At 38.0% G+C, this 135,870-nt stretch overlaps 2 protein-coding genes across 6 annotated transcripts; one reads left to right on the top strand and one right to left on the bottom strand.

Annotated features, from left to right (window-relative positions):
- The first annotated feature begins 21,681 nt into the window (after window positions 1-21,681).
- On the top strand, window positions 21,682-26,809 carry LOC119784818 (relaxin-3 receptor 1-like). Its single transcript, XM_038287059.1, has 2 exons — window positions 21,682-21,746; window positions 22,603-26,809. Exon 2 carries the CDS (start codon window positions 22,739-22,741, stop codon window positions 23,948-23,950), a length of 1,212 nt encoding a protein of 403 aa, XP_038142987.1. The 5' UTR covers window positions 21,682-21,746; window positions 22,603-22,738; the 3' UTR covers window positions 23,951-26,809.
- A 20,290-nt stretch (window positions 26,810-47,099) lies between these two features.
- Window positions 47,100-133,260, bottom strand: LOC119784833 (ras/Rap GTPase-activating protein SynGAP-like). Of its 5 annotated transcripts, none has more exons than XM_038287078.1 (20): window positions 132,105-133,259; window positions 124,580-124,683; window positions 100,368-100,456; window positions 100,156-100,277; window positions 89,068-89,221; window positions 87,558-87,656; window positions 87,225-87,476; window positions 86,801-87,136; window positions 85,421-85,565; window positions 83,629-83,773; window positions 81,498-81,734; window positions 74,684-74,885; window positions 70,285-70,475; window positions 68,362-68,569; window positions 66,059-66,652; window positions 61,731-62,240; window positions 61,441-61,587; window positions 59,918-60,129; window positions 50,942-51,014; window positions 47,100-48,078 (listed from the first exon to the last, which is right to left on the bottom strand). In XM_038287078.1, the coding sequence occupies exons 2-20, from the start codon at window positions 124,677-124,679 to the stop codon at window positions 48,040-48,042; spliced, it is 3,855 nt and encodes a 1,284-aa protein (XP_038143006.1). In that variant the 5' UTR covers window positions 124,680-124,683; window positions 132,105-133,259; the 3' UTR covers window positions 47,100-48,039. The 5 variants fall into 5 exon arrangements, with proteins under 5 accessions (XP_038143006.1, XP_038143007.1, XP_038143008.1 ...); XM_038287079.1 differs by having other exon boundaries at window positions 87,225-87,464; XM_038287080.1 differs by lacking the exon at window positions 50,942-51,014 and having other exon boundaries at window positions 132,105-133,260.
- Between the last annotated feature and the right edge of the window lie 2,610 nt (window positions 133,261-135,870).

Below are 135,870 nucleotides of genomic sequence, written 5' to 3'. Positions count from 1 at the left end.
GCTTTCCATCGTCACTGCTTATGATGCCCAGAGACAGGATAGATTGGTAGTTCCATCGATAGATAGATCAATGGGTCAATAGATCCATTGACCTATCTATCCTGTTTATGAACACCATAAGCAGTAGTAGAGACAGCGTGTCACACAGACGGCTGAACGGACGGATGGACAGATACATATATATGGTGTCAGATTTAGAAACCTCGAGCTTATCTTTGCTTTTTGCACATGATGTTGTTTTGAAGCAAGTGTGTTGCAAGTCAAATTCTCTAAGTCTGTGGTCCTCAACCAGAAAAATGTTAGAGGGCCCTTTGTTGAAGGTCAACAAATGCCTTAAGCAGAGGAGTAGAAGTATCTATGTTTCTTGTTCAGAAGTGATAGTAGGATATACAGTAATAGGAGATAAACAGGTCGTTTGGAGCCTTGTCAGGAGAAATTCCAGCACTACTCTGGTCTATTATGGTAGATCTATGTTCCCACTAGGGCTGCAACTAACGATTATTTTAAAAATCGATGAATCGGACGATTATTTTTTCGATTAATCGATGAATCGGACAAAAAATATTTTTTATATTAACCTCTTTATTCCAAAATAAACATTTTAGACAGAACAAACAAGCACACAAGTACAGGTTGCTCATTAACTGTACTGGTGCAATATGAAAAATAAATGTTTGTGTTAAAACTACGCAAACTTACATGAGAAATGTAGCTGTACATCCACAAAATATAGGGTACTTTGTTTCATAAAGCGCAAAAAAAAGAGTTTTTTTAGACTAGAAGAGTTCTGTCTTTTAAGACAGGAAAGTATAGCAGTTAAAGTTGCTACTTGAGAAAATACTTAACCATAGAGATAAAAATAGCCCTGTGATTCAAATTATAAATTGTATTTGGAATAAAAATGAGAGAACTAGGGGTGGTAAAAAAAAACATCCTCTAAAGACTCCAATTTACATGGGAATGTGGCATATAATTAATTGACATATTACTGATTTTGCTGGATTTTATTCTGCTTTACTTCCATAAATTGCAGGATCTTCTTTACTTTATCTTTGCCAGAAGATTTAAACTTTAAAAGCCTTGCCCTCATAATTTGCAAGTTATTTACTTGTATCTGTGCTCGCCCTGTTGGATCTTAGTGCTGCATTTGATACAGTTGACCATAATATTCTTTTAGAAAGACTTGAATATTTTGTTGGAATTAAAGGAACAGCACTAGACTGGTTTAAATCTTATCTATCTGATCGAATTCAGTTTGTTCATGTTAATGATAGATCTTCAACACGCTCAAAGGTTACCTGTGGAGTACCACAGGGATCCGTGCTAGGACCAATTCTCTTTACTTTATACATGCTCCCAATTGGTAGAATTATTAGACAGCATGGGATTAATTTCCACTGTTATGCTGATGATACCCAGCTATATCTGTCTATAAATCCAGATGAAGCTAACCCATTACATAGATTACAGGCATGTCTTGAAGACATAAAAACCTGGATGACTCTTAACTTTCTGCTTCTGAATGCAGACAAAACAGAAGTTATAGTCTTTGGACCAGAGTCTCTGAAAAAGAAACTGATTAGCCAGTCACTTCATTTGGATGGGATTAAACTGATTTCAGATAATAAAGTAAAAAATCTTGGTGTTATTTTTGATCAGGACCTGTCATTTAAATCCCATATCAAAGAGGTTTCTAGAATTTCCTTCTTTCATCTGAGGAACATTGCAAAAATTAGAAATATCCTGTCCAGGGGTGATGCTGAGAAACTAGTCCATGCATTTGTTACTTCAAGGCTGGACTATTGTAATTCTTTACTATCAGGAAGTCCACAAACTGTAGTTAAAAGCCTTCAGCTGATCCAAAATGCTGCAGCCAGAGTTCTAATGAAAATAAAAAAGAGAGATCATATCTCTCCTATCCTGGCTTCTCTTCATTGGCTTCCTGTTAAATCAAGAATAGAATTTAAAATCCTCCTTCTCACATATAAAGCCTTAAATGGCCAAGCTCCATCTTATATCAGAGATCTGATTGTTCCTTATGTTCCTAACAGAGCACTTCGCTCTCAATCTGCAGGTTTACTAGTGGTTCCTAGAATTTCTAAAAGTAGAATGGGAGGCAGATCTTTTAGTTATCAGGCTCCTCTCCTGTGGAACCAACTACCAGTTTTAGTCCGTGAGGCAGACACCCTGTCTACTTTTAAGGCTAGGCTTAAAACTTTCATTTTTGATAAAGCTTATAGTTAGGGTGGCTCAGGTTATCCTGAGCTATCTCTATAGTTATGCTGCTATAGGCTTAGACTTTTGGAGGACATAGGGACCCCCATTTCATCATTCTGCTTCATTCTCTCTCTGTTCTCCTATTCTGCAGAATCTGTTAGTTCAATCTCTAACCTTCTGCTCTCTCTGCTTTTCCTCAGAGTAGCTTTGCCTCGTCTGTTCCTGTTTGGCTGTGACGTCATCCTGGAAAAAAAACATCAGCTGTGCTGCTTCTATCAACACCCTTGTTAATAGATGTTGGAGATCGGCCTGTTTTCCAGTGTGGTCCTGTTTCTCTGACCGTGACTGAGTGGATGTGCTCTCTTCGTCCTCTGGCATGGGAGCTGCCTTGGAGCTCGTCTGCCTGGCTGTGTGTTTCCTGGACGGGGCCGCCTTTTACAGCTGCTTTTTGTATCTCTGCTTCTGTCTCCTTGAACCCCAGTCGGCCTCAGCAGATGGCCGCTCACACTGAGCCTGGTTCTGCTGGAGGTTTCTTCCTGTTAAAAGGGAGTTTTTCCTCTCCACTGTCGCTACAAGCATGCTTAGTGTGGGGGATTGTATTTGAGTCAATGAGTCAATGCAATCAACTGGTTTTCCTTAGATAGAAAACTTTGTATCAATTTGACTGTATGATCTGGTTGAACTGTAAAGTGCCTTGAGATGACATGTGTTGTGAATTTGGCGCTATATAAATAAACTGAATTGAATTGAATTGAATTTATAAAGTAAATGTAAACGCTGCTTAAGCTAATTCAAATGAAATTAAAAGTAAAATAAGTAGCCAACCTTATCACTGTCTGTAACCTACTAACACGGTAAGGAAAGCATCAGATGAGCTACCTGAGAAACTAACGTTACGTTTCCACACTTTAAAACCAAACAAACATGGTGGTTCCGTGCCATGTTAATTTCTTTTGACAAAAGTTGCATGTTATCACTTTTTTCACTTTACAAAGTGCAGGCTATTTTAATTATTGTGATCAATTTGCGCCGTCAATCCCGGTGCATGCGCGCTTCATTTGCAGTCTGGACGCTGAGGCTCTGACTGCAGCGCTGAGAGGGACTCCTGCGGGAAAACGCGGTTGGGGTGGGGGAGGCGCCCCACGGCAGAGTAGGAACGATACATGCTTTCACGTAAGAGTCTCCAAAAGCCGCCAGTGACACCGAAAAAAGTCGCCAGATTTATCGCTAGTCGCTTTTTTGAAAAATAGTCGCTGGAGGGGTCTGAAAAGTCACTGAGTTGGCAACACTGCACCTGCGGCGCTGGCTCGCTCTGCCGTATTTTTTTTTCTTCCTCTTTCAGTCAAGAGGCAGTGATGACGGCGCGGCGGATGACGCATTAATCGCGCGACACAACTAATCGATGATTAAATTCGTTGCCAACGCTTTTAAAAGTCGATTTTTAGCGATTTTATCGATTCGTTGTTGCAGCCCTAGTTCCCACCTTCATCTATGGCAATGAAGTCCAATTAAAACTGGATGGATGGATGGATGGATGGATGGTTAGAGCAGTGGTTTTCAATAATTTTGTTAAGTACCACTTCCCTGCGTATTTTACGTGCCTCCTTACTGCCACAGACCTGACTTATATATCAGCCATCTGTAGCACTAAGTAAGACATCGACTGTGTCCGAAAGTCCACCCTAATCCCTATTTATGGCACTATATAGTGGTTACGCCATTTTAAATGAGTGTCCGAATGTCTAGTGGATGAAAAAGTAGTGAACTTGAAAGTTTCCATAATGCACCTTGAAGAGTGGTCACTAGACGATCAGATATATCCCGGAATGCTTTGCGAGAGCTCTCCTCACAAAGCATCTTGGTATTTGTTGTGACAGTTGCCTGCTGTCAGGAAGTGACAGCGGCGACAAATAACAAAGATGGGGCATGCATCGTGCGGGGAGGCAGAGTTATGTGACCAATGGGGGCGAAAAGTAGTGATCATCTGTCCGAACAGTCAGTAAACTGAGTTCACTATAAAGTCAACTATGTAGTCCATGCTCCATATAGTGATTGAGGGATTTAGGGGTTAGGGTGGATGTTCAGACACAGCCTTCTAAAGCATGCAGGGCAGTGGTACTTGAGGAACAGAATTAAGAACCTCTGGGTTCTTCTTTACTTGCGTCTGATGTTTTTTTATATTGAGTTAGAAAGTTGTGTCTATGTTTGACTCAAGCTGTTTTCATTTATACTGTTGGAAAAAAACAGACTTGTTCTTAAGCTTCAAAACCTTTTATTTGATTATCATGAAAATTAAACAGTAGTGTTTTAGACTCTCCCTGTGCATCTCTCTACAACAAGAACTACTCAAGCAATCAATCCCATCACTGTTTTTTTTTTTAAACAGATTTGTAGAAAAAACTCATAAGATCAAGGACAGCTTAAATAAGGTTTTGCCGGGTCAAAGGCATGAAAACAGGCACGTAGAATTCTATGGCAAAGCTTTTTTTTAGGGTGTGGCTAACAAAGTTACTGACCATCTTCCAACAAAGGAAGATGTATCAGGTTCAGTGAAGTCAGGGACGCTGATGCCAATAATTTACAAATCCTTTGCTCAGTACTTCCCTAATAATGATCCTATCATTTATTTATTGAAATTTTTCTTTAATCAATTCAACTTAAGTTATAACTCTGTCCTGGTCAGGATTATAACAGGACTGGGGGTTGATTACCTAGGATTATTATGTATGTCTAATCTTCCTCAGCCAGGATATATAATTACAACCACTCACTGTCTTTTGCTTTGCAAGTCCCTAGCCATACTTAGGTATTGATCTTTTCATGGTGTTAATTTTGGCTCTATGCTTAGATTACATACCAGCCAAAAAAATAACAAAAATACATGCAGAATATTTGAAATACTACATGGAAAGATTAACATTTGAATACCTGCATTGCAAATTCTTTATGAATTGTTTAAACGTTTTTTTCATTAAATCTGTTTCAATGCCATTTTCTGTTTCAATTCAACATTTATTTTCTAATCTGTATCTTTAATGTTACTTTTATCCAGTCTTTATTGTACCGCAAAGTAAATCAATGTTATATTTTAACTGTGCTCCTTTTGCAGGTTCTTCATGCATGAAAAACAACTGTATCTAAGGCTTGTGTTTTAAGAGGATTATAATGACTTTACCACTGTTGTGCGTGTAATATACAACAAATTGCCCTGACGATAATCTCAAATTACAAAGTAAATGCTGACTTGTAAGATCATATGAGTAATTTCCCATTTTCTTTTACTATTAGGGTAAGGTTTGAGGAAAGGTAGGCGATAGCTGCTTTGCGATTTTAACCAAGAGCTAAAGAATGACAGCTGGCAGGAGGGTTTGGATTAGGTTTCACGTAGGGGTATTGCATCTTTTACACCAGCGCTTCTCTGGAATAGAATGGGCTGATCGTAACCTGATTCCCTCAGACCCATCCAATCTCGTCTCCCTCTCTCTCAAAAGGACAAAACAGAAGGGATCTGCGAACGCCTTACTTATCCCTCCCATCTTCCATCTGGACACTATGCCAGTGTTTGAACTCCAGCTCCTCCACTGGAGACTTAAAGGGCAAGCTCCCATTTTTTGTTTTTGTTTTTTTTATTTTTTACAGTAAGCCATCTCACTATTTGGAAACTAGTAGTGCTCTTGGTCAATTCCACCAGTTTTTATTTATTTAAAGGAGAAAATAAAGTATATACAAGGGTTAATTCTTGACTTTTTGACAAATGTATATTCATACAAATGCTTATTAATTTCATTTTATAAGAGCATAATGATCAAAACAACATGTAAAGTAAATACTACAGTAACAAATTGTGATATGTTTTTTATTTATTTTCGCAAATGAAGTTAAAACATCTAAAACTATAACTGTGGAAGTGTAGGCTTCAGCTGTTGACTTAATTACTAATCATCAAAATCTTAAGATATTAAGTTCTTTTTCCTTTTTATTTTAAGACTTCTATCTTTTTTTTTACAGATCAATTATAGGTGGATGGATGGATGGATGGATGGATGGATGGATGGATGGATGGATGGATGGATGGATGGATGGATGGATGGATGGATGGATGGATGGATGGATGGATGGATGGATGGATAATATCAGTTTTTCTTAGTAGGGCTGAGCAATTACAATTGCAATACCATCACAGTTTTAACAACACACATTTTTCAAATGGCAGAGGAACTCAGTTTTGGTCACATTACATTTAACAGTAAGACAATGATTTTCTCACTCCAGTCCTCCAGGTTAGGTGAGTTTTCTGCTACACAGACTGGAAAAAAATGACACATTGATGTTAAACCTCTACATGTTAATGGTTAGCGCAGGGAAAATCTAAATAAAATCACTGTATTTGTTGCAAAAATTTACATTTTAAGCAGCTAAGAACATCTTGCAAGAAACCAACTTGTTTATATAATAGCAAAACAACTCTAGTAAAGAAAGAAACCATAATGCCTTCTGAAATTAAATAAGGATCCGGTTTTATTTACAGCCCATTGCCAATAGTTATGCTGTTCTGCTCAGGTATGCCAAGCAAACAGTTTTAAAGATGGATCTCTATTACTTTCAGTGTTTTACCTCAGTTTTAATATCTTTACCTATAGGCAGGCTATTAGCTAGTGGTGTACACCTGGGTGTATCACATCTTTAGTGGCTCGCTCTGCAGGTAGGGGGGGTCAGGGAGTATCCTCCCCGGGAAAATGGAAAATTGGACTCTCTGAAACGTTATTTCCTGTATTTTGAAGTGGAATGCAGCTAACTTTCTGTCTTAGTTACAACAATATTTTTGTTGTATTTATGGGAAGAAAGGTGAAAATTTCACAAGGAAGACACTAGTTCGTTTTTAGGTAAAATATTATGTTTCATAGGTTAATTCAAACAAACGTCTTTTGCTTTATTTTTTATGCTTGTCCACCTTAAGGTCAGGCACACTTCAAGAGCATCTTGACGCTCCTGAAGCGCTTCCAGTGAAGTGTGCACAAATGTGTCTAATGCTAAGCGGCTTTGCTATATTTTCTGTCATAACTGCGTAAAAGTAGTTTTAATATAATTTTAAGCAACAAAGTCCACCTCAAAACGTTGTCTCGACAGTCAGTTCATCCTGCCTCAAAATATAATTTTGCTGTCAGAGCCGCACAGACCCCCAGATAGCGATGGTGCGCTGTCACTGGGAATCCCCAGCAGCAGCTGACTAAGGCCCGTTCACCTCTTGAGGGTTTTTCCTACTGTTCTTGGCATCTGGAAATAGATGTTAGCGTTTTTCTGGTATGTGGTACAAATTGCAGGCACCGGAATAATAAAAGGGAACATATTTTGCCAGCAGTTTTTGGCATTTTAAATAAATGTAGGCATTAATAAATAGTTTCAGTGGAGTGATCATAGCGACTGCACAGCAGGGCAGTGTCTATCTCCCTGCTAGCTTGCAGATCAGCTTCTCTGATTGGTTAATATTGCACATCGAGCAGCAAAAATTATATTTATCCAACTCCAACATCTGCTGCTTGTGAAGTGCATCATGCAGATCCGAATTTTTTTTACATTTGAGCGAAGTTTCCGGGGGAAATTAGGAGCCGTATATCCCAAAAAGAGGGCACACAATTTCAAATATTTTCAGTAAAGGGGGTACAATGTCAGCCGTAAGCATTACTACCTAAAAGCCTGACCATAGAATTACTATATACACAACATAAAAGAATGATCTAATTGCTTACACTAGAAAAAACAACAATTATCCCTTTACTGCTAAAAAAATTTACTTATGGATAATCAAAATAATGCTATCATCTAGAACATTAAATTGAGGATAATAATATTTTTAAAACTGTACATCAAACACATGATCAGTCTAGTCATAGTTTTTTGAGTGTATTTCACAAATAAGCTGGTTCTGTTTGTAGAGTAACATTAAACATAAGCTGAACATGTGATTATGTAATCAAATTAGGGAGTAAGGGAGTAAAAATCTCCATCATAAATGAGTGATGCTTTGCCAGGAGTCCAAGTCCAGTCATTAGCAGCTTCCATCTGATCAATTTGATGGAGATGTGCGCACAGGAAGTGAACCGCTTACAAACATTTCAAATATGTTGCATTTTTTCAGTTTTCAATAAATGACATAAACATAGTTATAACTAAGTTGGAAAATAGTTCGTCACTGGGGTGCTGTCTCCAGGAAACAGACAGAGTACATTACCCCTGCATGTGCTTGGACTCTACAGTTAAAATGCTGTTAGACTGAATCTAGCTGTTTTTTTTTTCTTTCGACTTTTATGAATAAGATAATAGTGTGTCAGCTTGCTCCACTAGCTCCCTATGAAGCTAATATTAGATTGTGAATTCATTCGGACATGTTATGCTTGTAGATCCTTTAGCTTTTGTAATACTGCTGTCCACATTTTCTGTATAAAAAAAAGGTGTAATAGCCTTTCTTCAGCTCGCTCACCAGCAGCGTACGGCAGCAGAAAAAAATCTCTGGTCATTCAAACTCTTATTAAAATGACTTTGAAAAATGTGATCATGAAAATTTTGGGCAAATTTAGCAAAGAAAGTTGTGGCGACTTCTAACATGGCTGTCTCCAACAGGGCATTTTCTCGTCAAGGTAGAAACACATAGCTAACTCTCCTGTTTTTAACAGACACTGTAGGAGCAGTTCAATCTGAAGCATCAGACTGTACCCCTCCCCAAACAACTACTTTTGTCTGGTAGTCGGGCCGCACACCCTCCCCTATTGATCGTCATGCTGAGGAGATTACCCTAATAGCTGGGATTACCTCCCCACATGTTGGTCAGCCACATACAGCAGGGGAGGAGGGGGGGAGCAGGAGATGGTGCATGTTGTGCATGATGTGCAACTTTATGCAGGGGAGGAGGAGTAAGAAATGAAAATATGAAGCGAATTTGTTTATTTTCATTAAGTAATGGATAACAAAAGATCGCAAATAATGTAACATCTGTATTAGTATAGTCCCACCAAAGATATTTCTGTCTTTGCACAGAGAACAGGATATGCAATGTGAAAACAAAACAAAAATATTGGTGGTTTAAAGGCTCGGTTAAAGACAGTACTTAAGACTCTGTGAAGTTTATAGCACTTGAGCCGTTTAAGACAGTGAGGAGTCCGCTCTGTTGTTTTTTTTTCTTCTAGCTGACTTGTTATTACCTCCAGCCTAGAGGAATTTATCTGGTGTAGGTACTAACTGAAGATACAGATAGAGTTATCCACTACAGATCCTCATTGACAAATAAAGAAGACCATCAGTTATTTTCTGTAAGTGGTGAGCGAACTATAAGAGCTTTATGAACAGCATCACAAGGGATGTTTTATGAAAATATCTAATTGAAGTGCAGTTTTAACTCATAGTCATTAGCGAAAAAAACCCAGTCAGCCTTGGCAGATGGCCGCTCACACCGAGCCTGGTTCTGCTGTAAGTTTCTTCCTGTTAAAAGGGAGTTTTTCCTCTCCACTGTCGCTACAAGCATGCTTAGTGTGAGGGATTGCATTTGAGTCAATGAGTCGATGCAATCAACTGGTTTTCCCTAGATAGAAAACTTTGAATCCATTTGACTGGATGATCTGGTTGAACTTTAAAGTGACTTGAGATGATTGTGTTGTGAATTGGCGCTATATAAATGAACTGAATTGAATTGAAAAATGGGAAGTACATAACTATAATTCAGAAAGTATATGCCTGCTCATTCTTTTGTTTGCTGGATATCTGATTTATGTAAAAACAAAAAACATTTTTTTTCTGTCTGTTATTAATGTTTCAAAAGCGATAAATAATTATAACATAAACATACTTACAATCATTTTATTTATCTTATTGTTTACTTCCTTTTAAGGGAAAAGCATGGATACAGTATCAAACATTTTCAAATGAAAACTAACATCCCTTATATTAAATGTGTTATAAATAGTATTGATGTCTTATTTTGTCCTTTTTTTAATGAGAAAACTGTTAATGAGTAAGTTTAAGTTCTAAATCTCCTAATCATCAGCGTCCAGTCATGACTGGATCTTTAACACAGAGAGCAGAGAAGCATTGTCCCCATCCACATGTTTTAACAACATCTTCAGTTTAGAAATCTATTAACGGTTCGTGAATACAAACGGTGGAAGACTGCAAGTTTGGTTTCAAATATGTTGAAGAGGCGACAGCTTTTTAAAAACCAACAGAAATGAAGGGAGAGAGAGGGAGAGAGGTGCTGGAGGCCGTTCAGACAGTGCAGAGAAAAGGAATTCCGTTAATCCGCCTCTGATCCGCTACAATGGCAGCCTTGTTGTCTGTCCCGTTTGCGCTCACCCACACAGCAGCGATGAACATCTTCAATTCCAGCTGATAGATGATGGCATTAACTGTATTTTCACAATGCGTGCGTTAAGATAGGACTTCACCGTGAGCTGCATCGATAACTGAGATAAATAATCACTCGGGACGCTGTAGTTAACTTTCTCCGATCCAAACTCTTATGACAAAGTGTCCTACCGTAATAAAAAATCCTATATTGATAGATAAACCGCCTTAGCTCTTACCTCACAGCGGGGAGTTAACGTCAGGCGGCAGGTTGCTCCTGAAGGAATCCCATTACAGATCAAATAAAATAAAATCAAACAATGGCGAGCTCAGCGGATAAACACTTGTCGACGTAATCAGCGGTGTGATTATCTCTCCTTCTTCACTCGCAGCCTTAAAATGAACTTGAGTTTTAAAGAAATCACAGCGGTGCACCTGAACCGCAGTTCCCGTCCCTCAGGAGGCTCCGCAGAGGCAGCGGTGGACCGTTGTTGTTGTTGTTAGGGGGGTGGGGGTGGGGGGGGGGGGGGGGGGGGGGTGACGCGAGAGATAACGTTATTAAGCGAGTAGCGTTGGTGTGTGCGTGAGCGCTCGGCTCCGTCTCGCTCGCTGAAGTGAGGAGTGAGCGCGTGCGCTAACGTTCGGATTAAATAAGGTAGAGCTACAGCGATGGCTCAAAAACAATAGGGTGGCTCCTAAACTAGAGATTAGGAGGTCATGGACATAATAATTAAAAAAGTAAAATAAAATTTGACTACAACCTATAGACATGTGTAAAAAAATATTAATTTGTGTGAATTTGTGTTATTTATACTTTCCAAATTTATCCATTTATTTCGCTGTAACCCAGCCAAGTTCATCTACTGTAATTAACTTTTTTAAGTATTAACCCAAAGGGCTTTGTGAAGTACCGTAGTTTGGTCGAGAAGGTGAACAACAACAACAACAACAACAAAAAAAACACAGCTTCAGCCACCGGTTCCAGGTTTCTCTTTTATCTTTTATTCCTCACTTTTCACTCTGACAACAATTCCTCAGTGCTTAAATAACCAATTGGCAACACACCTGCACTTGAGTGGACCAAGCCACAATTAAACAGGTAGAGAAAAATAAAGTCTAAACAGAGAAACAAGAGTAGAATTATTAATCTAATTTACAAACTCATCTACATGATGAAAGAGTCTGCAAAAATAAACAATGTGATACAAGATAACTCAAAAAGTTACTTAAAAAAAAAAAGTAATTACTATCAAAGGAACCCCTCTAAATGGAAGAACCCAGCAAGGTAATTGATGACATCATCTAGCCAATTTAGCAGGAAATACTGGTGAGTAAAAAGGAAAACAAATACCATGAATATACTTTGGAACAAAATAAAAAAATTCAACCAATAATCCAGAAGTAATAGCTTTGACCTAAACATGTAAATAGATGGAAACTGCAACATAATGCTAACACAAACGAACTGGGGATAGTAAGTGAAATAAAGTTGCAAACTAATGTTTAAAGTTAAGCATTACAAATTAGAAAAAGGAATAAGGGACAAGTGATAAACACAAACTTAACCACTTTGTCACACTAGGTATTTATTTATACTCAATGCTAACCTAAATTGGTGAAATGAATTTAGAAAAACAAATAACTGAAAATCAGTGTGTGCTTATTACATCTGCAACACTTGAGCTGCGGACAAGCACTAGACAAACCAATCAGCTACTTTCTAAATTCACAAGAATTGACCACTGTAGAGATCAAACATATAGTTTTGTTTTTTTAAGGCTGATAACAGTACATCAGACAAGACAAAAAGACATCAGTCTTACCGATCCATGTGGTCCCAATTTTTTTTTTTTTTTTTTTATGGTTGATATTACCTTTTCTTTCTTAGTTTACATGATTGAGAAGACACAATGATAAAAAAAAACATCTTGATTCAAACTTAAATCATAGAGAACATGTAAACAATGGATAGCAAATGGGAGCAGTGATGTTTGTACCTTACGCTATCTTAAGGCATGCTAGCTGAATGCACTAATGAATTAGTAAAAGCATGCAGGTATTGGGTGATGCCGATATATGAGGGGAAAAGAATCTCTAATATCAGCCAAAAATATCAGCTGACCAATGCATCAGGTGATCTGTAGGTCAACTGGTGTGATTTCTAGATGTGAAATTATTATTAAACACACCTTTCCTAGAGGCTGCATATAAGCAAGATGCCCACCAACAGAGACTAGGTAAAGAGGGCATCGATCAGAAAGGCAACAACAAAAGGAAGGCTAATAAGAGTTGCAGGGTCCTGTAGCAGAGGCTAAAGTATCTCTACATACAGCATGCCATACACTGTTGTACTTAAGAATGGCCAGAATATATATATATATATTAGTTTTAAAAAGAGGGTGCATTTTGAGTTACTAATTGGCATATGGGCCAAGTGATAACCAAACTTCTTTATATTACACCAAGAACTATCTCCCCACAATCATCATGCAGCATCATGCTGTGTGAGGCTTTGGGGAACAGGGATCCAGGAAACTTGCCTGTTGATGGCAGCAGCACAGCTGATATTTCTATGCAAGGTGGTGTCACAGCCAAACAGGAACAGACCAGGCAAAGCTATGGGGAAAAGCAGAGAGAGCATATCGTCAGAGATTGAACTAACAGATTCTGCAGAGTGGGAGAATAGAGATAGAAGGAACCGGATGATGAAAAAGGGGTCACTATGTCCTCCAGAACTCTAATGCTATAGCAGCATATCTATAGAGATAGCGCAGGATAACCTGAGCCACTCTTACTATAAGTTGGTTCTACAGGAGAGGAGCCTGATCTGCCTCTTATTCTACTTTTAGAAATTCTAGGAACGACTGGTAAATCTGAAAATTGAGAGCAAAGGGCTCTGTTGGCAACTTAAGGAACAATCAGATCTCTGATATAAGATGGAGCTTGGCCATTTAAGGCTTTATTTGTGAGAAGGACGGTTTTAATTCTATTCTGGATTTAACAGGAAGCCAATGAAGATCAGTGGTGTCAAAAGTACACACATTTGTTATAGATACTGCAGTTTAAAACCACTCTGGTAAAAGTTGAGGTATCAACTTGACGTCTTTACTCAAGTAAAAGTGAAAAAGTATGTGCTCCAAAAATTATTTAAAGTATAAAAGTATAAATCAGCCTTTAAAAAAAAAAAAAACAGCCAGTTGCCACTATATGAATTGAAAGCTCAATTTTAAAATATTTCAAAGATTTCTTTGAGATAGGGCCCAGGATAAGGGAGGTCTTGTTGATCTCAATTTCCTGATACGCTCTCACGTGTGTCCGACCTTTCAGACATTTCAACATCTTTTTCTGAATCCGACATTGTAGCATAGCATAGACAATTCACGTTTACAGTTTGAAGAACACCTGCTTGCTTCTGATGTTTTCATTTAGCTAACCAATGAGTGTTTGCATTATATGACTCATCCAATTACGCTAGTTTTCACTAGATGTGGATGATGCCAATGATCTGCATTGGATGGCACACATGACCTGAAACAAATATTTATAAACATTAAACCAGGGGTAACCAAAATCAGCGAGGTCCGAATAAAGAAAATCATCAACCAGTAAAGATCCAGAGATATTTTAATGATGTTACTTTAAACAGAATTTAACACTGAAATAAAATTAGGTGTTTATGCATTCATGTTATACATTTAATTTTTAAATAAAGAAATATAATAAAAAAAAAAGAAAACATTTAAATTTTAAAATCTAAAGTATTTTTTGAAGTAGAGAACAACAATCTTGCAGTTTGTTATATAGACAATTTCCTGATTCAGATATTTTATAAACACCTGAACTGACCGTTTGTTATTGTTCTTTCTTTTTTCTGGCTTATTGAGAGCAGAGGGCTTTAGGTCGCCCTGCAAGACTTTAAACCTGGGTTTGAATGGAGACAAAGCCATTCTCAAGTGCATATCAAAGTGCTCATTTTGGAGAGACAGCAAGCTCAATTCGTGGCAGTGGCTGCGTTGCAGCAGTTCCGGTGCCTGACATCGGAGTGGCTGATGGTGCCCGCTGCTGCCGGTAGAGCCTGACATTGGAGTGGCTGATGGTGCCCGCTGCTGCCGGCAGAGCCGGACATCGGAGTGGCTGAAGGTGCCCGCTGCTGCCGGTAGAGCCTGACATCGGAGTGGCTGATGGTGCCCGCTGCTGCCGGCAGAGCCTGCCATCGGAGAGGCTGATGGTGCCCGCTGCTGCCGGCAGAGCCTGCCATCGGAGAGGCTGATGGTGCCCGCTGCTGCCAGCAGAGCCTGCCATCGGAGAGGCTGATGGTGCCCGCTGCTGCCGGCAGAGCCTGCCATCGGAGAGGCTGATGGTGCCCGCTGCTGCCAGCAGAGCCTGCCATCGGAGTGGCTGATGGTGCCCGCTGCTGCCGGCAGAGCCTGCCATCGGAGTGGCTGATGGTGCCCGCTGCTGCCGGCAGAGCCTGCCATCGGAGTGGCTGATGGTGCCCGCTGCTGCCGGCAGAGCCTGCCATCGGAGTGGCTGATGGTGCCCGCTGCTGCCGGCAGAGCCTGCCATCGGAGTGGCTGATGGTGCCCGCTGCTGCCGGTAGAGCCTGACATAGGAGTGGCTGATGGTGCCCGCTGCTGCCGGCAGAGCCTGCCATCGGAGTGGCTGATGGTGCCCGCTGCTGCCGGCAGAGCCTGACATCGGAGTGGCTGATGGTGCCCGCTGCTGCCGGTAGAGCCTGACATTGGAGTGGCTGATGGTGCCCGCTGCTGCCGGCAGAGCCTGCCATCGGAGTGGCTGATGGTGCCCGCTGCTGCCGGCAGAGCCTGCCATCGGAGTGGCTGATGGTGCCCGCTGCTGCCGGCAGAGCCTGCCATCGGAGTGGCTGATGGTGCCCGCTGCTGCCGGTAGAGCCTGACATTGGAGTGGCTGATGGTGCCCGCTGCTGCCGGCAGAGCCTGCCATCGGAGTGGCTGATGGTGCCCGCTGCTGCCGGTAGAGCCTGACATTGGAGTGGCTGATGGTGCCCGCTGCTGCCGGCAGAGCCTGCCATCGGAGTGGCTGATGGTGCCCGCTGCTGCCGGCAGAGCCTGCCATCGGAGTGGCTGATGGTGCCCGCTGCTGCCGGCAGAGCCTGCCATCGGAGTGGCTGATGGTGCCCGCTGCTGCCGGCAGAGCCTGCCATCGGAGTGGCTGATGGTGCCCGCTGCTGCCGGTAGAGCCTGACATCGGAGTGGCTGATGGTGCCCGCTGCTGCCGGCAGAGCCTGCCATCGGAGTGGCTGATGGTGCCCGCTGCTGCCGGTAGAGCCTGACATTGGAGTGGCTGATGGTGCCCGCTGCTGCCGGCAGAGCCTGCCATCGGAGTGGCTGATGGTGCCCGCTGCTGCCGGTAGAGCCTGACATTGGAGTGGCTGATGGTGCCCGCTGCTGCCGGCAGAGCCTGCCATCGGAGTGGCTGATGGTGCCCGCTGCTGCCGGCAGAGCCTGCCATCGGAGTGGCTGATGGTGCCCGCTGCTGCCGGCAGAGCCTGCCATCGGAGTGGCTGATGGTGCCCGCTGCTGCCGGCAGAGCCTGCCATCGGAGTGGCTGATGGTGCCCGCTGCTGCCGGTAGAGCCTGACATTGGAGTGGCTGATGGTGCCCGCTGCTGCCGGCAGAGCCTGCCATCGGAGTGGCTGATGGTGCCCGCTGCTGCCGGTAGAGCCTGACATCGGAGTGGCTGATGGTGCCCGCTGCTGCCGGCAGAGCCTGCCATCGGAGTGGCTGATGGTGCCCGCTGCTGCCGGCAGAGCCTGCCATCGGAGTGGCTGATGGTGCCCGCTGCTGCCGGCAGAGCCTGCCATCGGAGTGGCTGATGGTGCCCGCTGCTGCCGGTAGAGCCTGACATCGGAGTGGCTGATGGTGCCCGCTGCTGCCGGCAGAGCCTGCCATCGGAGTGGCTGATGGTGCCCGCTGCTGCCGGTAGAGCCTGACATTGGAGTGGCTGATGGTGCCCGCTGCTGCCGGCAGAGCCTGCCATCGGAGTGGCTGATGGTGCCCGCTGCTGCCGGCAGAGCCTGACATTGGAGTGGCTGATGGTGCCCGCTGCTGCCGGCAGAGCCTGACATCGGAGTGGCTGATGGTGCCCGCTGCCGGCAGAGGTTGCCATCGGAGAGGCTGATGGTGCCCGCTGCCGGCACAGCCTGCCATCGGAGTGGCTGATGGTGCCCGCTGCTGCCGGTAGAGCCTGACATTGGAGTGGCTGATGGTGCCCGCTGCTGCCGGCAGAGCCTGACATCGGAGAGGCTGATGGTGCCCGCTGCCGGCACAGCCTGCCATCGGAGTGGCTGATGGTGCCCGCTGCTGCCGGCAGAGCCTGACATCGGAGAGGCTGATGGTGCCCGCTGCCGGCACAGCCTGCCATCGGAGTGGCTGATGGTGCCCGCTGCCGGCAGAGGTTGCCATCGGAGAGGCTGATGGTGCCCGCTGCCGGCACAGCCTGCCATCGGAGTGGCTGATGGTGCCCGCTGCTGCCGGTAGAGCCTGACATTGGAGTGGCTGATGGTGCCCGCTGCTGCCGGCAGAGCCTGACATCGGAGTGGCTGATGGTGCCCGCTGCTGCCGGTAGAGCCTGACATCGGAGTGGCTGATGGTGCCCGCTGCCGGCAGAGGTTGCCATCGGAGAGGCTGATGGTGCCCGCTGCCGGCACAGCCTGACATCGGAGAGGCTGATGGTGGCTGCTGCCGGCCGAGGCCACTTATTGGCAGATAAACTACTCCGTTCCATCAAGTAAATGTGACCTTATAAAAGTTTTAATGCAGTTTATTAAGCAATAACATCACAATAAATAAAAAAAAACCATAAAGAGTACATTTTAATACAGGTTATTAAGTGATAAAATCACTATATATATATATATATAAAACAATCTAGTTAGAAGTACTATAAAAAAGGCATTTTCCCGAAAAACGTCAAGAAAAATACCCAAAAAATAATTAAATACCAAAGAACAGCAATCAAAAAACTACATGACAAAATAATTCACTGGCTCCGGCCAGTAATACGCCGTGCTATTTGTCGGCGAGCCACCGGAACTGCTGCAACGAGCCACGACGAGCCGGCGAGCCATCGGAACTGTCACCGCTAAACAAACAAACACTGATGATCTGCAATAGTTAGACTACAGACCAAAGAACAACAAGGCACAGAAACCTTTATTGCAAGTGACAGCAGAAATATCTATATATATATATATATTTATATATATATATATGGTAAAACATCAGAGTTAAAATATCAGGTATATATTTATCTATTTATGTTTCTTTACCTACACTATACGTTTTCTCACAACAAAGATCATTTAAATCTAGTTTAGGTATTTCTCAGCATATAATTCCCTAAATGTAATTTTAATCTCTGAAAATAATTGCCCTTGTTTCTTTATGCGGTTATAATGATTCCTACAGCTCCAATTCAGCAATTCAGGGTCATAAAATCTAACAGTAAAAAGCCAATGCAAAAGCAGCATTTGAAATTCGACACTAGAGGGCAGTCTCTTACCTATTGGTGCTGATGCTACAAATTGTTCTGAGGAGCCCACCACTCACACAAAATGTGCTTCGCTGACATAATGGCAAGTACTTACAGTGAAAAGCTAAAGGTAAAATTGCTTGATGATCTTGGTATAGGCCTGAGTAATACTAATATGACTAAATATTTTGAATTTTATGTGCTTTGAATCATGTATTTTTTCTTTTCTGAAAGAAATGTTTATTACACGTAAATGCAGTTTGATACCTCAAGCATCAGAGGTATCAAAAATTAGCTTTTTTGGTAAGTGAGAAATACTAGATGTACGATTTCATGTCGGATTAATTCTGTCTTGCTGACCTTTGAGTATTATTTCAGCTTATGGTAACAAATGCTGATGATCCAAAATGTATAACTATTTGTCTGGGGTGTCCACAAACTGTTTCTTTTGAATTGTCAAAAAATTTTAAGTGCATGTAGGTATTCTGACAAATAAAACAGTGAGAGTCAACCTGAGTTTCTGTGAATTATGAAATGTATTTTCCAGAAAGTTCACATTTCTCCACAGTCGCTGCAGGTCCACAGATCTACAGCAGCCCGTTTATCTTCTGTTTGAGTTCTGTTTGTTTTAATAAACGTTTTGAACTTCCCTGCTGCCTGTCTCACCTTGAATACTGGGTCAATATGTCATGATTTCATGACAGAAACAGGACTCCTGCTTTTTAGTGTGACATCATTTGACATCGTTAAGATCTCAGGAGTTTTCTCGCCTCAATCACAACACTGTGTCTTAATAGATTTGTTTAGATTTTTACATTCTCTAAATCTCTGCATTTGCTGCTGTATTTAAACATTTGAATGACAACACAATCTGAAATGTTTTCTTTCTGATTATTTTGGCATTTAGTAAATATGAAAAATTTTGGTAATAAAGCAGGAAAAGTTTAGATTTATCAAATAGTCATTAGAAAAGCATTATTTTGTCTTTTAACACAGTTCATTTAAATATCTGGTTTTAGCTGCAGATGTTGCTGTCTAAATACGAAGGGAGTGGCATGTTTTCTTCACTGCATTGATGAAAACAGGTTAGTTTATACAGACCAGCATAAATCAGGCTCTCCTATCTTCCGCCTTTTGCCTCCTAATCTCATTTAGTCATTCACTGCTGATGTTCTTTCCACTATCAGCGTTGTATAATGAAGAGTCATTTCTGCCGCTAAGTCTAATCTGGAAGCAACGCCCTCGATATAAATAGAAAAAAAAATAAATCATATAAAAAATGGTTGGGTTCCACTTTGCTAAGCTTTTTGTTTGAATGTTAAATTAGAGGTTAAAATGAATTCAATAAGGCTATTGGTTTCTGCTGCAGAGAAACTATAAAAAGACTACTGAAGGACAAAAACCACAGAATGTGCAATGTAAACATAATTTAGGAATGGTTTTGTCTCATTTAGAATTAAGGTTTTGGTTAACATAACTACATATATCTCCCATTTAAAAGATCCTCAAGTTTAACAACTTTTCTGCTTTTAATAATAATAATAATAAAACATTTTATTTGAAAGCGCCTTATCAAAAACCCCAAGGACACTGTACAGGCAGATAAAACATTAAAAACAGGAAGCTAAAAAGTACAAGCATGTACATAATCTATAAATGTTTCCTTTGGTTAAGATTGGAAAGGGCATTGCTGAAGCTTAACTCATCCATTCCTTCTTTATACATTTGTTATAAGCATCTGAATATAAATCTTTTACCCGTGGATTAAAGACTCGCTGCTAATAAAAAAGCCTACATTTTGCTTTTGAAATGTACAGAAGTTTTTTTTCTATTTTAAAATATTCAAATAATCAAGAGGTAGTTTTATTAAGTGACTCTGAGAAATCTAGAGATTTCAAAATAGCAATATCTAAAACACATAACAAATGACAAGAAACTTAAGAAATATGTTTATAATGAAAAGGTGAACGCTGACTCCTCCAGTTCATAGCTCAGCATCGGTAGCCCTTCATATTACTCAGTACCTATGAAGTAGCTCCAAGCCTTAAAAAGGTTTGTGACCCCTGGTTTAGCATTTTCTGCATCATGGTAATGTGAAACAGCTTCTGTTGTTGAAATTTGATTGCAAAGTTCAAGCAAAAAAATCAACTGAGACACTTGGATATGGGTTGAATAGGAAGATAACCAACCAATTTGAGGGTGACCTTCCTGGCAGCTGTATGCACACATAGCCCTGCCAACAGCGTCAGAGACGGGAGGATTTGTGGTTCTTTTATAAATATTACCCTTGTCAAGTTTGTCTTTCTGCATGTGATAATATATGACATTTATTATTTCAATTATTTTATTCACTTCCTTTTTTTAAAATATCACGTCTGTCATAATAAAAGCTTCTGAATGGTACTGTTTGAACTGCACCTGCTGGGTCCATGTTTTTTCATCAATAATAAAAACAAATGAATTGTCATACATCTGTCGTCCCTTAGTAGGTCAAACACAACAGAAACAGTTAACACATGCATACACTAAAGAGATTAATTACACAGCAGGTAAAAGAAGAAGAGATAAAAAGTTTGGTGCTTATTTCATTTTTCCTGTTCCGTTGCACTCCTATTCTAAACTAAAACTTTCCCTGTCTGAGATTGATAAAGCTACAGCTTATCTGTGGCAATTTTCCAACATCGCTACATGCTGGGGTATATGACAGGAGGAGAGAGATGTGTAAGTCAATGACTAGATGCCATCTGCTGGGTATCCTTAGATAGAACACTTTTTAATCAGTCTGTCTGTATGATCTGAACTGACTGTAAAAAGCCATGACATGACATGTGTGGTAAATTGGCCCTGCATAAATAAACTGATTAGATTTGATCTTATCTTATCTTGTGTATACATAAAGGTGCACTGCATAACAAAGTAACTAGTAAAGAGAATTGCGTATCTAGCAGTACAGCAGGCATGTAAATACATACAGTGCGTGTACATATTTGCGACAGGATATCAGTCTAGCAGTGAACAAAAGAGGTAACACCTCCCTCCTCTTTCATTTCCAACCTTTATTTGGGACCGTAGTTTATGAACAAAAACACTTGAGTTTAGGTTTCAGGGAAACAGACAATTTGACTTAAAAAAATCTTAGAGATATCAACCTGTATTCTTAGATTTTTTTTCAAAACTTCCTTCTGATAATATTGTTACACATTTCTCTATTTGTTAAGTTTCTGTTTCTTTACCTAATTAGTGAAACAGATTAGTGCTTACTAAAGCTTAATCTTTGATTCTATCACAAATCCTATCCAATCTAGCTACTTAATCCTAATTGAATTGTCAATTTGTTTATTCTAAGAACCGATCCACTATATATTTCTATTATACATTCCTCTAATTCCTTTCTATATGCCGTTAGGGCTATCTGACAAAGGGAATTTATCCTTTAGATGGATTTTTGATAGCTTTTTAGTCATTTATTTAACAACACTTATATGATTGTTGATACTTTAATAATAGCAGGCTGCTACAGTTAATGATCAACCATTTATGGGTTTCCTATCGTTTGCACAGAAGGCGGAGCCTGAAACAAAGGTTAGGGACAATGAACCATGCTGTTGTTTTTCCTCTGTACTTCAGCAGAGCTCACAGCAATGAAAATAAGCCTAGTTCCAGGTTTTTCATCAATAATCGTTCAGGTAAGATTTGTTTTTTGTTTTTTTTTTAGAAAATATGAACGCATACTACAGTACAAGGAGTTTTAAAGTTTGTCCTTATGAAGTGGTTCAGATAATAGTAATTAATTTGCTCAATTTCCAGTCAAGAGGTTCGAAATAAATTGAAACTTAAACTGATTCTACACTTCAATAGAAAAATAGAAAAGGGTTAACATTTATGCGACAGGTTTATGGCTTTTTTTAAGTAGCCTCTATATTTAATGATTTATGATTTATCTAAAAATGAGGGAAACTGACAAAATCAACATGACACTTGTGGATTATATCAAATAGATGACATTAGAGGGTTGAATATAAATTTGCAAGTAAATTCGGCTGTTACATCTTAGTGTATTAAAAGGAAAATGGCAATGTGGTGTTAATCATAACGTTAATAAGTTAGGGTCTTCTCACAAAAATGAGTACTGGTTTTTTCACAAAAATGAGTACTGGTATATCTGATTCATCTTGCAAAAAAAACCAGCTGGGTTAATTGGCAGCTCGTGTCCTGTTCATATAATATGATTAGTTAGAAGTCAAACCTAATGACTAGTTACTGTAGGATGGATGTTTGCATGGTAAGTGCATTGTTTTCTAGGCAAGCAAAGTTTAAAACAGCGATCCTGTACAAATCTTTAAATGTTCTCTTCTGTCAAAAAATGAAATCAGCAAAAAGGATTTAAGCAAAAATCTAGATATTTTCTTAATGTCTCAGGAGCATGATTTGACCCTGTGGCTGACACTTCAGCATAATTCATTTATCTGACCAAGTAATTCAGTTGTGTCCTCGTAAACTGCTGTGTCAATGATGTAATTATAATTTCTTCTTCCCCTGCAGGGGCAGATGATTTTCATCTGATAAACACACATCCGGAACTCACAGATCTGATTTCCTCAAAATCAGCAAGTAGAAGCACCTTAGCTTTTGAAGAACAAGTTTAACCTCAACTAAGTGAGTTTTTCATTTTGAGAAGATGTCTGATCTTGATTTAAAGAGGATCGAGATCTTCTTCAACCTCCTGAATGGTTGCAGTGTGGGTGCAGTTTGCAACAACTCTCTGCTGTCCTTTCACAACTTAAATGAAAGTAGACTGGACAGTCCGGATGATGGGGCGCCTTGGCTGACAGTATTCATCTCTGTGGTTTACTTTATTGTGGCTACAGCTGGAGTTTTAGGCAACTTGCTGGTCATGTTTCTACTTTATTCCACTCACACAATCACCACAGGGACCATCAACTTCTTTGTTTTCAACCTCGCCTTAGCCGACCTGCTTTTTTCTCTTGCTTTACCATTTTGGGCAGTTGACATTGCACTGGACTACAGCTGGCCTTTTGGCTTGGCCACCTGCAAAGCTGTGTCCTTACTGACCGGACTGAACGTATTTGCCAGTTGTTTTTTTCTGACAGCTATGAGTCTGACTCGCTACTGCTATGTGGCCACGGCTCTCAAACCTGGATCCTCCCTGTGCAACAGATCTTGTACTTTCCCAGTGACAACAGCTATCATCTGGGTGGGAGCGCTCATTGTGGCCATGCCCCGGGCTGTGTTTGCAGATGTCAGGCGTGTGGGCAGTGGCAATGACTCTGCATGCTTGCTCCGTTTCCCTGAAGGCACTGCCTGGCTTGGAATTAATCAACTGATGAGAGTAGTTCTTGGATTTCTGCTACCCTACACCATCATCACCCTCTCCTACTTGCTCCTGGTCCGATTCCTCTGCCGGCATAAACTTAAAGGCAGCAGCAGCACTCGGCGAAAAGCTGATATCTCAAAGTCTGTGGCTGTGGTGGTTATGTCCTTTTGTGCCTGCTGGTTTCCCTACAACGTCCTCACTCTCTGGAGCATTCTGATACAGCTTGACATCATTGATATTAGCAAATCCTACTACTCAGCTCAGACATACTTCTTCCCTCTGGCCAATTGTTTGGCTTTCACCAGCAGCTGTTTCAACCCTGTCATCTACTGCCTGGTCAGGAAGGAATACCGCACAGCTTTGCGTAATATTTTCTTCAAGCTGAGTCTTGCCATTATGTCCAAGATGCCCTATGCGCTTAACTCTGAGGAGGTTTTGGGGCAAGGTGGTCAGCTTGGAATTCCTCTTAGCAACGTCTACAGCCAGACATGCCAAACTGATTCAAAGGGCTACGCACCTCTCACAGCACTTCCAGCTGGAACATCACCGCTGTAAAACCTCAACAGAGGTTCTTTATAAAATACCTGCATCAAACAGTAAGAGGAGATAGTTCTGAGTTCGTTATGGGTATGAGTAGATAGTTTATTACTCTTACTAGCAGCAGTTTCACACCACCTCAAACATCCTGCAGTTTTATGATCTCTGAAAGCTGTAGGTTACTCACCACTCATAAAGTCTAAGATAGTTTTCAGGCACAAAATTGGTTGATCTTTAAAAAAAAAAACATGTTGCTTCTGCCTTTGATTTAGTTATTGTTCAGAGATAAATTAATACAAATTTTAATTTCTGAGATTAGTTAATAAGGCCACTGAGCAGACAAATACATACATGTTACTGATTTCGGTCACGAAACCAAAATACAGCAAAACTTTCGTGTGATATCTGTGTTATTCCCGGGTATCACAAAGCGGAAACTTAAAGTAATTATGTCCAACCATGTAAAGCCCCTGCATAGATTTTCATTATAGAATAGTTATTGTCTGTTACCTTTTCATTGTGTTAATTCTGTCCTAAGCACATTGCCGCTATTTTGCAATGAGAAAAAAGCACATAATTGTGGCATTGAAGCTTAAACAGCTCTTCTTGCTTTCCAAGTAAGAAATACACTGTAAATGAATATGCTACTAAAAAAACAAAGGAAACACATTAACAACAATATAAGTGCAAATACATCAAACCTCAGTGAAATCAAACTGTCGACTTAGGAAGCAACACTGATTGACTATCAACTTCACATGATGTTGTGCCAGAAGAATCAAAAAAAGATGGAAATTTTGGGCAATTGGCAAAACACACCCAATAAAGAAGTGGTTCCGCAGGTGGGGACCACAGACTACTTCTCTGTACCAATGCTTTCTAGCTGATATTTTGGTGAGTTTTGAATGTTGGTGGTGCTATTATACTCATGGTAGCATGAGATGGACTCTACAACCCACACAAGTAGCTCAGGTAGTGTAGCACATCCAGGGTGACACATCAAAGTGAGCTGTGGCAAGAAGGTTTGCTGTGTCTATCAGTGTAGTATCCAGAGGTCGAGCACTACCAGGAGACAGCCCAGTAAACCATCAGACATGGAGGAGGCCATAGCAGGGCAACAGCACAGCAGTAGGACCGTTACCTCAGACATTGTGCAAGGAGCAACAGGAGGAGCACTAACGGAACCCTACAAAATGAACTCCAGCAGGCAACAAATGTGCAACGGTCTGCACAAAAGGTTGAAAACCAACTCCAGGAGGATGGTGTTAGGGTCCAACGTCCACAGATGGGGGTTGTGCTCACAGCCTGACACCGTGAAGGATTCTTGGCATTTGCCAAAACCACCAGGATTGGAAAATTTGCAACTGGCGCTCTGTGCTCTTCACAGATGTAAACAGGTTCACATTGAGCACATGTGACAGACGTGACAGACTGTAGAGCAATCTGCTGCATGCAGCATTCTTCAGCATGACCGGTTTGGCAGTGCGTCAGAAATGGTGGGGTGGAATTTCTTTGGAAGACCGCACAGCCCTTTATATACTCACCAGAGGTATCGTGACTACCATTAGGTATCGAGATGAGACCTTTAGACCACTTGTGGGATCATATGCTGGTGTGGTTGGCCCTTGGTTTCTCCTAATGCAGGATAATGGTGTACCTCTTGTAGCTGGAGTGTGGTCAGCAGTTCCTCTAAGATGAAAGCATTGAAGCCATGGATTGGTCTGCTTGGTTCCCCAGACCTGTATCTGACTGAGCACATCTGGGACATCATGTCTCGATCCATCCACCAACGTCACGTTTCACCACAGACTGTCCAGGAGTTGGCGGATGCTTTAGGAGATCCTTAAGGGGACCATGCTAACCAATAAAAACAATGCTTTGCTGTATTTAATGTATTAAAACACCCATTTAACTGTTTGTGGTACTACATTAGTAAGCTAAAAACAAATAGAAAATAAAACTCAATATGGGATACAGTTAGGCTGTTTGAACTTGAAATTCACAGTATTAACACAAAACCCAATACTATATTTGTACAGAAAGTGATACAAATAAAACCACAAAAAGCCAGTGGAATTGTAATAGGTGTTGTATAACCTATGACATGCTAATGAGTGACAATGTAATACGCCACAGGAGTAAAGAAGAGAGAAGAGCAGGGTGTTAATAATTGCAGGAAAGAGGGAAAAACGTGATTGTGTGGAGTGCCTTACTTCAGTCCACACAAACACTAAGGGGGATCAAAATGTTTTGCTGTGCAATCCACAGTGAGTGGAATAGCTACTGAAAATCAACAGCAGCTACAGCTACTCAGATAGCTCAAACAGGATTTTTATAATAAACAACTCTTGAATCCTGTGTAAATCACTAACAACAAACTGCAGTTGTTTTACAGATCCTACAAGATATTTAGCTATCCTTTCGATTTTTTTTCTAAAAAGAAAAATATCTAGATATGGACATCACAAAATAGCTTAGGCAGATGAATACAACCCCAGAATTATGTATCATACATTTTCCTCTAATGATAATTCCATTCTATATGAGAAGGTTGATTCTAGACCAGCAATTAAGCTTGTGTTGTTCTGCATAAAAAGATCTAGTATTTAGCATCTAAAAAAGTTGCATTTGCTAATAAATTACCTTCAGAGATTTTGCCCATTTACTCCAGTTCTTTCTGTTCTTCTTCTTTATTCATTGCATGGAAAAGAATAAATGACATACAGCAATTATCTTAACTTTTGTGAAAAGCATTACTATCGCCTTTAGTAGTTAACTTCTGGTTAAACTGTGGTTGTCCTATTTTTATGTGTTATGTAAAAAATTATTTTTTATTTTGTTGCATGGAAATCCAAAAATAAACCTTGTAAAACTCTTGTTATGTGTTTCTTCTTTATATTTTGAGCCATTAACTTTTAATCCTGGTAACAAAAAACTATTCAAATGTTATCCTGGAAAATAATAATACTTACATTGCAAAATGGCAGAGCTAAATAAAATATTAATTACTGAACTTTATGTTTAGTCTGGTAATAAGTCCCCTTGAGTTTCATACCGAGACTTATTTTCAAACAAATATTGTAGAAAGATTCTCTAGCTATTATTTATGTTCTGTTTTACATCCCAAGGCCGTGGTGATATTCCTTTCTTAGTCATTGATTTTGCAGGTCACTATATTGTTTTATCTCTGTGACGTTGTATTGTCTGGTTTGCATTCTTGTTTTTGATACATTATGGAGCCCATGTTCTATAAATCATAGCACAATGTTGGAGCTGACTGCTCATCTTGGCCTTATCCCCATGGGTACAATTTCTGTTTTCTGGTTTAGGTATTAAGTTTAGGACTAAGGTGTGAATGGAGTTTAGGTTCGGGTTAGGTATGAACCTGTAATGGTTAGGGTAAGAAAAGGTAAGGCAAGGTGAATTTTTGATTTCATTATTTTTAATTTTATGTATAATATTTTTGTTGCAAAATTCAGTACAAGGACAATTCAAAGTGCTATGAATTACACAATAAAATAGAAGAAAGATTAAAGCTGAATCAAGGCAAATAAAAATTAAAAAACGTGATAAAAGCTGGTAGTAAAGCAAATAAATCTGTTGGACCACAATGTTAAACTAATTATACCCCAGTTAACAGTTTAACTTCAACAGTTTAAAGGCAGTTTTAAACAAGTCATTTTTTAACTTTGACATAGAAGAACTCAGTTTTTCAGCATGATGGTTCCAAATCAGTGGAGCATAGGAACTAAATGCCACTTCTGCATGTTTGGCTCTAGTTTTGGGTTAACAGAGTAGGCTGGAACTAGAAGACCAGGGTGGTCTGGGAGGTTGATACACTGACAACAAATCTATTATGAATTGAGTTGCTGATCCATTCAGTGATTTATAGCCTAACAGAAGGACTTTAGGGTATATTCTCTGAGCTACGGGGAGCCAGTGGAAGGACTTCAGAACTGAGCTCATGTATTCTACTTTTATATTTCTAGTGAGAACACAGGCAGCAGCGTTTTGGATCAGCTGCAGCTGTCTGATGGACTTTTTAGTTAAACCTATGAAGACACTGTTGCAGTGTTTGAATCTTCTAAAGATAACTACATTAAGGAGTTTTTCTAGATCCCGCTTGGACATTAGTCCTTAAATCCTGGAAATTTTCTTTTTTTTAAGGTTAAATTTGGTCTATTTTGTCACAAAAGTTGTGGCATTTTATCTTTTAATCCAATTCAAAACATATTGACGAAAACTCTAGTGGGACTATTATTAAAAGTATTCACAGTAACATTCAGCGGTTTGAAAAAACAAACAAACAAACAAAACATTGGCGTCCAGTACTGTAAGTATGATTTGAAAAAAACTTGAAACAATCAGGAAGGATATTTATTTTTGTATATCATGGTCATAAAAAAAAAAAAAACTTCTCTTAGTCTGTCATATAATTCAGTAATTTTTGGGATCACGTGAGTATTTTTTAATTTAAGTAAAGTAAAGTAAAATAAAGTACAACTTACAAAGTACAATTCTGGAACAGGGATTCCAGAATTTAGATTTCTGGAACAAACATCTTACAGCTTTTAGATGCATCACTTTTTCATTGCCCCTAAATCTAAAATAAATGCCTATGCATTGGTATATGTTATGCTGGTAAGATAATTCAGCCAAATGATGATTTGCTGAAGCATGATCGAATTTCTGGAGGAATGATACCATGAGGTATTCATTTTTTACCAGTAGGGGGCAGAAAAGCTTTAAAAATTCTGAGTGCTTTCAGCCATTTTCTTTGCTTTCTGTGCTTAATCACTTTCGTTATTTTCAATTATATTTTTACTTTATTTCACATCACTGTTATTTATAATCAAGTTTTATGCTGAGTTTGTTGCTGTTTGTCAAAGGTTGTGATGAAAATGTAGTGTTAATTTTATGCTGGTGCTGAAAATAATTGATTTACCAAGGTTTTTTTTTTTATTATTATTATTTATCTTTTTTTTATACAGGTGCTGTCATGGTGTTTCAGGTAAAAAAAAATATTATCTTTGGATAATGCAAAAGTATATAGCAGAAGGTTGTCCACATTTCAGAAAATGTCCAGACAGTACTAACCTTTAAAATACAATTGTAAACCAGTGTCAAAGTAAACTTTGTGCAGAATTATTAGGCAAATTAGTATTTCGAGCACATCATCCTTTTTATACATATTGTCCTATATAGCTGTATAGGCTTGAAAGCTAACTACCAATTAAGTAAATCAGGTGGCGTGCATCTCTGTAATGAGAAGGGGTGTGGCCTAATCACATCAACACCCTACATAAATTGTGCTTAATTATTAGGCAACTTCCTTTCCTTTGGCAAAATGGGACAGAAAAGAGATTTAACGGACTCTAAAAAAAATCAAAAATTGTCAGATGTCTTTCAGAGGGATCAGCAGTTTGGAAATTGCCAAGTTTTTGAAGCGGGATGATTGCACAATCAGGGGTGCAAGAAGCGTGCTGAAAAAAGAAGAATCAAAATAACTCCCCATGAATTGAGAAGGATCAAGCGTGAAGCTGCCAGGTCGCCATTAGCCACCAGTTGTGCCATATTTCAGAGCTGCAACATGTCGGGAGTGCAGAGAAACACAAGGTGCACAATACTCAGGGACCTGGCCAAGGTAAAGAAAGCCGAAAAAAAAGGCCACCTAGAACAAGACACACAAGACAAGACATCAAGATTGAGCCAAGAAACATCTGAAGACTGATTTCTCCAAGATGTTTTGGTCTGATGAAATGAGAGTGCGTCTTGATGGACCAGATGGATGGACACCAGGCTAGATCAGTAAAGGGCAGGAAGTTCCTTATTGACTCAGACTCCAGTAAGGTGGAGGTGGGGTACTGGTATGGGCTGGTATCATCAAAGTGGGACCTTTTCGGGTTGATGATGAAGTCAAGATCGACTCCCAGACCTACTGCCAGTTTCTGGAAAACACCTTCTTCAAACAGTGGTACAAGAAGAAGATGCCATTGTTTAAGAAAAACATATTAATGTAGGACAATGCTCCATCACACGCATCAAAATACACCACAGCGTGGCTGCCAGAAAAAGTCTAAAAGGAGAAAAAAAAATGACATGGCCCCCTTGTTCACCTGTTCTGAATGCCATCGAGAACCTGTGGTCCTTCATGAAATATGAGATCTACAGGGAGGGAAAACAGCCACCTATCTGAACAGTGTCTGGGAAGCTGGGGTGGCTGCTGCACGCAATGTGGATCGCAAACAGATCAAGACTCTGACAGAAACTATGGATGGAAGGCTTTTGAGCGTCATGATGACGAAAGACTGCTACACTGATTTGTTTTCTGTTTTCTTTTTGAGCGTCGCAAATGTTTATTTCTGAATTTTGAGTTCTTATATTCATTTACCTGGTCAAAATAAATGAGATGGGTATATATTTGTTTTTTATTATGTTGCCTTATGATTCTGCACAGTAATATTTACCTGCAAGCACAGACATCCTCATAAAATGGCCAAATCTTAAAAAAACACATCTACTTCCAAAAATAGGAAACTTTGATATTAAGAAGTCTTTTGGGTTGATTGAAAACACAGTTTTGGCCCAATAATAAAGATAATCCTTAAAAATACAACTTGTCTAATAATTCTGCACAGTGTATACACTGCAAAAATGTTCTGAAAATGAGTAAAAATGTCTATAAAATAATTTGTTACCCTTAAGTTGAGAAGAAAAATAAGATGACCTGCCAATGGAAGGATCATTTTCAACCATAAAATAAGATACTTAGAGATTATGCAATTGAAATAAGAGCCTGCAGTTGTTTTTGTCTTATTTTAAATGAAAATTCATAAAACAGTTTAAAAATGAAATTATATTTAAAAAATCAGCAGCATCGTTAGCTATAAAAATGCATTTATGCTTTCCTTTCTCTTTAAGTTAAACTGTATACATTTTGTCCTGATATGCATAATCTATCAAAGGAGGGTAATTGCTTCAAGAAGAGTAATAAGAGCTGAGAAATTGTTCCGCCTTCATCCGCCTGCAGCCTGGCAGCGACCTGGCTAGTGTTCCTCCTTTGTCTCCATACAGCTCTCTGATGGGGAACAGCTGACATCTCATTAATCCTTCAGCTACTGAGATGATGTGATTGAATGCTAAGCCACGTTTGGATGACTGACTCGTGCTGGCTCTGATTAGCTGCAATGTGGAACGAAGCTGTGTGCAGTTGGTGGTGGTTCATCATTTTTTTATTTATTACACTGCTAGGAGCTGTTGAAGCTTCTAGCAAGGAATTACTGGAAGTTGTTGCTCCTCTACAGTTTATTGACTCTAAAATCAAATTAGTTGGCCTTACATAAAAGCCAAAGAAAGCAAATATAACTACTAGTGTTTTTGTTTTAGTCACTTAAGATATATATGTTCAGTGCACTGAAGACTTTCTTTAATTAACATTTTTTCGTGAAGTTAAATTAAATTAGTATGGTGATGTACTTGTAATTTAGAATAAGAGAGAAAACCATCAACTTTCAGGGAGCTTTTTTTTTTCTTTCTTTTTTTGCATCCCCAAATGCTCTGTTGGGTGCGTTTTGGCGCGGAAATTATGACATTACTAATCTAGTATACTTTTTTTTTTTTTATTATTAAAAAAAATATAATTTAAGAATCCAAAACTACACTAATCTCAATCTGGGAAAAATGATGATAGCAAAGGAAACTATTAATGTATAATTAAATAACTGGCAGTAAGAGTAACAGCAAATTCACTTACCGTATGTTATTGTCTGGCAATTAGGTCACACTGATCCAATTTTGAATACTTTATTTTGAGTTATCAAGCATTTTTATTAAAGCACTTATTAACAGACTCATCAACTCACTTATTTAAGCTGAGTATAATAAACAAGGTGATGAAAATGATGTTCCGTTCCTTTAAAGGCTTTTATTAAACTGATGTAGTGTTTTACAGTGTATCCGCTGTCTCATAGGGTTGAGTTGGGTACTATATCTTCTTTGTTTGTATAGTCACCTCTTGCAAACAGTAATGAACAGTCAACATCCCTAGGTGTCCCACCTTCTTATGTAAAAAGATATTCTTTATTGAAGGAAACACATTTGTTTGCTTTTTATATAACACTGATAACACCATCACTATATAGTGACTTTAGATCATAACAAAGCCTAAAACAGATGCTGTGTATTTCTAAAAAGGAATAGGTGTTTCTCACTAATTCTGTTTTTCTGCCAATTTACCTATTCATAAATGGGATTTGGACAAGCATCTGTCCAAAGATAAGACAAAAGTGTAAATACATTTTTTATGCTAATATATATATTTTTTAAACTGGATAGTTTATTTTATTCTTAATAATCTGATACATCTAATCTAAATCATACAACTATTTGCTTAAATGTTTTAAAAGTAGTTTTTATCTCAATAACGTCAACATGGAAGTGCAATACAAAGTGAAAGGATATATACAAAAAACCATTCTATAGGCATCTAGAGTTTTTATATAGTAATTTTTTCTTCTCTCTCAATCAGGAATTATAAATAATTCATATAACAAATAAGTATAATGAATATTAAGGAGGCAAAAATAAGTATATAGTTATATTATCTGCCCCCATTACATAAAAGGATTATAAGCTATTCAGCTCAGAAGACTGTATTTCAAATTATTCCAGATGTTTCCTAATGATTTCATACTTATTTATAAAGCCAGTTGCTGACTTGCTTTAAAAAGAGTGTTTGTGTTAGAACTAGATCTGGTGACTGAAAAAGTCCAGAATAGAGGAAAAAAAATCTAATGGTTTCATTCATTTGACAAACAACTGTTAAATCAGTGAAAACTATTAAGATTCCTTTTGAAGTATGTTGCCTAACTTAAGTCATTGAATACACTTTTTCAGGAGAAACATAACCATAATAATAGACTGATAAATGCTGTGGATCAACAACTGTTATTGCTAAAGCTGATAATCATTTCTGAATACAATTATTTATTTCAGACCAGCAGCAGGTACTGAAATCAAGCAAGTCTTCCAGTCATTTTTAAAAGAAATAATTATTACACCCTCTGAGAATTCTCTTGTGCACAAAGGTAATTATAACAGCTACCAGAAATACCAATCATTAACCAGAATTTCAAGCATTACCAAAAGCAAATGAGATAAACAATAACAAGCATTTTTTAGATTTTTTTTTCAGGACATGTTTAACAATCTAAATTCCTGAAGCTTCAGTACCTCATTAGCAAACTGGATATTTACATTGGATTAAAATGGGATCCAACCTATCAATCTGGGTTTGCCTGTGTAATTTTCTGTCTTTGTTGGATTGATTGTTTATATGTTGATATAAAGCCCAAAGATTCTACTTACCCACTAACAAGTGAAACCAAACCAGTTTTACAGTCTGAGACTAACTGTATTAGTTTGGAAGTTAACGGCTACCCATGGCCCACCCATAAATATCAAGGTAGGATAAAGGTTGGTTGTGGACCCAAACATAGTAGAAGGAGGGAAATGTGAGTTTTTGCTGATTTCATGTAAATAAGCTAAAGGCAACAGAAGCAAAATCCAGGAACAATAAAAGAAACCAAAACCAGGAGATGTCGGAGAGAACCACACACAGAAAGCAAAGCAATGAGGAGAAACCAGCAATGAGGAACTGCACTATATATAGTATATATGGGGGACAGAACAAAGAATGAGCTAATCAACTGATATGGAGCAGGTGTGGATGGAAGTAACTAGAAGGGAGCTGTGGGAAAGTAGACTGGCATAAGGGAGCAACAGAAAGTAACTCAAAAAATGTAACACAGCTTAAATGTGACACAAAATGTAAAAGAAACCACTGACCAACAAAACAGAATGACATAATTAACTGAAAATTCAAAATTACACTCAAAAAGAAGTCCAAAAGGGAAGAAAGATAAGAGTAAAGTGTTAATAGAGGTTAGTTCTGTCTGGGCCAACCCACCTAATTAGCTCTGATAAGGTTGACATTCGATTGAAATGCTTAAAAGCAACAATCCATTTCCTTTATGGGTTTAAAGGAAATAAGGAACAAAATATTAATTCTTGTGTGAAGCATTGGTTATCATCAACTTTGAGATTTGTAAGTGCTTAACTAACAGTGGGATGGTGAATTTAATTATTATTTTTATTTTTTGAAGAAAAAAACCCTCATTGTAACCACTGAAGTTAAAATGATAGCACAGTTTCATCTAAGTGTGTTTGTCTGTTTGAGTGTTCTAAATGAAATTGATTGTATCAAAAATCAATCCAAAAAAAGTAGGATTTCTGAACCACATGATAAGTTTAATCCTTTGATTTTAATATTTTAAAATAGTTATAATATTTGGGGACGTAATAAACTTGTAACTTGACATTGCTGAGGATATATATAATGTTTAAAATTAGGGAGAGTTCTGTTTTTTTTTTTTTTTATTAAAATGAAAAACCACTAGCATACTGCTGCAAAGAATGAAGGATAAGGCTATTCACACCTCCAAAATTTCGCAGTCCTACAAATGAAATAATATTCTATTAAATACAACTTTAAAATTGCTTTTGATGTTCTACAAATATGGAACAACACCTGTAATATGGCTTTCCTATAACACCATCATGAGATTATGCTGTTCTTGAACTGTAGATGTCTCTGTGCAACTTTTTTTCTGAAAATCCTCTCCAGATGTGAGCTGTTTTGTCATCTATAGAAGATCCATTCTTCTTTCCAACTGCAGCTAACTGACTGGACCACCCAAGGGTGAAATATCGATGGCTCAAAAGCTGATGGAGGATGTTCAAGTTGCCTGTGAGTCAAAGAGTGATTAATAGTAGCAGAAACAGCAACTTTTATGTTCCAGATCCAGGAATGAGTGGTGCTCAATTCAGAAAGAAAGATCGTGGCCTTCCAACACCAGCTGCATTTTTAAACCAAATGACTTTGATGATGATGAAAGACTTATACAGAAAACACTAGAAGTACATTCCAAGTGCTGTTTATCAAACACACAGCTTTTAGGGGGCTCTGAGAGGATCCTGGGTGCATTTCAAACATTTTAAAAAGTTTCAAATTCAATGACAAGCACTGTAATCTAAAAATAGTGAGAAAGCGATTAAGGCTTGGACCAGTCGTGTGCCATAAAACTAGTGACCTCTGGGACAAAAGAAAAAAAAAATTCCATAGGAACGCTGGAATTCATCATTGGTCTGCAGTGCAGCTTTTGAAACTGTTGATCACTTGATTTTTATTAAGAGCATCTGGAAAATAGGGTCAGTCTGTCTGCTATAGCACTTGACTGATTTAAATCCTATCTGAAGGACAGGGGCTTTTTATGTGTCAGTAGGGAACTTTAAATCAGAGACCAGAAAAAAAATCACATGCGGGGTTCCTCAAGGCTCCATTCTGGGTCCCCTTCTAATCAATATCAACATGCTCTCCATAGCTTAGATTATAGCGAAAAACAAGATCAGTTAGCATAACTATGCAGACGACACACAGCTTTACATCACAATGTCACTAGGTGACAATGAAGCCATCACAGAATTGGCTAAATGCTTAGAAGAGACTAATAAGTGGATTAACCATCATTTTCTACAACTGAATAAAAACAAAACTTTTCCAAAGGTGGAAAGATACAGAAAAAGGTTACAGCTTAAGCTACTACAGCTAGAAACCACTGGTTATGGCTGAAATGATGGACTCAGACCTGAACCTTCAGAGGCACAGAAAGGCAATTACTAAGTCAGCCTTTTATCACCTGAAAAACATTTCCAGCTTGTCCAGAAAGGATTTAGAAAAACTTATTTGTGTATTTATCTTTAGTAGAATTGATTATGGAGTTATGGTTATGAAGTCCTTACACTGGCTCCCTGTTCATCAGAGAGTAGACTTTAAAATCCTTCTGTTAGTCTACATATCACCTAAATACATAACAGATTTTTTGTCAGTGCATCAACCTCCCAGACTCTTTAATGTCTCCTAGTTCCAGCCTACCCTGTGCACCCAAAACTAGAACCAAACATCGAGAAGGAGCAGTTAGCTCCTATGATCCACTCATTGTGGAACTTCCAGAAGACTGTAAAAGTGCTGAAAGCCTGAGTTCTTTTAAGTCAAAATTATAATTTGTTTACAACTGATACGAATAAACTTGTCTTGCCTTTTCTTTGCATTAACAATGTTCCTGTTTTGTTGGTTATCTTATTTTTCTGCAGAGGAAAAAAGTTTTCAAGGTCATAGACTAAATTTTGTGCACATGTTCCTGACTCCACAGCTAATTTGACTTCTGTTCAACAACACTTTCATGGTTTGTGTGGTGACATGAAAGTGCATGATTCCATTAGTTTTACTGGATGGGACGAATGAAATCGGTTTGCAGGTAGTAGATGCTAACCATTCTTGTTTATACTCTTTACCCATTTTGATACCTCTTTTTATTCTGTTTATTGTCTCTTGTATTTATCCTTTGATAAGACAACTGTAGTTCTTTATTTCGATCTAGCTTCGTCAGGCTCCTGTAGGCAATATACCTTTTGTTGCTTCTTTCAACCATTGATTCAAATTAGGTTTTTTTTGCTTTTATTATCATTTTTTTTGCTTTAACTGAAATTATATGTCATTTGAAATTATATGTCTGATGTTTAAGTCATGTTTATTTATTTATCATTTATTTATATGATATTTTCTCTATCTGTATTATTATTTTATATCTTTTTTGTTTGTTTGTTCAATCCAACACCTTTAAGAGCGACTTTAAAGGCATGTTTGTCTGTCTGGTTTCTATAGTTCTGTATAATTAGTCCTTGCAGATAGTTATAATTTCTTCCATAACATTATTTATCAAAGTCATTTTTGTATTATCTTAGCTGACTGGATCCTGGTTACAAGAAGTTTAAATTAAGGAAGATGAGAGTATAAAAGGCTTGTCTGATATTATCCATTTTAGCTTTTAGAACATAAAAGGTAAGGAAAAGGTCTATGATTAGCAGACTTAATGTCAATAAAGCCATGCTTATTACCTATTATAATGGTAAAGAAGCAGAAAATTCAGTCAATGACTTTACATAAGGGACAATCTGACCCTTTTTTTTTTGTAAAACAATGAGACATCGTGAAGAAATAGGGATTTAATCATTTATTTAAATCACTCAGGGGGGGAAAAGAATCAGTTGAAATATGAATACATTCCCTTTGTTCAAAACAAGTCATATCAATCATGTATACTTACAATAATTATAATTACAAGCGCAATCATACCTACAATAACTACTATTATAAATAAAACTACCAACGTTAAACATCCACCACACAACATTAGGGATTTGGAGGGTATGGCTTATCAATGGGGCATGGCTTTTTTCAAAAGAAACCTCATGTAAATTAAGGTATTACATCCAGGAGGCCTAATTCAAGTCAAAAATCCCATCATTATATTTGTGACACAGTAGATCAATTGTGCAGAATAATAGCTGCCAAGAAAAATATCTTATTTCCATTCCATAATGCTATACATCCATTATAGAAACATAAATAGACTGATTGATGTATTATATTCTTTCTTAAAATATATAAGATAAACTCACTCTGATAGGTCTTGCTTTGCGTTCAGGTATGTGGCAGTTTCCCTTCCCCACCCTTTATTTGACACAGGTTCATTAATTAGCTAAAATGTCACAATTTTTAAACAAACATTTTTCATTAGAATGCAAAGTCTTATAAATGTTACTATCATAGGTTTTTCTTCAGTTATTGGTCCCGTTGTCTGCCAAACAATACAAGAAATTATAATTCATCTACTGGTCTATAATAATGTGTTCATAGAGACCAGAGTGGCTGAAAGTAAAAAAGGAGTATCATCCATTGGTGTCTGGATTAGCTGAAATGCAAAAATCTCTGCTTAAACATTGTGCAGCGATGAAAAAAAAGGCAGCTTTTCCGGCCGATTATTTATTCCACTTTTTTTTAAACTCCTCCCTTTTGTAACCAAGCACATATGAAAAGCAGACATTTTGACTGATTATATCATTTAATTATCTCTTGTTTCTATGCTTCTTCTGACCCTACAGACATGCTTTTGCAAGTGCAAATACTCATTAGTGACACATTCAGATATTTTTACTCTAGATCAGTCACAAAAAAAGACCACTATTTTTTGTGGAAAACAAATTCCTCTTTGTTCATTTGAAAGAAATTAAACATTTGTTTTCTTTCCTCTGTTCTCAGCATCACACCTGAGAGTCAGACGGATATCTGTAATGCAAATGACATTAGTTCCGCTGTGATGCTAACGGCACTTAAACAGGAGAAACCTCAGAAAATGCAGAACATCCAAAAATAGAACTGAATAAGCAACCAAAATCTAAACCTGACTTATCTACCTGTTTAGTTAGCAGTTAAGTTTCACCCAATTTGAGGCTGGGGTCATTTAAATATACAAGCACTTTTCTAAACCAATTGAAATATATATATATATATATATATCCTTGTAGGTTGTATGGAGTAAAGCAGGTAACTGGTGAGGCCATGACTTTAGAGGTAGCCCACAGCAGCCAACAAGGATAACCTTCAATAATACATTGGCAGAGCTTTAAATAGTTTATATATATTTGCTTTCTTTGAAAAAAATTCTCACAGACAAAGAGTTGAAGTGTCCAGAAAAATGAAAATGGATGCGAAGTATAACATTTCAGAACACTGTATTGCAATGCAGGCCAAGTAAATAAATAGATACATGTTGCAAAAAAGAACTTAAAACTGCAATCCAGCATTGTTGAAAGCACCACAACTGTTTTGGTTACACAACACAGGCGAGCTAATATAATAGTCATCAGTGCATCCGAAATAAAAGAAAAAGCACTCTGCCAACAACGTTTTTTTTTCTGGATTGCAGCATTAAGAGTCATCATATATTATAAGAATTAGTTTTTGCCACAACTTTAACATGCCTGAGAGCCTACCCTTGATTCTGATATATTTTACATATAAGAATAGATATACATTAAGCTATTTTATACATTTCTGGTAACATAAACATTTAACTTTTTATCATTTATCATTTATGTTGAAGTAAAATGTAATTTTAAAGGCAAGAGGTTAAGATAAAATATATCAACAATGAAATTTGTAATGTAAATGATTCTAATAGAGTTAACAATCACACTGCTTAATAATTCATCACCTGACTACAAAAAGTACATTTAATTTACAAAGTTTACAGTTTTATTTTTTTCTTTATAGTGGTTTTGTTAGTTGGGGCCCTGCATTAGACTCTAAGGCAGTCAAATCTGATGCACATATATATTTTCCTGTTTCTTAGTCTTCAGGTGTTTTTAATCTGTTAATATATCTCAAACCGTGTCATATAATGCGAAAGGTGTAATGCCACTCTCTTTAAAAAAAAAAGCCCCCAAAAAACTGGAAAAGCCAGTGGTTTGGCTAAAACCAAATGCCTGTCAATGAGAAAAGGTGGCTCAAAGGGTGGTAATTGTAACAAGTTTGTAGACTTGCAGAGTTATATTTTTCAACAAAAGCACATGCAAAACTGTTGCTGATGTATGCTTGAAATACAAAAAAAAAAAAAAACAATAAAAATTAATCAAAGGTATTCCAGTGCTTTTTGATGTCTTAATTATAAGCAGCAACACAGCTAGTTTAAACGATAATTTCTTATGGCACATTTTTAAAACCGTGTTACCTGGCATATCACAGTAGAGTAAGGTTTTCATTTGTAGTTGCTTTTTAAACCAAAGTTGTTGAGACTACTTATGAGTAGTTAGAGTTAGAATGAGAATCAAGGAAAAATTGTAAGAGAAGATTCAAACTAAAAGTTGAGATCAAACAGCCATTTCAAGCAAAGCTAACAAAGTCAAGTTAATATCTATGCTGCAGCCAAGCAAACAGCTAATCAGAGCCAAGCTAACAGCTATAAGTAGAAGCACAGATCTTGGAGATGATAATAGAGCTGCATTAACTGTGTTCTAAACGGCTCCATGTCTAAACGTGTCGGCGATCTATAATCCTCATTAAGATTGGAAGTTGTGCCAGAAACTGTAGGACAGATATTGTACAGTAAAAATTTATGGGCCTGATCTTCAAAAGCCTAAATAAGGAGAGCTAAATTATGCAGGCAAAAACAATTAAACATACAATAATTGGGCATGTCGCGGGTGATTTGCAAAGACTGTATGCGCAAATGATAAGACTTGCGAACAGGTTCCATGTACCCACTAAAAATTAGCAAATTGTGTGCTACTGGCAGTTTGCTATCAGCTGTAAAAAAGATGGAGTTCTAATATACAGGTGCTGGTCATAAAATTAGAATATCATGAAAAAGTAGATTGATTTCAGTAATTCCATTTAAAAAGGAAAACTTGTATATTATATTCATACATTACATACAAACTCATATATTTCAGATGTTTATTTTGTTTAATTTTGATGATTACAAATGACAACAAATGAAAATCTCAAATTCATCATATCAGAAAATAAGAATATTGTGAAAAGGTTCAAAATTGATGGCCCCTGGTGCCACACTCTAATCAGCTAATTAACTCAAATCACCTGCAAAAGCCTTTAAATGGTCTTTCAGTCTAGTTCTATAGGCTACACAATCATGGGGAAGACTGCTGACTTGACAGTTGCCCAAAAGACGACCATCGACACCTTGCACAAGGAGGGCAAGACACAAAAGGTCATCGCTAAAGAGGCTGGCTGTTCACAGAGCTCAGTGTCCAAGCACATTAATAGAGAGGCGAAGGGAAGGAAAAGATGTGGTCGAAAAAAGTGTACAAGCAAGAGAGATAACCGCACCCTGGAGAGGATTGTGAAACAAAACCCCTTCAAAAATGTGGGGGAGATTCACAAAGAGTGGACTGCAGCTGGAGTGAGTGCTTCAAGAACCACCACACACAGACGTATGAAAGACATGGGTTTCTGCTGTCGCATTCCTTGTGTCAAGCCACTCTTGAACCACAGACAGCGTCAGAAGCGTCTAAAGAGAAACAGGACTGGACTGCTGGTGAGTGGTCCAAAGTCATGTTCTCTGATGAAAGTAAATTTTGCATTTCCTTTGGAAATCAAGGTCCCAGAGTCTGGAGGAAAAGAAGAGAGGCACTTCATCCACGTTGCTTGAAGTCCAGTGTAAAGTTTCCACAGTCAGTGATGGTTTGGGGTGCCATGTCATCTGCTGGTGTTGGTCCATTGTGTTTTCTGAGGTCCAGGGTCAACGCAGCCACATACCAGGAAGTTTTAGAGCACTTCATGCTTCCTGCAGCTGACCAACTTTTTGGAGATGCAGATTTCATTTTCCAACAGGACTTGGCACCTGCACACAGTGCCAAAGCTACCAGTACCTGGTTGAAGGACCATGGTATCCCTGTTCTTAATTGGCCAGCAAACTCTCCTGACCTTAACCCCATAGAAAATCTATGGGGTATTGTGAAGAAGAAGATGCAATACACCAGACCCAACAATTCAGAAGAGCTAAAAGCTACTATTAGAGCAACCTGGGCTATCATAACACCTGAGCAGTGCCACAGACTGATCGACTCCATGCCACGCCGCATTGCTGCAGTAATACAGGCCAAAGGAGGCCCAACTAAATACTGAGTGCTGTACATGCTCATACTTTTCATGTTCATACTTTTCAGTTGGCCAACATTTCTATAAATCCTTTGTTTTTATTGGTCTTCAGTAATATTCTAATTTTCTGATATGATGAATTTGAGATTTTCATTTGTTGTCATTTGTAATCATCAAAATTAAACAAAATAAACATCTGAAATATATGAGTTTGTATGTAATGTATGAATATAATATACAAGTTTCACTTTTTAAATGGAATTACTGAAATCAATCTACTTTTTCATGATATTCTAATTTTATGACCAGCACCTGTAGGTGGAGGTAAAAGTGATCATTCTTCAAACAATAATTACACCAATAATACCATTTCTAGTGCACTTTACATATGTGTCTCAAAGTGCTATAAACAAGAGTAAAAAAAAAAAAACAAGAAAATAATAAGAGTTCAAATGCAAAAGATTACCTATCAATTACAAAATTAGAAAACTTTACTTTTTCTTCTCCTCCCCAGGGCAGATTGATTTAAACATTTTGATTTACCTTCAAAAAACCTGATTGACCAAAAATATTGCAACACATTGCCCATAACAATTTCCTACAACATAAAGGTGCTTAGTGCAGAGCTTGAAAAGCAACATTGTGGGAGAAGAAAAAACTTTTACCCAAACTTACGAATAGCCACTGTGAGCCCGTACACCTTTATATACTTTGGTGCACTTGTTTTACGGAGGCTGTTAATATTCAGTTTTATTTTTCGATAAACGTGAAATAATGTTTACGTTTAGTTATGTTATTTTCATTGAAGTTGAATTGTGCATTGAACTACTTACTGTTGCATCAATCTGTGGAAGGAACACAGACGTCTTTTTATGACAGTTCAAATATGTTCACCCATTCACAGACTCTACCTAGTCTGTCATAGTATCAATGCCTTTTCTGTGGCTAAAATGACCAAAAAAATATTTGTGAGTATATTCCTGACTTTTAAATTACAGTGCCCAAAAACTGTTATGGGGCAAAGAAACACTAATTTGTTACCACGAAATACTGATTTAAGGTATTTAATAGAAGCACAAACAGCTAATTTATTTTTATGAAATACCATGTACACAGTATACTAAATACTCCCTTATACTTGATAAGTGTCTTTTGTGCAGGACTGCCACTCATACAAAATTTGGACGAGAGGTTAGTAACTTGTTGTAAATTTTGGACATATTAAGAAGATATGGACAAGAACAGAATAAGACACTCACCTTGGATTTTTTTTTTGTCAGATGTTTTCCCCCAGGCCTTAAAAACAGCAATTATTAAACTACTGTTAAAAAAGAGCAACCCAGACAAGCTGCTACTGCAGAACTTAAGGCCCATCTCATACCTAGGGATGGGAATCGAAACTGGTTCCTGTTAAGAACCAGTTCCATGTGTTCCAATTCCATGGCACCGTTTGGCAGCTCGCTTAACGATTTTCTTAACGATTCCAGGCAGCACCAGAGCCTAGCGCTGGGCAGTACGACTTACGTCAAGTTTTTTACGCAAGTTATGCACACAGTCAGTAAGCAAGTATGACGTGACCAGGCGTAAGTCGAGAAAAGCAAAACAAAAGCGTTCAAAGGGATTGAAAGATTGGCTTAATTTTAAGGAACAGAAAGATGGAAACAAGGCGCTTTGCAATCGTTGCAAAATGGCAAATACATCCGCAGAAGAAAGTATCCAACATACAGAAACACCTGCGCACACAACATAGCATACATTTTAACGAATGCCGTGTTTTTGATGCCTTCCAGACAGAAGCTAAAGTTACGACCAGCTTGGAAGGCAACTCTGGTGTTAAGTAGCTAGTTTTATATCACTGGCTGTGCTTAATGTGCTCCCTAGTAAATCATATGCTATTTCTGGAAATAAACCAATTTCTTACCTCTCTTTGGGGTTATTAAGGGAGTGTGCCTTTCTTGTTAATCCAGCCCTTCACTGCTAGCATGTTTAATTAGAACTACTGGTAGCTGGAATTCTTACATGATTTAAGCTATTGCAATGGATGTAACGAAACATGCTACGAAGTTGCTCCATAGTTCAGCGAGCGAGAGAAAGGTGACGCTCGTTTATTTAAATCAGGGGAAGATGAGTTTATTTCCCGAAATTCTACAGTAATGCTTTTTCATTAAACGTATGCCTTCTCCATTAGATTTAGATGACTGTGACGAGACGGGTAGCTTGGCTGGCTCAGAGGCTGCCAGCTCCTGTTCACTGCCTTGTGTTTTCGCCAAGGCTGGCAGAAATAGAATGTCCCAGGCGAAGGTAGACGAATGTCACCGTGCACCTACCAAGTTCATTGTTTCATAGAATCGATAAGGGAATTGTGAAAATCTTATCAATTCCTAACCCTACTCACACCTCTCTATCATCAGTAAGATTATCAACATTTAAAGAACTTCACCTAGCAATGATTAGGCACCAGACAGGCTTCTCTAGTGACGACAGAGGCTGTCGTTATCAAAGTGTTCATGACATTCATATAAATGCAGACTATGGTATTAGTACACAGTGCTGCTATTTGGGGACCTTAGTGCAGCATTCCACACTGTTGTAGTGCCTAGAAAACTGGCGCTCTAATAAAAAATGTGGTGTTTTGATGGACTCAGACCTGAGCCTTCCGAGGCACATAAATAAATAAACAAAATCTCAACAAAGCCTTTTACAATATAATGTTTCAGCAGAATTTTAAAAACTAAATCATGCATTCATATTTAGAGGAATAGATTACTCCCAAAATTTCTGGATAAAGAGCTGCACAGACAGTTGAATGCTGCTGCTCATGTTCTCAATAAAACTGAGAAAGTGGAGCACATCAATCTAGTTCTAAAGTCATTACTGTGGCTCCCCATCTCTTAATAATAGTTATATTAATCTATTAATTACTCAATGGCTTACTACCTAAATATATGACAGATTTATAAACTGCCAAGATCTCCAGGGTCTCCTGGTTAAAATGTACTCTGCATACCTAGAACCAAACATGGGGAAGCAGTCCTCATGATCTACTACTGTGGAACATACTCCTAGAAAACTGTAAAAGCACTGAAACCCTAAATAGTGTAAATTTGTTTAGTGCGTTCTTTAACTGTGCTTTATGAAAAACAAAGATGATAAGTTTTGAGTTTAACTTTACCTTTAGTTTTTTATCAACTGTTTAACTTTTAATATAATCCTGTTATTTTATTCATTACATTTTTAGTCTGTAGTTATTAGTGTTACCTTTATTTCATATGAATGTATTTTTTTTTTTATTTCTTATGTGCAGCACTTTGTACTGTATTGCTACTGAAATGCACTCTATAGATAAACTAGCCTTGCGTTGGACATCATGTTCACATACTGAAACAACAATATGTAGCTGAGTGAGTGTTATCATTCTACTAAAGATGTCACACTTAATTGCAGCAGGTTGCTGATGTCTAAACCAAACTTTGTAGGATCTGCAGTGCTGCACAGACAGTATTCAAGTAGAGGGAAGTGGTTAGGGAACAAATCAGTTATTTAAATGCACACTATGTTTCATTCCCCATGTCAGTTCTCTCCACCACACAAAAGTGTTAAATTTTGATGCAAAAACTGCACATGCAATCAGGGTTGACAAATCTCTTTGTGGATGTGAAATATTTATGTGTGAATATCCTCCACATTTGATATCGCTCAATTTGGTCCTTAGGATATTATTAACCTTTCTATAAAGGCACACACACAAATAAGCTTACTTGTGCTTTTGCACTCTTCAGTTGCACATGTAGTTGGATTTTCACCTTCATAATCAGCTGTGCATGTGTTTACGAAATTGCACGTGTTTTAATAAAGGCAAACCTTTTGAAGACCAGGCTCTGTGTTTATCGCTGTGCTAATGAGATATAACTAGTCAAAAGGACTAATAAATTAGATAGTATACATTTGCAACTTTCCAATTTTTGTACATGTGCCACAGCCATGTTGGATTTTGAACTTGGAATTGCTCTGTGATGTCAATCTTTACCAGTTGGAATTTATGGCCCTTACAGAAAGAATGTAAGGCGCAGACAGTTGCGCTTAGAGCATAAAAAATAAAGCTTTCAGCCCTTGCGGTCTGAACGTAGCATTTTTTCATTAAAATAAGCCAAGCCGCTCTCTCGATTCAATCCGCCATTGTTACAGGCAAAGAAAGGATAAGTTAGCCCTGCCAAACGCACACCAGACCCACTTTTTGACCGTGCAGCTAGAGCAGCAAAGAAGCTTCAGCTGCATGTCAAAACTAAACTTCAACATCAAAAATGAAGCAGCAATCGCGTTTTTGCTGCTTCTGCAGCATGCGGTCTGAACATAGCATAAGAGTAGCTCTCAACACAGCAATCTAAATATAACTGTCAAACATAAAACAATTTCAATTCAACACTTCCCCTTACCTTGGCACAGTTTAATTTGTGATTTTCACAATTTTGTTAAGTCCCTCTGCCATTTTAATTTATCCTGCTAAATAAAACATCTGAGTCTTTTTCCTCCAATTTTGAATGAGATTTAGTACAAAACCGGGACAAGGTATGCTAACACCTGACACTGTCTTTGCTTGACCTTTCACGGAAGTTGTGAGTATATTCTAAGTCGTATGGATTTAACTGTGATCTGTGCAGCTGTTAGCTTTACTCATCCATTAGAAACTTTCACTCATCCTCCAAATTGAGTTTACTCTGGAAGATGTTTAGGAAGGGCTAGATGCTGACTTTGCTACCTTTCAGCTATGCAAGAAAAGGTGACGTCTTTACAGTCACCATTACTTCTAAGATGTCAAAAAAGAAGCTACTAAGAGGCTGAGTTGAGGTCCTGTTCCAAAAGCTCTGTATAATCTCTGAGCCATCCAATAGCATGGCAGCAAAATTACAATAACATACTATATTTAGATTTATACAAATTTAATTCAGTCATGAGCTTTGGAAAAATTGTGGTTCTAGTGGTCAAATGAATTTTAGAATTATTTTCTGAAACCTAACAAGGCCAGAAGTGCAGGATCCATTTAAGCCGGGCATACACTGTACGATTATTTCAATCATTGCATGCAGATACAGCTCACACCGTACGACGAAACCGCAGGGTTTAATAGTTCACAGCTCATGATGTATGTTCTCGCACTGTGGGACCCAACACTCTGATGCGATCTACCTGTTCACACTGTATCTCTAAAAACCATGTCGGACTCAGCTCCGCAGTGAGATTGCGCTACTCGGACTCGTCTATCTGGAAGCCAAACGAGTAGAAGAGGAATATGAAGCTCACTAGAGAGAATTGCGCTGCCTTGACAATTTGTGCAACTTTGTGTGCTGAAAGCCCTAAAAACAAAAGGCGACGATGTATTAGAACAAAGACATGGCTGGGCAACACTACGCGGCTACTATGGTCTGTCAATTTTAAAGAAAGAACTCCATTTCCCTCGCAACCCCCGCCATGCTTCTGTGTTTTCCTCTGAGAAGAAGAAGAATCTTTGTTTGCGCATGCCCACTGAGCAATTTGAGCACGATGGCTGACTGAATTTCAAACACAATTTTCTCCCAACCTCACGATTCGGGAAGTGGTCGTGAGTGGCTGATCGCCCCTCGTTACCCCATGTGCACTACACAACGCACGATCAGGCTGAAAGTCTGCCCGATTCGAAAAATTCTCACAGGACTGGAAAATCAACCCAAAAAGGGCAATAAATCATACAGCGTATGCCCAGCTTTACAAAAGTTTTTCAGAGTAAATTTTTTTTCTGTTTATTTTAACCAGATTTAGAAAATATACTGTTATAAAAAATTTGATTGATTAAACTGCCCCATCATTAAATACATTTAGGTGATTAAACGATGGATTTGATAAAGAATCAAAGTCTAGTATTTGCAAATTTTCCCTCAGTTGAAAAATAAAATTATTTAGATTTTACTTCAATCAGCTAATTGTGCAACTTTCAAACGAGATGGCTGTAATATAAAAGGAAGCCGCATAAACTAAAGTAAAATTTTACTAAACCTAAACTAAAAAATATATATATAGCTCAACATGCTTGTTGAAGGCGTCGCCATGAAAGGATATTGTGCTTTGCAAAAGCGTCTTTTTAATACTTTTTTTCCTCAGCTACTGCAGCGGAAATCTTCTTGTAGACAGGGAGAAAAAAAAAAGCTTGAATCCATTCTTTATCCCACTATTTTCCACCACCTCAGTTACATAAACTCATTAGGAACAGTATTGCCGTTGATGTGGCACTGGCTTGTATTTCACCAAACTGTGCAAAAACATTTTGGTGCCCATGTTGGTCCTCTTGCTGAGTTGATTGTCAAGTTCTGTTACAGGCTAAGTTTTAATATGTGCAACAATCTTTAAAATACTTTTTTAATGGATAACGTTGTGAGACGATACGATCTGTAGTCCTTTGTAGAGCTTTGACTAAGCAGTCCTTCTGTAGGAGCCATTTTGATCCACCTTCTTACACTCGAGTGACCATCATGAATTCTGGTCACTTTGGAAGTGGCAGTCAGGATCCAGGGAGTCCCCCATATACCTGGCTGAGAGACTGTGAAAGACAAAACAAACATTAACATTTTTCTAAATTTGCAGATTACTGGTGATAAACATTTAGCATCACACTGTAATATTTCTTTAGAAAATGTTCGTTCTTTTACAGAGAAAATTAGATGACTAATGTCACTTGGATGGGTGTAAGATGAGTGTGATGTGAAGACAGGGCAGCTGGTTCAACTAACAAATGGAAAACTTTGGCGGTTACTGAAAGTTATCCAGGCCAAAATTACAAGTACATAAAGACTTTATTTTAAGTCACCTCTATAAGTGAGTGACAGTAATGATAGTGATATTAGATGAATGGCTCAGAAAGGATTGTTTCTTTCAAAGGAGTAAATTGTACAGGCCTGCTCTGTTCCAGTCCTTGCAAGAAAAAACACATCTGATTATAATGCTTTACAAGGTTAGTGTCAATACTTTAATATTACATAAAAAATATTGATTCACTACCTAGATAATTGTGGTTTAACACCCCTACCCTAACCAAAACCCAATTCAAGACTGTAAGTACTAACCCATCTGAAAACAATGGAAATGAAAATGAAAAATTTTTAAAGACAAAAATGTATGGTGCTATGATTTTAAGGGACATTTCTCAGTGATGGATCAAATAAAGTAATCCTGAATTAATCCCAAAAGCAGCAGGTATGGATTGCTTTTTGCTGGGAAAATTGGGCTGAAAAATGTAATAAAGGTATATCACTCAAAATGAACAATATTCAACAGATTCCCCAAATCACAGGACATCAGAGTGAAATGGACTTCAAATTTGGTGTTACTTTCATAAAAATATATATTTTAAAGCCATTTGTCCAACATTTTATGCTTAGCATGATTAGAATAGTTGTGACAAACCCTACATCAAACTAGATGCAGTCTTATGCATGCAAATACATGTACATGATATATTTGCATAAACAAATGCAGACACCTGAGGCTGTAACAGTGGCTTGAAGTAGCGTTACATTTTGTAACCTTCACATGATTAAGGAGCGGTGCTTCAAAGTGGGCTTGTATACAGCAGCACCTAGCTCCATCACCTCTGAATTTCCTGGGACTTTTTCAAGTGTAGGATGCCTATTGGGACTTGTACCTGCATCCCCACCCTGTCTGCCTGACTTCTCCACAGTGTATAGCCGGTTTGTTGGAAAAAAAAATAAATTGCGTCAAAAGAAGATCCCTTGCTTTGACCCAAAATCATTGTCAAACATGTCTCTGGCTGTAGATGCTTTGGTTGAGTGAGGAAAAGTTGTGGAAATCAATTATGACGCAGTGACGATTACCCAACTCATATAGACTCAAAGGAATGAGCAGAGTTAAATGATAGCAGCAGAACTCTAAACAGTCCTTCACACATGAAAACACAAGTCTGACAGCAAGCTATTATTAGCACATCCAACAGGGTAACCTGACATTACAAAAATGCCTGTGACATATTTTGGGAAAAAGGTAAGATGAGGGGCGGTGTTAGCCTTGTGGGGCCCCAAAAGAACACAAATACTTTATGGGGCGGAGGCAAGGCTAGCTCTGGACAGCAGATCTCTTATGATCTCCTGCTGTTAGCAGAAGATCATAGGATCAGGACGGTAGATCGGAGAAGTCTGTTGGGCAGATAGAGCCCCACAGCATGGATATGCCATTTCCTAAAAAAGACTTTATTTTCTAAGATATGGAGTTTTTCTTCACCGGATATAGTCTGTTCTATTTAATTATTTTTTTTATTTTTTTATTTGTGCACCTGTTTCCTTTTTTTCGCATTTTTGCATTACAACTGGCACAGACTATAAATGGTATTCTTATTTTGTTCTCTAAATGCATACTTGTTTGAACAGAGGGATGTGATGCCATCAGGGGAATCTCGAAGGCTTGACTGTAGAGGTCCTCTTGATATATTTTTTCTTTTTTCTATATTTTTTCTGACTTTATATACAACCTTCTCAAAAAGGAAGACTGGAAATGAGGGTCAGCAAATATGATTCTCCTTTCGGTGTTTTAACAACAGAAAGAAAGACCTTAATATGAAAGGCAGAACTTTGAACAGCTGGAAGGTGTGGCTTTTTTTTATCTCATTAGGTATGACTTTTTTTACCACATTACTTTAGACACGGTTTGACTCAAGATTGGAAGCTAATCCTGCATTGCTGCACTATCACCAAACTTCATATTAGATTGCCCAATTCAAGCATTTAATTACATTAGAAGTCAGTTGTTTTAGTTTTAGGTGTAAAAAGCATTTTACAGCAGGGCTGTGCTGAAATGTTTCTGCATTTGGACTCCACAATTTGATCAGTCTTCCTGTAATCTCGGTGGGTGGAGATAAGACGACGGTGTATTTTAAGGATAGCAAACATTTCCTCTTAGTTATTTAAGCATGAAGAGCCTCTTCACCTGCGTCATCAATCATCCCACATGGTGCATTCAGCAACTTGTATTGCACTGACGCTGTTAGTGAGTCACAGTTCCTCAGTGAAAACTGCATTCCATAGGAGAAGAGCCAATTTAAGGCAAATAGCATCTAAATACTGCTCTCAAGATTTTTCTGTTTTTGCACAGAGACAAGACCACCCTGCCTGGCCATTTTTTTGTTGTTGTTTCTTTTCTTAGATGCCTGATTTGTACTTTTCCAAACCCCTACATTTTTAACCCCCCACCCCATTAAAGTGGTTGCAAGATGTGGTGAAACATTGCTGTTTGATATGACAAAAAAATGTGGCTTGAACAATGAAGGTGGCTGACATGTGGCTAGAAACTTCTCAACCTGTGCTGGCTTCTGCAAACAATGCTTCTGGATGTGATGCAATAAATGATGCAAACTGATTTAGGAAATGATTGGAGGTGAAGACACAGGCACAAACCTGGTCTGTGAGGATTCGTGGCTTAATATCAGGCATGGCACCCCCTCTCAGCTCATCTTCCACAGCCATGAGTCTGACAACAGGGAAATAGAAACAAACAAACCGGTTGACAAAAGTAGAGTTATGAAGCCGGTGTTCTTCAGATATAATGTGATACTGTGCTATAATAATATTAAGATCCTGAAATGTTTGTGGATCTCCTTTCAGTTGGAGAAAATGTAGAATAAGTAGAATAGATATAGAATAATAAGGTGTGTAGTCATGTGAGGTCACTATCTGAAATCATAATTTCACTCAAATATTATTTGGTTCAAATTAACCTTTCCAGGTTTAGTTCATCTTTATTTCCATGTAGTCTATAAATTACAGATTAAACCATATTTTCAGTTTTATCAGTTCTCTTAAACAGATAATTGTGTTTAATAATTACAACATAATCTAAAAGCCATTAAATAAGTCCCACGGATGATAAAGTATGTTCTACATCTTCCTATTATGCTGGTAGAAATTATTTAACAGCATAAACATACAAAGATAAATGAATAACAAACAAAATATGAAGTTAATTCAAATCCTCACTTAAAATGAATGAAAATGTAAAAAAAAAAAAAAAAAGATATTTTCTATTGGATATTTTTGATTGTTGCTGAGATGCAAGTGTTCTTGGACAGGTTACACAAGAGTATTCAAAGTCTTTGAATTTTTGTGTAATAGACAAACATTAAGCAAGAAAGAACTTCAAAGTGGACACACATTAAAAAATGTCTTTAACAAATAAAGAGTGTTAGGTGCCTTTGCATTTAAGGTATAGTGGAAGATGTTCTTTTTCTGGGTGGATCATCTAAATAAGTGGTCCTCCAACTTGTCAATCTTTTTGGTGATATGTTTACATAAGGCCGTCCTACTTGCTTGTCCCCATTTTCACTTACAGGTGGTGAGTCTAACATAGTGGAAAATTGCGGATCTTTTTTGAAAGTTAGCTTGTATGAGCGATGCAAACAGCAACTTTTAAACAGAGGAGAAATGGGCTTGTGCACGCTCTCACACGCGCTTAACAGGCGTTCCCTCTCGGGAGCGGGTACAGGGTGTTAGGTTTCTGTTTCTGTTATGTTTTTCTTTTGCTCCTTGATTTCTAGTATTTAGCTTTCTTTTCACCATGTTTCTTAATCCTAGTTATTTGATTATTATTTTGTTGTTGTTTTCTTATTAGTTCCTGTCTTCCAGGTTTTCCATTTGTTGTCCTCTGCTGCCCTCTTGTGTCCTCTTTCTCTTGCTCTGTTTTCTCTTCAGCCCTCACCTGTTTTCAATTTTCTCTTTAGCCCTCTCCCTGTCTCTGTCCCCTTTAAAAGCCCTCCCTCTTCAGTTCCTGTTTGCTGGATCCTCGTCTAACCTCTGGTCAATCGTCTGTCTGCCTTCCTCGTCTCTTCCTGGTTCCTAGATTTTGGTTTTCCCCTGATGTCTCCTAGGTTCTGGTTCGTGAGTTATTTTTTGTTCGATTTTTTTATTCCTGCCTCAGTGCCTGTGAACCTTATTAAACCACTTAAATTCACCTCTGCCAACTCGTCTCTGCATTCGGGTCCTCCAAACCAAAACCGCTTTCTGACACAGGGTCGTGCATGAGCTTTTTTTTTTTAAATGGAGAGGGCGGGTCTTTTAAAAATTCATGAAAATCCTCCACTATACCTTTAATTACTTTTGAGATATTACTTTGCAGAACCATATTTATACGTAATTACGGCCTTATATTTTTAGGGGCTTGTCTCTAGGAGCTCTTTACTAAAACAGTTTGAAAGGCGAAGCTCTGCCAAAGCCACACCTCCAACTAGTGAAACATCCCCACAGCATAATTCAGCCATCACTATCTTTCACTGTGTTTTTTTTTTTTTTTTTTTCTGTGGTTGATATTAAGTGTTTGCCACCAAATATATCTTTGCATGTAGGCCAAAACGTTCAGTTTTGGTTTTGTCTAGTCAGAAAACTGAGCTTTTTCCCCTGTTACACCCCCAAAAGGCCAGACTCTACAGAGAGCCCGAATTGTTGCTTTCTTGTCAACAATCTTCTTCTCCCACTGAATAGTGCATTTTAGTTCCTTAAGAGTTGCATGTTTCAATTATTAATGCTCCCCTTACACATCCTGTCAGATTAAGTGGATGACCATGTCCTTGGAGGCCTGCACGTGTACAATATTTCCTTTTTTTTCCAGATGATGGATATAGAAGTGCCTAGAGATGTTCAAAGATTATTATATCTTTTTATCATCTAAACCTCCTGAAAAGGACATTTCATATTCCTTCCACCTTAAAATTAAGCACTACATCATGTTTATTTCATAAAATCCAAATAAACACATTATTTGTGATGTAATATAACAAATCTAAAAAAAAGTGAACACACTTCTACAAAATATTGTATGTTGATGTTTTTATCTGTAAAATTTGTGTAATACAGTTTTTGATACTCTTGTAACAAATAGTTATAAATAAAGCAATTTTAACATACTTTTACTCAGTTTTCTTCGCATAGGGCAAATCACAAGATTTGATTTGCAAGATCATCTCTTTTTTCAGTAAAATTAACCTAATATTTTTTTTTTTTTATACTGAATACACAAGCACAGCACAAAAGGTGTAAAAAGGTTAAATGACTTTGTAACTCATTTTTGAATGTAAAATTAATATATTCTCTATGGAGGCTCTGACTCCAGCTGTTCTAAATTCTTATATCAATTTTGCTCGACAGTTCTCTACATACTGGATAAACTTTTTGGTGATGCACCTTTTTCTATACTTTTTGTTTTCTTTTCTTTTCATTTTTTTCTGAATATGCTATAACTTTTTTTGCAATACTTAAACTGTGAATATAGTCACCCATGGGTGACTGATTGTTTGGTTTTCATGATCTGTAAGCCATGGTTATCAAAATTGAAAGAATACAGATCTGAACATTTTCATGTTATATGACGTATTCATGAATAATTGAGGTTAATTTTCTATCACCAAGATATTCTATTCATAAGACATATTTGTGTAAAATACAATGTACAAAATCTATGTGAATAAATGTTTATAAATGAGTTATCATAAGATGTTGGACATGCAATTTCATTTGGCCTTCTCTGACATGCCATTAGCTCCAAAACTCAGGTAAAACTTGACAAAAAATGTTTTATTAACATCTGTACAAACAGCTTAAAGCGCTGTTATATCTTTTAGCTGTTTCGGTGAGTGAAAAAAACTTTTTTAGAGAAAAGACAATCATTAAATTGAGTACAAGATAACTGAATATCTGATAAGACATGGACATGTACCTAAGCTGACAGATTGGGTTAAGTTTGCACTATTTAGAGAATAGACTCATCCTAACTGTGCAGAAGCTGCAGAAATGGAAAGACCTGAATTTTAAGGCATGCAACTCACTCCATGTCTTTATGTAGTGCTGATAAACAGTAATATTGTGGTAATAAACTAAGAAAGTTTTTAGATGTCTTGTTGCAAGTAGTTCAAAATCTATATTTTATGTTACTAAATTACCATTTAGTATGTTTTTATATAACATTCCTTTTTTATTATTTTGCGTTATGTGAATCACTAGTTCAATGTAACATTGCGTTGAATGGAAGGGTATGTAAACTTTCAAGCAGAATGAAACCCTTGCCAATGTAGCTACCAGACTTTAGACTGGGACTGAGGCTCTGAAAAACATCAAACAACCAGAGCTATAATGGGATGATTTCATTCATAACATATATTCAGTGTAAAAATTGTGCATCACTCTGTGTTGCACTATTACATAAAACCCAACAGGAAAACTTAAAAGTTTGTGTTTGTAATTTAACTGTGTTGCAATAATATGACATCAACAACGCACCCAAGTTACATTATTTTATGCAATCCATTGCAGCTGCTGTAAAACAAGCTTTAACTCAACCAGCTCTGGAGATGAGGCTTCAAACAGACTATCAGAGCTGGCTTCTAGTTTCACACACAATATTTCTCACAATTATACATCTACATACAAACCATCCTTGAGACAGACACGCCTCCATTGCAGACTGCCTAAAGTCTTCCACTCTCGCTGATACACCAAAAGAGAAAAGTTATTACAGCTAAACGCACTTACATCCATCTTATGAAGCACTTCAAAGCCATCTGATCAAAGCCAGCTTCCCTTCCAAATTTGATCCTAATTAGCTTTTCAAGAGGACAAACAAATTCACAGAAGAAGCTCCTCAAGCTGTGTTTACTGTTGCGGGAGCATTGCTGCAGTCAATGCATTGCAATGACTGTAGCTTAATATTTGGCACCATGATGTGAAACATTTCTATGGGTAAAACCACTGATTGCTGATACATATCAGTATGTATCAGCTGACCGCTTATACATATTCAATCTATCCAAGAGACAACATTTATTTTACAGAGATGAGGTTAAAAATCAAATCTCCTAATTTAACACCTCTACCTCCTAAAGACATTGAAATTATATCAAATTTAAAAAATAAAAAGCAAATCTCCTTCCTAAATCTAATCTAACTGTTCCAGATGTTGCATCAGGGGGGGATTAACCATTTGGCAATACTAGGCTTTTGATAGTTCCTGGGGGTCCAATAAAACTCTGTTTACCTGTAAGGTTAAAACAACTATTCCTTATTTGTGCACATTAAGTTGCTAGATTGCCAAATCTAGCACCTTTTTTCTGCTACTGGAGGCTTTGGCGACAACATATAAAGGCATTGAACTCTGCCCTCCAGAACAAGTAGAATGGTAACCCCGCCTCCTGCTCTCCTCTATTTTGTCTGCTTCATGTATCATTTAGCTATTATTTCATACAAATGAAAAATGGAGAACATATAAGCACACCATGGCTTGTCTACAGTGAAAAGAAGGACTGGGTTATTTAATTTTGCCGTTGTCTCTTTGGAAACACAGGAAGGAGCGAGTGAGTGAGCTTAGTGCTTGGAAAAAAATTTTCATTCCTTTTTTGAGACAGCATGAAAAGTCAGCTGAGTACAAAACATATAGAGAAAAACAACAAGAGAAGGGGGAAAAAAAGAGGGACAAAAACATAGAGCAAATATTGTATGTCTATTCTATTTAAATTTCTGTATCTGTATAATGGGTCTGTTTTATGAATTGTCTTCTCAATATCAGAGGGCCCCCTGCCTGTCTTTGCATAGAGCCCCAAATTTCCTAAATCCGCCCCTGTTTTGCGTACATCTAAATACCAGATCAATTCAACATGAATAATTGCAAAAAGAAGTGTGGATTTTTCTATTTCCTGAGAGGAACAAAAAATCGAACCATTCTTCCCCTATATGAAAACATAACTGTCCCCTACTATTGTTTAAACTACTGTTTAAACTACTGCTTAATAAGCAGAGGGGGGGAAAAAACATGAAGAAACGAGAAAAAATACAGAAATATGAACCTCGGAGGCTAACTGCAATAAAGCAAATATAATATGAAACATTTCTGTATTATCAATGTTTTTATTGATCTAATGTCATTTCTAATCTTAAGTCATGTCTTTATTAGCTGCAAGCAGAAAATCTTTACAACTAATGTAATAATTCTGTAGAATGTGTTTAACTTAGTAAATTAAGTCACAGAAATGAATTAATTTTTCGTAATATCTTAACAGATTTAACAGAACTAAATATTTTCAATTCATTCATTTTTACTACCATCATATAGCAAACCTGGGCTGCTTTTAAAGACACAGATGATGCCCTCAGCCTTTCATACCAGCCTTTGTCAGGTATAAAAAAACTTTCCCAGCTTTCTTCATCTCTGCTGACCTCTCCTGGACTGAACTCATAAAAACAGCCTTTTATAGGACATTCGACTCCATTTACAGGAAGATTTTTAATAAGAACGAACCAAAGATAACTGCTGATGGAGCTCCACTGATTCTACATCATGAATGTAGCAATGACCTTTAGCTGCACGGAAGCAGAAAGCAAGAGGCTTCGGATGATCACAAACTTGCCTTTTCTTCTCTTCTCCTCTGCCTCAACAAGGCTCACGTATAGTTTCCTCTTCTACTACTGGCAGGTATTGCAGGTTCAATAAGGCCCTTTATCTATGTCAAACACTCATCTTTTTTTATTTCTACCCATATTAGGATTTTACATCGACTGTTATTTATTTTTTAGTTGTTGCATATATATCCCTTACAGTATCCTTAACATTACCTTACCAAGCTTTATTATTTACATAAAGTTAACATATGCCATACTTCTATGACAAATGAGGCTCTGCCACATTGGGGCCAGACTTTGGTCTCCATAACATCTGCAGTGTGGAGGACCAATCCTGCAACAGCTACATAAAGAAAACATAAAGATACATAAAGAAATACATTTTTTTTTCTTTTTTTTTTTGATCACCGAAATACATGTTTTTGCACCCTTTACCATATTTTTTTATCAGTTTAGGATGTTTTTTATTTTTAATAACTATATTTCCTAATCTAAGTATTTTCACAGCAAACAGTTTCTCTTAAGCTATTTATTTCCGCCTGTCTTTTTTCTGCCACTCGTTTTTCCGCCTCCTGTATTTCCTCTATGTGCAGCATGTTAAAAAAAGTAAAAAAAAAAATAAAATAAAAAAAAGCATAGGGCTTTGAAGCAGTGTCACAGCGGCAGCTTCTTTCCTATTGGCTGAGGTTAGTAGCTGCTGGTGGCTGACTGTAGTAGCAACTGGAAACTGTTCTTGCTAATTAACTTTTACAGATGTAGCAGTTGAGTTACAGTTACTGATCTCAGCCAATAGCAAAGAAGTTGCAATGTTGACCGTAGTGTTTTAAAGTCGGCCTCTCTGTTTGTATATTTACAGCCGCATATGGAGGAGAAACAAGAATCAGAAACACGGGAGGTGGAAAAACTAGTGGCAGAAAAAAGGAGAGGTAGAAATAACAATGTAAAGGGTTGAAAAACATGTTTTAAACATATTTGGATAGTCAAAAAATAAGAAAATCAAAAGGGTTAGGAAAAATAAAACAGCACTAAATTTACTTGAAATAAATAAGGAGCTAAAAACATTCCAGTAAAAGAACCAAAAAAAAAAAAACAAGACTCAATATTGATTGCTTAAATAAGAAATTAGAAGAAAAGTGCAGAGATGAAATGGAACAGCAAAAATAAAAGATATATAATTTGACACAAAAAGGTGTACCAGAGTATATTGCTTGTATTCTGATATATTGGTATGCTCAGCAAACACTGCAAATTAAACGTGGGACTGTTTATAGACTCCATTCAGAGTTAGTTATGGGGTGAGGCAAGGTGGGATTTTGTCTCCAGTTCTTTCTAATTTGGAACTGGATGAACTATCACCAAGTTGGGAGGTTGTAACTCTATTTACCCTGATATATGCAGATGATTTAGTATTATTTAGTCCAAGTACTGCTGGGTTACAGCAACTACTTAAAATCTGTCCTGAGAATGGTCTGGAACATGACATTAAGTACAATCCATCTAAAAGTCATGATCTGTAGCAGTAAAGAAGATAAATCCATTCAGTTTCCAGATTGTCAGCTGTGCTGAATACTGTGCTGGGTGTTACAACTAAAACCAAGTATCTTGGGCACATCATCACAGAGAATCTGTCAGATGATGACGATATCTATAGACAATGTAGAATGCTGTATGCTCAAGCTAATACCCTTGCTAATAAATTTGGTGCATGTACTGATGTAGTTAAAGTGGAACTATTAAATATATATTGTACCTTTCTGTACACTGCTCCCCTGTTATCTACATATAAAAAAAACAACCTGCAAAAGCTACAGGTGGCCTATAATGATGCTTTGCGGGTACTTGTGAAATGGCCAAGATGGACTAGTGCGAGAAAGATGTTTGTCACAGCAAGAGTCAATAATTTACATGTTATTTTACTACAGCTGATGCATCATTTTATCTGTAGGATAAAAGCATCTGTCAATTAAATTATCATGTCACTAATTGACACCACATGTAGTGCAATACGATACCAGTCTAAGCTGTGGAGACACTGGTATTCCTGTCTCCTTAAAGCTTATAATTGATAATTGGTGTTTTTTGTTTTACTTAGTCTTTTTTATTTTATTGTTTTATTCTTGTCTTAGTCTGTCTATCTATCAAAATAATGTATACATTTTAAAAATATCTCTAGTCTTTATCAGTTTGTTGCAATTAATGGCTCACTAATTTAAATTTTAAGCCATTATTTCACCGACCTTATATATTTATGAGTCAGTTATTCATTTATATGTGTTTAATTATGTCAGGAGTGGTCCTCCATACTCCAAAAATATGAAGTCAGCCGTTTTTCTCAGATTTATGTAATTGAATCCCTTCCATAAAATCTCCAATCATCATTTTTGCATACCCATATTGCTATTATGTATGTTTGCATCAAATCAAAGGGAAATATTTAAGTTTTATAAGGTCTTCTTGCACGAATAAAGGGAGCAATAACAGAGTTTCTGCAGGAGTAAAATTAGGGGTGCACAGTATATCTGCATTAACATCAGTATTTGCTGATATTAGTCATTTTTTAAATACATTTGTATCCTTCTGTTGAATAAAACTATATTAACCACCAATATTTACTATTATCTTTTTGTTTCTGTATGTCTTTCAAGAAAGGCATGTTAATTTTGGACAAAGTGTGATTTGTTTGGACCTATTAATGATTATGATGCAGCACAGGATTATTCTAAAGTAAAGAAAGGATGCCAGTGGTGAGGTCATTTTTGCTACAATAGAAAAATATGTGAAATACATAAAATCTGGGACTATCAGCTATCATAGCAATATGCACACTGGTGCATCCCTAAAAACACTTTTTTAACCATCTTCATTGTAGTTAGAGACAGGAGGGATATTTCTTGCATTTTAACTTGACTAATGAATGTGTGATACTCATCTGAACAGCTTCGTTTTTTTTTTTTTTTGACAAACAAGAAAAAGAGAAAGCCAGGCTAAATTGATCACCTGCTGATGATCCCTGTGATTTGAGAGTCCTTCTCCAGTTGCTGCTGCTTTAGGCGCCGCTCGCTGTCTTCCAGGCGACACTGGTACTGCTGCAAGATCTTGCTGGTCTGCTGCTCCTGGCTCAGAAGCCTCTGCTCATACTCTTCCAGTTTGCGATGCGACATCTTCAGCCGCTCCTTCAGAGAGTGAATTTCCTCTTCATATTCCCTTACCTGAAAGGTGAACAAATATTGTAGTCATGCTTTTCCCAACAGTTCTGGGAAGTAAGAGGTTTGCTACTTGCAAGGTATTTGAAAAGTACTCATGCTACTAAGACTTCTCAAATGCTTTGTCTTATGACTGCAAACTAAAAAGTTTTTTAAGGTTTTATTGATCAGTTTTACATATTTCTTTTGAGTCTATATGCTGACTATTAATTTGCCAGCTATTTTCTATGTTTTAAAATAAATTTCCCTTTCTTTGAGAATTTTTTTTTATACACAAATCCACGCTTCTCTGAGATTTCTTTTCAAAATGGCAAATGTCCGTCATTTGAATGGTAGTTTCTTGTTCCTGACTGAGTAATTAATAAGGTACAACTTGGGGTTTATTGGGGAAATTAGTTTAACCCTCCCCCGAAGTTACACCGTTAATCTCCAGAGGGGACAGATAGGGTTGTCTGTAATGGATATACAAGTCTTGGAGTTCTGGGTTAAGCTAAAGGAGAAAATAGAGGTTCCTTTGCTGTAGTTATAGTTTTTCTAGCTATGATTTAAAGGGATTCCCATATTTTTCCCTCACTTTTCATACATCTGGAAGTAGTTTTAAGGGTATAACCCTTGGAGTAGCCTTTTGTTTGGTATTAGGAGATCCCATGCACTCTATTACGCTTGATGCAATTAATGCCCAGCTAGCATATATAGAATCTCTAGAGTAGTGGGTGTCAACTACAGCTCCTTTCAGAATTAGCTGATTAACAACAGCACACAAGGGCTACATCTGATAACAAGGAATAGCCTTGGTCCTAATATGATGAAAGAGATGGTTGATAACAGGTATGCATAAGCTCTATCAATTCTAATAATAATTTTTGTTGATTCTCTGTAAAATTGTTTCAGTCAATTTGGAGGTGCAGAACTAGCTCATCTATCTGTGCTTTTAACAGATCAATATGTTTTGGTGTAAAGCTTTCTGTCATAGATTTGGCAGGATGTTTAAAATTGTTCTTGCTTGAAGAAAAACCAACCAAAAACCAAAAAGGTAGCACCATCTAGCCTTGCATCATCCCTTAACTACTTCTCTGCTCCTGCTCAAAAAAAAAAAAGTGCACCCTAGAGCCTGATGCTGCCAACACCATGTTTCACTGTGAGGACGTTTGCGTGGCTTTAAAGGATTACAAAAAAACATAGAAAATTCTGTTCTAGATACCTCCCCACTTAATAATGTGCTGTTTTATGTTTGTCCATCACCTAAAATTACACGTTTAAATACTGTTGTTGAATGCTGCATAAGATGACATTGTGATCAGTGAAAAAGATGCTGACCCTTTCTAGTCGTGACTCATCCATACTCTTAGAGTACTCTTTTAGCTGGCCCTCGCGGTCCGGCCGCAAGCTCTCGATGTCCGCAGAGAGGTGTGGCATGTTGGACACCCAGGCAACTGTCCGCTCATTCATTCCCTGGCTGTTACCCTAAAACAGCAATTGAGAAGAGAAATGATTTGAAATAATGTGTTACAAATTTTACTCGCTCTTTATATGTTTATAATGTGGATCTTATAATAAAGAAAGCTTCTTCAATTTTTATCTGGAGTGAAGAGATTTGCAGCGCTCACCTGTTTGTTTGCAACCGGTTTCAGCAGATGCTGCTGTGGCGGCTGCAGCTGTGACTGCTGAGATTTCTTGGTACTTTTCGTGGGCGTGTCTGTAGACTCCTCTGCAGCTGCTGATGGAGCCTGGTTTTCTTTAGCAGAGCTTGTCTGGAAGGGAAGTCCTGGAGCTGGACTGTCTGTGACAGACAGCTGTCCATCCTGCTGTACCGGTTGCTGTTGTTGCTGTTGTTGCTGCTGTGTCGTTTGCTTCGTTGGGCGGGATTTTGGCTGACTGCCACTGAAGCTTGGATCCGAGGAATTAAGGAGGAGGTTCCTGCTTTGTGGACGAGCCTTCGGAGGCGTGGCAGTGGCCGGAGTGTTAATGGAGCGCTGGGACTTGAGGTGTTGCGCGGCGATGGATGACTGGCGGGATGGATGAATGGTCGTTGGAGGTGTAGCCAGGGAAGCAGGAGTCCCTGTGCCTGTGCCAGACTGAGATGTGACTCCCATCAGATGGTGTTGCTGAAGAGACTCCTGAGAAGAAAGAGTTGCAAAGAAACAGCATGAGTCAGTTTGAACTTGTTTCTAAATACTATAAACAGGAAATAAATAACTGAATAAATATCTTAAAATTATTTGTAAAAGTACAGTATGAAACATATCTGATTTCTGGTGAGGAAAAAAGTTAATTAAAATCAATAAAATAATTTTAACCTCATTCTTCCCAGCTTTTATCATGCCGATTACTATCTGCCTCTTTTTCAGTCTCCACCAGATTTTCTCATAGTTGCCCTCTTGAGCTTCACTCCAGGGACTTTGTGCAGCACCTGCCTTCCTGTGCTTGCCCTACCCTCACTGTATACTCATATGCTTCTAATACAGGTCAAGAAATGCTCTGCCTGTCACCACCCAGCAGCCTGTTCAGGCAGTCACCACTCTGTTAAGCTGTCCTCTGCTTTCTCAAAGTTCGCCCCTGGCTGTTAGCCATAATCCATCTACTCAAGCCTGCAACCATCCAGTTCAGTCTGATACTGTATCAGTTTATAAAGCCATTATCCGTCTTCTAAAGCGTGCTTCCCTGTTCAGCCAGCCATCAGCCAGTTCTACCATCATTCCCCTTTTCAGCCTGCCACTAATCTATTCAACTTGCACAACACCATGTCTGGTTAATGATCAGGTTCTCTAAAGCCTCTTGCAACATTACCTTTTTTTAACCTCAGACTTTAAATTTAGATTTCTACCAAGCGTTGAAATGGGAGTTACCTTAATAGTAAAATCCAAATAGCTGTCAAAGATGTTCAGAAAAAACATGTTACAGAAGCTCTGTACTATTTGCAATCAGATCTTAAAATAATTTGAAATAGTTTCAAATTGGAGGTTATCCATTACACTGCCCAAAAATATGGCCTGCCTCACTGTTGAAGCTAGGTTTTTTAATAGTAGGTGTTATCGATGAACTATTTTTAAATAACCTTAAAATAGCATCCCTTGATCTAAACAGGTAACTGGTTAAGAGGGGGGTGACAGTGGCATCGGATGCAGGAATTTGCCCTGCAATCGGAGGCTTGTCGGTTTAAGCCCTGGCCCCGGCTTTCAGTATCGTTGTGTCCTTGACACTTCACCTGCATTGTCTGAATAAACCATTTCTAGACCAGCGTTGTGACCATGTCAGGGTATGGTTCACTGATCTATTTCAGAGTCTGAGAAGGGTTCACAATAAGGTGATTTGCCCCAGAAACTATACTGGTTTGGTATTAAAGGACTATCAAACTACCGATTGCGAAACAACTGAGTTGAATAAAACTAGATGAACATGAACATCAGAAATACTTACCTAAGAAAGTAAAATATTACCTAAAAAATGTTTAAAAAAATGTTTTAAACCAATTAACCAGTGATGCTGTTTTCTTTTTGATTTAGCTTTAAACAAACAAAAAAAGACAGTGATGCTTGATGTCAAACACTGGATCAAAGCTTCAAAATGCATCTCACGCAAGTTACTCCAAATGAACTTTTTTACACAAAAAAAAAAATAATTTTTTTTTGGAATGTGTTGTTTAAAGAGCATAGGGGTATTTTTGGGTGGTTCGCTATAAATAAAGGACTTTCCAGAGAAAACAAGAGACACTATTGTGTAATAATTATTTTGAAACAAGTAATGTTCAATAGGACGTCATGCTTTTTCAGTGATTGTATGATCAAGAAGATTTGCTCCATCCTGGTTGTATTCAACTTATGTTTTTGTGCATTTTGCTATTATTTTTCACAGTCTATTAATACATCCACCAGACGGGCAACATCTCTTCATATCTTAGATATTTCACCTGTTTATGAGATGCTCACACCCTAAGCTACCTCCAACTGACACCTTCCATCTGTTCAAGAATCTCAGTTAATGACAACTGGGTCAGCAGATGCTCCTGGAGACACGACCTTCCAGATTTTCTTTCTATTTCAAGCTCCTGATCCTTAATAATCATCTCCATTTTCTTTCAATATTTGATGTCCTTTGCATATTAAGGATAAATGCAAAGCAATTTGCAACATTCTGTTTCGATTAGCTTCCTAAATAACAACAATCATTTGTGAGGGATGGATAGATTAATTATTAATTCCTAAAGCTCTTCTCCTGAATGCATCATCTGTATAAATAAGCAGGTGGTTTGTGATGTTTGTTCCATTAAAGCCCACGCAGCGGGACCGAAATAGCTCAAGTCGACACGACAGCATCATTAAACACTGTAATTTTACATCCACGCCCCATAGTAAACTTATCAGCCAGATGAATCAATGGCCCGAGTCCATTTGAATCGAGTTGCAGTCACCAAGCTCATTTAAATATGCACCAGAAAATACAAGCTTCTTTCGCCTCCATTTAATTAAAGCTGTTTAGATTGAAACATCTCCTTTGCTTCTTTGAAGATGCGCTGCACCACATCTGCAGGACACACGTGGCTAAGACAGATACTGATTATGTGCAGCATCAGCAGCTCTGACTTTTTTTTTAAGACAGGCACAGAGCGGGGTGGCGGAATCATCTGGATTCAGAGGTTAGTCTGCAGCGGAATGAGTGCCCCTTACTTTACTGTATCATTTGCATATTACACTGCTCCATCAAAGGCCCCAGATTTAAGAATTTCACTTGCTTCGCTGCTGATTTTAGTGACTAAAGCAAACTAAAACAATTAAACTATACGTATAAAATTTGTAATAGAAACAGAAAACCATTCACGTAGAGTTCAATAGGTGCTTATTCACTTCCCTAAATTGAGAAAGACAGATTCAGAACATTTTGTAGAGGATTATGGATCCTCTAATCCATCATTCTTCATTTATCCCATGTTTTTATGTGTTATAATAACATGGACTAAAAGGCCAATAAACAACGAAGAAGCCATTGATCTTAAGACAGATTAGAGCTAATAAATGAACTCAAGAAAAAAAAAAATTATGAAATGTACAGAGATACATATAGAATGAACAGTTGAAAGGCTGAGGACAATGAAAATACCGTGATATACGGGAGTGTAAAGTACAAGCACTGTAACAGCGTGATGTGTGAGGTTTTGCTGAGCATTTTACAAAAAATTAGATTGCATTAAAAGGAGATATCTTCTATGTAAGCATATGAAAGCAACATCTAAAGATGTCAGAGCTAAAGCATGGACACAAATGGATCTTCAAAAATCATCCACGACATGACATTTTTTCAAAGTGACTTACGGACAATAAATTCAATGTCGTAGAGGGGCTATGATAAAGCCCTGATCTTAGCCCAGGGACTTGAGGGCAGAGCTGAAAAGATTTATGTGCAAGGATTTTTATAGAACTGACCCAGTTCCAACAGTTCGATGAGTCAAGTTGTATAGAAGATGCAAATCATGCGGCACTACAGATGTAAATACCCATCTGAATTTTTAAAAAAAACAGCAAAGAATCTCAATGCATTGGTATTTAACAACCCGCTGTGATTTTGGAAAACTAACCCAAAATAGAAAAGGTTCAGTCCAATTTATTGTAAAACAGGAAGAAGAAGAAGGTTTGCATATTCTAAGTTTATGCAAAATCTTGTTTCAACTGTAGATTTATCACATATAGAAAGATGCATTTGATGCATTGATAGTTTTCCAAATATTACATAATAATTTGCTGACCTCTGTTATCTCACAGAATCTAAATAATTTTTCGGCTTTTCTTATTCTTTAAATACATGTTTAATTTCAAGTTTGCAATAATTTGCAATAATTTCATCTGCAATCTCTTCTTCATCTGCAATAACATTTTAAAGAAGAAATGTAAACACATTCATGGCCTTAAATGACATTTTTTTTAAGCATGAAATCAGTTTCTACCTGTACTTGCAGAGACAGCTGGTGCCAGGCATAGTCGTTGTTCTGATTCTGCCGAGTGAAGTCGTCACTGTAGCTGTGGGAGTGAACGATGCTGGGCTGCACCAGGCTGCTCTGTGACTGCAGGGCAGAAAGGTCCTCACTGCGGGAGAAAGCACTGTTGCCAAAGGCAGGTGGGTAGTCAGGGTGGCCGTTTTCAGCCTCAGGGGTCAGGAGCAGAGGAGGAGGGATGGCGGCAGGGGGAGGAGCTTGGGACTGAGCCGGGGAGTTCTGGGCAGCCAGATGGAATAGTGGATTCTGGAAAGACAAGGGGAAATGCATGGCTGCAGCTGCCTGCTGTTGCTGCTGGGAGATTGATTCTGTGGGAGCTCCTACGTGGCCCATCTGGCTCAGTCTAAGGCCAGAACCGGATGAACCCGGGGGCAAGTGACCCCCCATACGCAGAGGAGCGCCCAGGTTCCCAAAGCTGTGGCCGAGGCCAGCAATGGAGGCCTGAGAAGAGGCTAGCATGTCTCCAACAGAGTTTAGGTTGGAGATGCTGTTCATTCGAGAGTCCTGAAGGTCCATCATGGAGACACTTTTGTTTACACTGTGGACCTGAGAGAAAAACAGAATCATACTTAGTTTCATCAACAGAAGAAATATTCTCTATTAATTCTCACATGCTTATTTTTATAAATATATTTTTTTATATAATTAACAAACAAATGTGCAGTTATATAAAATACACTGAAGACATTAACGTGTCTCTGCTTTTTGCAGATGAAGTGATTCTGCTGGCTCCCTTCTGCCAACACCTAAAGCATGCACTGGGAGGGTTTGCAGCCATCCAGGATGAGAATAAGCTCCTCCAACTATGAGGCCATGGTTCTAGGCCGGGAAAAGGTGATTTGTCCCCTCCGGTTGGGGGAGATTTCAATGTATCTTTGGGTGATGTTCACAAGTGAGGGGAGAATGGAGCGGGAGAACGATGGATGGAACGGTGCGGCTACTGCTATAATGCAGATGCAGCATTGGTCTGTTGTGGTGAAGAGAGAGCTGAGCGAAAAGGCATACCTCTCGATTTACAGGTTGGTCTACGTTGCTACCCTCACCTATGGTCATGAAATCTAGATTATGGCCCCATCCACACGAAGTCAAAACAAACACGAAACGCTAATATTTTCCAGAACGTTTGTCGTAAAGACAGAGACGTAAAATAAATGTGATCGTCCACACGAATCCATGAAAACGCTGCAAAATCTATGCCAGGCCTGTAAGTGGCGCTGTGGTGCCAAAGCAAAAATAGGCAAAAACAGGCAACGAAATGTTGGGCATGCGCACTAATATTTATACATGGTTGCCCTGCGGGTCCATGTTTGTGGTTCAGTCAAATTCAGGTGCTGAACTATGTCGTCGATATTGCTCTGTTCTTCCTGGAGATATTCCAGAAGAAGAAGATTCTGTTGTAAGCCCGACAGCAGGGTGAGTAGCATTAGCAGCAACCATTCAACACAGTACGGCGCCATTGTTGTTGTGATACTGTGTCGCGCATGCGTGTTTAGGGGCGACGCTATGACGCATGCGTGTAAGAAAAAAAATGCGGTTAGAGCTTAAAGATGGAAACGCGAAAACGGCGTTTCAAAATCTTCCCACTCTGAAGGCTTAATAAAAAAAAGTTCATTTACAGACCCCGTCTGTATGGATGAGAGGCTGGTTTGGTGAAAAATTTGTGCGTTTAGGCCAGGGTTTGACTTCGTGTGGACGGGGCCTATGACTCAAAGAACGAGATCTTGGATACAAGCAGTTGCAATTAGCTTTCTCTGCTGGGTGGATGGGCTCTCCCACTGAGATAGGATAGGTCAGGACCTCGGCCTTTTGGGAGGGCCCCGGAGTAGAGCCGCTTCTCCACATCGAGAGGAGTCAGCTGAGGTTGCTGGGACATCTTTTTCAGATGATCAAACCCCCCCACCCACCCCCCCAAGTCTGTCATCTAGCCTGGGAGCACCTCAGGCTTCTCCAAGAGGAGCTGGATGAGCTGTCTTGGAAGAAGGAGTCTCTGTCCTGCGATCTGGTCCCGGATGAAGTGGGAGATGAAGCATCTGAGGACGTTGCAGCTGATAGTTGTGCCATTTAAAAAGGTGATAATGTTCATGGAGTATAAATGCTTTTGCAAGTAGCAGCATAATGAAGTGGTGCAGTTGTTTATTTTTTTACCCAAAATGTTAAAAAAAAACAACCAAAAAAAAAACCTGAGAAAATGTTTCATTGAGAGTATTGAATGAGGAAATGAGGAAATTAAGTAGCTAGGATTTTACAAAATCTACCTTTGGATCAGGTTCTGTGATGTCAGAGCTGCTGGTGCAGTATGCGGGGCTGGATCTAGCCAGAGGTGGGCGGGTAACGTAAAACACTTCCCTGGACGAAGAGCGGAGGTCTCGTTCTGCCTGACGCCTCATATTCAGATTGGATGAGAGGGATTCTACAGCTGAGACTCCAGTCGTGGGCGACGGGAGGCGGGAGATGTCTATGGAGCTGCAGACAGGCAGAAGAACAGATATAACAGAAATCTGTACAGGGAGGGATGTCCCTGAGCTCTCATGGATTATGTATTTGTCATCAAATGCAGACTGAGGTTATTCATTTGTTTGGAACCAAGGCTACAGAAATGATCCCACACACTTATCTGTAAGAATTCACACTATGCATGAATTACATGCATGTTAATTATGCAACCATTGTGCGATTAAACTTCTTTAAAGCCTGTTTCTATCACTTAGCTTTCAACATTACTGAGACTTTGTTTTATCTGGTTTATGCTGTTTAATCCTTTATTATTAATGCCTTAATTGTGTGGTACAGTGTGGTACACGTTCCTACACAATTATTCATGTAAAAATTCTACTATTACTAAAAACCTGACTTTTACATATTTTCTTTTGGTCAGATTTAATTTAACATGTGAACCACATAGTTCACTATGAATGTATCTCATATATTTTACAGACTGGGAAGACTTTAAATATTGAAGCTATTAATACTGAAGAACAGTAAGGAAAGGATGAAGGAAAGAAGCACAAATAGAAGGAAGAAAGGTAGGACACAAGCAATGAGAGAATGATAAAAGGAAGTATTACATGGAAATGAAAGATGAGAGTAGGTCAAAAAGATGGATAACAGAACAGTAAAAAAGGAAAGGATTAATAAAGTACAATATGAAGGGAAAAGGAGATGAAAAGCAAGGTAGGACAATGGAGGCAAGAAAAAACAAACCATGGTAGAAAAAAAAGGAGGGCGCAAAAAAGAAGGGAGGAAAGAAGAAGAGAAGAAATAAGGTAGAAAAGAGAATAATCAAGGAAGATAGGACACTTTAAAGGAAGTAATAGAAGAAAAGACACAAGGGTGTTGGAATAGAAGAAAGGAGGTTGGACACAAGGGAAGCAATAAAGGAAAGAGAAAAATATGAAAACTATGAAAAGGCACATGAAATGGAAAAAAAGAACATTTAGAAAATTAGACGGAAAATAAAGTCTAGAAATGCAGAGATTTTCTCGTAATCTTCTCAGAGCATTCTGAAAGTAAACCTCATACATTGCCACAGTTTAGGGTCGTGCAGGGAAAGGAAATGCAGGACAGGGACCAAAATAGTCCAGATCCTGTGAATAACTCATCCATCACATGTCATATTTTCCAGACATTTGAGCTCTCTCAGCAATCTATACAAGATTTTCCCATCACTAAAGTGCTGTTTATTCCTCAGATGTTTATCCTTATCATTTCCTTATTATTTCTATTAAAGCCCAGTGCCGTGCAAAAACTGTCTCCTGACAAAACTGAAGAGCTAAAACGAATTCAAAACAAAGTGAGAAAAGACTGAATAAACAGATGGCACTGGCAATTAGGGATTGATCAACTGCTTTGAAAGCCTGTTGAGGTGCATTAGCATTAGCATTATGGGCTTTTAGTAATACACTGAGGTTGTTCTGAGCTGCAGAACTCTCACTTCCTGTGTACACTTGGCCTTTTTATGAGTCCCTGTTAATAACACCCTTGTGGAGCTGAAAATCCTCTCTTTATGCAGCCTAGGTGCACATTTGCAATCACAATCATGCAAGGGTCTTTAAGGGCCGCAGCGGGGACCAATCCTGCTGGTACTTTGTTCTATTCAGGGACATGCAAATGCAGTTTTGTGCCCAGAAATCATGACAACAGAAAATGTAGAAAAACAACAGGGGACTGAGAGAAGATACCTGTTTAAATCACGCATCATGAGGCTTTGGAAATCAGAGGACATAAGGCGATTGAAAGATGGGCGGGAGAAGAGTCTGTCCTTCGGTCTCTCTGGCTGATGGTTTGTGGGCATGTGGAGCTGCGGATTTCTCAGGGCAACACTGATGTCATTCAGCAGTCGCGGCAGGGGTCCAAGTTTGAGGATAGCATCCTGCAAGATTCGTTTATTAACATAGAAAACAGGAAAATGCAGTATATAACTTTAGTTTGCACCACAAAAATTCACAAGGATAACAAGAAAACTATGAATAAATATATTGCTGTTTTCTACTTGAGGAAGAGTTCTAAGAAAAATATACTCATTTATTTTTTCAATATGTTAAGCAAAACAAAAGCTGATGATCTAATTCTATACTGGCCCTTCCAGTGGTGAAAGTCTTATTTTAATTACCTGCGATATACACTATCCAGCAACAAAAATGAAGATAAACTAAAACAAATTATTATCACTTGTTTGTATTTGTTTACTTGTTATTTCCAGCAGTTCAGCAATCAGTTTTTTATTCAAAGTTCCAGACGGCCACATTTATTACTTTCGCTAGAAGGTCATTTCAACTTTCAAAAGCTAAAAACAAGAGAAGTAAAGAACAGAGGGTGGAAAACAGGATTAAGAGAATATTGTTTATTTACTAACATAGCACTTTAAGACAAACTTAGAAGCTAAATTATTTTGCAGTTTGCAGAGCTTAATATTTTGATATAAGCTGCTTTATAGGGCATATTGCTTCCCCACATCATAGGTAGAGATGTAAGCTAAGGCTTTTCCTTGCTGTCACTGGTTACCAAGCTCTATTTGACCTCTGAGCAGTGGGTTGCAGTTTTTACGTCTGTCAAAGTGATTTAATACAATAAACCAGAGTTTTATAACACCTGATTTTACCTTAAAAATAGCATCAAATCACATGCTGTAAGTTGAAGCTTTTATCTGCCACAAACAGTGCTTATTATTTCCAAGAACAGTGAAAAACTCTTAGTATTTCACATGCTGATTACTAATCAGAGCAAGTCAAACAGAAATGTTTTCATTGAACCACAGAGCCAGTTAATTCATGCATTTCAAATAGTGGGGTTTCTAATTTATGTTACAGTATAATAGTAACTGTAATAAATAAAAAAAACTAATCTTACAAGTTTAGTTATCAAAAACAGTAAAATATCAGTGCAATCAGCTGAAAACTTAAAACCTCATTAAATTCAAGAGCTGGTATGATTGATATCTTTGCCTTTAAGCCCTGCCACATACTGACTCTGCCATGTGGTGGACTTTCCTGCTTTTAACCGTGTAAAAAACAATAAAAAATAAGTAAAATACAAGTGAGTATCATGAAGGGAAGTTAACTATCTGCGTTTTATTTGTACAAACACGTCCTTCAGTGCTTTGTTATGCTCTATAGTCAATTTTAGGTTGTCAGTTTATAGAAAACCTTTTTAACACTTTGAAGGGCTGCATAAAATTTTGAGAACTTTCTTTATGTGCTACAAATAAAAAAAATGAGGTTGGTAAATCAAGCTTAATAAAAACCTGTCTAGTTTTCGATCTCCAGATGACTTTAAACCTGTCGGACTCAAACCCTTGAGGGCTGGTGTCCAGCAGCATTAAGATGTACAATACCTTAGCAGCAAATAGCCAAACTATGGAGAGCTCTGCTGTGGAGCTTACCGGTATATTGGAGTCAGGTGTGCTGAAGGAGAGATGCACTTAAAAGTTGCAGGACAACAACCCTTGAGGACTGGAGTTTGAAACCACAATTTTATCATTAGTCCCCAGTTTGATCCCAATGCCTCAAATTGTAGCTCCTATTCCTTCACCTTTCAGCAGGAAGAGCATTACCCAGGGTAGAAAAAGAACTTCAGCCTGCTGTGCTGAATCGGGACAGCCTTTGGCCTTAAAGGTATAGAGGACAATCTTTTATTTTCGGATGGATCATCTAAATAAGTGGTCCTCCAAATTCTCAATCATTCTGGTGATATGTTTATGTAAGGCCGTCCTACGTGCTCGCCCCGTTATATTTTTCTGCACATGCGAAATTTCCGGTGTATATCTCATAAAAGTCTGAGAAAAGGTGTCTACGAAGTGTATGAGAATAAAAGAAAGGCCTCAGAAGAGGCAGATATATCCCGGAAGGCTTTGCACGGGGGGGGGGGGGCTCTCCTCGCAAGGCATTATGGCATTTGTTGTCACAGAGGCCCGCTGTCGTCATAGGCTGTCGCTACTAATAAAAATGACAGCGCAGGCATCTGGCAGTGAAGAAGGAGTTACCTGAAAAAAGCAGTGATCATCTGTCCGGATGGTCAGTTAACTGAGTTGGCTATAAAGTCAACCATATAGTCCCCGCTCTATATAGTGATTGAGGAATTTAAGGATTAGAGCGGACGTTTGGGCACAGTAAGCTTGTATGAGCTATGAGAACAGCAACTTTTAAACAGAGAGTATACGAGGAGAAATGGGCTCTCGCACGCTCGTCCTTTTAAAAGTGGAGAGGGCGGGTCTTTTAAAAAATTCACAAAAATCCTCCACAATATCTTTAAGGAACACATTATGCAATGGACTAATGTTAATTTCGTTAACGAAAACTAAACGAAAATATTTTCGTCAACGCACATTTTTCACCGAACGAAAACTAGACGAGACGAGACGAAAATCCCCACTAATAAACAATAACTGGGACTAAATCAGAAATAATTTTCGTGGACTAATAACGACGAGACGAAAATGCAGTTCGGTAAGACAAAATAAAAATAATATGCCACACATAATTCAGAGCAACTTTAACCTAGATTTTCATATACAAAATTGTCATTGCTAGGGGGACCACTGCAGGGATGTCTTTATTTGGTGACATAAAATGCTGCTCTGTTTATCTGCATATTACTATTACAAGGACATTTGATTTGAATTGGCATCAATATTAATACAACCAAAATGCATGCACACATAAAAATGTCTGCAATTTATTCCTGCATAAAATGATAGTTAGGTTGTTTGTATGAGTTTGAAATGGATTGTCAAATGTAGTTTTTACAGAGACTTAGTTTTTGTTAAGGAAAAAAAGAGACCTATATGCTACTTATACACTTGGAATTCGTGTTATGCTGTGCATCTATCCTGACATTGTATTAATTTCTGTTCCAGATTAAAGATACACCACCACCAACAACAACCTACCAGCCACCCAGAAACAATGACAGGCCAGCTAAAGCTGGAAGGAAAGCACTTTTGTTGTATCAGTTGGAGTTTTTTTTTTTTTTTTTTTTTAACATTGCCCTCAAATCTATTTATTTTATTATTCTATGTGAACTAGCTTTAAACAGCCAGCACTTGTGTTAAGTTCATAAGACACTTAATTTTATTTATTTGTTTCATTTGCCAGGTGTGTTTTATTTGTTTTAATGCAAGCATTTGTGTTTGTGTCTTTGAACCTTAACAATGTTCAAAATAAATATGCAAATATTGTCAGAACATCTTCCATGTCTGCATGTGTTCCTTAAAATTGTGTTTTTTATCAAAAAGATGAGAGAAAATGTTGAAATAATTTTAGGAAATCTTAAACGTTATCTGCTGACAAAAAAGTAAAAGGTTAAAATTATGTCCTGACTAAAACTAGACTAAAATGTTGACAGTTTTTGTTGACTAAAACTAAACTAATAAAATTATGTTTTCTTGGACTAAAATAAAGACTAAAATGCTTGACTTATAGTCGACTAAAACTAGACTAAATAAAAATGCGATGATGTCGACTAAATGTGATAAAAACTAACAAACGATGCTGAAACTGGACTAAGACTAAAACTAAATTTAAAAATGGCTGCTAAAATTAACACTACAATGGACACACAAAAATTATGCTGATTAAGTTAATACTACAGCCATTCATCAAAGATCTGCAATAAACAAAAGTTACACAAATGTAGTGAACGGCTGAAAATCTCCATTATAAAACCTAAAAAGACAGATGGAGTTTAGGACATTTGCATGTGTCACACACAGCACATGTCAGGAAATATTGGATTTTTATTAAACTCCCAGAGATGGGATGTGCCTATTTTTCTTGTCACACAAAGGATTATGGGCATCCATATAGCTCCTAATGGCAGCTAGAGATGTCAGGCGGTCCCTATGCTAACTGCATTGGTGCAAGGAAGCTTCCTACTTCCTTGCCCTAGCTCCTTCCTACTTCACACTTCCTCCATGGCCTAAGTGTCCTTACTGATTTGAGGTATTATGGACCTGATAAATGCATCTGGTTGGTACTAATGTCTCTACAGGTTGTTTATTTTCCAATTCTTGATTATTCACCTCGATTCAAAACAGATTTATGAGTTTCGCTATGAAACCACTATAGTCCTAAATGGACCTACCTTGCTGAGCTGTCCCATGACTTCCCATAGCAAGCTGTGCAGCATGGACAGCTCCCTGCCGAGGTCGATGTAGCCCTCAAAGCCTCCAGCGTTTCCTCCAGTGTCCATGTTGGAAATCTCATAGAGGAACTGCTGCATGGAGCCCCACTCCATCTCTAGGAACTCATTCATGAAATACAAGTATTCCTCTTTGGGTCCAAATCTAAAAAGGTGAAACATTGAAAAAGGGTGAGTCTTTGCTTTGGTAGTCATTGGCTGCAATGAAAGCAAGACTTCACACATGAAGATGCCAGAGATTTACATAAAGTAACGATTATTGCTAAATTCTCTGATCTAATTAAAATCGAAAGAAATTTATAGCAAATTCATAGCATGTGCCGAGAAGATAATCACACAGAACAGAAAGGTTCTTGTCTGACCAACGGACCTGTGCTTTAGCAGGCTGAGAAATAAAACTGGGAGGATGAAGATGAGTTTCTTAGTTGTACATAAGAATTACGAAATTATATATCGGAGCTAAATATCTTTAATTTTAATCCAATCTAATAAGACACCTTTACTTGAGATACGCGTTACACAATATCAAAACTATAGATAACACACACATCAAATTTAGTGACACATCAGGTTGAGCCTCACTATTGGAAAATAAAAAATATTCTACCTCAGAGTAATTTTAAATTTTTTTTCCATTATACTTAGACATGACTTCTATTAACGGTATATTTTCCTGCTTAAAGGAAAAGTACACCCAAAACATCATTAGCCTTCATTTTCTACTCACCCCCATGCTGAACAACACTCTGGAGTACTTTTTTGATATCTCAAATGCATCTGGAGATCTGGGAGGCTTCTTGCTGTCTGCTGACATTCAAATAATGGAGGTCTATTGTGCCCGAGACAGAAAGGTCCATAAAAGTCCACCAAAAACGTGTCAATATTCCTCCATACTGGTCGTCCAATGTATTCCAAGTGTCCTGAGTGGGTAGCATCCAGAATTTACTCGAAACGAAGTCATTTAGAATGTTTTTAGAGCATAAACAGTAGTGTATAGGATTTCCTGAAAGCGCGCACATGCGCGATCACGACGCTACGGAAGCCGGCAGACCAAACCAGATGAAAGTGCGCATTCAGCGTCTGCTCTGCTGATAATGCAAGCGTAGAAGAAGAAATGTGCCGTTTACCTGTGCAAAGAAAGAAACAACGAAAGAAAAATGTCTGAGGACTTCAGTGTTGAGGAAGAGCATGAGTTCTTTGCCGAGCTGAATGCGCTGGTTTGGTCTGCCGGCTTCCGTAGCGTCGTGAACGCGCATGTGCGCGCTTTCAGGAAATCCTATACACTACTTTTTATGCTCTAAAAACATTCTAAATGACTTCGTTTCGAGTAAATTCTGGATGCTACCCACTCAGGAAACTTGGAATACATTGGACGAGCAGTATGGAGGAATATTGAAACGTTTTTTGTGGACTTTTATGGACCCTTCTGCCTCGGGCACTGGGCACCTCCATTATTTGAATGTCAGCAGACAGCAAGAAGCCTCCCAGATCTCCAGATGCATTTGAGATATCAATAAAGTACTCCAGAGTCTTGTTCAGCATGGGGGTGATTTTGGGTGTACTATTCCTTTAAGAAGGGAATGGAAAATATATCAAATCAAAGTGTCTGTGCAGTAAGTTACCCTGAACTTCCCGCAGTCGTGCTAAGGAACAAAAATGCCTTTCTAGTCTGCTGCTGGTTTTGTTTGTCTCTCTTTTCTGTTGTCTCAACACCCAGGTGGACGTGACAGACGGAAGCCATGTCTGCTTTTGCCGGAGTGAATTTCTCCTTCCTACTCTCCCCTGCATCGCTCTGCACCCCCAGGATGACATCAAATCAAAGGAATAATTCATGCAGTGACACAGCTTTCAGCTTTCAACTTGAAGTCTTATAATTATACTTAATAAATACATTTAACCAGAATGCATTAAACTGATCTGGATTACTAATTAGTATGAATAGATTGTACCTATTCCCATTAGCTTGGTTTACTCTTTAAACCTGCAAAAACAAATTAATTAGTTCTAAATTGGAAAACTAAATCATACAGAATTTAACTTAGGGAATGTATTCAAACAGATTCACACCTAAATACAGTTCTGTGTTCAAATAAATAACACTGCATTAGTTTTATATCAGAAATGCTGCACAATAGTGAAATTTTTTTCAGGAATTTAGAAGAAAATGTAGGATGTGTAATTAATAAGTATGCTTTATTGTGAAAAGCATTTTGTGGTTTATAGGCTTCTTCTGTTTTATATTTAAACAAAGAGATCCATGGTAACAAAAAAAAAAAGAAAAAACTATATATATTTGGAAAAATTGGCTTTTCAAACCAACCAAGTGCTTTCAAAAAACACTTTGTTTCACTAAGAAAACTCTCTAATTTAGTGTTTTGTTGTCGTTGTTGTTTTTGACCAGATCCTGTCCTAAAAACGAACATTATCTATAGAGCAAAGAAACACCTTAAAAATTACACGAAGTAGGAAAAAAGATCTAATGAACAAAAGCTCCAACAAAGCAAAGAAATGCAAAATCAGATCAGAAACAAAAAAAAACATCAACCAACATATCATGTCAGTGAAAAGCTGTAAAGACATTTTAGTGATGTGGTGCTAGAAAGATATCACAGCAACAATCAAAACATGCTAGTGTGAAGGTCTAGGGTTGCTTTGGTACCGTATTTTCACGACCATAAGGCGCACCGTACTAAAAGGCGCACTCTCAGTTATGTGTCCCATTTCTGTATTTAACACACACATAAGGCGCACCGGACTATAGGGCGCGTTTTTTATATACAGGTACATGTCCTCTACTACCTTTAAATACCTCTACTGCGTATTTAAAAATACAGCGGGGGCAAAACTGAGTATGACTGTGCTTTATTCATGTATTTATTACAAAGTATTAATCAAACCTGCGAGCTGACCGTGAGACAGACACATCGCAGATGACAGGGCGCTGTGATTATTCCTAAATTAACTTAAAATCCTGAAACCTGCCGACGGAATATGTTCACTTTTATTGCCGGTATCCTGGTGCCTGCAGTTTAAATTGTTTAGATGAAAAACACCTGCCAGCCGCCGCGGCGAGGCTGCTGTTGAAGGGATTTACTGTCGGTGCACCGATGGTATGTGGGGTCTGAGCGCCTCCGACAGAAATAGTATAGGCACGATAATAATCTGGATGAACTGACTGCAATTATGAAGTTTTCAGGTGGACTTTCTCACTTAAAAACATATTAAAACTACTTTATTCCCACTGATCACAGCAAATATAGCTGCAAGATTTAGAATATTTAGATGAAAAAACACCTGCCAGCCACCGCGGTGAAGAGGAGGAGACCCGCCCAGAGGCTGCTGTTGCATTAAGTTTTCAGGTAGAAAAATAGAGCGGGAGCAAAACTGAGTATGATTGTGCTTTATTCATGTATTTATTACAAAGTATTAATCAAACCCATCAAAGTCATCATCCTCTGTTTCTGAATAAAACAGCTGCGCTAAATCAGACGTGCCAATTTCCCCTTCTTCGCTGTGAGAGTCATTTTCCGTGCAGCGCAGCTCCTCAGAAATAATGCCGGCTTTGAACAACTAAGGGAGCTTGAACAACTAAGCTTGAACAACAGAGCCAGCAGACACGTTAGTCCAAGCATCTACAATCCATCCGCAAACGGTGGCGTAACTTGCCCGGCGCTGCCTTCCACTTATCCTGAAACTGTGGTCTCCGTCTGTCATCCATCGCTCCCACGCCGCTCGCAGCCTTACTTTGAACGGCCGCTTCACACCGATGTCGAGCGGTTGAAGCTCCTTTGTCAGACCCCCCGGGATAACGGCGAGCACAGCGTTCATTTGATTCACCTTTTTTTCACATCGGCTGTGAGATGGGCACGCAGCGATGGTGATGCGTGGAAAAAAGCACCTGGTCTCCTCACATACACCTGCCTGCATCATCTCCTCATCCATCCAGCCTTTTTCATTTGCGTTAATATCATATGTCATCAGAGCGCTGTGTCTGTCTCGCTGTCAGCTCCCAGATCAGCTTCTCTGATTGGTTGATGCGGCGCGTCCAGCAGCAAAACTTCAATTTTTCCATCTCGAGCAGCAGCAGCGCGACGCGCTGCACCTGCAGCTCAAAACGCGCTGCAGGACCTTTTGCTGCATCTATACGCGCGTCAACCATTGACTTTGCATGTAAACTCGCTGCTTCTGCTGCACCTGCTGGGTCCGGTTCACACCGATGTCGAGCGGTTGAACAGCGAGCACAGCGTTAATTTGTTTCCCCATGTTTTTCACATCAGCTGTGAGATGGGCACGCATGGAGTTACATATTAACAGCGATGGTGATGAGTGGAAAAAAAACACCTGGTCTCCTTACATTCAGCCACTCTTTCATCATCTCCTCAATGAGGTGGTCTCAAAAGTCGCAGTTACAACACACATAGGGCGCACCGCACCAAAGGGCGCACCGCACATTTTGAGGGGAAAAAAAGACGTTTAAGTGCGCCTTATACAGGTGCTGGTCATAAAATTAGAATATCATGAAAAAGTAGATTGATTTCAGTAATTCCATTTAAAAAGTGAAACTTGTATATTATATTCATACATTACATACAAACTCATATATTTCAGATGTTTATTTTGTTTAATTTTGATGATTACAAATGACAACAAATGAAAATCTCAAATTCATCATATCAGAAAATTAGAATATTGTGAAAAGGTTCAAAATTGATGGCCCCTGGTGCCACACTCTAATCAGCTAATTAACTCAAACCACCTGCAAAAGCCTTTAAATGGTCTTTCAGTCTAGTTCTATAGGCTACACAATCATGGGGAAGACTGCTGACTTGACAGTTGTCCAAAAGACGACCATCGACACCTTGCACAAGGAGGGCAAGACACAAAAGGTCATCGCTAAAGAGGCTGGCTGTTCACAGAGCTCAGTGTCCAAGCACATTAATAGAGAGGCGAAGGGAAGGAAAAGATGTGGTCGAAAAAAGTGTACAAGCAAGAGAGATAACCGCACCCTGGAGAGGATTGTGAAACAAAACCCATTCAAAAATGTGGGGGAGATTCACAAAGAGTGGACTGCAGCTGGAGTGAGTGCTTCAAGAACCACCACACACAGACGTATGAAAGACATGGGTTTCTGCTGTCGCATTCCTTGTGTCAAGCCACTCTTGAACCACGGACAGCGTCAGAAGCGTCTTGCCTGGGCTAAAGAGAAACAGGACTGGACTGCTGGTGAGTGGTCCAAAGTCATGTTCTCTGATGAAAGTAAATTTTGCATTTCCTTTGGAAATCAAGGTCCCAGAGTCTGGAGGAAAAGAAGAGAGGCACTTCATCCACGTTGCTTGAAGTCCAGTGTAAAGTTTCCACAGTCAGTGATGGTTTGGGGTGCCATGTCATCTGCTGGTGTTGGTCCATTGTGTTTTCTGAGGTCCAGGGTCAACGCAGCCACATACCAGGAAGTTTTAGAGCACTTCATGCTTCCTGCAGCTGACCAACTTTTTGGAGATGCAGATTTCATTTTCCAACAGGACTTGGCACCTGCACACAGTGCCAAAGCTACCAGTACCTGGTTGAAGGACCATGGTATCCCTGTTCTTAATTGGCCAGCAAACTCTCCTGACCTTAACCCCATAGAAAATCTATGGGGTATTGTGAAGAAGAAGATGCAATACACCAGACCCAACAATTCAGAAGAGCTAAAAGCCACTATTAGAGCAACCTGGGCTATCATAACACCTGAGCAGTGCCACAGACTGATCGACTCCATGCCACGCCGCATTGCTGCAGTAATACAGGCCAAAGGAGGCCCAACTAAATACTGAGTGCTGTACATGCTCATACTTTTCATGTTCATACTTTTCAGTTGGCCAACATTTCTATTAATCCTTTGTTTTTATTGGTCTTCAGTAATATTCTAATTTTCTGATATGATGAATTTGAGATTTTCATTTGTTGTCCTTTGTAATCATCAAAATTAAACAAAATAAACATCTGAAATATATGAGTTTGTATGTAATGTATGAATATAATATACAAGTTTCACTTTTTAAATGGAATTACTGAAATCAATCTACTTTTTCATGATATTCTAATTTTATGACCAGCACCTGTAGTCGTGAAAATACGGTACTTGTTCTCCATAATTGATGGAACCAGGAACTACTCTCCACCAGCTCCTACGGTAGCTCTGACCATTTCTGAACATGAAGAATAAAAAGCACATCCAAAGCTCTACCTTTAAAGGATTCAAATGGACTTAAAAACCTACAGAAAAGCAATCTTTTTCTTTGACCAAAATGTGTTCACATTTCCTCTATAGTGCTGTAAAAGACTCATATCATACAGCTGTTGCTGCACAGTCAATTAGTTTTAGGGTGCAATAACTTTTGACATCAGAAACAAAGAAAACATCAAAGCTTGAGTATAGGACCAAATTCTCTTATTCTTACCTGGATAAATCACAATGGTGACTTATAAGCAAACTTTTAAATCTTTAATCACTGCTGCTTTTTTAAGCCAAAGGTTTGAATTAACACATCGGTGTTCTAGTTTTTAATCAGAGTGTCAGAGGAGATTGCAGACTGAAAGAAATGTGTCACTGCAGTGAGGCTCTGAGCTCACTGCGTGTGAGTAACAGTTTAAACTCTTTCGCCGGCAAAACTGCAATCCTCTATTTCCGTGATTTTAGACCATCCCACCTGACAAGAATGCAGAATGTCAGCATATCTACGTCAACTTAGTGCAAAAAAGCTGAGGAGACACTCACTTGGTGAAGCTGGCCAGGTTCTGCATCACTTTGGCGATGAGCGTGAGGGTGCGGGATGTGCGCTCAGCCGGGTACTCCTGCATCAGGTTGAACAGGGATGGCGACATGATGGCTGGGCACATAAAGCGGAGGAACAGGGAGGAGCTGATGAGGCTGTCGGCGAGATCCTCTCTCCCTCGCTCGGCGCATCTGGCTCTCCAGGAGGCAAAAACCTCCTTCAGCTCCCGAGGGAAAATGCTGAAGCGAGAACATTGTACTTATTACAGACTGTCAGGGAGAACAGCAAGATGGAAAAGTCGAGAGACTGAAACTTATAGAAAGTTACCTGACCATATCACTTTTCACAAAATGGAAATGTTTCTCCTGGATAATTTCTTTGTTCATTTTAATTTCCTTGTCACAGTGGATAATTCTTCCAATGATAAATAGTTTTAAGAAATATCAGTCTGAGTACATATACTCCAAGGGGAAATGACCCAATAATAGGTTTTAATCACAGGTACTATATTCTTTGGGCGTCCATCATGAATTGGCTAAAATAAATGCAGCTGAATCATGAAACATTTGCTTAATGCAAAATTCCTTTTTCCAGGTTGATCAGAGCTAACTCTAATCAGAAATGTATGCCTCCCTTCTTCATTGAGATTTCAATGAGGTGAAACAGAAGCAACTTTTCTCTTAACAAATAAATAGATGTATTTTTTTTATCAATAATCAGCAATTATTAACCATGATCTTTTCTGTTCAACTTTGCAAGCATCATAATAACTGCCTGAATGAGAAATTCCTACAAATCACATTAACATATATGTGTGGCATGAAGCAGGCCAAACATCTTAAAAACCGTTGCAAAAGGCGGATATGAAGGGGTTGCTGTAAAAAGCTTATGTTTTATTCCAACTCAGACTGGGGGGAGGGACACAAAGACATCTCCACATATACAGTATGGCATCTTAGGTCCATGAATATGTCAGCTAGATGTTTGGGAGAAGTCCCAGTAAAAAACAACCTGCCAAATCATGAACATGTTGAGGTTTGTCAACTTTAACTGGAACGTCATTTCTAAGGCAGGACTATTACTAAACATGACAGGTGGTGCAGGCCTCAAATAAAAGATAAACATTTAGAAAAGCACCTTGTGCCCACTGTTAAGTATGGTGGAGGATCAGTGGGGCTCTGGACCTGTTTCTCCTAAAAAGGGAATGTTACTGGAGTGAATGAGAGCATTAACTCCTAAAATATATATTTTCACCAGGTATGCAACACTGAGTGAGAAGTGTAATGGAGGATGTTTTTTTCTGGGTGGATCATCAAAATAAGTGGTCCTTCTAATTGTCAATCATTCTGGTGATATGTTTACTTAAGGCCGTCCTACGTGCTCGTCCCCATTTAGCTATCTCTTTATACGCATGCACACAGGCGTATATTTGTGGTGTCTTTGAAAATGGCAGAGTGGAGAGAAAAAGTGTCTACGAAGTGTATGAGAAGAAGAGAAAGGCCTCAGAAGAGAGAAAGAAGACCAGAGTGTTTTTAGGAGATTATTTCACGCAACGGCGGACACTGACAGTACAGGTTGGGCTTTCCACTGATGCCTCGGTTGCAAAGTTTCTGCTCGAAAGGTTAAGTTTGATATGCTATTTGGAGAAATCCATTTAACATCAGTCCTAGTCAAATTTATCTACTGTACCTCTATATTGTATCTTGAAAGATACCCATGGAAGATAAGTTTATTTATTTTGTAATTTGCATCGTCAGTAGTTATACGGTGGATCCTTATTTACCCAGCAAACATGTCCAAATCTCCACTGTAACACACACACAAACAAGCAAGTGATTATTTTTTTAGTAGTCTTTTGTGGGGAAACTTTTTATATATAAATATGGGTGAGATGGATCCATCCTATCATTGCGTAGCACCGTCCTCGAGAAGAAATGGGCTTGTGCATGCTCTTGAACGCTTTTAATAGGCGTTCCATCTCGATATACAGGGTTATGCATATACACTTTTTTCTTTTAAGTGGAGAGGGCGGGTCTTTTCAAAAATTTGTAAAAATGATCTACTATACCTTTAACAGGCAAAAAGAATTGACTACATTTCATTATAAGCAAGGAAATGTCTTTATAAACTGACCAGAGGGAGTTGATGATCTTGCAGAGTAAAAGCTCGCAGCACATGCGAAGGTTGGCTTGGTGGTCAGCAAGGACTGACGGAGGAACACGCATTGGGTCCACCTCACAGTTCTCCTCAGATTCATATAAGGCTCGAACAAAATCACCTGAAAGTTCGATAAGATCCAGGGAGAAATGATTAAGTTACTACAGGGATTCTCAAACTTTTTTACGCCGCAGCCCACCAAATACCACTAGCTTATGGCAGAGGACCCTCTTTGCAAACTAACACACAAGGCCACAAAATACGTAAGGGAAAAATATTATCAAGTTTTAGATGTATTTTGCTTAGTTTTTTTTTTACCTATACAGTGATCATTACCCTTTTTGGCATACAACTACTTAATGGGAGTATGTTTTCAACATGTATTATATTCATTTCTGAATTATATTCACACTGAATAACAAACATTTTAACATCTTTTTTTAAAAAAGAACAAAATAAATCCAGCTTAACTCAAGTGTGGAAGGTTGGGCTTTATGAACACTATGGAGGGTTAAAAGGGACACCAGAGTGCTCACTGTGGCCCAACTTCAGAAAGGATCAACGTTCGCCTTGCCAACTGACTAACAGTAGACCAGCTCTTTCATTAACATATTCAAGTATTACAGATCAAACTAGGGATACATGTAATATTAAATTAACAGGAATTAGGGCAAAAAGTTAGACAGTGCTAAGAATAATGTGCAAGATAAACCATGAACATCCTATAGGTACACAATATTCCACACTTTAAAAACAAACCCAATTGCATATCTCCTCCATGTCAAATTCTTATACCTTTCCTTATCCTTTTACCTCCATCTATCATTTCTTAATAAGTAAGGGGCTTTAAGGCTTGTCAAACATGAATGAAAAACTACGCTAAACTCATCCATAATCCAATTTTCTTTTCCCTGTTTCAGTTTTTACAAATGGATGCGGTTAACATCAGCAAATCTACAATTAAATATTTTATTATTAATTATTACTTATAATTAAAATCTTTTAGAATAGGGTTTTACAAGGCATATACATGACACAATATTACTTAAATATGGAAAAACACAACAATATTTAAGTCCTTATTTACAACAAAATGAGTCCAACTATTTTTATACCTTTGGTTGAACAGTAAAAGTTCTTGCACCTTAAATCTAAATTTAGATTTTAGAAGTAACTGCATGCTGGAGTTCAAACTGTTACACATAATAACTAAAGGCATTTGCTGACTTTCGGGTCCTAGCTGCTATTAGCATATTTAGTATGCATGCCAGCCTTTTAGGATACTGAACTCAGGGTCCAATTATCAAGTCGGCATTATGTCTGTAGGTAGAAGTCGGGGTTATTTAAATCTGGTGTAAAGTTGAAAAGTGGCACTATACTCCTGCAACCCTGCTAGTCTAGTTGGGGGAAAATATGGAAGGTTAAGACAAAGTGGAATTCAAAGAAGCACTAAGAAAAAAGTAATTTAAGGAAAAACAAATATTTCTAACATACGGCAATATACAATGAGAGAAAAGTCAGTAGGAAGGAATATTAGCAAAGCTTTTCTCATTATGGGCAAGAACTAAAATGCCATGAGGTCTGTTGCACAGCTACCAGGTAAAATAAGAGGTTGTAAAAAATCCAGTTTCTAATTGAATACAACTTCCAGACATTAGTAGTAACTTTGATAAAGCTACCTAACTGCCATTTTGTTAGGTACCATGTGACATGCCGCTTCTGCTTGTTTTTTGACTATTGGATTTTTTCACTGGAGCTTTATTCTTACCAATAGCTTCCTTGAGGTATCTGTGACCTATTAGTTTGAGGTACTCTTCCACTGCTTTTGTAGCAAGTGTGTTCTCCCGGAAGATCAAGTGCTCACGGTCCATGAACCGATCCACCTCACACATTGCCATGTCTGAAAGAAACTCCTATGAAAAGATACAACATGCAGTCTAATGAAATCCAACAGTTGCAAGTAAGGCAGGTTGATCTGTAAAGCACCATTAATAGTGCAGGTATAAATTAAACTACTTTCCAGACAAAATAAAAGAAAATCTTAAAGGGAAAAATAATAAAAAAAAAAAAATAATAGGTTATAGGAAATTAAGGATAACATTTGAAATGCTAATTTCAAGCAAATAAATTACCAAAAAAAATTATAAAACTACTGATAAAACAACTGTTGTGTTGCAGGACTAGTAATGCTTTCAGTCTTGATCTGAAGGATCTAGAATTTCCTGCACATGTTAAGCGCTTTTCCAAGTCAGGAGACCTGACCGAAGCTCTTTGCACTGCATTCAGTCTTTCATCCATTGACTCACACACTGATGGTGGTGAGCTACATTGTAGCCACAGCTGCTCTGGGGCTCACTGACAGAAGCGAGGCTGCGTATACTGGTGGCACCGGGCCTTCTGACCAAACAGAGGTAGGCAATGCGGGTGAAGTGTATTATCATGTATATTGAGCGAGGGCTCGAACCGACAACCCTATGGTTGCAGGGCAAACTCTTGCAATTCACACTGGTGTGAGACACAGGTTAAAATTTTCTGGATGCTGGCCAGGAGGTTAGCAACATTTTAAGATAAGCAAAAGCTGCCCAACTGTTTATGGAAAGTCACCATCATAATATGACCTAATTAAAATAAAAATATCCTCCATCCATCAACCCCCTTTGTAGTGTTTAATTTGTCGACACAGAAAAACCTGTCATTTGCATAAGTTTGATAAGGAATTCCTAAATACATCACCCTGTAAACCAAGATTGCAGCCTTGGGAGACCTAATGTGATCTTTTTTTGCTCAGCTTAATGTTTTAAATGCCAGCGGCCAAATAAATATAACCTAAAGCATCTATTACAGAACTAGACAGTCCAACCACTCTTTAAGTCTATCAATTGGTATGTTATGATTAATTTAGTTAAATGCAGTATTAAGATCCATCAATACCAAGACAGGAAAACTTTAAAGTTTTATGGTAAGCCGACTGAAAAACATTTATAAACATTGTTTAAAATTAACAAAACAATTCCTTTACAGCATAAACCCATGCAGAAAGCAGTTTATTTGTCAAAAATAAGCCTTCTACATTCTATTTGCCAAAAACATAAAGTTATATATTGTCAGGCTACTTATTCAGTCGGAATAAAAGTGTTACTTTGCTTACCTTTGTTTTCCCTGTGCTCTGAAGAATGTGGACCAAAGCAAATGCAACCTCCTCTTTACTCTTAACGCTAAGCAGCGGCTCCAATACTGCACACAGTGTTCGGTAGTTGTTTGTAATGTATTCGGCGAACTCCTTGTACAGCTCCATCGGTAGAATATTCATCGTCTGGTAGCGAGACTTGATGCGTAGTGAAGCATTGATCACTTTGGTGCTACCAACACCACCACTTTTGGCTAAAACACTGGACTGTATCACCGGGTACCACTGCTCCACAAACTGCCGGCCTGTGATGCTGGATATCGGGATGCTGACTAGGCCAATATATGTGCTTTTCTCCTGTATTACAAACATCATAAATAAATAAATCTTTGTGTTTTTTTTTTAAGAATTAAACATTATATAAAGTACTAAAATGTTTGTTTACCTTGCGTCTCTTTTTGTCAGTCTCTTTGTAGAGGTGCAAACGAAGGCTACGAATGGTCGGCAAATTGTTAAACTCAAAATGTTCTCCCCAGAAGACTGTATCGGTGCGTGGCTTGCTGGTGGTGCGTGCATACAGCATGTCATCCAGACACAGCTCACAATAGTAGCGTTTCTTAGCTGGAAGATCTCGGGCCTCAATTATCCACAACTTGAGTACATTCTCTACTCGCCTGCTGTTGTCCTGAAAAGAGTGCTATTTCTGCGTTAAACAGCCCTGGAGGGTTACATTTTCAAGTGAATTAAGCAAAAAAAAAAAATGATCCACTGAGAATACCTTGTTAGGTTTGACAGCTCTTTGAAGATTTTCAATCCATTTGTCTCTTTCTGAAGCTGATCGGCAGGCAAAACATTTTGTCCCTGAATTGGTGGTTACCTAAAGACGAAACATATTATTTTGTTTTTTTTACATTGACATTTTCTTTGTAGGGCAAACCTTGTATATAATTACTTTTGTCACTAATAATTTTATTTATCTTAGGAGCTTTATGAGTAACAATCAATGATACCTACTGTTAAAGATGGAGATTCTGACAAAGTTAGTGGTGCACAGGCAGATTGGCTTCCACTAGATTCTCCTGTTACACCGCTTTTCTTCCCTTTCTTATACAATATGTAAATGATTTGAGAGTATTTTTTAAGAGGCTTTTGTGAAATCTGTGCATTCTCAGTGCAACATGGCTTCTCAAGCACAATTATTTGTATGTTTCCTAGGTAATACTGGCTCATTTTCATAAACACTGTGTGTGAAGATATTTATGACCCTAGATAATTATGACTCTAAATAAGTCTCTGACCTGTAGATGTCTACGTAGAGATAACTATAAGAGCTGTTATCTTTATTTTAGGAATACGGGGACTATTTGATGAAGCTTCATATTATTAAAACCATTATTTATTGCAAAATACTGGCCACTGGACCTCTGTTGACCTATGCATCCTTTGAGCAAAGTGCTGCGGCAAAGTTGATGATTCTTTGCAGTTTCCTTACTCAGATAGAAAACTTTGCAATAACTGTCAGAAAAAAACTGAACTCTACTGTATTTTATTGGGATAAGGCAGGACAGCTGTCAGCCCTGTTGCCTTGTAGGTATAACGTCCTGTTTAGCTCTCATTCAGGGCCCTTCCCTAGTAGGGTTTTGTGTGTGGACACTCTTGCTTCATCTCACAAGCCATAAATATGCATAAATTGTCCAGTTTTTCTTTGTTACACCCCTTGAAGGACTAGCAACCTGCAACACCCCAAGACCTACAAGGATTAAAGGAAATAGAGGCAAGAGGAGGAAAAAAGAATCACCAGTGACACCAGTGAAACGTGTACAGGCCATATTCACAGCCCTGCACTAGTGATGCGGAAACACCATTTACTATGTGATGGTTTGCTATAAGACTGCTGTGCATGGAGAGATACACGGGTGGGCTGGTTGATTTTTATTCTCAAGGCTTCTTCACCTATTAGCATTTTTTTTTAAACTGGACACAGATGTGTATTTGTTCAGAATTCCCACCCCTAGTTCCTTTAAGTAGGCAGAGAGGTTGAGAAGTATTTTATGACAATCACATATTAAAGCCTTGTTTCCAACAATAGTTTTGCATTTCTGTTCACCTAAAGCTATAAATCTGATAATCTTTTATATTTTATCAGATTTCTTTAACTAAAAGCTCACTGTATTTCTAGAAGACTCTGGAGAGAAAAAGCAGTGTTGCAGTTCTACTTTAAATAATTTTAGTTAAAGAAAAATAGTCACAGACAGGCAAAAAAGATCAGATTAAACAAATTAACACACCTCAAAGCAGTACTCTTGTCCTAAAATGCTAGAATGGACAGGCTTAATAATGGCATCTTCATCCAGAACTAGATCTAGAGCCTCTGCAGCGCTGCTGGGGGAAAGGAGGGACTCGTGGGAGTGGGATTCTTTGAAGCTTTGCATCAAGCGAGTCCTGGTGAGAGAAGGAGACATCGACTTATATTCAACATTCATATACATGTTTTTACAACATGAGTCACGGCAGCTGAAAATCACTGAGCGCCAGCTTCCGGAAAATATAACTGCGCCTTTATTTTTGTCTGTATATGCTCAACACTAGGATAAATGTGTGTTTCTGAGTGTCACAGTTGTATAAATTGACTTATTCAGGGATACCATTTTAAACTGCTGACATGCACACAATATAATCAGAAAACATCAATGCAATGGCCTGCTGACATAACATTGGTTCAAGAATAGAGATTTTACTTTAAACAGCCACCTACAAAGCCTTGCAAAAGTATTATCAAATCGCATTCTCAAACCTCAATGTAGTTTTTGGGCTTTTATGATAGACCAAAAAAAAAAAACCAAATGAAAATCTGAAAAATGTGATCTGCAGTTGTATTCATCCCCTTTTATACTGATACAGTTGACCCTTGTGTAACCTAATGTCAGTATAAAAGGAAGCTGTACAGTAAGTCCTAAAAGGTGTGGTAGAGAACGTCAATAAAGTCATAATGACTTAATGAAGATTCAGAGCAGGGCAGCTTATAAAACTGTATCTTGATCTTTAAGTATCTGATGGTGCAATGTTCAAACCATAATTTTAACATGGTGAGTCGTTGGGCCACGAAAAGAAATCATTAAAAAGAGAAGAAGCTAAGAGGTCCCTGGTTAAATGAGACAATGTGTTATGGAAAAACTACAAATCATACATACAGCAAAAATGTAAAAGGTGGTGTGCTGTGTCAGTGGCATTAATTGAGCTATATACAGCGCCTGATGTATTGAGCTATATTAATGCTGTTTATTGCACGCCTGCAACTATCATGAGCTGAAACTGTTACTGTCAACTTTAGCAGGACTGCTGATGTCCCTTCAAGAGGTTTTTCTTTAGGTGTAACAATATTTCCTGAAGTGTAGGAATTTCCAGATCTGATATCAATATTTGTACAATATCAGCCAAAAGAAACTAAAACCGGATTATATCGCTTGCATATAAATACTCATAGAAACACTCCGTTACTATTTAAGGCTTATGGAAATCATTGGGTTTTAACTCATTGGTCAGTTGTTTTCATGACTGTTCTTGACTATTATTCTTTTTTGAAAGATGTCACTGATCAAGCCTTGTCTAACATCACACTGGGCAAAATAAGTATTAAAAATATGTTTGGTTTATGGCAATATTATATCTGGTCAATGTTAGTATTGGCCAATACTTTAAGCTGCAATATCTATATTGTATCAGCAGTGGAAAAAGTTGCCATGGTTATTGGAACACAGTTGCTGCCTTCCAGATATTTATGCTGATTCGCATATGCATTACAGGCAAGCGCAGTGCTGTTAAAAATGCAGTTTTTATGTGTCAGTGTTCTGAAATTTCTCTCTACTGCCATCTTTTAGTATGAAAGCTAAGTAAAGGTGCATCAAGCACCCAAATTGTGAGGAAATAGAGCAAGCTACGGAGAATAAAAACTTTTTAGTGATTCACAAATAAATTATGTAATCCTAGCAGTAATTGAGATCAGTACTTGCAAACAATGATAGTTCAAAAATAAAATGCTGCTGTTCACTATACTAAGTATTTCAATATCAAACTACTAAAATTCTGACAACCAAAACAGCGAAATAAATAAATGTGTCATGTGATTTGGTGGACAATGCAGGTCTAGAAAGTAAAAAGTCTGTGCAGTTTTTTCTTTGGCTCCACTACATAAATTTGGAGTAATCATCTGGTTAATCAAACAGGATGAAATAAAGTAGGTGGGGTTTTTACACTCTGAACCTGGATTAAATTAAATGTACCAGAAACCAAACAATGGTCTTAAACTGTAGTTTTTGTTGTCTGTCCTTGGTAAGTTAGAGTCAGAAGACTTTTATGTACTTGGTTTTTATAATTGCTCTATTTCCTCAGCAGGATGGTGGACTTTCCAAACATCATATAAAAGCTCTGGAACAACAACAGAGTTATAAAAAAAAAACTCTACTTCAGACAGGATATGGCACCACTGCAGTTTACTCTGATGAGTAAGAGGCGTCCTGAGGTAGGCCTACACAATAACAGGCAGAATAAGTTATTGTTGCAGCTGAGGCATAGTGTTAGAAAATAGCCGAAAGTGGATGCTAGTGTGTTGATGTTCGGAAATAACAAATCTAGCAAAAGCAATGTTTGTATTGAGTGATCTTTGTCAGCTAATAGTTAGCGCTCATAAAGGTTGAAAAAAATACACTACTGAAATGATAGGTGGGGGAAAGAATTACAGGGGGACTTGTGGAGTTGTGACAGATATAAAGCTGACGTCGCAACTTTCTGAGAGGAAATGAAAATAAAGAAATATGCAAGTTATAAGAAAGAGAATGTTAGGTTACAATTAGTCTAGTTCATTCTTGGTACAATTTCATAATACATGAAGGCATCACGTTCCTCTGTTCAAGAATTAAACCTAATTGTAAAACCAATGTGAAAATCATACAGTTATATTAAACCAAAGCTAAAAACTATTACTAAAACTGTTACTATTGTTTCATTGGAAAGTAAACATAGGCAAGTTTACCAAGCCGAAAGTAAGCTGCTGGAGGGACTGGTGCACTTAAACAAAAAAAAAGGTTAGAAGAAAATGTTATTTTGCAAATATAAAAAAAAAATAATCTTAAGATGAGCCAGAAAGCTAAAGGTTTTATGGAAACTGTTCTCTCTAGTTTATTACACAGGGGCCTATGGAAAATAGAGTCAATATACTAATGTAGTCCCCAAAAACTTTCTCATTAGAGTGGAAAATCTGTGTGTGAGCAGCCCACTAACCTAACTCACTTCTTAAACCAGTTCTGTTAGGAACTGGGCCACAACTCAATCGCAGTGTAGTTGTAATCTCCATTAAGAAGCCAGGTGGGTGGAGGGGCCAAGAGGAAGGCATCGAGACTGGGCATGACATAGGGCTTGATCTGGGACACACAGAGGGTTGGGTGAATCCACATGGGGCGGAGTAGTTAGAGTTTGACACCCACTAGGTTCAAGATCTTAAAGATGGGAAACGGGTCAAGGACACAGGGTGGCAAAGGTTCTCCACCTGAAGCTGAATTTGGTGGACAGCCAGACCTTCTGGTTGACCTGATAATCAGGGAAAGGAATCCGATGATGATTAGCATTTCTGACTTGGACTCCAAACACCTCGATGATGGCTCTTCTTGCCTTCCGTCAAACTTGTTGGCAACTCATTGTGGCAGCATGGGCAGATGGAACAATGGCCTGTCTCTCCTGGACTAAACCTAAACAATGTAAAAGGGTGAGAGACCAGTGGTGCAAGAAGGCAGCAAATGAATGGCATGCTCCACCCAAGGGAGGTGGTTAGATGACTTAGAAGGATCAGAGGAACATTGGATCCGGAGTTTGGTCTGAATTATAATCCTCTCAGTTTGGCCATCAGGCTGGGGGTGAAATCCACAGTAAAGGCTGAAGGAAACTACTGTACCAGCAAATAACAGAACTCCCTACAGAATCAGTGTATAAATTGGGTCCACTATCCAAAACAATGGTGGAATCCCATGAAGACGAAACACCTCCTTAGCAGAGATCTCCCCATCTCTTTGGTACAGGGGAGCTTCTTCGAGGGAATGAAGTAAACCGTTTTTTAAGAATCTGTTGTAGCTGTCCATTAGAAGACAGCAAATCTGTGACGAAATCCGTAAAGAGAGATTCATGTGCTCTGATATGAGATGATATGAGACAAGACTATTGGCACATGTAATGGGTCCATTTTAGGTCAGATTATTTCTGTAATGAGCAAGAATTAGGTCCCAGTAATTAACCAGAAACAAATAACTTGTAACAAATGTAATAAATTCAACAAAGCCAGCAGGAACAAAATCAACAGTGGGAACAGGAATATTTGAGTAAGAGAGATCAGGTTAGTGGCTGGACTGGATCTAACAGAAATAAACTCCATAACCTACTCAGAATCCAGGTGAAACAAGGAGAGAGTGTGCTTTGGTTCTACAACAGCGCTCTGAAAAGCACTTGGTTCAGTAAAGACACCACTGCTAGAGGCAGTGGGACAATCAGGAACTCTGAGGCAGATTCTCTGTCTTGACAACATAACTCATTGGTCATGGGACAGAAACAGAGTCAAAGCCGAGAGGTTAGAATCCAATGGAGGTATCTGAGGGGAAGGAGAGAATCAGTAGTCAGATAGCAAAAAACAGGTTGATTCTGACGAGGGTGAGTTAAAGGCATAGACTCCATGAGGCAAAAGCAATGTCAGAATCAGGCATTGAATGGAAACAAACCAGTTTATAAGCTGTTATAGTCCCTTAGACAGAGTTCAAACTGCAACTATGTCTACACAAACTCCACAGTTGTGCAGAGGATGTTTAGGCCCCTTGTTGTAGAAGAGGAGACACCTTTTGTTGAAACTTGATGATGAAATCTTTCTGGTGCAAAAAATATAGATATCCTGGGGCGGATGCCACCGAAGAATTGGTCTGGAATTTAATAATTTCCCAAGGAGGAAGAGGTTTAACTTGATGAAGAAGGGTTAACCAAGCTGAAGCACATTGAAAAAATAAACCTTATTGCTGAGACAGGATGGGAATGTTATCCTCTGCCATTGACAGAGTGCCTGCACTTCAGTCTCCACTGCAGCATTTCAGGGTCAGGTGAATCAAATTGAGACAGAATAAGAAGCGGTAAATTGATTTGCTGGCACACAGAGATATGAGTTCAGTAGCAACAAAACAATTATTAGGCTAGTCAGTGTTGGGAAATTAGATTCCGCTTCACCAAGTTTTTGATAAGAGGAGGTTTTTCTCCACTGTCATGTGTGGGGTTTTTGGGGTTTTTTTTTTCTGAGAGACAGAAGAACAAAATTTCAGTTACACTATTCCAAAAGGCAGGATGACTGACTATATAAACAATTAATACTGATGCAGCAATGTGGTGTGTTGATGATCACTGAATAATCATGACTACAGCACAATAAAAAAAAACACAGATAAAACTAACCAACTTGGCTGCTGAGGAGGAGCAGCTGCGTTGAAAAGCTTGGGTGTGCAGTTGGATACTGAAGGTTTAAAGCAAAGTCAACTTAACACGACTGAGTGAATTAAGCGTGTGTGGGCAGGACTCAAAGCGAGCTGTGCAGGCAGCTGTCTGAGGCAGCGGTGAGCTCTGACTTAAAACCCAACATCCTTCAGCCTTCGCTCACAGGCTCCATCCTCCAGCCCCCACACAAGCAAGTTAATTTAGATTTTTTTATATATATTTATTTTAATTTTTGATTTTTTTACACATAAAGAACTGCATTTTACAAAGAAAAATGTTTTTCCACATCCTTCACTAAATGGCACTTTCCTCATTTTCACATGTCGGACATCCACAGCAGCCCCAAATATGTCTGTAAAGCAAACCCCGCTGTGATGGGAAAATGTGCCGTCAGCACTACATTTTTTACTCCCTCTTGAAATCTTTTTGTGTATTTCCCATATGGGCTTCGTGACTGGATTGTGTGAAGTCTGCATAAAATTTCAGAGGCAGGGATGTGACCCCACAACTTTCTAAAAACAAAACAAGGCAAGAAAGCTGTCATGAGACGATCCGAAGCTGTGAGATGCTGCATCCTGACAAGGTTTGGAGAAAAAAGGGACTCAAATGAATATATATGTTCTTAAGCAAAAATTTAAAATAATTCGTTCAGAATTATTTGACTTTCAGTTTGTGTTTTATTCACTAAATCAAAATTATAAAATAAAATCAAAATCAAAATATCACAATTTAATGATTTAAAATGTTCTTTATTCCCTCAGTTTGTTCAGTTGTTTGCAATAAACAACTTTTAATGATTTAGAGATATTTTATACAAACTTAACAAAAACCTTGCTATTAATATATACCCATCTGTCAATGTTATGCACAAGGGCACACATTTTTAGACCCGGTTTGGCCTCAGGCATACCTTTTGTGACCAATCAAAGGTTTTACTGCTTACATAAGGTGTTCTTGAGCCTAGACTGTGGAAGATAATGTTTCATTGCACGCTTGACATACAGCAAAGTCTGCTGCAGTGTATGGTGTAGCAGAAGAGCAGGTGAACCATACACAGAGGTAATTAATCCTTAATGCACCCATTTGGTAAAATTCTCTAATTTTAGACTATCCTTGTTTCTTTCTCTGTCAATTTCTAGTCTGCTTACCTTGTATAAAGGTCACTAACATAAAAAATAAATTAAAAAAATAAACAAGCCGATACATTGCAAAGGTAACAGAGCTATGCAAAAAGTTTGTTGAAAATTGAGAAATAGGCCTCAAATGCTCCAAAGGGATTCAATTCAAAAGATTCAAGAGATTAATTATAAATTCGAAAACACTAAATTGATCCCAAAGGGAAATGTTTATGTACTCATTAGGGTTTTTTTTGCAAACAGTTTCTCTAGATGTTGACGTTTAGTTGTATGCAGTATTTCTTAAATTCTGTGAAATGGTTAATTTTAGGTATAGCTTCTATAAAATACTAATTCAAAATTACTTTACTAATCTTAAAGGAAAATTTTATGTTGTAAATTATAGTTCAGTGTGTTTTCAAAGTAGATAGATGTAGGAAGCCTTCTGTAGCAGTCTGTCTTGTATTTGGAGAATCCACGCTGTTGTTGTTTAACAGTCTTCTATAGAAAGTGCTCATGGATGTTGGTATTGTTCCTAATTTTATGAAGAATTCTTCTTTGCGCAAATATCTCCAGAGGTTCAAGAGGATTTTTTTGTAGAACAGAGCCAGTTTTCTCTATCACACTGGAAAAAATCCATATCTAGATAAGTCATTTTTTTCCTAAAATAAGTGCATTTGTTCTTGGATTGAGGAGGTAAAAGAGACACTTTGCCAATGGAACAAGACAATTTACATTTAAAATAAGAAACACAATTGCATTGTCTTAGTGCATTTTATCTAAATATTTTATTTTAAGAGTAAAAATACTCATTCCATTGGGAAACTATTTCCTTTACCTATTAAAATTAAGGGTAAATTAAGGAGTTAATAGTGTCATGCCGTGACTCAACATCTTGTGACAGGTTTAAAAAAATGGAAAAGAACCCGCCATTAACCCTCTCTTTGCAGCCACCGCTGGTCTGGAAAATCTACTTTAGCTTAGTGCTGTTTGGAAACATGCAGTAGACCGCATGGTACTTTGCATCCTCACTGTTCAAAGCAGTACATCTATTACTCCCTTATCATTTCTTTGAAAAAGAAGCTTGTGTAAACTTGGAGTCTGCATTAATTGTCTGCAGATTCCATTCGGGAAGCCGTTTGCTTCCCCTATCTCTGCTGTAACCACATGTGTTGTCCGGACATAGTGGGGGAAGGTATTGTCACTTTGAGATGATGGCACTTTTGGAGCTAAAAGTGCCATTATCATCCCACAACATTAACCTCATTACTGTGTTTATTTTATTATATGTTGCTGGTTTGGTTGATTATTATTCAATGCTGAAATTAAGCTGAAGCTTGATTAATTATTTACTGTAATTGTCTAAAAACCACTGCTGTCCATAGTGAACTATTCACCACTTTCTGGTTGTGTTTGTTTATTATTTTATTAGTTTAGTGTTAATAGTGTTGAGCAGTATTGTTGTTTGTCATAGGGAATTATTTTTATTTAAGAAATCATTGCATGAATTAAGTGTAGTTGTCAGTGGGGCTTTTCGTAAGTGATTTCCTGTCTCTAAAAGCTAATGCTGAACCATTATTTTGGGTAAACAGCATATTTTAGAGATATTCCTTGTAGTCTGGTTTATGATTAATAACTATGAGTTGCAGGAATATATTATGATGTTTACTCATGGATAATTCAAATCCAGATCCACAACTGCTTTATATAAATTTGTAAGTAAAAAAAGCTAATAATTGTTCATTGATAATCAAAAATATTAATTATAATCTTCACAGCCTGGTAGCCATCAATTACAATTATTCAAAATATCTATTTATTGTGGATTATTAGAAGAGTACATTTTCATAATTGTGATTTCTCTTATATTATTGATCATTTTTCAAATAAAATCCGGTTAATTGCAAAACAACAGCAGTGCTCCTATTTCATCTTAAATCTACAATCATCTCCCGTCTTTTGTTCATTTTCAGGATCAAATAAGTGTTTCCAAATCATACCATAAAGCAGCTCACTAGCTCCCTGTACTCAGCTTTTTGTCCATCTCTGATGCATCAAAAGACTGCAAAGACAGAAGAGTATTTATGCAGATGACAGGACTCTGTCTTGATGTTAGAGGTGTACAGAGTAAAAATAATGGTGACAGTACCATCCTCTGTGATGCTCCTGTGCTTCTGGCTCCCTGATTTGAAAGTTGACCTTTCAGTCTCCCAAACTGTGGTCAGAAGTGACGATAATCTTATTATCCCTGTTCCAAAGAAGCCAAGGTCCACAGTACTTAATGACTTTAGGCCAGGTTCCCTGACCTCTGTGATTATGAAGTCCTTTGAGTGTCTTGTGCTTTCACACTTGAAAGAGATCACTGACCCACTCCTGGACCCCCTACAGTTAGCCTACAGAGCCAACAGGTCTGCAAACTATGCTGTTAATTTGGCCCTTCACTACATCCTCCTGCACCTGGATTCGGCAGGTACTGTACCTACGCCAGGATCCTTTTTGTGGATTTCAGCTCTGCCTTCAATACAATCATCCCGGCTCTGCTTCAGGAGAAGCTCTCCGTGCTGATTCCAACTCCACAACGATAAGCAAACAGCAGAGGTCTTAATTGCTGCTTGTTTTGTTGCTCAGTTGGACCAACAGGAGTTGGGACCTTAATTATGATGTGTGGGCAACAGGTCTATAGTCATTGACAACTGTTTTCTTTGGTACCAAAACAAGGCAGGAGGTCTTCCTCATCCCTGGTACTGTCTCCTGCGTCTGGCTAAGGTTGAAGAGGTGCTGTAGACTGTCATAGAGCTGCTCTGCACAGGCCTTCAGGGCTGAAACCATCAGGACCTAGTGACTTAATATAATTCAGAGTCTCCAGTTGCCTTTCCATTGCAAATGCAACCATTTACATCTGGATGCATACTGTAGTAAGGAAGGCAAAGGAACAGCGGCCACCCAACCCAGTGCGCCAGAAAGAAAAGCTATCAACAACTGTCCCCAGAAACCCTGATCTAGGCAGGTGGTCCACAATAAAGCAGTAAAAACAAGTAAAACATTCAAGGAATCAGTTTTTGCACAACAAGAAATATATACCTACTGACCCCAAAACCTGGCCACCATTAGTTACCTACAACTCTTCAAATACACAAAAGAAGTATTAGGATTTATCTCTGTAGATCCATGATTTAAAATTAGAAATTTTCAGGTGTTATGAAGGGAGAAGGAGGAAATAAGATTAAGTTGAAAGATTTACCGTCTTATTGTCAGAGATGGGTAGTAATGGGGTCAGGCACCGAAACCCAAAAGTCAGTTTTATGATTTCAATTCTCTAAGAATTTTTTAGATTTTTAATTTTGTATTCCTACTTTTGATGCCCTGTCTGTTGAGAAGAAGAAGAAGCTGCGGAATACCCAGAAAAAATAGATTGCAGGAGTCTATATGCAACTCTGTGTTTTTTTTTCAGCATTTAAAAAAGTGTCTTAATGTTAGTCAGCTACATGGAACACTTGCAATAAGATTAAATTATGCAAAAGACAGCACACGGCCAACATGATTAAAGACCGACAAGTTCGGGAGGAAAGCCTCGTCTTTGACCCGCTGTATCGGTGTTGTGTGAAGGTAGGCTTCCAAGGCATTTTTAATTGGGGCATTTGGAACTAGAAATGTTATTCTGCCCCAATTTGTACAGTATTTGTTTTTTGTTTTTTTTGATACCTACAAAAAACTGAATTTGCATATAGCTCTGTCAGATTATCTAATTTTCGAATTAATCTAATTCTGCTGCTTGTTTTCCTTCCTCTGACACTGATTATCTGCAGTGGGTGGCTGGAAGAAAGATTTAACAAGTAAAAGGAAGTTCTGAGAGAAAACATTGCATCCTCTGTGAGAAAGCTGTAAGATCTATAGAGATTTAAACAGGACAAGGTTCCCAAGCATTTTTCAAAGTCCACCATGGATTGGCTTCAGGGAAATATTGTTAAGGTAACATAGTAGCCTGTCTAGCACTATTTCAGAGTAGTGCAGTAGAACATTAATAAACATTGGCTGCTACCATCATCTGTTGAAACTTTGGTCAGTTGTCTCTTCACAATACCTAACTGTATCCAGATCCAACTCAAAAAGTTTTAAACATGTTTGGTTGTCCTTAACTGAGGTTGGATAGCCTCAGTACCACTAACACACTTGTAGAATTCAGTCCTCATCTTGAAGCATCATCTCACTGATGCTAGGATTTTATGCCCACTGCCGACTGACAGCTACAACAAACTAAAGCAGGTCTTTCTTTACTGGGAACAAGGCAAAATGTATCCTCAACAACTGATAGTAAAACTGTCAACAGATTCTTGCAACAAAACTGTGGCTCTCTCTAGTGCCTCCAGAGTTCCCTTCCTGGTCTGCATTAGTTTGCAAAATAATGATAAAATACTATGCATCCTACGGATGATCTACTGATCTACTTTCTTATCGGCTTGCTCAATCACAGGGAATCAAATAGAATACACTTCAGTTTGTGTTTGTAATCTTTAGAAGAGTAAAAACTTCCAAGAGTCACAGAAGATTTTGAAACAGCATCAAGCACATGCCTTAAACCTGACTTAAAATCAGGCCTTTGGGCTTTGGGGTGAACTAGGAAGGCTTTAGGGCCTCCTTCCGACCGGGAGGTTCCAAGAATACTGAATTCTCCCTGAACATTTTGAAATATGAACACAGAGCAAACATTTGATATTATCAGCATTTTAGGCTTTTTATTCCATAACTTACCGCTCTTGGTCAGCACTACGAAACCGGGGCAGAATCATCTGTTTGAAGCTGCTGGTTCTGTCCAGTTTCGGCTGACTTTTTGCCCTCTTGATGGAACCCTTCAGCCTTCGATTGAGAAAACTCTGTAGATTAAACAACAAAAACAAACATCCCATGAACATGAAAAAATTCTGTGAAATAAAGCTTCTCCTTTTGGGTTTTATTGTACTCACCGGCTGCCTGAAGGGTTGAGGTGTCGTGTTAGGAGGGGTCTCCATACTCGATTGTCTCACAGAGGCAAAACTTGCCCTGCGGGATTGGTCTACAAGAGGGTATGATAAAAAGGAAGAAAGAAAAATAATATTAATGCACTTTCTAACAAATCTGGATTATGTTTTAAAGGATCTTAACATGAAAATAATAAATAATTTATTAACACAGGAAGATCCTGTAAGAGGACATCATATATTTGATCAGGCAGTAATATGGTGGCAGGATTCATGATTCATTATTATGGTCAGTAATACATTTATACATTTGGGTTTTGTCTTGTTTTGTTTAATCTATGATCAGTTTGAGGACATTTAGGTGTTAATAATTATTATTTGAAAGTTATTACTGAATGGTTTTAGAACAGTCATATTAATTAACATGACTGGGTCAGTGTTCAATCATTTTGAATGACATTGTACTCAACAAAGCACCTATTTATACACTCTGAAATACAGGCATACATTTTGCAAATTATGTTTTGTTTTTTCAAAGGGGAAAAGCTTTTCAAAAGAACTACACCCAATGAGAACAAGCAATGGCAAGAAGTTGTGACAAACCGTATTTTTTAGAGAAGCTGAGATGTGCTTGATGATTCCAAAAAAGTAAAAAAAAAAATTAAAAGAATGGACAAAGGACATTCTTTTGAGGACCAGAATGTTCACATTTTGGACAAAGAAGACAGGTGGTTTGAGAGGGGTGTGAAGGAATCCATCTATGTTAAGAAAGAAAAACTAACCTTAAACAGAGGGTGTGGATTTAGGTTTCAGCTTTTAAAAACCTACAATGCAGCAATAGAGTTGATTTCTTACTACCATAAGCTTACTACTGTATATGTCCAGGTCATTACTACGTCTAAAGCATTTTTTCCAAAGTTACTGTCAGTGCTCTTGTTTAAACAAAATTTAGAAAATGGACATTCATCAGAGAGTTCCAAGGTAAAAAAAATCCCTGATGACCAAAAAGAATACCAAGACCTGTCTCACATTTGCCCCCACAAAACTTTTTAATATTGAATTGTATAGAATGCTTCATGTTGCCAACTATGAGAATTTTGGAAAAAGGATATCAAATTCACTGTCAAACAAGTGTAATGATTTGGGACTAGTGTACAGCTTTAGGGTTCGGGCGGACTCATGAGTAGAATTATGTAGACATAAATTCTGCTCTCTGCCAGAAGATCCTGATCTAATGCAGGCAAGCAAGTCTGAATGTAAATGCCTGCAAATAACAGCTGAAAAAAAAAGAAAACAGCAACCATAAAGGAAAGTCTTCACCAAGTCAAGTCTAAATTTAGTTAGAATGCTTTGCCATCTTAACAGTGATGTAAAAGGGGATTTCACTGCCAACTATCACTAACAATTGACAGCAACTGTAGCAGCTAGAAGTGGAACAACCAGTGATGAATGTATTTTTAAATTATTGCTTTTATTATATGAAAAAATAATTGAAAAAAAATATTTTAAAATAGTTTTTTTTCCCCCAGATTTAGACCAATACAACTTAGAATGAAAAGTTTGATTGCACTTTTGCCTTTTAAACTTAAAGCCTTTTGCATTTTGATTATCCAAGAAAATGCACATTCTTTATCTAAACAATTCGCCTTTGAAGGCCTTTAAAACGCCCCTTTTGAAATAGATCAACTCCGATATAATAATAGATCGTGATTTGTCCTGACATTACCCCGACATAACAAGTGAGGTATCCTAGCCTGTGCAATAACAAATACAGGTTCAGTTCGAGCCTAAAAAAGTCTGAATGCAGGATCAAGTGTGGTATTGAAATGTTAAAGAAAGAAGATCAGGAAAGGAGAAAAAGAAATGCATGAGACAGCTTCTATGCAGTTTCTGAAACTGCATTTTAATGCAGGTAAGATAAAAAAAATGTTATCTGTTAAAAGCTTTTCAAGGTAAACATAGTGAATTGAGGCTGCAGCATTAGATGGAGATAATTGTCTGCTGCCTACTGTTTTTTTTTTGTATTTTAAAGTCTTTCCAGGTCGATGCAGTGTTCCCACTCCTGCTAAAAGTGTTTGTTGACAGTCTGGCAGTGACCTATAGCTCTGTGTAGGTTGGATGGGTGCATGTCTCCTGGCTGCTGTGTATAAAAAAATACAGCTTTGAGCTTTTATTTATGGGAATACTAATTATTAATTAGGCTTTATCTTAATGTAACCGGGTGGTCTATTGGGTGTAAATTCCCACCCGTTTTGGGTCCTTGAACACATCACAGCTCCGTTTCTTTACCTTCACGTCTGCTTTACAGAATTGACAGGCTCATTAGCGTATATAGGCACCAGGTGTGCAAGCAAGCTATGAGAGTCGGCTTAGTTTGGTGTGCAGTAGATTCTTTTGAGCGTTGGGAGCCGTGCTGCTACACAAAATTTGGATCTTGGTATTCGCGCTGCTGGAAAAGTTTTCATGGAAGCGTCTGCATATATCCCTGTCTGAGGCTGATGAAGGTACATTGTTTTCTTTTATTTCTGTATTTCCTGTATAATGGTCCGCAGACACTTTATTGTTTTTTTTGGTTGTTACAGATTGCTGCTGTTGCTTATTATGCTCTCACCATTGAGACCCCTTTTCTTGTTATGCTCTTGGTAAAAGGTTTTCTCTGGAGTTAGAGTTGTAGCACGGGCACTACAGAACCAGAACGACCATTTATTTCTTTTATAAATAAGCTGATTGGGCGCAGCTCTATAGGACGCAACGTGAGATTCGTGTTCTTCTAAATTAATATAATCTTTTTTGATCTTGTGTGCTACTAACGTGGTTTGCAGTGTTTTTCTAGAGTCTGAGATTGCTTCTTCTGTCACGGGTTCTTGTGCCTTATTGGATTTTAAAATAGAATAATAAAGTTGTCTTCCAATTGTAAAGTAATCCATAAATAAAATATATAATTTGTATACTAAATCTGTTTCCCCCTTTTAAGCCAGACTTACCTAGGTTGGTGATTCTCTGAATTCGGTGCACTTTGTGTCCCCAAAGGTTTACCTCAAAGATTTTCATATAAGGTAAACAATAAAGAGAATTTAAAAAGAACAAATGGAAAGATCCGCGTGTCTCTGCTTTATAACACACATCTATATCCTAAAATTTAAATTTTTAAAGATTTTATGGGCTGCAGAAGATCAGAGGTAAGTGAGATGAGCATGTCCCCTCGCACCTAAAGTACTTTTTCACTGAATGTAAAACAAATAAAATAGCTAGAATAATCAAATTTTTTTCTGCTAAAATTATTATTTGCATGTTTACTCAAAGCTGAATAAAAGAAATATGAGAAAAATAAACAAATTATTGACAAAATAGCACTATTTGATCATGTCCCTCAGTTTTTGTTCAACCCCGTAACGGCATACCAATGTTCCCTTTTTTAAAATATTGGTTCAGTCCAACTTCAACCACACACAGGAAGTGACATCCCTCAACTCTTTTCCCTCTCAAACTGTGAAGAGAGGTAAGTGTAAAGCTTACTTTCTCACCTAAATTTAATCGTTTTTATCAATAAATTTGCATCGTCAACCTCAACCTTTCAACACTGTTACATGTATAAATGATATTTAATATTGTTTGGGAAAAATAAAACAATTATCTTTAAAAAATACTTGAATTTCTTGTTTTCCACATGCCATAAGCTACACCATACTGCTAGCTAATGTGGACTTATAACTACTTTTGGCTTTAATCTTCAACCCTGTAACATTCAACCCCATAACAAAAAACACCGTTACGGGGTTGAATTATTGTTACGGGGTTGAAGCTTTTTCTGTTGTTAAGCAAGTTAGTCCCTTTTCTCTAAATGTTATTTCATACATTATTTTCAGATATCTGATGGCTAAATCAAATGCAGAGAGGCAAAGAGAATACAGGGTGAGAAGAAATGCAGATTCACAAAGAAGAGAAGAATACCTCAGGAAAGAGCGTGAGCGATGGAAAAAAGATAGAGAAGCAAAGAAATCAATCAGTGACCTGAGTAAGAGAGCTTGAAGACGAAAGCAGAGGGAGTGGTGGAAAGCTAAGGAGCGACAGAAAAGGAAGGCTGAGATTGAAAATGTGGGGTCTGCCTTTCTAACCCCTCCACATACTCATGAATGTGATATTCAAGACAAAGTCCAAGCCAGACCAGGGTCCTCACGGTGAGGGAAATATAGTTTGAAGTATAGTTGACTTTAATGATGATAGTTTTAGAAACACTACTTTTTACTCTGCTTTATACATGACTAATATGTTTGTTGTAGTAGTTCCTAAGAAATGAACATTTGTAACATGGAAGCTATGGTTTATTGCTTTTAGAACACACGCACACCCCCCCACACACATATATATGTATGTATATATACACACTCACCGGCCACTTTATTAGGTACACCTGTCCAACTGCTCGTTAACACTTAATTTCTAAGCAGCCAATCACATGGCGGCAACTCAGTGCATTTAGGCATGTAGACATGGTCAAGACAATCTCCTGCAGTTCAAACCGAGCATCAGTATGGGGAAGAAAGGTGATTTGAGTAACTTTGAACGTGGCATGATTGTTGGTGCCAGAAGGGCTGGTCTGAGTATTTCAGAAACTGCTGATCTACTGGGATTTTCACGCACCACCATCTCTAGGGTTTACAGAGAATGGTCCGAAAAAGAAAAAACATCCAGTGAGCGGCAGTTCTGTGGGCGGAAATGCCTTGTTGATGCCAGAGGTCAGAGGAGAATGGCCTGACTGGTTCGAGCTGATAGAAGGGCAACAGTGACTCAAATAACCACCCATTACAACCAAGGTGGGCAGAAGAGCATCTCTGAACGCACAGTACGTCGAACTTTGAGGCAGATGGGCTACAGCAGCAGAAGACCACACCGGGTGCCACTCCTTTCAGCTAAGAACAGGAAACTGAGGCTACAATTTGCACAAGCTCATTGAAATTGGACAATAGAAGATCGGAAAAATGTTGCCTGGTCTGATGAGTCTCGATTTCTGCTGCGACATTCGGATGGTAGGGTCAGAATTTGGCGTCTACAACATGAAAGCATGGATCCATCCTGCCTTGTATCAACGGTTCAGGCTGGTGGTGGTGGTGTCATGGTGTGGGGAATATTTTCTTGGCACTCTTTGGGCCCCTTGGTACCAATTGAGCATTGTTGCAACGCCACAGCCTACCTGAGTATTGTTGCTGACCATGTCCGTCCCTTTATGACCACAATGTACCCAACTTCTGATGGCTACTTTCAGCAGGATAATGCGCCATGTCATAAAGCTGGAATCATCTCAGACTGGTTTCTTGAGCATGACAATGAGTTCACTGTACTCAAATGGCCTCCACAGTCACCAGATCTCAATCCAATAGAGCATCTTTGGAATGTGGTGGAACGGGAGATTCGCATCATGAATGTGCAGCCGACAAATCTGCGGCAACTGTGTGATGCCATCATGTCAATATGGACCAAACGCCCTGAGGAATGCTTCCAGCACCTTGTTGAATCTATGCCACCAAGAATTGAGGCAGTTCTGAAGGCAAAAGGGGGTCCAACCCGTTACTAGCATGGGGTACCTAATAAAGTGGCCGGTGAGTGTATATAGTAAGCCTTGTGGTCAGTCATTGCACCATAATTGCTATGTCTCTAGTCATGTAACTACTAATATGCAGAACTAATCATTTCTTTTCCATTTATTTTATGGTTTCATTTTAGTCATTCAGCAGGCAAGAAAGCATCCAGAAAAGCAAGAGATAAACTGTGCAAAGAAATAGAAGAACTAAAAAGGAAACTCAAACATCAGAAGAAGCTCAAAGAAAAATATAAAAAAAGACTCCAGCGAGCAACTAAGAATAAAGATTCTCCAAGATCCAAAGTTTGTCAGTTGCTGAAAAACTGTACTGTGAACAGCAAGGTGAGGAAAACTTTACTGCACCATGAAGCCATAATTTGTGACATCAGGAGGAAGTACAAGAATGCCAAATATGAAAAAGGAAAAAAAAAAAGTTGCAGAGGTGGTTGTTGGGAAGATAGTCAAGAAATACAGGCTGCAGAGTTGGTCTGAGAAAATACTGGGCTTTTCAAGGAAGCGTAGGACCTTGTGTGAAAATAAAGACCTGAGCATTGTTAAACGGATTTCAGAGAGAGATTTTGCTTACAGCATTCAGCCTATACTGTTCATCTAAATAATTTTTAGAGTATTCAATATTACATCCAAAATGTTTCTTTTCTTGTTTGTTTTAATGCATTAAATTAAATTTAAATTTGATTAAATGTTTTGTGATTCTTTCAACCCTGTTACAGTGTGAGCCACCCTGTTACAATGTGTTCAACCCTGTTACTTGATACATTTCCAGACTTTTTGTGATAATAATAAAAAATTTGAGATAAATGCTAGCTGAACTGTCTGTAAAGTTTAGAGGACAAAAGAGAAAATATATGAAAACTTAATGTGATGTTTACATTAAAGTATATTTTTGTGATTAATGAAGACTGTAGGTATATAAAGAGGCCATATCATACCTGACAGTCACAAATGATTATTTACAATGAAAAAAATCTACTTACAATTACTTATTTTATATAAGGGACAAGTGATTACTAAGGCACTGGAAGAATTAGTTTGAATATGTTTTGGGATTGTACCCACACAGAAACTCAATTGTCCCGTTACAGGGTTGAATTTAAAACAACATATGTGACAAAAAAATTGAGAATAATCTTTGGGATTGCATGCCTAAGGTGGGAAAACATATTTTCTCAGAGGTTAAAATAGTCCTAAATCAGACACCATGATCAAAAGCAACATTTTTTGTGACATTTTTTTCAGTAATCACAAGATCAAAAGTGCACCGAATTCAGAGAATCACCCAGGTACATTTAATTGGGAGACCCTAGGCTACTTGATGATACTTTTAGTGTTCTACTAGTTGGTTTAGGGCCACGTCCTCGGTCACAATCCGGGTAATTCCCCCGTGTTACATTAATAAAATGAATAAGAATACACAGATGCAGCCTACTCAAACACACACACAAAAAAAGAAACAGTCTAGAGGTGCTTCACTACAAAAACATTTTTAACAACTGGTTTTGGAAAACTTTATGAATCTCCGTGAAAAATTAAGCAAAAAAGAAACCTGACGGCAGAATGACATCGGAAGTGGGGCCCACACTCCTCGATGACTCATCTTGATACCTCTAGCTTTGGTCTGTCTTCAGGCTTGGACTACTCAGTAACATGGTGATGGATCTATAGGAAAGTATGAGCAACTATCCTCAGGGAATCTCAGCAGATGCCTTCTGACAACGAAAGATTACGTCAAACAGATACCAGAATTAGTAGTGTGCAAGATTTGTTCACTTACAGCCTTCCTAATTTTTCTTCTCCATGTTCTTTAAATAATGTTTGATGAGAAATTTAGTTTGAGGAGAAAACCGTAGGACACTGGGCATTCTTTACACTTCACAAATATCTAAGGGACGATCATAGCAACCTAAACTGATTGCAATAAGGTGCTACTTTTTTCTGCCATGCATAATACAATTTGGGACATTTATTCTATATATTTGTTCCCTATAATTAGACTAGAATTAGACAACTTTTACTGTCATTTTGTATGTACACAAAGTGTATGCGGAATGAAAGTTCATTTTCTACAGCTTTCAGAACATTTCCATTCCATAAAATGCAGCAGTGATCAAATGTAAACAGTTTGGGAGAAAAAACATGGTGCAAAACATTATTGATATGGAAGAGCATTTAATATATATGGTGTAAATATGCAGTATTTTTGGTTTGGCGTTATCATTGTGATGAAGAGTCTGTGATATGAATTTAAGTTTTTTTCAACAGTTCAGCTGTCTGATGGCGGCGGGGAAGAAACTGTTGCAGAATGTGCTGGTCCTGCAGCGGATGTTGCAAAGCCTCTTCCCAGAGGGCAGCAGGGAGAACAGTCCATGGGGATGTGAGGGGTCATTGATGATATTACGGGGACCTGCAGTGCTGGTATGAAATGAGAAGAGGAGCCCCGATGATCCTCTGTGCTGTTCTCACTACTCTTCCTACTTCCTTCCAGTCTAGGGCGCTGCAGCCTCCACACCACACAGTGAGACAGCTGGTCAGAACGCTCTCTATGGTGCTTCTGAAGAACGTGGTGAGGATGGGTGGGGGCAGGTGGGCTCTCCTCATACTTCGCAGGAAGTACACGCATTTCTGTCCCCTTTTGACCAGTGAGGTTGTCTGTGATTTGCATCACCAGGAATCTGGTGCTGCTCACCACCATTATCTGAACTGTTCTACTCTGGCCTTAATTCTAATAATTAATTCATTCTAATATCGCATCTGTTGTATGCCATGCATAAAAAGAACAGTTTTGCTCTTTTTAGTTAAATTAGAATAAAGGAACAAGTCTGATTTAATGTGACATTGCCCCCTAATCTAAGAACAATACGTAGGTGACTTCAGACTGTGTATTTCTTTTAAATAAGCAGAATTGTTAAAGGAATAACCTGAACAATGAGAAAGATACACGCTGGGAAAATATTAAAAAATTGTATAAATAACATTGATCCACCAGACAGCAAATACTGGCAGTAAAAGGTTAGTTAAAAACTAAAAAGATCGCTCTTTCCATAAATGTTGCATCTTCATATTAAAATGTATGAAACTTTCTGTCAAATCCACGCAGAGAAAACATGCAACCACACAAACGCTGCTCTGTGTCTTTATACCTGCAAATCTTAGTGTTTATGCATTTATCCAAAGCAGCTTACAAACTAGACACAATTTTACAGTTATCATGAATATAACAATAAGTTCTCCAGAGGGAAATCACTTGTCATAATCAGTGGTGAGAGCAAAGAGAGAGAGGGGGGGGGAAGTGCAGAAAGAATAGTACAGGGGTACAGAGGTAGAATAGAATAGAATTCAACTTTATTGTCATTCCACTGTCACAAGTACAGAGAAATGAAATAAATTCTCTGCATTTAACCCATCCCCTTGGGGAGCAGTGGGCTGCCATTGTGCGGCGCCCGGGGATCAGTGTGGGGTTAAGGGTCTTGCTCAGAGACCCAGAGTTCTTCAGTCTTCAGTTTCCTGAAGATAGAAAGGAACGCTGGTGTTCTTGTAGCACTTGGAAGGTCATTCCACCATCTTGGAACAACCCATGAAAACAGTCTGGATTGTCTTCAGCGTGGTGTAGGTGCTGCTAGATGACAATCCATTGCTAACCGGAGTGACCGAGTTGTGACATAAGCCTTTTTGAAGAGGGTTCAAGTAGACGGAAGTCTTACCCTTAAGCACTTTGAAGGCTAGCATCAGGGACTTGAATTTGATGCAGGCAGCCAGGGGTAACCAGTTCAATGAACAGAGAGGCAACGTGAGACTTTTTGGGCTGATTGAAGACCAGACGTGCCGACGTATTCTGAATCAATTGTAACAGTTTTACCGTACAGGCTGGAAGAGCAGTGAGGAGTGCATTACAATAGTCAAGGTTGGAGATAACCATAGACTGCATAGACATAGACGGGTAGCATGTTGGGTTAGGTATGTTTCTTATGTGTAGTAGTGTGAAGCAACAAGATCGAGAAACAGTGGTAACATGATCATAACATCCAGGTCTCTTGCTGCTTTTGATGGAGTCAGAGACGAGGATCCAGTTATGATGTGAATATTGTGGTTTATGGCTGGTTTGGCTGGGGAAAAAATCTGTTTGTTATTCTGGAAACTGTGCTTACTAACATTTCCAAAACGTGTTTTGATGCAACCAGACAACTATGTCAGAAGAAGTTTTTATAAAGTGCTATGATTACCTTAAAAGATAGGTAATTTATATTAATTAGATGAATTTCATTTTTATAAAGTCAAGAGAAAACACTAAACTTCAGTTAGTAAAATGCAGGTTAATTCGATCCAATTCTGTCTTTTTTACAGGACAGCTTGCAGCACTGGTTGAGGTTTCACAGATTATTAAACTGCTCTACAACCAAAATGTTCTTAGGCTTAAAGTCACACACTGATGGGTGAACTTTCTCCTCCAGGATGTTCTAGTAGAAAGTGTCATTTCATCAGTTATCCAGACCCTGAAGCAGGAAAGTTGGCCCAAACTAACTCACTACTACCATTTTTTTTAACGTAGGCATGATAGGGATTTTCTGTTGGATTTTTTTCTGAAATACCTTTTTTTTATGATTTACACCAAATGTAGCATTGCTTGATAAAAAAGGTGTTATGTATAGTGAGAAAGAATTTTTCTAATTTTTGCAGTTTTGCAGCTGGGCTATTGTGCTTATGTAACTACAGACCAGTCTGTTATATATTTTTTTATCCAGAAGTATTTGTAATGTTGTTACTCAATCCAAGCTTCTATTTTTGTCTGTGAGTGATCTGTTGGGTTGGGTCTTTTTTAGAAATGCCCATTACCCAGAGGAGCTGTTTTATCCGTTTTTTTTAAAGAGAATCAAGACACCCTGTCATCCTATGATTTTGATTTCCTAGCTCTCAGTGCCTGTAAGTAGGCTACTTTCCAGGTTCTATTCTGAATCACAGCTAATTGTTTGGTACCCATGGAAACAACTCCAAGGGCTTCTATTTGAAGTGTAAAAGAAATAGGCACGAAAAAACTGCATAGCAAGGATGATAAAAAAAAAACGGCAAGATTCACACTGCAAAGAGTTTCATTTCTTTATGTTAAAAAAGATTTCAGACAAATCAGCAGGCCATGAGGGGCAATCCCCCTCAGCTGGAGGAAAGACTTCAGATATTTATGACTCAAACTGGATCGAATCATAACACAGAGAATCAATTGAATGACCTTGCAGAACATTTTTTCACATACATCTACCCACTCCTGAAAACAGCCCTTTGCGATTAGGAGGGATTTCGGTAAACGTGACATGTTAGAACACATGGATGTGTTCAGTTGGGTCATTGTGAATGTAAATTGCTCTCAAGACGGAGCGTGTGGGTGGCAACAGCCTCTAGCTAACTGATACAGGGAAAGAAAGACGGAGAGAGAAAGACTAAGAGTGGGTGTTAGAGAAACATAGTCAACCTTTATCATATCTATTAATAAATGTTGAAACACTTTGACACTTTTGAAACTAAAATAGTGCATTAAAAATATAATTTCCAAATTTTCTAACAGATCGCATAAGAGCTATCAATACTGTATGAGGTGAAAAAATATAATTGTAATGTGATATAATTAAGGTCAGAATTTAATTGGATTTAATTGTGCCTATATGATCTGTATTGGATGAAAGGAACTAATCTGATTTAAGTTTGGACCAAAATGGATTTTGCAGTGTCTTGCCAAAGTTTTAATTTCCTCTAAGCCGATGAATATATTAAAACCAATGCAACCAAATGAGGCCCAGCATATACAGGTCAGTTAGGGAGAGCATGGATCAGCCTAAAAGAGAAAAAAGCCTGCAGTAGCTTTGAAAAAGTTGCAAAGAGCCCCAGCTCCAGTAAGCACATCTTTCAGTAGTAACTATTACCTGTGCAATCCACAAACATATCAATTGTTGAGGAGTTACAGGGAGAAAAGCTACTGCTGAAAGAAAGTAATAAGAAGTGTTGCTTGTACTTTGTTGCAACAAACCACTAAGGGAATGCAGCAGATATGTGGAAGACGGCGGTCTGGTCAGATGAGAATTTCTGAGCTCATTTGCAAAATGCTAGGTGTGAAACAAATCTAGCTTTGGACTTTACACTGAACAAACCATCCCTCGGGATGACACACAGTGTGGCAACCACAGGGTTTGGAGATGCTTTTCCTCAGTAAGGCAAGGATGTCAGAATTAAAGTAAAGATGGATGGCACTAAATACAATGCAAACCTGAGACTGTGCACAATGCGTAAGAGTCCTCCTGTCAAAGTACAGACCTAAAAGCGAGTAAGAATTAACATGTAGGCTTTGAAAATTGATGTTATGAGACCTTCTCAATCAGTTCAAACTAATGCTGAGTTTTTTGCAAAGACGTGTCAGAAAAAGCTTGCCCCTAAAAACAAAAAGCTGCCATTTACTCCTGCTTTGAAAGCACCGCCTGAAGATGCTTAGATTACTTATTTCAACTGCTTAAAGGCTGAAAAACTCAACAGCTAAGTTGTAGTCTGCTTTACTCTATCTGTGCATCTGAACATACCATTATCACCCCATAAGAATTTTTGTACTCCATCTGTGTAGGTTTTTTTTTTTCCTACACCTGATCCTCTGTTTTGAATTGCCATGTCATGAGATCTGTAAAGTGTTATTCTTTCTTATGTAAATGTGAGGAATTGCACCTGGTGTTAAAGTGGCCTGAGATTACATTTTTTTGTCATTTCGAGCTATATATATATATATATATATATATATATATATATATATATATATATAGAAGCTGGGGAAAAAAATTATATATAATTTTTATAGTCATTACACTGTCACAAATACAGAGCAACAATATGAATCCTCTGCATTTAACTCATCCCTAGAGTGGCAGTCTGTGGGAGTGGGGCTTGAACTCTGAATTCCAAGCTCTATGACCTAACACTATGCCACTATTCCCCTAACAAATGCCATGCAGAAAGACCTCGGGCCGGGAATCAAACCCCAAACCTTCTCGCTGTAGGGCAGCATAGTGATCAGCATCAACCCTTACAGACAACCAAGGCTCAAAGTCATTTGAGAATTATCAACAAACCAAAAAAAAATTTTTTTTACGCACTATTAAGGAATTAAATCTGTTCACTGGAGACTATTTGAGAGAATATGGCTCACCAGAGACTTTTTTTAGGAATAGACTTATAAGTTAAATGTTCAACAAAAATCAATCAGTGAAAGGGGTTAAATCATGAACTATAATGCTTTAAACTGGCTACACAAGAAAATATCGTCCACTTCTGTTGCAGGACCAACACAAGCGCCATATATGCTAAGTTCTGAATTTAAATCTGTTGTAGTTACTGTAGAGGTGGCAACAGACATTTAAACTTCAATTTAAATAAAGGATTTGTAATTCCTTATTAGGATACCTTAAAATTAAATGATCCTAACAGGCTCATTAGTGATGCATTCAAAGAGACATTAAACAACTTTTTCAAAAAATACTCCGAAATTAGTTTTCAATGTCAGAATTTATTACACAAGCCTAAAAACTTTTAAACATTGTAAAATAAATAAACAAATCCTCATGCAGTCACAAAACTGTTCAGTTCCAAAAGATTTTACTTTAAATAATTTGATACTTGAACGCTATTCAGTCACAACAGCTTTATGCACTAAATAAATGATGTTATGAAATACGTATGTGCCTGTATTAAAACATATTAGTTTAGTAGTCAGTGCTTTATCACATGAAGAAACTGTGAAGCTGTTTCATTAATCTACACTGAAGTTGCTACATCTGAACATGCAAGTCGCTCTTCATAAATAGGTATTCCAAAAAAACTGACATGTATAGAAAAGATAAATTTAACCTTTGGTTATTATCAAAAGAGACAAGCTAGGTTTTAAACCACAAAGTAGCTGAGGTTCTCAGTTTTGCAGATTCTCTAGATAACATCAAGTCCAAAAATCAATGAGTTTCTGCACATACAGGTGCTGGTCATAAAATTAGAATATCATGAAAAAGTAGATTGATTTCAGTAATTCCATTTAAAAAGTGAAACTTGTATATTATATTCATACATTACATACAAACTCATATATTTCAGATGTTTATTTTGTTTAATTTTGATGATTACAAATGACAACAAATGAAAATCTCAAATTCATCATATCAGAAAATTAGAATATTGTGAAAAGGTTCAAAATTGATGGCCCCTGGTGCCACACTCTAATCAGCTAATTAACTCAAACCACCTGCAAAAGCCTTTAAATGGTCTTTCAGTCTAGTTCTATAGGCTACACAATCATGGGGAAGACTGCTGACTTGACAGTTGTCCAAAAGACGACCATCGACACCTTGCACAAGGAGGGCAAGACACAAAAGGTCATCGCTAAAGAGGCTGGCTGTTCACAGAGCTCAGTGTCCAAGCACATTAATAGAGAGGCGAAGGGAAGGAAAAGATGTGGTCGAAAAAAGTGTACAAGCAAGAGAGATAACCGCACCCTGGAGAGGATTGTGAAACAAAACCCATTCAAAAATGTGGGGGAGATTCACAAAGAGTGGACTGCAGCTGGAGTGAGTGCTTCAAGAACCACCACACACAGACGTATGAAAGACATGGGTTTCTGCTGTCGCATTCCTTGTGTCAAGCCACTCTTGAACCACGGACAGCGTCAGAAGCGTCTTGCCTGGGCTAAAGAGAAACAGGACTGGACTGCTGGTGAGTGGTCCAAAGTCATGTTCTCTGATGAAAGTAAATTTTGCATTTCCTTTGGAAATCAAGGTCCCAGAGTCTGGAGGAAAAGAAGAGAGGCACTTCATCCACGTTGCTTGAAGTCCAGTGTAAAGTTTCCACAGTCAGTGATGGTTTGGGGTGCCATGTCATCTGCTGGTGTTGGTCCATTGTGTTTTCTGAGGTCCAGGGTCAACGCAGCCACATACCAGGAAGTTTTAGAGCACTTCATGCTTCCTGCAGCTGACCAACTTTTTGGAGATGCAGATTTCATTTTCCAACAGGACTTGGCACCTGCACACAGTGCCAAAGCTACCAGTACCTGGTTGAAGGACCATGGTATCCCTGTTCTTAATTGGCCAGCAAACTCTCCTGACCTTAACCCCATAGAAAATCTATGGGGTATTGTGAAGAAGAAGATGCAATACACCAGACCCAACAATTCAGAAGAGCTAAAAGCCACTATTAGAGCAACCTGGGCTATCATAACACCTGAGCAGTGCCACAGACTGATCGACTCCATGCCACGCCGCATTGCTGCAGTAATACAGGCCAAAGGAGGCCCAACTAAATACTGAGTGCTGTACATGCTCATACTTTTCATGTTCATACTTTTCAGTTGGCCAACATTTCTATTAATCCTTTGTTTTTATTGGTCTTCAGTAATATTCTAATTTTCTGATATGATGAATTTGAGATTTTCATTTGTTGTCCTTTGTAATCATCAAAATTAAACAAAATAAACATCTGAAATATATGAGTTTGTATGTAATGTATGAATATAATATACAAGTTTCACTTTTTAAATGGAATTACTGAAATCAGTCTATTTTTTCATGATATTCTAATTTTATGACCAGCACCTGTATAGAAGCTGCTAACAGTGGCTCCCAGTTTCATTTGCTCACAGTGCTATCAGAGAGTGGATTCTCTGGAGAATAATGCTCGTTAAAAAATGAAATTCTGGCTCAATTCCCAGACAAAAGCATACATTGGTTTCTGTTCAGTAAGGTTATAACAAAGTGCACAAAATTGATTGTTTACATTATTGCAAGGTGGTAGTAGTAGATGAATAAAGCAACTGTATGCATCCAATTTGTATTTCATTCTTAAAAATAAAGAATAATGATTTAAAAGATACTATTTAGACTAAAATATGTCTTACTGTAGCTGCCGTGCTGTTGATGTTGTGCTCTAATTAGAAGTGATGATGTTGCCAGTCACAGACCACAAACATTGGATCTCAATATGACTGGTCATGAGCATCTGTCAGCAAGCCTCCATTGACTCACAGACAGGCCTGCTGGGGCAGATATTCCATTCATGTCATATGGAAGTGCCAGTAATTACCATACTCCATCTAGTATATACAGTTGATAACATCAGCTATTGTGTTAACACAATTTAGCTAAAAAGAAAACATGATATTGGTCAATAAGGTTACCTTAAGAGATTGAAAGATCGTTTTACCATATTCTTATCTTATTCAGAATGAACAATTTAATTGTTGGCAACTGATTGGATTAAAATTAAATCAGAAAAAATCTGTATCTAAGTTGCCAATGAGTTTGCACGTTTCCAATAGTAAAATTATTTGGTCTGGTGTCACTATCTATCTCCAGGAGTCTATGGGCAAAAGGTGCAGTACATCCTGCCCAGGTCACCAGTCTCTCCCAGGACAAAAGACTTACAAAGACATACAGCTATGCACACACACACACACACACACACACACACACACACACACACACACACACACACACACCTAAGGATAATTTAGAGATACCAATTAACCTAACAGTCATGTTTTTGGACTGTGGGAGGAAACTTTAGTACCCAGAGAGAACCAACACCTGCACGGAGAGAACACAAAAACTCCATACAGAAAGACCCCGGGAATTGAACCCAGAATATTCCTACTACAAGACAACAATGCTACAAACTGCGTCACCATACAGCTAGCTAAACTACATACAGGTTTTAGTAATAATCCAAGAGAAAATCCAGTCATGTAAAGTAATAAAAACTAAATCAATAAGTTAAATCACGTAAGTTAAGCCGTGAAACTAGTTCAAATCTGTCTGTATTTACTAAGTATTTCTGCTACCATCTGAAAATTCATGGGTTTATATTGTCCTTTATGATAGTCCATTAACACATTTAAAAGGAAAAATGTATAATTCAAAGGAGGTGAAAAATTTTGCACAAGTATGTTTATTGAGAAAAACATCAAGGCTTTCATTCTTCACTATTATGTATCAGCAAAGTGATATTTTTCATTCATTAATGTTGGAAAGGTGTACATTTTGTATTTTACAATGAAAGAGCCCAGGCAGAAATAGTGAATGAAAAGTTTGTGCATTACAATAATAGACAACATCATGAAAATAATTACATGAGTGCTTTTCACACTCTATTGTGACTTACGCCTAAGCTGCCCACATGTAGTTTGCTGCATTTTTGACTCCTACACATCTTCTCCAGATGCCTGAATTTACACAACAGCTAAGAAACCATTTTTTTTTTTTCATAATCTCCAACAATAAAGCTGAACTGTTTTTGAGAAGTACCAGTAACATCCACCTCAGGGATGCTGGATACATTTCTCTCTGAGCTTTAACAAAAAATAAGCCCTATTAGAGCCCCTGGATGAACACCCTTTCTTAATGTCCGTCTCTTATCCATCTGTTGCCAAACACACACCACAGAGAAAAATATTTAAACTGCATTATACCATTCACCATTTGGTGTATGAATGGCTATAAGTGAACAACAGTTCAATGACTTGGTATTAAGAGGAATTCATCAGATTTATACAGATATTTGGTCTCCATTGACAAAGAATTATTAACCTCAGCATATTGGCAGCTTTATGATGTTGGCATGACAGAGGTTAGACCTATGTGTTCTAATTCACTGTTTCCAGCTCTTGTCCTTAGGACCCTGTACTACCTGTTTTAGATGTGTCAGTGCTCCAGCATACCTGATTGAAATTATTGCATTACTTCTTCAGCATACACTATCCACTGCAGAAGCCTTCAATTACCCATGTTTTTAAGTCAGGGATGTTAGAGCAATGAAACCACCAACACAAGCAGTACATTTGGCGCTGGGTTTTTCAGCAAATTAACCTTTAAAGTAAAACTTACAGTTCACAAAAAAAAATAAAAAAAAATGATGCAGTAACCTCTCTTTAACTTGAGGAGGGCAACAAACAGGCAGCTTTAGACACAAAAGCTGGATTTCAATACATTTGCAGTTAAATGTGTCTGTTAAAGTAATGCCCTTTGAAGTAATGCCTGGGGTATGTAAACTTAGCAGCTACTGTGTTAAGTACAGCTTTCCAACTGCTAGTTGACACAAATTTCTAATCAGCAGCAAAACAATGCATTAGGGTATGTAGACATGGTCGAGCATCCTACAGCAGCAGAAGACCACATCGGGTGCCACTCCTGTCAGCTAAGAACAGGAAACTGAGGCTACAGTTTGCACAGGCTCACCAATAGTGGACAACAGAAGATTGGAAAAATGTAGCCTGGTCCAATTAATTTTTTTTTTTTTTTTGAGAGATTTGGATTTTAGGGTCAGAGTTTGGCATCAACAACATAAAGGCATAGATCCATCCTGTCTTGTATCAATGGTTCAGGTTAGTGGTGTAATGGTGTGACTGATATTCTCTTAGCACACTTAGGGCCTCCTAACACCAATCAAACGATTCAACACCACAGCCTATCTGAGTATTGTTTCCGACAATGTCCAAGCTTTTATGACCACAATGTACACATCTTCTGACGGCTACTTGCAGATGTGCCATGTCATGAAGAGCAAATAACCTCATTGGTTTCTTGAACATTATAATGAATTCACTGTCCTCAAATGGCCACCACACTCACCAGATCTTACTCCAGAAGAGCAGCTGTGGGATGTGGTGGAGCAGAATTGCATCATGGGTGTACAGCCAGCAAATCTGCTTTGACCGTACATTGACCAAATTTCCTGATGAATGTTTATAATACTTAGATGAATCTATGCCACAAAGGATTAGGGCATTTCCGAAGGAAAAGGGGTTCCAACCCGATACTAGCAAAGCCTGCCAATCTGGGCTACTACATTCATTTTAAATTATTAACTGCCTAGTCATCTTTTTTCATTTGTTAATAAAAGGCATGCATATACTGCTGTCTATATGTACCAGGTTTGTACCTGGTTTGGCACCCTCCTCAGGTTTAATGCGGGTTATTGCATCTGATTTTTGCTGCTGGCCAAGCGGATGTGATGTAAACCAGGACAAATGACACAAGCAGCTCTACCCTTAGCAGCTGCTCTCTGCCAACCCAGTTCTGCACTCTGTGCTTTGCTTAGGATCCAAAAAAAAATTACTCTCCTATGATATGAAAATTAAAAGAAATCCTGATTTTAGTCTTCATAAAAGCATTTGTCTGGATAAAAAATCTGAATCATCTGTCCAGTCTAGGGTAATAATTTTACATGAGTCTTGTGTCAGTCAAATGACCTAAAAGCTATTTCAAATTCATATCCGAGTATATATCCAAAATGTGTGTTAAAATGCAAAAATAGGTCCAATTCAGATTTAAATCTATATCTAAAATGTGTGTAAAAAGTTAAAACCACATTGTGAGCAGAGTTGTCCAAACAATCACCAGGACTGACAGGAGGAAAGCTGCCTCAACCACTTAGTGGGTCTTTGACAGGCCGGCAGCAACACCCCAGGAGGCTTTAGTATGAGCTGTGATTTACAAAACACAGACTGAAATCTGGATGCCAAACATGCTGTAACAGCTTAGAGATAGAGATGCAAAGCTATTTTATCATGTAGTGCCTCTTAGACTCAAAAAAAAAATAACTCAAACTGTAGGATAATGGAAAAAGTGAAGTAAGCACTAATGTGTAAATATTTTATTTGCACATAATCCACGGTTTCATCACGTCTATCTTCCACTTATCTACCACAAGAGTCACACTCTTTTGTAACCATCTATGGTTTTTCACATACCTTAACAGATAAATACCATGCTAAATCCCTATTTTTTAAGAAATACAGCACATTTCTATAAGATCCATTATTCTTCAGTCGATAACGTCCTGAATGCCCAGTTTTCACTTACTCTGATTTCTTTTTATGACTGTCAACCTTGTGCTGTCTATGGTATTTTTCCCCTCATTTAGAAAACAGCGCACATTATAAAGTTATGCGACTGAATGACCAAAAACAATACTTATTTTAATTGTTTAAAAAAAAACTTAAGACATTAAAGCCAAAACTACAAGAATATTGATCAAGATTAAAGGATGTTGGATTCATTTGGAAGCTAAATATTAGAAAGATCTCAGGACTTTTCCACCTACAGCAGATGGCACCAAACCTACATACCGCCATCACTTCCTTTAATGATAGAAATGAAGACTTTACTCTTATTTCTGTATCAGTGCTGATTGATAGTTCAGCTTTTAGAACTATGTACACCTTATTAAATCCACTTCTGCTGTGTCCATATGAGGCATGTTTGCCGCATGAAATTGCGATGGACTATGAAAACAGAAGTGATCAGATGAATATATCTCATCAATTAAAATGTGAATCTTACCACTAGTTTTCGTTTTTGTTTCAAGGATACACAATGCTGAGGTAATTAAACACAGCAATAGCTTAACCAAAGCACTGTGATATATTGAAGTCACATTTATAACAGTTCAAAAGCAGTAGTTTGTACACGGTGCATGAAAGCTTCAGCACTATGGTGTTAAATTGCTGCCAAAAATCAGAAAAGAGCAGGGGGAGCGTAATTTTTCTACAGACAGATGGGTAGAGGGGGCGTGTTTTTCTGCACGCGGTGCTGCGTTCAAGAGCACTCGAATAACCATACACGCCAGCAATCACAGTTTTGCACAGTTTCAGTTATTAAATGTGCACTTGTGATTAATAATTGGACTATGCGATTTTGTGGCAGCAATTTAACACCATACAGCAGTCTGAAGAAAGTTACCAACATGTGCAAAACAAGACATGGGAGCTTTGTGCTTAGCTTAAAATGTGTGAGCGACCAAGGCAAATTGCTGCTATTTATTCAGCCCTATTATTTTTTTCACATTATGTCACCTTACATCATTGAAATGAAAGCACAGATATGCAATAAAGGTAAAATATAAAGCCCTTTAGGTTAAAAACCCTCCAGTTGGATGTTACAAAATAGGATACATGTAAGAAAAACAATCATCTTACCAATTGTGAAATATGGGATCTACTTTATGCAGCTGTGCTCTAGTACATAACAAATAAAAAAGGCAAATGGATTTTAGCAGCAAACAGAAAATGGATCAAACCTGGGTATTTCAGCAGAGTATTTATACAGAACATATGATCAAGTACCACAGAAATGGTTCACCACAAAACAAGATAACTTTTTAGGTGTGCAAGCAGAGTTTACAAATCCAAATCCTTTAAATCCTGTAAGAATGGACCCGGGTTATGTAAAAATCTAAAGAGATTGTAACTGGTCTCTCTCTCTATATGCTCCAATCAAGGTGAAAACTGATTGCTATTCTGTTAGTAAAAAGATTGTTTGCACAGTATTGACAGCAGTGGTACCAGTTTGTGTGAAGCATGCTAATGTATATCAAAATGGGTATTTTATTTTAAACAGTAAGGTAGATAATCATGTTTATTGGAAACATATAAAAAAAGTAGACCACTGACTGTTTCAAAGCCACTCTGGTGCTATGTTTAGAAACAACACTGTAACGAGGTAAATGCACACTGCACAGAAGAGGCAAGGCTGCGGGATTTAAAAGAAGTGGTGGGTGGGAGGGTTCAGGAAGAGGGGGCACTGTGGGAGGGAGAGATTCACAGGAAAAAACCTGCAATCAGCCTAAATCCTGACAAGCATTTTTAAAAGACGGCTAAAGCCATACTCACAACAAAACAACCTGCAGTATTTTTGTGTTAAAACGGTTCAACAACAGCAGGAACCTGAATAACCAGAATTTATCCTCTATTATGTGTAGTTTTTTTTTTTTTTTTAGCGGTCCTGTCTTTCTTGCACCCGTCTCTCTGATGGTGTGTGAGCTCTAGCCAAAGGGGAGTGTGGCCCAGTTACCATAGGAACATGTTTACTAGCTTTTGCACTGCTCTCCATCAAACTACCTTCATTTATACTAATGCATTGAGAAATCTTATTACTGCACTTGTGAATGGATGGATCAAAATTAAAGATCCAGAGTTTCACAGGATTCGCTCCAGGAATGTTCCAAGAAGGTGAACCAGATATAGGAGCCACTGGCAATTTGGGGAAAAATACCAGCAAAATTAAAAGAAATAATAGAATCATTAATCTTATGGAGCTGATATAGTGACAGCTTGCATTTACATTGAGATGTGGAACTAAATAAATAAAATACTAAAAAATGGATATGGAAAGCCAGTGTAATAAATGGATGAAATTTAAAAAATTACAATTTGAATGTTTGCCTTTTCAATGATTGGCTATTCAAACTTTCCCTCTAAAAGAGTCAAAACTTTTCATGGTTATTTTTAGTCTTTAATCCGTTATGTTTCCATTTCAAATGTGCACAAAACTATGTTGATATTCTGCTAATTTCAAGAATGCATATTTTTGGGTTGGATAAGAAATACAATTTAAATTGCACATTAATTAATTTGTTCATGCAATAACTCCCAAAAACAACAGCGGCATTGGATGTAAAATACAATTTGATGGTCAAAGGAAATAAAGCCAGTGAGAGATGGATTTTAGTGTCACTAGCTGCATTTCATTAACCATCATATTGCGCATATTGTAGTTACAAAGCCAATTTCACTAATTAGAAACACGGCAATTTTGAAAAAGCCTTCACTTTTAGATTTAAAGTCGGAATTCTTACATTTCACAAAACTGCAGTGGAATCACTTTTTTTTTTACATCACTCGAGTCACGTGGATGTGAAAACTGGACCTTACTGCCTTATTAAAAGACTGGAAGTAGTTGGGGGATGATGGCGTCCTCTAAAGCCATGGAAGAAATATTCCATTCTATTCAATTTATTTATACAGTGCCAATTCAAAGCATGTTATCTGAAGGCACCTTAAATTGTCAATTCAATTCACATAAATCGCAATTGTTTAAATCTGCCACTGCCATGTTGTTTTTAAATTTTACTGTGTGAACAAACATATTCATGTGCAGTTTTAATTGTACTTGTTATTAAATATATCTAAGGCTCCTTCAGGGTCCTGTTTTTCTAATACTCGTCATCTATCCGCTGTAGACTAAACAAAACAACTACCACAGTTAGCAAAGTGTATGCTTCAAATTATAATGTATATATTTTTTTATTTGTATTAATTTGTTTAAAATTTCAGTGTTTAGTTTTTCAGGGTTTGATTCCTCAAAGCAAAATCTCACATTCAATGTCAATGCAATCTGTCACTGTTTTAGCTCCATAGAATCTCATTATACTGCTGTGCAGTCATAAGCATTTAAAAGTTGATTTTATATATATATATATATATATATATATATATATATATATATATGTGTGTGTGTGTGTGTGTGTTGATATATATATATCAACACAGGCCTTTACCTCTTTTTTTTAATGCATGATTTTTTTTCATATTTATAAAATAGGTTGTCACATTGACGAGATATTCTATGCTGGTAAGTATCAACATATCTGCTTATCTGTTTCAAATTTATTTTAGTATTAATATAATATTTATAAAAAATAAAAAGGTCAAATTTGATAATGAGTGACTCTCCAACCCTGATAAAACCTCCTGCTCTCCGTTTTTAAATGTGTATATTAACCTTAGCTGATAAGTGGAGATATTAAAATGATAGATTCATTTTTCTGTTTTTGTCATATCTTCAGATACATGTGGAAGTGAAGAATGAAAGCATTAGACCCTGGTCTATGTAATACATATGTCAAAATTATTTTTTACCTAGATCTTCAACAAAAGTTATTTTTTTACAGGGTTTGACTGTTAAAAAAAAAAAAAAGGTGGGACATCCCAGTGGGACACAGCTGCACTGTAAAAACTATATAGAAATAAGTAAGAATTACTTAAAATTAGTGTATTTAGCCTTAAATACATCAGGTAAATTTAATTTTTTTTTTTACTCTTCGAATAAGATTAGTAGATAATACGCACTTGAAATGAGACTTTTTTTTTTTTTAAAGAAAAAATTACTTATTGAGATTTAAATTTTTTGCAGTATGGTAATGGGATTTCATCCATCCTGCTGAGAACTGTATTACATAACTAAAATAAAAAGCTAAACACTTAAATGATATAAATTCCCAAACAGGGAATCTCTGCTAACATTTTTTACTTTGTCGTTTTAATGTTTGAAATTAAAAAACAACAGGTTTATGCGCTTTGTTGACTCTCCTGGAGCCAATAAAAGGAGATGCTTTGATCCATGGAGGAGGAGAGGAGAAAGACTCTGGGTCTATCAAAGGCAGTGCAGAAGAGAATGGAGCTATCAAACCCTGAGGATGGCAACATAAAACAGAGGGAAGTGTGTCAGTGTGGGGCTCAGAGGGAGCCTGATGCTCCAGTGAAGGATACAGGAGAGAGGAAAAATAAAATAAAAACAACCTTCAATGCATAGAGGTATTTTTTCGCTAAAAACATGACTGGGTAGTCATGACATGAAAAGCAAAAATCAGAAGTTCAATAAAAGCTTTCAACACTGTAAACAGAACAAACAGTAGCCTGGCAGTTACATATAAAAACACAGATAACGAAGAGAGCAAAAAACCTCGGCAGACCACAACGAACGGACTGAAGGACGAAGCTGGGAAACAACACAAAGCTGACAAGAGCAGAGAAGCAGACGGGTTCGTTTCTAGACTGACTCACTTGGCGTTAAAACTCCTGGTCCACCACAGCAAACCTCCGCTTGACCAACCAAGCCAAACTGACCCTGATGCGGCAGCCACGTCTTTGACGAAGTGTCCATGCAGCTATATGGCACAGACACAAGTAGAGTTTGAAATTTTAGTTTTAATAAACCAACAATCCCAACAGTGGTATTGAATGTTAGGCAAAATTAACGTAAGAAATTGGAACAAAATTATTGTTTTTTAGTTACTAAAAAGGAAACCATTGCACATTTTGTCACATTGCAACCACACATTCAATGTGCTTTATTAGGATTTCATTTGATACACAAAAAGTGTTGAATAATAGTCAGGTGAATGGAAAATAATAAATGGTTTGCACTTTTTTTCACATTTAAGATGTTAAAAGTTCTAAAAAGAATATTTAGTTCACTGACATGTTCAAGTTTTAAAACTATATAATTCAATGAAAAGGTAGATGGAGCTACACTGCAAAAAATCTAAAATAAGTCATCTTTTCTTTAAAAAAGTGTTTTTTTTAATAGAGGAGGAAAGTGAGACACTTTGCCAATGGAACAGGAAGATTTACATTTAAAATAAGAAAAAATAATTGCATTGTCTTATTTCAAGTGCATATTAACTAATTCTCATTTTAAGAGTAAAAATCCTCATTCCATTGACAGATCATCTTATTTTCCAACTCAAGTTAAGGGTAAATACACTTATTTTAAGATGTTTTTTCTTATTTCTAAATTCTTTTTGCAGTGTACATTTAAGGCAAACTTGGAAGAAGAAAAAATACTTGAATTTAAGACCGATAACCACCAGACTGTTACAGTCATACCAAAATGTTTCCCTAGATGCTAGAAAAAAATTAGATTTTGATAGAGTGATTCTAAATCTCTACTTTTTAGATGAGATGGCTAAAAAACAGCTTTGTTATTATTTTGACCATTTTTCATACAGTGATCATTTAGGAGAACTGGACAGCATCATAAGATGTTCAAAGAAAAATAGGTTTTATTCTACCTAAATATCTAAACACCAAGATTAAAGAAAGTTAAACATCTTTGTTAACAAATACTGTTTTCTTCAGAGAGAAATCCAGCTTAGAGTGATTAAACTAACAGTAACAATTCATCGCTCAATCCAGTATGTCTGAACCTAAGCTAATTTGCAAATAAAAATTATGAAACCAAGTGAACACTTCAGATTATTCATTGTAAGACAATAATTTTCTTTCCTATTCATATTAACCAACTTCAAGTAAAGTTATATTCAGAATTGTAGCTAAACTGTAAGTGTAACATGACTAAATCTGAAAAGGTTTTAAAGGGTTTGTATATTTTTGCAGGGCCCTGTACACAGATGCAAGTTAACCTTTTGCTTGTGGTGAGCATTAAATTCCTCTCACTAAAGTTAATGTTTACCTGATTGGGTTGGATGAAATAACTCCTTCTCAGAGGTATATTCAGTCCTGATTGCATCCTGAAACATCGTGTTTTTTCGTGCACAAGGTTTTTTCACATGCGGCCTTTTATAGTTGCCCTTTCCAAGCTAAATGTAATCAAGCTGTTCAACTACAATCTGCTACCATGATTAATTGATAAGCACTCCTACAGACACATCAGCAATGTGAGATTCCTCTCCTGCTGTAAGCAGGTGCTGGAAAACTCTCCACTTTGAATTCTCACTGATATCTGATGTGATTTTTGCTTTGAAAATAGCTCAATTACTTAAAAAAATTCACAAAAAATTAAAAGCAACATTCTTTTCTTTGCCTTCTGAGAACTCCAACTTCATAAATATTTTAGATGATGAATATTTTCTTTGTCTAGACCTGTGGTTCTCAACCTTTTTGAGTCGTGACTGCCAATTTAACCTACACTGCTGTCCACGACCCCCCCATCCCTACCCCACTTTGTTGCTACTGACTAAGAACTTGTTTTGAGTAATAAATTTTCTGTATGAGACCAATCGCTTGCTGTCCTTGTAATGTCTGGTCAGAATCCACAAATAATTTTGCACATATTTTTCCAAAGGGATTTGTCAACCTCTAGAAATCAGTTGGGGTCTGGGCCCCAAGGTTGAGACTGGTTGGTCTAGAGTAAAATTTAGATTTAAAGGTATAGTGGAGGATGTTCTTTTTCCTGCCGTATCATCAAAATAAATGGTCCTCCTAATTGTCAATCATTCTGTTGATATGTTTACATAAGGCCATCCTACGCGCTCATCCCCATTTTGACTTACCAGTTGTGAGTCTGACAATATGGAAAAATTCTAATCTTCTTTTGGAAAGTAAGCTTGTATGAGTGATGCAAAATCCAACTTTTAAACAGAGCGCCCATGAGGAGAAATGGGCTCATGCATGCTCTCCCACGGGTTTAATAGGGGTTCCCTCTCCTGAGCTGGTACTGGGTTGTGCATGTGCAATTTCTTTTTAAAGTGGAGAGGGCGGGTCTTTTCAAAAATTCGCAAAACTCCTCCACCATACCATTAAAATCTCCAAACTACACTGTGAGGATTACGGATTACATATATTGTCAGATTAAAATCTTCAATTGGATCAAAACTGTCTGAAGTATCTGTGAGGTTTTAGGTGTGAACTTCCCACTGTCAAAATTCCCACTACTATGAGATAAAAGGGCTCAGATTTTGGAGTGAAGGTCAAACATCCATCAAAGAGATTCAATTGTGAATGAATTGAAACAAACCTCGCTATCCATTTATTATTTTTTTTTTATATAACAGCTGATTCATTACAGAAACATTACATGATCATGTATAATTTCTAAGCTGCTAAATAAAGGGGTGAATGATATGAAAATATACATAAGATAAATACAGGTACATGATTGATTTCCACTATTATAAAAACATTTACTAGTTACAGTTTCATAATAGATCAGGTTAAAGATCAGTAAAAGGTTAAATAAACATCACCTTCTAAATGTACAAAAAGTGTTAAAAATTCAGCTTTAATCTCTGAAGCATAATTTATCCTTTCATCATGTTATCTAAGATTAAAGTTGGAGAAAGGAAACGGCTAGAATTAGAAAAAAAAGGATCGCAAAATTCTTAAAAACAGTCTGGAAAGATCACAAAATAATATAACCATTTATAGAAGGGTGGGACTCATATAAGATGAATGCCCTGAAATATTTTATACTGAATCTGCATCAATATTCACCATCCTCAGGATCCATTGTACTTAATATGATAAGTGTTAAATTCAAGCAACACTGAGTAGCTTGTAGCCACCAGGGGGCGCTTGACCTGTAAGTTCCAGGTTTAGTGCTATGAAAACAACTGGCAACACTGCAGTGTCACAGAATTTAATATTCACCTTCTGTGTTTTGAAATCTGATACAGACTACTTTGAACTATGAGAAGTCATGGAGTTATTTGCAAAATGAAGGTAACAATCACTCCTTTCAATTAAATCCTACATCAGAGAACCAGAAATATGTATAATCAGGTATGTATCATATCTGTAATGTTGCCTAACAGCAACTTTTATCTTAATTAGCTCTCGTTTTTAAGGGGAGCACAGACTTGGTCACATGACTGATTCAGCTACGTATCCAACTGAAGTTTTTGAGAAAGTCAGCCCAGATGGGGCAATAATACACACCAAGTGCTGTATATTGACCTAAAAATTATTTAACATATCGCAAATTTGGCAGATACTTGGGTCAAAAGTTACACAGTGCTGCTTTTAGTAGTTTTATTAACTTTACTTGTGGTCTACTGATAAAAAATATGGTTATGTGTTTTTAGTAAGTCATACATAAGAGCAGAAAATACCTCAAAGTTATTCTCATTTAATCGAGGATCAAATTTTGTCATATTTCAAATGGTTCGGCTGACCCAATGAGAACCATAATCCCAATTCCTCAAGCAAAATATGGTGAAACATGAAAAAAATAATGATTATGAGTTAGATCTGAACATATCTTATTATTGTTTGTCTTAATAGTCCTATTAAAAAATTTGTAAAATATTAGATTATATTTTCCTTATTCGGTTACTTTAGCAATATGGCCACAGTTTGCCCAAGTCTGCTCTGGTTGGTTTACCAAGCCCTCCTTCTCCCTAAAGGTGAGGACTGCTGAAGTATCAGAAACAGAAAATGCAGGAGCCAAATTAAGCCACAACACAGTCTGCTTACCTTAAAGTAAATATGCTAGTATGGAAAGCATCGTTAAAATAAATTTTTTTAAGTGAAGCTCCTACTTTCTTTAGTTTTAAAGTAGTTATTACTTCTAATCACCCAAGATCTTAATATCCCTCAGAGACTTTTATGGGAGTACCTTTTTATTTTACTCCTGTCCAAATCAGTTCGAACCTGATCTGAAGTCGGCAAACAATCCCAATGTCCTCAGTTAAAGTAACCCTCAGACCATAAGCCAGGATGGAGAACAGGTGTAAGAATCACAGGTCAAGAGAATCAGTAAGTCCCAGCCAAATTAAGGTGTTGTTCTTGTTTATAATTTTTCATTATTATTATTTTATTTTTATTTATTTATTTTTTTTTTTTGCTAAGGTGGTCTTCTGGTCTCCAAAGTGATTCAAAAATTTGAACTTCAAACTTCATTTTTCCTTTTCCCAGTCTCTTCAGCACAAGTTAACATTAGGCCATTAAACTCCAGAGACAAGATAATTAATCAATTACCCTAAAACTTTTTGGAGAAAATAATCCCTAATATCCCTTGGAAATAGACTGCGCACCTGTCCAGGGTGTACCCCATCTTTCTCCCATAAACTGCTGGAGATAAGCACCAGCTCCCCCATGACCCTGATGGATAAACTCAGGAAGATGAATAGATGGATGAATAATCACTAATTAAAGAAAAAAAAATTATTTTGTTTCTTTTTCCTATTTAATCATTAAAAATATATACCTCTCTGTGATAGACAATATATGTAATCCATAATAATCTCTGATTAACCAAAAGGATGATTAATAAAATATTTAAATAAAAAAATCTTTAGACCCTCTTTCCTTCTTCTAATTTATATATCAATAGCAGTATCAATATCAATTTATATTATTATTATTATTATTATTATTATTATTATTATTATATATCAATATCAATAGCAGGGTGTATTTTGAGTTGGCCAACAATAAGAATTAATACTTCCACAAGCCAGTCAAATTGGTTGGAAAAGAAGGTTTGAGAAAAAGTAGGAGGGTCAGTTTTAAAGAATGATGACAGAATGATTATTAGTGGCCAAATGCAAAAGAAAAACTTTTTAAGGAAACTTCAGGACTGAACTTTGTTTAGATAAGTTTCTGAAATTGTAGTTTCAGAGGAAATTCAACCGGAATGACAGATCCTTTTTGTTCTTGGCAGAGCGTTTAAGCTCCATCCATGCGTTGCACTGACAATGGCTGAAGAAGGGGAGAATTATAACGGAAACTCAGTGTTGGAGGAAAGTCAAAGCTCTGCCGGCTGTCAGACTCTCAGCTGACAACTGCAACGGAGCGGCGATGGAGTCCACATTCTCAACCGTTTGCAACAAATTGAGAGAAATCAATTGATGTCAGTGATTCATGCCTTTCTAACCAACAAATTCACTCTGCAAAGGGATGCATGATATTCCAATAGTCATTCCATGTGAAGTAGAAACAGAAGATACAGCTGGGGGGCATGAGTTAAGAGTTATCTTGCTCCATTACAAGCAAACGTTTCATTAATAAAAGAGGTATCCACCCCTCTTCAGTGTTTTTTTTTTTTTTTTTTGGTTAAGATGAGAGTATCCACTGTGTACAATAGCAATTCTACATAATGGGCCATGAAGGTTACGGCATCCATACAACCAGAACATTAACTACATCTGACGCCAGCTGAGATGGATGAACTCTATCATGGCAGAGAATAAATAATTCACTGACCATCCAAGGTGCTTATCTGGTAAAACATTTTTACAAACTATGACTCAGTTATTCCCTCTGAATCACCACCAGAATGTATTTTGAAAATAAACCATTTACTGGAAAACAACCCTAGAAAAAACATATTTTGTTGCTAAGTCTAAGTCAGCTATTTCACAGATAATAAGATGATCAAGGCCTCCTGTTGTTTGTACAGGTGTAGGTAAAACTCCCCTGAGAAAGATAATTAGTAAACTATATGTAGGAATTAAGAGGGCTTTAGCATCCAGCTTGAGGCATCATGCATTACATCATATATGTAAATAATTAAAATTATGCATGAGGTACAGTGGCATTTAAACAAAGTAAAAGGCAAGTACAAGAACACAACTTTTAAATGAGACTTTTCATCATAATTTTTAAAGCTCTATTACCTAGTGTAGAGCATACATGAGGTACAGACCAAGTGTTTCCCTTTTATTTGGGGGTGGCAGTAGTGAGCAATGTGTCTTAAATAGGTATAGAGGGTAATGGTGGATGAGACCACAGATCAAACCTGCATTTTACAGCACAGAGAGATAAGTTTGCTTTTGTTTTTTTATGGTCAACTGGTTGACAGTAACCTGTATTTGTCTCTGCCTCCTACTAGAGGAAGAATAAATGTTCTGAGTTGTATCCTGCTCAACTATTGGAGTAAAGGCTGGACATGAGGTTTATGTTCACCAGAAATCTCTGATTAGGAGACATTGTTTCTGGGTCCACCTAATGTTTTTCAAGGCTTCCTGTGAAGAATGTTATAGTATCACTTATTCTTGAACAGACCTCAGTAGTCATGTCCATTCATCATGAAAATAGATTCCTCCTGCTTTTGAAAAAGTTTTTTTTTCTTTTTTGTTTGCATAAACTTCCAACAAATATTGATTGGAAATGAAAAGGTTGTCTAAATTGTAGTCATTTAGAAACTTTTCCCCTTGTTCAATAAACACTTTTTGTTTGGGCTACAACTGGTGTTGGCTTTTTACAAGACTTACATATTCCTGAGAGCAAATCAATTATAATCATAATTTTAAGTTTATGAAAGAGACATTGTAGTTAATTTCTTCAATTTCCTTTTGTGATTAGTAATAACTAATGGTGCAAAAATTCCTTGTCTTTGTATCTAACATCACATTATCCACCTCCAGCAAAAGAAATCACCAGTCTAATAAACAATTTATATGCTCTGAAAAATCTAAAAGCTCAATATCTAATTCATATTAACTTCATTACTTATTTTAGTAGCAGTGGAACCAACAAGCAAATAATTGCCTAAAATAAAAGGTGATGATCCAGTTAAGATTACACCAACTCAACTGCACTGTTAAAGTTCACAATTTCCTGCATATGCTTTACAAAAGACCCTTTGCTTACATGTAACAAAAGAGGGTCTGACATGTGTGACCCCGATTCACAAAGCTTCTTAGGTCACAGGAAAAAAGTAGACCAAACTGCACTGACCCGCACTAGAGAAGGACTATCTACATCCGCTCTCCACATACAGGCTTGTTTAACACCTTCCTCAGAGCTGCTGGATTCAACACTCCTTAAACACCTAACAGTGAGACTAAGCATTAATGCAAGGCACTTTTTTTTTCTCGGAACACACCCACGATTTGGCACTTACCCAAAAAAACAGGACTTTCTGGAGAAGAAATCAGAACATCTGTGGGTGCAGACTGGATCCAGGTGGGTCTCCAGGGCACTTAGGGTAAGGGGGGGAGGGTTATGAGGCTTAACTCCTTGTCGATGCACAGAAGGAATCAGTTTGTGAAGGCATTACAGAGACGCTGATCCAGGTATAATCTCTAAAAGCTTGAAGTTTTTCATTCATTAGGCCAATTCGTTGTGTTTCACTGCTGCAAACAACTCTTGATCCTCACCTGTGCTGCAGTGTCCATAACTGTTTCTGTTGAGAGTGACAGCTTCTGAGGGGGGGAGAAAAAAAATGATGCTGATGCTGTGACAGGAAAACCCTTCACCTCCAGCTCAGTCCATCACTGAAGCCACAGCTTGCCTGCCAGTGGCGGCTCAGCTGTTCTCCTCTGCTTCTCTTTCCTGTCTTCCTCCACTACTCTCTGTTCCCCAACGAAATGCAAAGCAATCCCTGCGCAGCTCGCACGGTAATGGAGACAATCTCCCTTTTTTGTCATCTTAATTGTTTGATCATGAGACTCCAGGCTGCCCCCTCCTATATCTGGGAATAATCTCGCCTTACAGCTGCAGAGTGGTTTATATTTTTTTCCACACACCTGAGCGTAAAAAAGGCATGAAACTGTGACAAGTGCTCATGCCGATTACATTAGAATAAATGTTACTAATCAGATGGTGATGATGATGATTGCAGTGATTGCCAATAACTCTGAGCTGGAAACAGCCCCGCTGCGCGCCCCAAACCCCCCAAAAAAGCGTCCGAATGCAAAGAATATTCACAGAAAAATGCGTACCAGCAAATCAAATGAAAATCGCACTCATGCACGAATGGTAAATAGATTTTTTTTGTTTTGTTTTTTTTTGTCTAATCGTGATCCTTTCTTCTACCTCAGATGATGGTTTAATCTTGGCAAGCGTCTGCAGCAGTTGGCGCACAACGACGTCCCCATAATCCAAAGGAAAAATGCGATAAGAAAGAGGACAGGATCTGGTTGTTAATTGATGCCGAAATGACCCTTTTGAGCGCTTCCAGTCGCACCTGATTTAGATTTAACGGCGAAGCTCGGAGGGAAAAAAAAAATGATCTCTGCTCGGAGAAGGGCGGAGATGGTGGGCAGGAACCATGCAACGCCTCCAACGGTACCCGGTCCGCTCGATTCAGAGCCAGCTGGAGAGGAATTATTCAATCATTATTCTCACAACTCAATATATAACTGTTTACGGAGGAAAATAAAAAAGTTAACTGATTTTAAATTGTATTTCAGTGTAATATGGGAAAAGAGTCAGAATTCCGACTTTAATCTCAGAATTCTGACTTTTTTCTTAGAATTCTGACTTTTTTTTCTCAGAATTTTGACTTTTTTCTTAGAATTCTGACTTTTCTCATAATTCTGACTTTAATCTCAGAATTCTGACTTTTTTTTCCCATATTAAACTGAAATTAAATTTAGATATCAGTTAACTTTTTTTTTCCATTGGCCCTAATCCAAATAAAGGAACAAACAAAGTTAACATGAGCTAACGGATATCCAGCTGTATTAATGAGGAAATCATCTAAAATTCAGTTCAATTCAGTTTATTTATATAGCGCCAATTCACAACACATGTCATCTCAAGGTACTTTACAATTCAACCAGATCATACAGTCGAATTGGTTCAAAGTTTTCTATCTAAGGAAAACCAGTTGATTGCATCAACTCATTGACTTGAATGCAATTCCTCACACTGAGCATGCTTGTGGTGACAGTGGAGAGGAAAAACTCCCTTTTAACAGGAAGAAACCTCCAGCAGAACCAGGCCCAGTGTGAGCGGCCATCTTTTGAGGCCGACTGGGGTTCAAGGAGACAGAAGCAGAGATACAAAAAGCAGCTGTAAAAGGCGGCCCCATCCAGGAAACACACAGCCAGGCAGACGAGCTCCGAGCCAACTCCCATGTCAGATGATGAAGAGAGCACGTCCAGCCAGTCACAGTCAGAGAAACAGGACTACACTGGAAAACAGGCAGATCTCCAACATCTATAAACAAAGGTGTTGATGGCAGCAGCACAGCTGATATTTCAAATTTAAAATTCCGTTTGTTCATTTTAAAGTGTATCAATTACAAACTAATTTAAAAAAGCCATTAGCTACTAAATAAAGGCACATTACTAGAAGGTTGAATGAAGGAAAATCTTTGTGGTGTTATGTTGTCCCTGTTGTAATTGTTGTGGAAATGTCAAATGTATGTTTTCTAATTCTCAACTTTTTTTCTAATTAATTTTGTTATAGGCTACCGTTATTGATTAAATTCTTGTTATGGTTGTTGTTATTGTTGTTGCTACTATTAATAATATTGTACTAGTTAGTATTATTATTATTACTGGTAGAGATGCTGGAAGCAGGTGGGAATTTGCCATTAGGCAATAATAGGCAGTTGCCTAGGGCCCAAGTTCCTGGGGACCCCATAAAATTCTGTCAACATGTATGGTTAATAAAATTATTCCTTATTGGTGCACATTAATGAATGTTCAGACAGCAGCAAGCCATTTGAAAACAAACTATTCGAAGAGCAGTGTTGCGAACTTGGTGCCTTTTTCGCTTTTCAGACCCCTCTAGCACTTTTATTTCAAAAAAGCGCCTAGTGCCAAATCTAGCGACTTTATCCTGCTAGTTGAGACTTTGGTGACAACATATAAAGGCACCGAACTCTGCTCACCAGAGCAAGTAGATTCGTAACCCCGCCTCCTGCTCTACTCTATCTTGTCTGCTGTCCTGATTCATGTAGCTATTATTTAATACAAATTAAAAATGGAGAACAGATAAGCAGATCATGGCTTGTCTACAATAAAAGAAGGACTGGGTTATTTAGTTTGCTGTCAACTTTTTGGAAACACAGGAAGGAGCAATCAGCTAAGTGAGGTTAGTGCTTGGAAAAAATCTTTCATTCCCTTTGAGACAGCATGAACACTCAGCTAAAATCAGGAAAACAATAAGAAAAGGGACAAGAAGGTCCTTATCCTAAAATTAAATCAGAATAAAATATCTGTTTTGTGAAGATATATACAATTTCAGAATGGATAAATCAGAAAATTCCAAAGCAATACGATAATATTAGGATTTAGGGTGAAGCATAAGAATTTACCCTTTGTACTGTAATGGTCCTATAGGGGATGAATTTCATGTTTTACTTGAGTGCAACAATTTATAAGTTGTTGATTTTAAGCAAAAGCAATTGCAAAATGTTACAGGCAGCAACCATTAAAATATGCTTCTTCAGTCTGACCAACCAATATAAATTGGGTTCTTTCTTGAAACGCGACTTGTCTCTCTTTCAGGAAGTTCTGCCATTGTTGAATTTATATTTCTTTTTGTTATCATGTAAAGTTTGACCTTTATACCAATAAAAAAGAAATGCATCTGTAGATCTAATTATTGGTCTTCCCTTTTGTACAAATTTTCTTGAGAGCTCACATTACTCCAACAAGTCCATGAACATGGCTGCCTAAAAGTTTACTTGCTACAAAAAGGGAAATAACAAAACTAAAACAACCCATTCTGTGACAGGAGGTACATCCAATTTCTAATAACTAGATCCCAAGGGTGCTGAAAAGCCGCGGGCTCACTGTGTAAAAAAAAAAAAAAAAAGATTTGCCGTGAGTTCATCTCAAGTTTGTTATTTAAGAAAATTGGACTCAGCCTGAGAAACCCTGCACTGAGTCTCAGTATCTGCTTTCAGATTAACTCATGTCTAGTAATGTGCT

The sequence above is a fragment of the Cyprinodon tularosa genome, unplaced genomic scaffold (genome assembly GCF_016077235.1).
Source record: "Cyprinodon tularosa strain WSP-4 unplaced genomic scaffold, ASM1607723v1 ctg234, whole genome shotgun sequence".
Taxonomy (NCBI): Eukaryota; Metazoa; Chordata; class Actinopteri; order Cyprinodontiformes; family Cyprinodontidae; genus Cyprinodon; species Cyprinodon tularosa.
This window is presented reverse-complemented; position numbering and strand designations above follow the sequence as displayed.

Bases quoted from the DNA above. Each gene is read 5' to 3' on its own strand.
- LOC119784818 (XM_038287059.1), top strand. From the start codon at position 22,739: ATGTCTGATCTTGATTTAAAGAGGATCGAGATCTTCTTCAACCTCCTG.
- LOC119784833 (XM_038287078.1), bottom strand. From the start codon at position 124,679: ATGGACACTTCGTCAAAGACGTGGCTGCCGCATCAGGGTCAGTTTGGC. The intron at 100,278-100,367 runs GTGAGTACAATA...TTTAATCTACAG, and splicing joins CTCAACCCTTCAGGCAGCCG to AGTTTTCTCAATCGAAGGCT. The intron at 74,886-81,497 runs GTGAGTGTCTCC...TCACCTTTTTAG, and splicing joins AACCTGGCCAGCTTCACCAA to ATTTGGACCCAAAGAGGAAT.